This window comes from Melanerpes formicivorus, unplaced genomic scaffold, assembly GCF_026170545.1.
Source record: "Melanerpes formicivorus ecotype bairdi unplaced genomic scaffold, bMelFor1.0.p_v2 SCAF_71, whole genome shotgun sequence".
Classification (NCBI taxonomy): domain Eukaryota; kingdom Metazoa; phylum Chordata; class Aves; order Piciformes; family Picidae; genus Melanerpes; species Melanerpes formicivorus.
In genome coordinates, this window is record NW_027142423.1 from 2,698,070 (window position 1) to 2,842,248 (window position 144,179).

The following is a 144,179-nucleotide window of genomic DNA, read 5'->3' on the forward strand; positions in this document are numbered from 1 at the left end:
TCTACATGTTCTCCCTCCCCAGCCCCGCTGCTTGGCTTGTTTGCCCAACTTTTGTTTTCAATAAAAACAAGCATTATAACATAGCCTGAAACTAACACTGAATAATTGAGGGCAGAGTGGTTGACCTTTAATCATGGATGCTTATAAATGTTGTTTGACGTTGATCAGAAATAGGTTTTATAGAAAGCCAGGTTTGCTAATGACACTCAGCATCCTTCTAGAGCAGATGGGGGTTTAAAGGCAGTAGTGTTCTTCGTGCAAGGAGTCCTCTTTAAATTACTGCTCTGCTTCTTTCTTGGAATGCGTTCCCCTTCCCTGCCTTGCATTGCCCAGGTAGTGCTGGCAATTATTTGTACAATTTAGTTTTCTAGGTTTGGAGATGACTGGAACTGATTCAGGGTTAAACCCACAAAAAGAAACATGTTGCTTTTTTTTTTTCCCTTCCAGCTGGATCAATTCCCACATCCTGTGCACTGGGCAGCCACACAGAAACTTGTGCCAACTGAGCACAAGAACAACCAGGAAGGAGAATAGGGAAGGGATGAGGGCTGCTTTTTTGGGTGGCTGTGCCAGCTTTGTGAGTGTGTTAAATCAGTCTAGGAAAGTCACAGTAACGCTGTTTGAAATGGGGTTAAAACTGGTGAACTGGCATGTTTACCATCAGCTTGCATGCTGCTATGAATACTCTGCTTTTCCAAGGCAGAAGTTGAATGTTCTCCCTCAAACCAGCTATTTCTATGACAGAGCTCAAAGGCCAGCTTCTGCCAGAGGATGTGTCTGCACAAGCTTTCTGTTCGTTCTGTGAAAGCTACTATATCCACTCCGCACGTTAGAGTAAGCCAGAACGAGAGTCAACGTGCACTTCACAGGCAGCATGTACCACACATCAGAGTGGATTGTGAACTGGGAAACTCAAGAGATGGGAATACCATAAACTATTCCACCGCTGAGCATTTTTGCAGGAAAGTTCAGCTAAATTTGGGCTTGCACAAATTAAGCAGCCTCTCATATTCCTTGACTACAGGAATAATCTCCAAAACAAAAGAAATGCTGATGTGTAAGGAATAAGAAACCAGAGTCAATGTTGTGAGAAAAAACAGAAGTAGCTTAGCATCTGGATTCAAAAGACAAATTTGATGCTTAACTTAGGAGCGTTTGGCTGATTGGTCAGATGACTGAGAGACCCTGAAAAGAAACTGAAGTTGCTATTTTGCATTCTGTGATTATGTGCATGCAAACTTGTAGCTTGTCTGGATGATGCTGAGGGAGGCAGCAATGAGCCAGAAAAGGCATGAAAAGGTTTGTTATGGTGGCAGCTACTTAGCAACGCAAGCTGTAGATTTTCCTTCATCATTTCTCAAGGCAGAAATAAGTGTGGAGGACACCAAGAGCTTCCAGTTCCAAGTTCCATCTTCACATCTGTCAGAAGCAGTTCCAGCTTGTTAACTGGGACAGTCTGATCCCTGCCATGTGAATTGGAGCTGAGATCTCTGCCACCTTCACCACTGAGTCTGTGGATCACAGGATGTCAGCGGTTGGAAGGGACCCAAAGAAATCATCAAGTCCAACCTCCCTGCCAGAGCAGGACCATACAACCTAGCTCAGGTCACAGAGGAACACATTCAGACAGGCCTTGAAAATCTCCAGAGAAGGAGACTCCACTACCTCTCTTGAGAGCCTCTTCCAGTGCTCTGTGACCCTTACAGTAGAGAAGTTCCTCCTTGTGTTGAAGTGGAACCTCCTGTGCTACAGCTTACATCCATTGCTCCTTGTTCTATCACAGGGAGCAAGTAAGAAGAGCCTGTCCCCTCAGCTCTGTCCAAAGCTGAGCAGGTAGCCTTATTACTAAAAAAGTTTAAAACCAAATACTAAAAAGATTTAAAACCAAGCCCAAGAAGAGCAGACCCACCAAATGGAAGAGGTATTTGTCAGGAATCATCCTCTACATCAGCAGCAAAGCTGCTCTGTGCTGCAGCCACCATGATTCCCCTGTCTTGCTTGTTCTCTTCCCTTGCCAGGGGGGACCTGACCACTAGAGCTCTGCAGATGTTCCACAGGTTTCACTGATTTCCAGCCAGTTGCTTTGGATAAGGCAAAAGTGAGCAAGGGGCTGAGTCTCTGGTGCACACAGCTGTGGAGGAAGTGTTTGGTGCACACAGTCCTTCCCCATAGGGCAGATATAGATCACTCCCTGCAGAGCCAGGGGAGAAGGAGACTGAGCCTGTTTCAGAGAAGAGTGCTAGGTACACATCCAACCTTACCTAAAATGATTTTGTGTTTTGGCAGACTTTGTCCCTATTACTCTGTAAGTGCTTTTTCTGTTAGGAAAGGCACTTTGGGTTCAGTGCAATGTGTAGATCAGTCACACCCTGAGGGAAATGCACAAGTACCAAATACAGCCAGATGTGCTGGGCATATGCATGGGGGAACCACAGGGCTCTGAAGCCCTGAGGCTGGACTGAAAGTGAGAGGACTGGGGGTTTTCATCACAAATGAGGTGGAGGTATAAGACCTGCCAGCTGTGGAGGTAGATTCAGTAGGATGAGATTCAGGGCCTGCAGTTTGTCTGCTGAGAAAAGGATGTGACAGTTACCCATGTGCTGACACGATCCATGGGTGCAAATATGGTCCATGGTCCTGGAGGCTGAGTTTTTCAGTTGTACCAGTAAGTTTTCTGCTTAATTTTAGGGCTAAGACTTTTCCTGTTAAAGGACCAGTTTTCTGGAACCAAGGCTACATGTGCTCTTTCTGTATTGTAAAGCAAAGCACACCATTACCTCACGTGCATCCTCAGCGGAAAAACACAAGTAAAACATGCCTGGATACTTGGCAATGCAGTAGGTGTGATTTCTAACCTCATCTGTGAAGCAAATGGGCACATGGTACCAATGTTTGTGTCTGGCTGAGGGAGACAGCACTGTCTGAGAAGGGTACCACAGCTGTTACATTCCTGTAGTGTAGCAACAGGCTCACACAAAGGTGCTCAGCACGCAGGGAAAAACCTTGGGCTGAGCGTTCTACTGCCCAAAGGGAAAATAGATGCCTTATGCAGCAGCCCCAAGCCTGGTGCTCAGCTGTGAGCTGCTGGGAGTTCCCTGATAGCCTTGGATTCGGGGCTTGCCTGCTCCATAGAAACTGTTGTTTTCCTCAGGGATGCACAGTGCAGACATGTAAATACCCTTCCAGAACAGCATTTGACAAGTCACTTGGGCTACAAAGTGTCCTCTTTCCTTCCCCAGAATCATAGAATCACAGAATCAACCAGGTTGGAAGAGACCTCCAAGATCATCCAGTCCAACCTATCACCCAACTCTATCTAATCAACTAGACCATGGCACTAAGTGCCTCATCCAGGCTTTTCTTAAACACCTCCAGGACATTGATACCACCACCTCCCTGGGCAGCACATTTCAATAGGCAATCTCTCTTTCTGTGAAGAACTTCTTTATAAGATCAAGTCTAAACCTCCCCTGGCACAGTTTGAGACTGTGTCCTCTTGTTCAGGTGCTGGTTGCCTGGGAGAAGAGATCACCATCCACCTGGCTACAACTTCCCTTCAGGTAGTTGTAGATGGCAATAAGGTCTCTCTGAGCCTCCTCTTCTCCAGGCTAAACAACCCCAGCTCCCTCAGAAGAGGGATTTCCCACCCTGTCTTACTAGAAAGCCTTATCATGGTTAGCCAGGGAGAAGCCCAGGTGAGAGAACATTGTAGTTCTTTAATCTCTCATCTCACCTCTGTGAAGATGACTGAGGTTAGTACCCTGCCATTTCCATCCTACGTCCTATCACCTCAAGCGCCTTGCAGCTGCAGAGGAAAGTCGTGTTCCTGTCACAGCGTGATCTGCCACAGGCAGCAGCAGGGCTCTACTACATCTATGAAGTTTGATTGCAGAACTAATTGGCTCGTAATCTGACAAATCATCACTACAATACTCTCTTTAAAGAAGCTTCTAGATCCCAGTCAAATGTAGTGGAAGTAGCTAGCATTTGAAAGAACCCCTTGCAAAGTGGAATGTCTCCATATTCCCTTCCTCCAATCAGCTACAGGAGATATGTTTTCTTTTCAGGCTTAAGGTTTAGATGCCAAGTAATGTCTGGTAGGTATAAGTTCTTGATGAAAGCCATGTAATGGTGGGCAAAAGGCCAAGAAAAGAAATGTAAAGGAGTTAAATTCTTACTGGAATGTGTGGATGGATGTGTGTGAGGTTACACGTAAACATGTCCCATCATGACTCCATATTTCCTTCTGGAGGGGAAGCAAACTTTTCTTCATGACATTTCTGCACTGATATTTTGATTTTAGAAGACCACGCTGACCAAGAATCTAAGCAGCCCAACAAAGGATCTTAAATTCTCGAAACATTTAAAGCGTTAAGGGATGGAACTGGCCCACAGAAAAATGTCATCAGCTATCTATTACCAACATAAATATCTCTCTGTACCACTACCAGGGACTGAGCCAATCTACTTCATGCCTGGACTGGTCTCACAGAGCTAGAAACCTTCCTCAGGAAAAGTCTTCCTCAGGAAAAGTCTTCCTCAGAAATTCCATCCCTGGATATTCTTCTCACGAGTCTAACACTGTATTCATTTGGCTCTCAGTTATTTTTCCCCAGTGCTGGCAATTTGTTGTTTCTCTCAAATGTTGATCTGTCTCTGTGTTGCTTAATGGTGGTGTCTCCCAAAGGTCTGCACTAATGAGTTTTTGCATTCACACCATATGCTTGCTTTGCCATGGAGAACTTTACTTGTATAGAAAACAGATTTTGAGTCTCTTTCTATTCCCTTCCTCTTCTATCCTCAAATCTGAAAGGTCTGCTAGGCTGAAGAGGTTTCTTGGGTCCTGTCACTGTGGTAGTTAGATCACATCTTATCAATGTTCTCATGCAGTTTAGATATGTGGCACAACTCCAAAGCAGTTGTTCAGTTTCTTCTCGGTTTGGATTTAGGTTAATCAGTTTTATTGAAGCCTTCATTTGAAATCCCAGAGGCAAAGGTCATCCACTCACTCAAAAAGTGGTAACTACTCCAGGTTACAAGAGACACCATCTCCCTACTGAAAAGGCTACACTTTTCAGGATGGATTTTACAGACAGATGGGAAGGAGAAGAACTGCTTCTGAGCAAGGAGAGCTTTCAGAAGGTTATTGAAGAGTTGAAGTAGCTAGAAGAGCACCTGAGCACAAACCTCTCAGGGAAGACCAAAGCAGCTGCCCTGGAGGGAATCACAGCTAGCAAATAGAATCACCCAAACTACACAGCTGATAAAAACAACCCACGAGAGCTAAATATCCCAGACAGAGAATATAAAATCTCATTTTAAATTATTCAATCAGGAAACAGCCCAGCAGGGAATGATCTTGACAAGAAAGTCCCTGGAGGGCTATTACTCCCACCCTTTCTAGCAATTGCTTTCTCTCCACTCCCATAAATCCCCATCCCAGGGCACATCTGGCAGAGACCTGCTATCACCACCAATGCTTAGTTTAGCAAAGCATCACAAATCCAGCTCCAGCAGCACAGAGGATTTCCCTCCAGCGGTTTCCACTTATGAATCACTTTGTTTCTAGATTTCTCTTGTGGATTCAATGGAAGCAGTGGTCAGGTGACATTCCAGTATTTCAGATTGTTCATCCAGTTGAAAGTGTACATGAATGTTGTTTGCTAATCTAGGTCCATGCACAAAGTGGAACATAGGGGCATTTAGAAGGACCTGCTGCTTTTGGTCCTAGGAGCAATAGGAAGGAAGACAGCTCACTCCAGTCCAGCCATGTCAAGAAACCTCCTGGACACCTATGCCCTGTCCATGCATGAATAGGGGAAGGTGTTGAATCACCTGAAAAAAGGAGACGAGGATGTTCATGTACCCTGGGAGAACTGTGCAAAGGAGTTCACATTGGTGAGCTTTGGAAATGTGACAGAACAGATTTGTTCAGAATCATTTTGGGGATGAACAAACAGTTTTCCTTTTTTATTTTTATTTTTTTTAATGATACCAGAGTAACAGCAGCACCACTCCCTGGTATCCTTCAGAAAGAGACTGTTTTCTGGTTTTGGAGGCTGTCATTTCTCAACCTCTTTGTCAGTGGAAGCTCTGGCAGATCTGATGGAGAGTTGTCACCATTCCATAGTAGCATTCAAGACAGCCAACCTCCTTAGCAGTGGTGACAGTCACAGCCTATCACAGGGTTATGATGGACTTCCTTTGCAGCCCTTCATAGCCCTGAGATGGGTATCACAGACTCTCTCTGTATTGAGAGTCTTGTCTAAGTTCACAGAATCACAGTATCACCAAGGTTGGAAGAGACCTCAAAGATCATCGAGTCCAACCTGTCACCACAGACCTCATGACTAAACTATGGCACCAAGTGCCACATCCAATCCCCTCTTGAACACCTCCAGGGACGGCAACTCCACCACCTCCCTGGGCAGCACATTCCAATGACGAATTGAAGTAGTTGAACTTCAGTCCACAGCTGAAGTTCACTGGCAACCCCCTGCCTTCTCTGCTTTGCAAGTCTACTGGCTAATAAGAGCATTAACACCAGTGGATTGCACTCCTGTCTGAGACATCACTAACTTTGAGACATGAACTTACTGCCAGGCAATGGTATCAAATCTTAGCTGATTATCTAAGCACCACTAGAAGAGCAGGAGACAAAACTGTGCTTGTGCCTCCAAGACACCAGTATCACTTTGCTGAAGTTACTGCTGCTACATTATTTTACGGCTTTTGAGGTTTTTACAAAGGTGTTCATCATATGTTTGTTTGTTTGGGGTTTTTTCCCAGTTACTATGGATTTTGGAATTCATAGTAATCTATAGACTTGGACAGGCTGGAAAGCTGGGCAGGTTGAAATCTGATGAAGTTCAACAAGGGCAAGTGTAGAGTCTTGAACCTGGGAAGGAACAACTCCATGCACCAGTATAGGTTGGGGATGGACCTGCTGGAGAGCAGTGAAGGTGTAAGGGACCTGGGGGTCCTGGTGGATGGAAGGATGACCATGAGCCAGCAATGTGCGCTTGTGGCCAGGAAGGCCAATGCCATTCTGGGGTAGATTAGAAGGGTGTGACCAGTAGGTCAAGAGAGGTTCTCCTTCCCCTCTACTCTGCACTGGTGAGGCTGCATCTGGAGTATTGTGTCCAGTTCTGGGCCCCTCAGTTCAAGAAAGACAGTGAGCTGCTTGAGAGAGTCCAGCACAGAGCCATGAGGATGATGAAGGGAGTGGAACATCTTCCATATGAGGAGAGACAGAGATAGCTGAGGCTCTTTAGCTTAGAGAAGAGGAGACTGAGAGGTGACCTCATCAGTATTTATAAATATGGAAAGGGTGAGTGCCAAGGGGACAGAGCCAGGCTCTGCTGGGTGATGCCCAGTGACAGGACAGGGGGCAGTGGGTGGAAGCTGAGGCATAGGAAGTTTCATGTAAATATGAGGAAAAAAATTTTCCCTGTGAGGGTGACAGAGCACTGGAACAGGCTGCCCAGGGATGTTGTGGAGTCTCCCTCTCTGGAGATATTCAAAACCCACCTGGATGCATTCCTGTGTAATCTGGTGTCAGTGATTCTGCTCTGGCAGAGGGATTGGACTGGATGAGCTTTTGAGGTCCCTTCCAGCCCCTGAAATTCTGTGATTCTGTAATTGTCTGCCTTTTGTTTCTTCTGTCTGGTTTTACAGACAATTCTCAGTGTTCAGGATCCTTTCATGTAAACACTGGGCTTACTTGTAGGATGTCCCCTGATAAACCTGACTGTCAGTTATACAAGTTCACATTTTCCACAGGCTGGCCAGACTTCCTGAAGCCGAATGAAGTATGTTGCATTAATGTCTGGGAAGAAACTCAATCTACTTTTATACCCCTTTGCAATAAACCACACTCTTCTCCAAAAGATCTGCCTAAAACCTTTGTCTCCCAACTTGAAATATATTTCTGAAAGTAATAAAAATCTCCATTACACCAGCAAAGTAGATATTAAATTTTATTTCTCTAAGTATCAGAACCCCTCATCCCTCGAGGGGTGTCTTCTGAGCATCTTTGCAAACTTGATAAATGAAGCACAATGAATCCAACTTTTGTCCTACCTTCAGAGCGGGGTTATTAGAAAACAGAGGGGAAAGAATGTTCCTACAATACATAGAATCAGGAGGAAAAAAAGAGGGGGAAAAAAAGAGAGGGAAAAAAAACCTCCTTGTGTTCTTAGCATATTAGAAAATTTCTGGCAAAAGTTCTGACAAGGTATTTTATTCCCCAATGTGCATGTAACTCTAAGGGCAGCTTACTTCACTCATTTAGAGAAAACATCCTTGTGATGGATGACACAACTATGCAAAAAAAAATAACAGAGCCTGGTGATAAATTCCTTGCACAGCTTTGACCTGTTGTCTTTCTAATACTCCATCTCCTCAAGACTTTCTCATTTCAGGTGTCCTGACCTCCCCACTGTGCCTCTGACTTCCTCTATTTCTTGTTTTCTTGTTTCCTTTATTAAATTCAAACTACAGGATGAATGTTTCCTTCTCTTCGTTCAGGTATGGAGATCTCAGCCACTCTAGTCCAAAGGCAGGTGAAAGTCAATCCAATACTAGTGGAAACTTAGCTACGTGGACAAAAATACCAGTCTGGGCAGCTGGGACATTTCATCGTAAGAAGCAAAACTGGCTGAAATGCCAGTGCTGTCAAAGCAAGGGGAAATTTCCCCACGGACTTCAGTGGCATTGGAGACATAGCCCTGGAGTCTGGGACCATTGAGCTGGGCTTTCTGGCAGGATACTCTATGGTCTTGGCCAGAAGCAGTGGCAATTGTGTCGTGTGGGAGCAGCTGCTGTGTCACTTTCCACTCTCAGTCACCACCAGCACTCTAACAAACAGAAATGGTGTTATGGAAAGATGGTCTTCATTGCCTCATGGGAAGGTGTGAACCCTCTGCAACCAAGCACTGCAGTCACCCCAGAAGACTCTGCTGGGCTGGTGCCAGCCATTCCTTCACTCTCTCCTTATTCCTTGTGCTAAGAAAACTGAAATAATACTGAAACATTTTCATTATGAAGCCCTGTGTTTGGTCTCTCTCTCTTAGAAACAACCACTACTTTCTTGAAACTCATCCTTTAACCAACTCCTGCCAAACTTCAACCCATACAACAGATCCTGCTTCCTAGCACCAAGCCAGGGCTGGCACAACGTTCATATCTGATTGAAATGGTACTTTCATTACTCCTTAAATGGTTTGCTGAACTTGAAATAGGAGTCCATGGTGCAGAAATATGCATAGCAAGTACCACAGACCTAGCCAAGGAGTTTGGGAATACCTCATACCTACTAAAGAATACCTCACACCTACTAAGAGGTACAGCCATTAAAAACACTCACCCCTGTGCCTCTAAAGTGTCTCTCCGTGTGCAGATAACAAGGATATGCAGCCTGAATTGTGATAGCAGTTGGAAATTATTTCAAATTCATTTGCAGGTCACATCTAGCAGGCAGGCAAGCTGTCATTAGCTCTGATTTTGCCATTTCATTTCCACTCACTTTCATTCAGGTGGAAAGTTCCTGGAGTGCCCTGGGCTATGATCTGCTTAGTTCTATTTTTGGCTGTCTCCTTTCTGAAGGAAGGTGATTTCTCACATGTGGTTGTTTTCCAATTATCACTTGTTGAGACATACCCCCTGGTTATATTACAAAGAGAATCAGGTGGCAAGTACATATTTACAAGTCTTTATTCTAAGGCACACAAACACCTTATTGATCTGAGCTTTGAAAGAAAGAAAACTGGGGAGACTCCCTGGAATCAAATTTCTTCTGGCTGGGTTGACCCAGCCTCTTCCTCTTGCATGGGAGATGCAGAAAATTAAGTATCATCTAATTTTCTTGTGTGTGTGTGTGTGTGAATAGAGTGAGGGTGGTCCATTATATGAGATTTAAAATAACCAAGCGTCCCCTACAATATGCTGTAAAGCTCCCATTGTATTTGACATGAAGCAGGCGTTTTTTTCCCAGTCTCTGCTCACCCTCTGCACACCATGCTGTGACCCAGCTGTTTCCTTCATTTCAGAAGCTTAATCTTTTTGGTTTATAACACTAGTTGGTAAAGCACTTTATCAGGAAAGTATGGATTTGTGAAGGGATGAAGGAGTGAGCTGGCAGTGCTGTGGCCTTTCTGTTTGCTCTATCCCACTCACAAGATGCATGGGATTACCTTTGAGCCTTCTCAGCAGCCCAAGTTTGAAGATTGAAAAAAGCATGACAATAAATGAAGTATTTCTGTCAGCAGAGAGCAGATGGACTTGTTCTGCATCAAAAAATAGCTCAAATATGGACAGCATTACAATCATGTACCAAATACAGGAAAACAAAAGCCTTGAGGCTTCTGTACCCTCTTCTGGCAAACCATGCCATGGGCTGATCAAAGCCACTTTCCCTCTCCATCATTCACTGTCCCTTTAGAGTCCCAGGGCAGGGCCCAGGGGTTCCTAGTGAGTCCCAGCTGCAATGAAAGGACCAGCAGGGTCTTGCTTGGAGCAGCCTTGTCATCAGTGGAGGTTCCCTTCTGTGTGAATGTGCAGAACCATCCTGGTGAAACCTCCAGCCACTGTTTTTCCTGTGAGCTGCCTGAAGTGGCAAAAGTCCCAGCAAGGGCTGCCGAGTAGAGAAGATCTCTTTTGTTGATGCTGTGGATGTTACACGGCTCATAACCTTTGATTTGTTTTTGGCAGCCACCTTTTCCTTTGCACCAGTGTGGTCAGCAGCTGTCTTTTCTCCTTGAAACTTAAATGAATTTGACATGTTTCTGCAATTTCTGTTACTTTGGTGAGCAATTTATCTCAGGGTCTTTATACCAGCTGTTGAAGCTATTTTCCTCTTCCAGCTGTTTGCACACATCTGATGGAATGATTTCATTAGAGCAGCTTCAGTCTCATTGCAGACCATGCCCCAGTTTGTTTTACAAGTCATTGAGGTGCAGTTCATTTTCTTGCTTGTGGTTTTGAAGATTGAAATTGAGCTGCATCAGCATTCTGGCAATTTCTGGTTGTTTCTCACCCCTCTTTTAATTTATAGACATCATACTTTTTCTAGGTGGACGACACACACATTACCCCCCCCCCTTCTTTCTATGCACTGCTTGATTCAGAAAATCAGATTTCAGAACAAACTCCCAGAGCTTTTCATCTACAAACACATGTGTTCAGCCTAGAGTGAACTGTTTTGGTAACAATTCATACAAAGAAGAGTACTAGATGTAAATATGATGTTTCTGGGGCCAGGAAAGCTGAAGGGGAAAAGCAGCATCTTTCTGACAGTGCCAGAAGGATGCACACAGTAAGTGTAGGAGCTCCTTGTTTAAGAGGTCTGGACAGTAAGGAAAAGTTCCATAGGCCTGAACTGTGCAGCCTTACTTTGTCCTCTGGTGTTGGAGATTTCTGGCTGAGTAACAGCTAACAGAGTGCTGAGAAAGAAATAAAAGGTATGATTATGCTGAAAAAAAAGCATGGGCAACTAGTTGAAAAGTTCAATAATAGCAGCAGATAGGCAGAATGGAAAATTCCCTAAAAATGTATGATTACTCTCTACAGAGGCTTGCAGCTGAAATTTCAATACAGTAAGTGGACTATTTTCTTATCAGACATGACAGAAGGCAGAATGGATTGTAAGGTACCATACAAATATGAACTGTGACCGTTATTTAAAGCCACCCCACTGAATAGTCTGACACCTGGACATCCATCTAACAGTAAGAACGGTTATTTTGTCCATGCCTAAACCTTATTTCTGAACCTTTCTTATCTGACAACAGTTAAGTCAGAAATAATTATGTGATTCAATAGCATGTTTCTGCAAAAAAATAAGTAGTATGAAAAAAGGTCTTTTTCCTCTGTTCAGCTTTGTTTCCTGTGCTCCTCCCCCTGTGCTGCTCTCGTTCTACATGCATTATATGAGGGATCCATGCTCATCTGAAGGAAGCGCTTTATTCTAAATTGCTTGTTCCCTTGGGCTTCCAACCCATGGAGCAGTCTGACAGAATAAACTGGTGTGGTGGCTTTTATTGAAATGGGTTTTATTTAAAAGAATAAGCACGGGAGTTTACTCTTAAGGCATCAAGGGTTAATCTGCTACCATTTTGCTAAGTTAATTAAAAATGAACCAATTCTATGATTGCGACAGGGCTCCTATTGAGATTAAACCAGTAAACCGATGGGTTCAAATCACAGAATCACTAAATTAATGCAATTAAACTGGATCCAGGGAAAGAATTACTTTCAGTCATGTTTCAAGCTCTCGTGAGAGCAAGGGACAGAATTAAAGAAAAGCCAACTTCCTTTCCATCTGAGGCTGCACTCTGTAGTCTAACCAGTGCCTGAAATTATTTAGCCTCTGAAGAATCATTTTGGTTTCAGGCCCATGCCAGGGAGACGTAATTCCGTCCTGTTTTGTTCTGAAATGCAATTTAAACAGTTCTCAGTGGTTCCTTTTTAACACAGCTTCTTCCTGCTCAGCTGCTGCCAGTGCTTATGGGTTAACTGTTCTTTCTGAATACCAGAAGAGCTAGAAACTTCCCAGAGAAGAATGAAGACTCCTTCCCTGAGGGGCAAAAGAAATAATACAGAAAGGAGCCTGCTATGACCCAGGCCAACTGCTTTTTCCCCTCCCCAAGCACTTGTTCCCATCAGCAAACTGCCAGGCAGTGCACTTCTGACCTGTCTGACTTGGAGGGAGATTCCACTACCCAACAAGACATTTTTCTTTTTAATATATCCACAAGTCTGAATTTGTTATTCCAGTATAAAACGCCCATGAGAAAGCCCCTCGTGAGGGCATCATAGCGCATCCTCTCTCAAGACACTCTGGACTAAGTGCCCCTGTATGGACTGCCCTCCTTGCCCTCCCTGCCCACTGATCAGCCAAAGGAGTGGCAAGACTTCAGAACAGATTGAAATAATTTTATTTTATTGCTTGTTTTATTTAAAGTCCTTTTCAAATTCCGGCTGTCTTATTTCTCAGAAGAGCGACCTCAGCTTCCTTGATGTGGCTGTGGCTTTCTTGCTGCCCTGCCTTCATCCCGGCAATTTCAGGGGAACATAGTCTGGAAAGCAAATGTTCTGCTATTTTCCAAGTCTTTCATGCATTTTCTTCTCAAGACAGAGCAGTGCAAGGAAAACAGTGACTTTACCTGTGGAGATTTAGTTCATGCTTCACTGGTGAAATTTAGAGAGCCACATTATTAAAGATGTCTGAAGATTCTGACAGCTAATTGGATTGGTAACACTGCCTTTACAGCTGATTTGTAAACTTGGAGTCTCTAATTCTCACTCAGGGAACTGCCTTTAGAAATCAGATGTAACACCTAATGACTGAACATTTTTGAGCACATGAAAATTTGTCCCATTCATTCCCTTATCTTAAATAATAAACCTCCCTGGTACTAAGCACCACACTGTGCAAAGTGTCCCAGTAGGAATGTTTTCCTGTGATTTATCCATTTTGGTGTATTGTTTCAGTTAAGAGGGTGGCCATAAGAAGAATACACTTCAGGAGGACACTGTGAGAAGCACAACACAAGGAAGCCAAAATGCTGTAACTTTTACCCCTTCCAGGTTAGCCTGGAAAAGTTATTTCTGCCTTTGTTTCCTTATATTTAGCACAGGGTAGGGAACTTTGCACCTCTTTCGCTGTTATCAATTATCACTGGCATAGGCTATTACACAAAGAGAGAAGCTCAAATTTTTCTTAACCAGGGTGGTTCCATACCTGATGTAGTACCATCAATAATCAATGTCATTCCTGTCTGAGCACAGTGAAGTCCTGTGTGGTCACTGGATCACACCAAACAGAGTAACTAAATTATTTCTTCCAGATGAACTCACTGTAACCACTGGCAGTTCAGCCTGCTGGGCATGAACACATCACATCTGGCAGAGGTGTTGGGATTGTGCCATTGCTGGGTAACTTCAGAGAGCTGGGCAGGTAATGATATCCCTGCCATAGTCTTCTATGGGACAAGTGAAAAATACACAGGCAGGACAGTGTTCTTTACTGGATTTGACATATTTTTCATGAATTAGAAAACTATCCATGGTAAATTCATTAAGACTTGTCTGTGGGGGTCTCTAACCAGAGTCCCACATCTGGGCTTGCAAGGTCCTGAGACAAGATGTAGAAGTTTTCCCCTTGGATGAGGCCCAGAGAATGTACTGGAAACAGAAATGCACACTTCTCATCTTCTTTCTTTCTCTGTAAAACATTGAGCCTCAGATCTTCCCTGGAGATAAATTGGCAGAGTTTCACTTGTTGCAGCAGCAGAGCTGCAATAACTTATGAAGGGCCTAAGCATTTTAAATCCCATCAGTTATGGCAGAGACAGAGGGAATACTGCAAATCCCAATCCCTTCTGAATGACCACATCTCCTCCAGCTCCTGGTCCCCACCTGATCTCTATTTTAAAGCCAGGCTTGCTGGAATTTTTTCTCATCCATCAGCAACCAGGGTTGACCTGGGGACAAAAAGCACCTGAAGGAGCAGACCTGCAGTCAGAAGTGGCTCAGTGTTCATGTGCCCACCCTGGCCAAGCCAGTGTGATTCCACTGGCTGTGCTGAGCAAAGTCACTTCTGCCTGCAGACCTGTGGCCTGGGGAGTCCCCAGTGCCCCACAGCCATCCCCAGGGCTTGCAGGAGGAGCTCAGGTTGCCTTGCACCCCTTCCACTTTGCACCCCAAGAGCAGGGCCCCATATCCAGCCTGGCCTCACCAATCCCACAGCTTTCCCCCGGTGCTGTTGCAGGCTTTGGGGTTTCCATTTAGCAGCCCTCTGAAGTAATTAATACAGAGGGCCCTATGCTGATTCTGCAGAGCCCATTAATCACTTGGCTGAGACAAAGGGACTGTTTGTACAGAGTTTGCAGAGATTATCGCCCTGGCTCTGGGATTTGTCACTTTGCATTACAAATGGTGTTTTAGTGAGCTCCTCAGATCCCAGCGGGCCGTAACCTGTCTGAGGCAAAGTCAAATCTTGTTGAGCAGCAAAGGTTTCCCAAGAAGGGGCTTAACTGTTCCAGATTGCATGATTATATATATAGGACTTCAATATGAGATACAAATGCAATTAATTCCTCAAGGGTTACTTTTGATAATGGCATAGAAATTAATCTTCAGTCGCAGCAATAACACTGGCTGTTTCACATAGTTTGAGTAAAAGCCTGTAGAGATATCCACTATCCCACAAAAATATTGCTATTTTCCCTTTTAAAAGCATGATACTATTATTCTTGTAACCTATTGAGATTTCTCATTTGAAAATGTTTTAACAGAGATTAATTTACTAGTAACTGAAGGAAAGGGTGCAGCAGCCACAAGCACTGTCCTGCATTAATAGGAGGCTGAGCCAGCATCACCAGCTTTCAGATCTACTCTACCAACCATAATCTGGTAAAAGGATGAACCAAGGTTGAGGTTTACAAAGTCATTTAATGTTCCTAATTACTCCAGTGTAAGCTAGCTGCCTAATACCATTGGGGAGCTTGTGCTAAATAACATAATATGTCACTTCCCATGGGCAACTGGGAAGCTCTTAAGTGATTCTGCAGGGAGGTGCTGATCATAAACCTGGAAAAGTTTACCAGCAAGACAGTCAGATAAAGACAGACCAGAAGCCAAGGGCATTAGTGAAGAGTAAATGTTTTCAGAACTGTACTCTACATTTTTCAGCCATTTCTTCTGCTCTCAATGAAAGCACAGAATTTTCAGTATTAAGCTTTTACTTAAACTAACCTTAGTAATTTTAGATGTGCTTAAACTTACTTAAACCTAATAGCTATTAGGTTTAGCTGTAGATGCGTTTTTTTGGTTAGATTTGCTTTCCTGGGCCCACTGTACCTACACTGTGTCCAGTTCTGGGCCCCTCAATTTAAGAAGGACATTGAGACTCTTGAACATGTCCAGAGAAGGGCAATGAGGCTGGGGAGAGGCCTCGAGCACAAGCCTTACAAGGAGAGGCTGAGGGAGCTGGGGTTGCTTAGCCTGGAGAAGAGGAGGCTCAGGGGAGACCTTATTGCTGTCTACAACTACCTGAAAGGTGGTTGTAGCCAGGAGGGGGTTGGTCTCTTCTCCCAGGCAACCAGCACCAGAACAAGAGGACACAGTCTCAAGCTGCACCAGGGAAAGTTTAGGCTCAAGGTGAGGAGAAAGTTCTTCACTGAGAGACTTGTTCACCATTGGAATGGGCTGCCCAGGGAGGTGATGGAGTCACTGTCCCTGGAGGTGTTCAAGGGGGGATTGGACATGGCACTTGGTGCCATGGTTTAGTAGTCATGAGGTCTTGGGTGACAAGTTGGACTTGATGATCTTTGAGGTCTCTTCCAACCTTATTGATTCTATGATTCTATGATTCTATACACGCAAATCATCCAACACCTTCCCTAAACTTGTTCTTCATCTGGTGTCATCAGTGTTGTATTCACTGTCCATACACCTTGCATGTCTATACAGAAGACTGATGCACCTAAATGTCCCAGGGTTTTCTGCGGCTTTCAGAAAGGGGAGAATGTAGAAAGAGATAGAGGGGAAGAAGGGAAAGGAGATGCCAAGCCTTATATGAGGCAGGTGCTGGTGCAGAGGCGCAGCCCAAAGGTGAGTGGTGTTCACATCACTCTCAAAAATACCAAACAAGTGGTGCTTACCACTAGTCAGGTGTGTATGGTATCAAAACTGGGAAAAAAAATGCTGAGAAAACCTTCAGGGGGAAAAAAAGGAAAAATAAAAATAAATGCAGAACATTAGTCTTCTTCAGGAGAAGAGAAGAGAAGAGAAGAGAAGAGAAGAGAAGAGAAGAGAAGAGAAGAGAAGAGAAGAGAAGAGAAGAGAAGAGAAGAGAAGAGAAGAGAAGAGAAGAGAAGAGAAGAGAAGAGAAGAGAAGAGAAGAGAAGAGAAGAGAAGAGAAGAGAAGAGAAGAGAAGAGAAGAGAAGAGAAGAGAAGAGAAGAGAAGAGAAGAGAAGAGAATTAATCAGGTTGGAAAAGACCTTTGAGATCATCAAGTCCAACCTATCACCCAACACTATCTAATCAACTAAACCATGGCACCAAGTGCCTCATCCAGTCTCTTCCTAAACACCTCCAGTGATGGTGACTCCACCACCTCCCTGGGCAGCACATTCCAATGGCCAATCTCTCTTTCTATGAAGAGCTTCTTCCTGACATCCAGCCTAAACCTCCCCTGGTACAGCTTGTGACTGTGTCCTCTTGTTCTGGTGCTGGTTGCCTGGGAGAAGAGACCAACCCCCTCCTGGTTTGTGGTGGAGGTAAGCTTATATACAACAGGAGAGAAATCCTTAATTGAAGGTAGTTTAAAAGAGAAAACAACCAAAGATCCATGCAAGAAAAGTTCTGTTATTTACAAGTGTGGTGATTATGTATTTCGAGCAACCCTACCACCTGCAGCTTGAGTCAGCTAGCTCCTTCAGAGACTTCTGGAAGGCACATGTGAACAGATGGTATGTTTGTGACACCATCAGATAGTGGGCAGCGAATATTAGTGAATTGGCAAGTATCCACAAAAAAAAAACCCCAACATTCCAAAGGAGATAATTAATTAAGTTATAAATAACAACAACAAAATCTCAATAGCTGAAAGGAAGTAAATGAGGGGAGGAAACATTTTCAGATTAATTATACAGCTTTGTTTCTTACCTTTTCCTAGCCCATTAAACACAAAGACCAATTAAAAAAAAAAAAAAGCCAAACCACTAAAGATCCCACAGATATTTTACATATCATTCTACTGAGTAAGTGTCAGGCCACACCTAGAATATTGTATCTAGTTCTGGTCCTCATAGTTCAAGAAAGATGTGGACAGAGAGGAGGGTCCAAAAGAGGAGCACAAAGATGATCAAAGGGGTGGATAACCTGCCTCCTGAGGAAAGACTGAAGGAGTTAGGCCTGCAGAAGGGGACCTCAGCACTTCACTTTACTGGAACGTGTCCAGAGAAGGGTCATGAGGATGAGCATAGGGCTGGAGCACCTCTCCTATGAGGACAGGCCGAGGGAGTTGGGGCTGTTCAGCCTGGAGAAGAGAAGGCTCCGAGGAGACCTAATTGTGGCCTTCCAGTATCTGAAGGGGGCTACAAGAAAGCTGGGGAGGGTGTCAGGGAGTAATAGGACTGGGGGGGAATAGAGCAAAACTAGAAGCAAGTAGATTCAGATTGGATGTTAGGAAGAAGTTCTTCCCCATGAGGGTGGTGAGACACTGGCACAGGTTGCCCAGGGAGGTCGTGGAAGCCTCATCCCTGGAAGTTTTTAAGGCCAGGCTGGATGTGGCTCTGAGCAACCTGATCTAGTGTGAGGTGTCCCTGCCCATGGCAGGGGGATTAGAACTAGATGATCCTTGAGCTCCCTTCCAATCCTAACAATTCTATGATTCTGTGATTTAAAGGACAGCTACAAAGAGGTCAGAGACTCCTTCTTCACAAGGAGCCACATAGAGCAGACAAGGGGCAACAAGAACAAGGTGCACTGTCACAGGTAATATCAACCTGAGAAAGATATTTTTCACAGTACAAACAACCTCCCTAAGGATGTGGTGGAGTCCCCATCATTGAACAGATTGCTATATTATCTTACCTAGGCTTCCCTTCCCATGAAAGGGAAAGGTTGGACCAGATGATCTGAAGTTTCTTCCAACCTGGGCTGTTCTATGATTCTATTCTATCTGAATTATCATTTACATCTTCATTTTAGGGTATAGGGATACAACTGCAAGTCTAGTGTACAGCTGAGTTTTATTTAGCATTTATTGTGTGTTGGGTGGAGGCTGGGCTGATACAATAGTGTCAGTGCAGCAGCCTGTTCACTTGCGTGTGCTAGCAATCTCAGCCACTGAAGTGCTTGGGAGCTCAGGGAAATATTTATACTACCCTTCCATGTGCAAGAAGCCACGACAGGTCCAAGGGCAACGGCATTCATCTCAGGGACCTGAGGAGTAGGCAGCATACCAAAAGCTGAATGCAGAATTACTGTCCTATAACTTTTCTCACAGGACTCTTCTTGTCCATGCTCTTCCTCAAAGAACATCCATCAGAAAACAAAGGCATTCAGGTGGGCTTGAATAAGCTGGAATCTGCTTCCCTGTAAGGTACTACAGAAGACACTTCAGCCTGGAAGAGAGCTGAATGAGGAGAAATATCACAGAGGTCTATGCAATCATGAGTGGCGTGGGAGGAATGACTAACTGCTTAATGTTTCACCCATTACATGGGCTAGCTGGCAGGTAGTGCATACAAAACAGGCACGTGAAAATATTTTTCATAAGATGCGTTCAAATTGTGCAACTCCCTACCACAGAAAATTAATCAGAGGCTTAAAGCTTACATGATCTCAGGAAGAGACTGGACAGAAATTAATTGTTGAAAACAAAATATTGTTCCTGGGTCAGGAACTCCCTAACAAATTGTCAGAAAGTTGGAAAGTCATCTGGGGACTTAATGAAATAATGTTTTGCCCATTTTCATTCTATTCCTGAGGAACAGCTTTTGGCCACTAAAGGAAACCTAATGCTGGGCTAGACAGATAGTTGGACCATCTCGGAACAGCTCTGCTTGTGTTCTTGGGAGCTGAGAGAGAGGTCATGAGTGGAAAGAGGGAGCCAAGAATTCTAGAAAACTGCTTTCTTCATTTTTATCTTTTTTCTGAAAACCTGCCTGTTGAAACTGGTGTCAATTCACAAAATGAAAAATCTCCTCAGTGTTTCTTCAAGACAGCCTAAAGGAGTAACTGCCCTGATGAGTCAAATCAGTAGCATCCTTGGCCACAGAGGAATGGACATGGCAAAAAGATCATTCTGGATCAACTAGAAGTCAAGACTGAAATACCAAACTTTTGAAGTCCCCTACTGAGATCCTGGAAGAACTATTCCATGCTTTGGGTCAAGATTTCTGCAGCCAGAAGAATCATAGAATCACAGAATCACCAAGGTTGGAAGAGACCTCAAAGATCATCAAGTCCAACCTATCACCACAGACCTTATGGCTAAACTATGGCACCAAGTACCACATCCAATCCCCTCTTGAACACTTCCAGGGATGGTGACTCCACCACTTCCCTGGCCAGCCCATTCCAATGGCGAACAACTCTCTCAGTGAAGAACTTTCTCCTCACCTCAAGCCTAAACTTTCCCTGGTGCAGCTTGAGACTGTGTCCTCTTGTTCTGGTGCTGGTTGCTTGGGAGAAGAGACCAACCCCTTCCTGGCTAAAACCACCCTTCAGGTAGTTGTAGACAGCAATAAGGTCTCCCCTGAGCCTTTTCTTCTTCAGGCTGTGTGCCTTGGAGCCTCAGTCTGTTCCAGGGTATCGCTCTGAGTACCTTCAGGGGCAATTAAAATAACATGGATTCACCCTATCGGTAATGTAATGAGTGAGGTTGCTCCTGGATGTAATATCTGCATGCTGGGCAGTGAGCCACGAGCAATGTCAGGCAAACTCCACAGAAGGATTTGGCTGCAAACATGACAGTGAGCATTTGGCATCCTGAGACCTACACACTCAGGATGCTTCTCAGGCTATCAGCACAAGATCTGTGAAGTGGATTAATCAGTCCAGCTCCCTGTTTTGAAAAGGCAGCAACTGAGTCAGACAGGGAATTGGAAAAGTGGGCTTTCTAAAATTTGTTTATGGTTTATTATTCTACTCCCTACTCTCCTTGACCTCTAAGCCATTTTTGGTTCACCTTTTGCTACTGGCCAATCCTTTCATCCTCTTAACACTCAGAATTCCTCATATATACTTTTCTCTCCTCCTTGTTTTCTTTTAAATTTCAGTGACTAATTTACTGTTTCTTTTCTACCTCCCAGCCCTCAGCTCTGGGTTTTTAATTGGACCCTTGTTAACAGCTTCATTGCTTCCCTGTATCCATACACGGAGTGCAGCTGCACGCACTCCCTCTCAACTGCAGAAGAAATCAGAAAATAAAGTCCTCTTGAGAGAGCCCAGCCTGGGCACCGTAACAAGCCACAGCAACCTTTGCAAAATGACTACCTCCGTGGGCAGACAGCTGAGCTCTCCAAGACAAATTTGGGGCTTGGAGTGCACAGACATAGTAATTACCAGAAATACATCATAAGCCCCTCTCTCAGCATTAGTTAGGCCAGCCCTAAATCACAAGATGCAGTCTCTCTCTCACTTGGGTACAAAAACTTCTGCTTTCTGCCATTCTCTCTCGGCACACTGCAATCTTTCTCCCCAAAATTGTAAATGATAACACCTGCTGGGGCTCTTATTTGTTCATTCTCCGTATCTCTGGCTGCTCCCTGTGTGAGATATTACGCCCACATAGAAGCATAAAAAATACAGTGGCTGCTCATGAAATTTCTATACGAAGGACGCAATGAGTATAAATAATGGCATTGTTCCGATGCTCTTCATCTTGGATCTGACAGAATGTGTTCGAGAAACTCCAGGAACTCTCTAAAGCTGATGAAGAAGTCATTTGTGCTGGATCAGTGTAGCTGAAAACAAACGAGGAGGACTGCTCTGGACATCCTATTTTCCTTTCACTATCAGAATGTATTTATTCATCGAGTCATACCATATTTCATATTTACTTTAATGATTCAAAAACATCCCACGTTCCAGAAGCTTCTAATTAAATCATCTATTTAGTGTTGTTAACAGATGCTCAGGGAGTGATTTATTGTACAATACCAGATCACACCAATGCATAAATCCAGCCAACTGAATTGGCAGGTAGTCTGGGTAAATATTGTTTGCTGCTGGTAGATGAGACTGTCCTAAATTCAGCATTAATGCCCTGCAGACTGGGTTTGAAGCATTAGTTTTCTTCTTCCATTACTCTTGCATATGTAGTATACATTGTACTGTACAACACTGGTTATTTCTGTGGGGTTTATTTTAGGATTTAGTGAGGTACTGCATAGGATTCAGGGAATACATTTATCCTGTCTGAGAAAAGAGGAAATCGATAGCCCTAAAGAAGTTGTTGCTCAGGCTCCTTTTAATTTACCTCTGGCTGCTTTCTATAGTATCAAAACCAGAATCAGTCCCTCTGACATCCTACAGCAAAACAATCCTAAATTTTATTGAAAATTTCACACTGGGAACCCTGTCTATACTAGAGGTGTGACCAGACCATTTATTGATAAACAAGGGAGTGGAACTGACCGCCACAGCTTTGGGCAAAACATGGAGTTGAACAGCTGCAACAGCAAACTTAGCTCTAAGGTATTTCTGCAGTGGTGTTTCACATGCCTAGGGATGCTCTTATCGACTCACATTGAATTATTAGAGGGTCTCCAGCATGGTTCCTAGTCTGAGCCAGCTAAATGTATTTCTACCAAAGCCTGGCAGGCAGAGCAGCACAGCCAGAGAGCACCTGCAAAATATTGTTTTAAAAACAGTCTTTTTAGTAAAGTTACAGAGTTCTAATATACTTTTGACTCAGAAGAAGATCTTGAACATGAACCATCACTGCTGTCTGCTTCAAACTTTACTTATATCAGTGCTTTCCAGGGGCGGGTATGGGGAATGGGAAGAAATACAAGCAATATTTAAGGGGGTATGGGAAGGAAAGCTATATTAACATGGTACTGTGCCCACATAAGTGAAAGAGCTGGGAAGATGACAGCTTGACAAGTGATACACATTAAACAGATACTTCTGCATTAAAGAATTTCTAGGAGTTATTAAATTCCTCCTTAGGATTCACTATTAGCAATCTATGTAGGAACAGTAAGATGATGAGTGTGACTGCTCCAAATCCTAATGAAAGCTCTCGAGTCTAGCTGCTTCCATTGCTCACAGGAAGTTCCCAAGGCACATGGAGTCTCTCTTATGGCATAAGCATGGAGCACTCCAACCAGCTGTGTTGTGAGGAATGACTTCAGGCTGGGGCTGCTGCAGAAGTATGCAGTGCTGCCAGCACAGAGCACCCTGATACATCTCTCCTGCAGTGGCTGGAGGGAAATCTTTGCATATTCTAGGGAAAGACCCTGCAGTTTCCACTAAGACTGGCAAACTCCCACCACTCTGGTTTCCATGAAACAGCTGTCCTTACAATTTGAAAAGCCAACAGAAAGGAGTACACATGATAGTCATGTATCTACTCCAGATATTTGAGAACCTGTGCACATAATGCATACATAAGAACTACTTTGTAAACATAAAATACGTAGGCTGAAGGACTATTTAAAAAACATGGCTTTAAGTCATGTAGGTGAAGAAACAGAAAGCTTTCCTTTGAAGAATTACATTTCAGTTAAGCAGAAACACACTGAGAAAAGTTTGAAGTCAGGTGAGAGCTGGTTGTATTTCAGGACTCCTCCACAGCTGTGCTATCCTCTAATGATGATGTTAGCCAGGGAATTCAGTTAGCACTTTCAAGTTGCTTTCATCCTATTTAATAAATGAAGAATAAACTGAAGATAAACTAGACACACTAAGATGCCATTATGATGTCAGGAGTATCAACACAATCACACACCCTCCAAGATTTTCTTAATAGATACACATCATGAACACAGACATGTGAGTTTTACACAGAGTTTAGAGTAATTTAGGCTGGAAGGCACTTGTTGAGGACACTTCACAAAAGAGTTAACTTTTGTATTCAAACAATACAGGTAATTAAGATACTATGCTCTTTTAAGTTAGTTCCATATTCTTTAATAGTACAACTGTCAAGACTAGTTTTAGGAAGAACAGCAGAAGAAAGAGGTCTAGTATCCCACCCAAACCCATATGAACCCCAAGAAGTATTTAGAAAAGATTGCTACTGACAATGTGAACTCTCTGGAAGGAATCAAGATGCTGGAGAGAATAATGAACCACGAGGGTTCCTAAATATTTTCTCACAATCCCAATTACTAAACAACAGAATAAATTACTAGGAAAATAACCGGCAAACGTTGAGATGCAGTACTGCTTCATAGTAAGATAATTGATACTATCAATTTCATTGCATAGCAATCTTTCTTTTTGCAAAGTTCAAGTAACATTCACATCTTTCATTGTTTATAATGATGGGTTTTACTCTTCTCCGTTCTTCTGCACTGACTGCATGCCTTCTGCTTTAACCCTATTTCGTTTTCTTTTCCTTCTTTTCTTTTTCTCAGCAGAAGGCTCCTGACCCTCCTGTGTTTTCTTTTTCTTCTTCAGACAGCTGAGAGGATTGGGGCCACCTGCCCTTTTCCGTTTTCTTCTCTTTGCACCTTCTTGTTTAGCTAGTCCTTCTTTTTCTTTGAGCTGCACAATACTTTGCTTCTGGTACTCTGGAACAAGCTGATCTGTCTGCAACTTTTGAACAAATGCCAAAGATTTAGGAGAAGGTTTATCTAGCACCATAGTGTTCTGAATAATAAAGAGGAGAGGAACGCCGGCCTTCTTTTTCACTCTGTTTGCTAATTCCTGGTCCTGTAAAATTAAATACCTGAGTCAATATTTTGGGATTAAATGGTATTTGCAATTCAGATGCACATAACTTTAATACAAAACTATGAAGATAAATTACATTATGAAAAAGAAACTAAAGTTAATCTAGTAAATATACATGTGGCTGCCTTTCAGAGCAATCTCAATTTCAATTTCTCTCCTTCTGATTAGGTATACTTGTGGTGGAAAAGCTGTTAGCATTTTCTTTTTAACTGCATGTATAAAGAGAAAGGCATTTTTAAGGAAAAAGTCCCAGTTCATTGGCATGCAGTCCACCACTTCACAAGAAGCAACAGGATTTCTTCTACAAGCCACTTTAAACTACTTGCATCTTAGGTAAGTGTACAGAATTCAACTGTACACCATTGTATATATATATATTCTATATAATTTATACACATGGTCTGAATAAGAGAGCTAAGAAAAAGATCCCTGCCTTTCTCCTTTGTCCACAGGCTCTACCTTTATTTAGTTAAAGCTTTCAAAATTTCTTAACACTGAAGTTATATGCTCATTTAGCACTTAATTCCACTCTTCAGACTACGGTCCAAGGTGGTTCAGGGCAGGAGATGCACACACAAGCAGTATGTAAATGAACACTAATCAGTTGTTTCCTCATGTCTCAGGATGTGGTCAGTATGTTTTTCTACACTTTTTCCTATACCCTCTTACTTGAACAACTAGATTTTTTTTGTTACCCTAGAAGGTGAGACAGAAGATTCCCTACTTCAGAATTAACAAACACATTTAAAGAGTGAGTAAAGCTTTACAAGATTAATTCCCATGAGCTACTTAAAAAGCTCATTATCCAGGCTCCTGTAGGTTTCCTTATGTATCAAGGATCACTTCAAATGAAATGGAGTTACATTTCCCATGAGCATTTACCTGTGTAGCAATAAAGAAGTGATGAGGATTGCCATCTTCAATCATGGAAAGTAAACAGGCTGAACCACTCACAGGATCCTTGTGGTGAGAACAGTTTCGAACTTCAGATCTTTGGGCAATTAATTTTGCTCCATACAGTGCTTTCCCCAATGATTCCAGTTCTTTAATAACACATCTAAAACCCAAAAGCAACAGTGATTTCTAAATGAGAAAACTACTACACTTTTTTTTACAGTGGCAAAAGGTTGAAGGTTGACATGAATCAGTTAGGAATGAGCAATGGCCAGTTGTTCAGGTTCTGTGATTTGTAAACGGTACCTGGTAATCTGAAGGCAGTAGCCTATCTAAAGATGTCAGCAAGATTTCCTTGATTCCATATTTCATGTGGTTAAAAATCTGTAAGTTTATGGTTGCCCAACATTCCAACTAGACAAGAAATTGCAAACCTAAAATCTTCCTGTTAGCAGCACTCGGAGCAGACGCTCACACCGGAAAGCATCCATGCAGAAGTGTCTGTGTGGATGCTAGCTTGGATACTCAGAAGTGAACAGCAGATGAAATTTAACTTACTTCAGCCACTGAGTCTTACAATTAAATGTGGGCAGTGGTAGGAATATATGGCCTTGAAACATGGCTTCAGGGATACGGCATCAACTATTTTTCTTTCCAGAGAAGAATGTTTAGCCTTTGAGGACAATCTTTGCAAAGACTCTAACAGCAAGCTAGCTCATTTCCTCAGGGAAGTTCTGGTCATAGAGTCATAGAATCAGCAAGGTTAGAAAAGACCTCAGAGATCATCAAGTCCAACCTATCACCAAACACCTCATGACTAATTAAACCATGGCTTCAAGTGCCACATCCCATCCTCTTTTGAACACACCCACAGATGGTGACTCCACCACCTCCCTGGGCAGCACATTCCAACGGCAAACCACTCTCTCTGTGAAGAACTTTCTCCTCACCTTGAGCCTAAACTTCCCCTGGCACAGCTTGAGACTGCATTCTCCTGTTCTGTTGCTGGGTGCCTAGGAGAAGAGACCAAATCCCACCTGTCTACAACCTCCTTTCAGGTAGTTGTAAGACAGGAATAAGGTCTCCTGAGCCTCCTCTTCTCCAGGCTAAGCAACCCCAGCTCCCTCAGCCACATGACAGTTGTCACGTCACTGAGGTTCTGCCTCACCAACTTAACATTCTGTCAGCAGGGAAAACAAGTCCATTAAGCTAGCCTAAGTGAAAATAGGTCAAAAAGACCAACAGGTATTGCTGAAAGAAGGAAGCAGGAAGTGACATTTAGACATGACTGCAATACACATTGGATTAAAGTGATTTGCAAACCTTTCACAGCTAAAGTCATCACCACTTGGTCCTTTCTACTATCTAGAGGCATGGGCCACTTTTGTATGCTTTGAAAGATGGCTCAATGTGTAATTTTTGCAGGCTGGGGTATACATCCTCCTGATATCTTCAGTACTTGCCTCCAAGATGGACAGCTGGTTATTCTGTCTTTGCAGAAACCCAGATCAGGAAGATTTTATCACAGACAATATACAAAGTCAAGTAAAAACAAAGGCAACTTCAAGGCAACTTAAATTCTGCATGCAGACATCCAGTTTTGTCTAGCACACCCTGTTCTCCCTTAAAAATAGCTACTGTGGGAAGAACCCTAAGTGTGAAAAACACCAGGTGATTATTTTCCATGGGATGTGATTGTGCTGTTGACAGTATTCTGTCATTAAATCCATCTTTCCAGCTGTCTTAGAATCACAGAATTGGGGGAATGGAACAAAAATAGAAATGAATAGACTCAGATTGGATGTTAGGAAGAAGTTCTTCAGCATGAGTGTGGTGAGATATTGGCACAGGTTGCCCAGGGAGGTGGTGGCAGCCTCATCCCTGGAGGTTTTTAAGGCCAGGCAGGATGTGGCTCTGAGCAACCTGATCTAGTGTGAGGTGTCCCTGCCCATGACAGGGGAGGGTGGAACTACATGATCATTGAGGCGCCTTCCAACAGTAAAAATTCTATGGTTCTATGAACCCTGTATTGGCAGGCTGAAACTCCAGACGACCAGCAATTCTTTCCCTGTCCAAGAGATTTGCCTCTGTTCTCACTCTGCCAAGAAGACGCTGTGAGTGGGACAAAGCCCATCCAGGCATCCCTCACACATGGGGATTACTTCTCACCCCACCTCATCAATGCCTCAACAGTTTCTGCCAACATCGGCAAGGCGGCTGGTCCTGAAAGAAGCTCCTGCTCTCCTGCACGCTAACTGCGGCCCACAGTGCTGCCTCCTCACTACAGCTACCGCCCTCGCCATATAACCACGCCAGCCTAGAGTCCCTCAAGGCCCACCCCGAGGACCCATGGCCGTGACAGCAACTCTCCCGCATGCGCTGCTCTCCTCGTTCCGGGGCTCCCGGGCATGCGCGGCGCGGCTGCTGCCCGCCCCGCTTTGGCTCCATGCGGCAGAGGCTTACCGGGTGGTGCAGAGCTGTGTGGCCCCGCCGAGGTAGCCGGGCAACTGCTCCCGGATCTGGATCTTGTTGCGGAGCGCGGCCTGGCAGAAGGTGCCATCCAGCAAGATCTGGAAGGGCTGGCTGAAGTGGAAGTTGTGCTTGTAGAAGCCCATGTTCTTCTTGGCATGCTTCTGCCGCCGCAGCTTCATGGTGCCGCTGCCCGCCCGGAAGCTGCGCTGGGCCCTGCCGCCGAGTGGGGCGGGGCCGGGTTGGGCTTTCCACTGCCCTGCCTGGTGCTGGGGTCTGGGAAAGATGAAGCCGGGGTGAGCGTCCTGCCTGCGAGGGTCGTCTCTGTGGCTTGGCGAGGCCTGCGATTGCCATCCCGCCGCGGAAAGTGGCAGACACGGCCCGCGCCTGGCTCCCTTGTGCCTAGGCGGCCAGGCTGCCGTGAAGGGCGGCCCGGGGGAGCCGCCGGGTCCGCGGCGCGACACACCGATCACCTGCAGACGAATTCATTACTCTGCCTTCTCTGGTGCTGTGCTAGCGCCTGCCCTTCGCTAAGACCATAAATAGATGCGATTTCATTTTTTTTTTTTTTTCCCCCCCTAATGCACTCGAATGGTTTAATTAGAATTACTGTCCGAGAGACTGTAGTTTAATTATGCATTGGCATACTTTCCTTCAACCTCTGTTTACGTTCTTTGCCTGTATTAAGCACCAGCATAAGGTCTGTGCTCAAAATTGAGAAGCATATAATAAACATTTTAGTAGTACTTACCCCCAAATCAATTTCACTGCAGTCTGGGGAAATAGCTTTCAGAAACCTATGTTGCCCAAACCTCTCCCTGTCCAGGTTGAAAACAGGAGCACACCAGACACTGTGCAGTTAGGAAGCTGAAATTAATGTCTGCATTTTAGGCAGGCAAAGGGATGTGCTATCACCACCAAAACAGCATTTAGAGACAGCTGTCCTGCTATGCAGGTGTAACAAGGCATCTCTGTGCCAGAGACAACTGTACTGCAAGCAAAAAAACCACCTGCAGGTACCTGCCAGTTAGCTGTAATCAGTCAGACTACTCTAGGGTCATGTAAGCAAATACCCAGCTGTCATACTGGTCTTTCTGCTTGCAAACAGACATGGGCAACATCTGCTAGTGTTAAAGAGAAAACTGAAAAACAGCTCATTTATTTGCTGTTCTAGAAAGTAAAATGTTTAAGTGGGAAGATTTATCAGAGAATTGAGACTCTATGCATTAAAAGGACAAGAAGGGTGGAAAAAACCCCAGGTGATTATTTTCCATGGGGTCTGATTATGCTGTTGACAGTATTCTGTCATTAAATCCGTCTTTCCAGCTATCTTAGGAGACAGTTGTGTGTGCTCATGAGTATCTTGGATATAGATGGACACAATATTTAATTCACCGGTCTTTATCCAGGTATTACTGTAGTGGTGCTTTTACATTTAGTCAAGCAAATGCTAAAAGGTTGCCTGTCTAAGAGCATGGCTGAAACCATGTTGGCATCTGAAACCTCCATTCTTACAGAAAAGAAATTGAATTTTCAAAGCTCACATTCTGGTCCTGTAGTTCCTTTATTGCATTTCATGTTTATCCCTGGGGGTTTCTGTTCTGCTGCAGTTCCTACCTTTACTGTTTTTCTATCACTTTTGCACCTTATTACTTTCCATTTTCTATTTCAAATAAAAAATCCAATATCACCAATTTCCTCACTTTGATTCTCTTCAAGAAAATTGGGAAAAAACAAAAGTGGAATCAACTTCAGTATTAGTACCAATAACTTCTAGAGTCACAATCAGTCTCATGGTAAGTAATAGTACTTAAACATTTGTTGGCATAAAATGTCCATGTAGTTATGTAGCCTGCTACTACATTTTCACACTGAGCTCCTCTGTGTGAGGTCATATTAAGCACTGGAATATCTGGCACTAAAGGTTGTTCTTTATCAGTGAAACAGAATCCTGTAGATGCTGTAGACAAGTATAGAAAAGGCCTGACTTAAATGATTTGCATCTGGTGATGTGATCAGTGATATCTGAACAAAGTAGGTGTAAAGTGCTACTGTATTTATCAGTGAGAACTTTTTTAACATGGAGCTGATATGCCAGGGGATATTTCTTTTCCTTAAAATGCTGTCATCAGCAGAATACAGATGGCTGAACCCCCTGTATTACACAAGATTTATACACAGTGCTGTTTCCTGAAGTTGTAGTTGGTATTTGGAATTACCTGTGCATGGTATGCAGCACTACTGAGTATAACTGTAGTTAATGGAAGAGTAATAACATGTACTCAAGAAAACTGCATCTACTGGAGAGACCTGAGAGTTCCTGATATATCTTCTCCCAAACACTTTTTTTTTGGGGGTGGGGGGGGGTGGGGTGGGGTGTTGTGTTTTGTTTTTTTTTTTTTTAATAAAGGAGAGAAGAGAATGAGCATTTAATAGATCTTGTCTGTCCCATCACTTCTGAAATGTGATACACAAGTCTTTTTGCCTTCCTCCTATTTTCTCCCCATCCTGCGGGAGAGGGGACTGAGTGAAAGGCTGGGTGGGTGTTTGGCTGTTGGCCATGGTCCACCCAAAACAGATGCTTGTTATAAGGATTCTCACTCTGAGAGTGATATGTGAGAGGCATTCTGGGAATAAGAAAGGGACTTCAAAAGCAGCAAAAAGACCATGTCATGTGTAGAATTATGTAGAACAAGCTTTTTACTTGAACTTAAGTAATGGATTAAGTGCAGGCATATATTCAGTACACTTCTCTCAAATACAAACCTTACTTTACACAGAAAAGATGTTAGACAATTCTTTTTTTAAGCAATGCACCTGCCTGCTAAGGCAGAGTAGGTATATTACATATGCATCAAGAGAAGCATAGTCAGCAGGTCGAGGGAGGTGATTCTCCCACTCTGCTCTGCTCTGGTGAGACCCCACCTGGAGCACTGTGTCCAGTTCTGGAGCTCCTATTACAGGAAGGATCTGGATGTGCTGGAACATGTCCAGAGAAGGGTCATGAGGATGATCAGAGGGCTGGAGCACCTCTCCTATGAGGACAGACTGAAAGAGTTGGTGCTGTTCAGTCTGGAGAAGAGAATGCTCTGAAGATACCTAATTGTGGCCTTCCAGTATCTTAATGGGGCCTACAAGAAAGCTGATGAGGGACTTTTTAGGGTATCAGGATGTGATAGGACTACGGGGGATGGAACAAAACTAGAAATGGGTACATTCAGATTGGATGTTAGGAAGAAGGTCTTCCCCATGAGGGTGTTGAGGCACTGGAACAGATTGCCCAGGGAGGTGGTAGACGCCTCATCCCTGGAGGTTTTTAAGACCAGGCTGGATGTGGTTCTGGGGAACCTGATCTAGTGTGAGGTGTCTCTGCCCATGGCAGTGGGGTTGGAACTGGTCCCTTCCAACCCTAACAGTTCTATGATTCTGTATTAATGGCACATTGTAAAAAGGTCAGTGTTATGTTCATATGGAGATGTGCTATGAGCCCCTGTTGACATCTGAAAGTTTAAGCTTGAATACCTCACCTCCAAGAAAAACAAGCTTTTCTGAACTTCAGACTTCTGTAAGGGTGCAGGTTATTACAAGGCAATTTTACATCTCTGTCAGGAGAATCCGTTGCCATCAGGTTTTGGAGATTGTTTTTCTGGAAACAATTCCTTTTTGTAGATAATTAATGTTGGTTTAAGCAATTGTAGTTATTAGCACAACTTTGTATTTGAGGCAGTGGTGTGTCTCAGTGCAAGTACAGACTGCTGTATGTGCATTCTAAGTGATTCTTCCCTATTCCTCTATACTTTGTGATAATGAAATTAAGTTGTTCATTATGTTTAGAAATATTTGGAATTGCTGAGAGGGTAGGAAGGGAAAACAGAATTCAGACATGACCCCATTTAGAAGTGGTAACAAGTCATTGCAGGTTAGCCTGTCTCTGGTAACTATTCATGTGCAGGGTCTTAGCCTGCAGCATACACAAACATAATTCAAGTTGTTTTAGCCCTTAGTCTGATAGTTTGGAAGGGATTACATCTTTGAACCCTTAATCAGATAATTTCCATTAGCAACACTAGTTCTGCTCATAGCACTGATAGAGTGTAGCAGCATTGTAGGGAGAAATTACACCTGAATTATTGAAAGGTTTTACTTACGCAGGACTGGAGAATAAAGCAGTTTTGTTTAGTTCCAGCTGTGTTTTGATTTAGAGTATCACTCACAAATTATTAATGAAGTTTGTGCACTACTTGAATTTTAGAAAATACTTTGTGAGGGAAGTCTTCTGTTTTGTGGTTTCCCTGACTAGCTTGGGCAATGTTGCTAAAATTTTTCAGTCTGAAATGCTTTTTATGGCCTCCTATTCAGTATTTGCACTGGTCTCTTCCCTCCAGTGATCTGACGAGTCCTGTAAAGTAGGAAGTTGATATTTGTGCTTCATTTTTCTCGTAATCATAATTAACCAAATTGACTGAATTATTCTGGCAGTGCACTAAGTAACCTAAGTCCTATGCCAGTCCCTCAACTAGAGGTATTTTGCGTGCCCACAGCAATGTCTTTGAACATGCTGTTGTTCTGTGCTGTAGCTACTTGTTGGTTTGGGCGGGTTCTGGTCTTGTTTGGGTTTTTTTTTGGTTTGGTTTGGTTTTGCTTTTCCCCCCTTTTTAAATTACATTGAGTTTCTGTTCCAAAATTGATAGGGAAGAATAATATACCAAACTTGTCATATGCCTTGTTTTCATTCTTTTCCAGATGTTTTTTTTTCCTAGGTAAATACCTTTCACCAGCATCTTTAAAGTAGCCCTCAGATCTCTATCAGTCCATAGACTGAAGCTGAAAGCCACCATAATACTGTTTTCTAATCACAGTTTTCTTTAAAGCTGTTTGATGATATTTGTAAATTTAAACTGGATACGCATGTATGTATAGCAGCAAAATGAAATATTAATATTGAATCAACCAACTTTGTTCTCTAAAAATAACTTCAATAGGGGCAATGTCAGTGGGAATGTAGCATTCAGTCATGGAAACCTGCTACGGGTAGGACTCAAATTTGCAACATCTCATTGGCCACAGCATGCTGCCTTGAAACTCTGGGTCATTATTGCATCAGCCTCTCTACAAAACTACTTTTTAGCACAGTGCTCTAATCCTGCTGCACATGAATACTTCAGTCTCTTTGGGGCACAAGACACATTTGACCTCAGTGATGCTGCAATTCTAAACTTCACTCTTGAACTTCATTTAACAGATTTTTTTTCCCAAAGGGAAATGGGATTCATCACACGTAACTTCAGACATCTATCACAAGGTGTTCTCATCTCAAGTAGGTATCTAGGTCTCTTATTAGTGCAGATCTGGTCAGTGATAGGTTTGCCATGTGGGGGATGATTATTACACTAGATTAATTGCTTGAACAACTTCTAGTCCTAAAGCAGGCAGCTGGCAGGGCCTATTTTTGTGACACTTAAAAGCTGTTTTGTAGGAACAGGTAAATGCTGTGCCTGCATCTGCTGGGAAACGCAGATACATCTTTGTATTGATGTTGGCAAGTATGCTCCCATCTCCCAGTTTGAAATTAGCATCAGATACATTGCTAAGGTTGAATTTTTATGAGGCCGTATGTGTGGCAGTGCCTGGGGAGCTTTGGAGTGTTGGGTGGGTCTGCCTTTCACAGCCCATTCCATCTTTCAGGAGAATGTGTAGGGTTTAGGGTATTTAAAAAAACCCAACCCAAACCCCACAACAAAAAACAACAAAGCAAGACCAGTCTTTAATACCACACTTAAATAAACCCTTTCCTGGACACAAGATTAATAATTGATAGTTGAGGGGTTGGTTTGTATCAAACGTTAAAATTGTGCATCCCTTCAGTGCACTGAGGACACCCTCGTCCTAAAGACATTTAGCTCCACCAGAGTCTTGCTTTTTAAAGCTTAAAATCCAAAGCTTTTCCCTTCAAGATGGTTTATTAGATGTACATGTCCCCCCAGCCCCGAGCAGAGCTGCCCTCAGCCCTGCTGGGGAACCCTCACTGCAGCCCACTGGCCAAGTCTAGCCCAGTGGTATGGCTGTAACTTTGTATGTCCGTTTAGCATCAGAATCGCCCGTGGAAGCCACGCACATGCACGGCCCGAGATTCCCAGGCTCTCAGAAAAGGTTTGCCAGGCGCCAGCGAGCACGTGGAGAGGAGGGTAGAGGAAGAGCCCCTCTCCCGTCCCAGCTCGGTGACTTAGGATGGCCACCGGCGCCCAGCGAAAGGCACATCTGGGCTGCGCGCCGGCTGGCCAGGCCCAGCGAGGGCCGAGCTGCCCCGCACGAAGGCCGCGCAGGAATCCCGCCACGGCACTCGCGCGCGGCACCCCGCGGCGCCACTACACTTTGCGCCTCCCGCCGGGATTCCGCGCGGGCTTCCGGAGCCGCTTCGCCGTGCGCCGCCGCGCTTTCGCCGTCGCTTCCGCTGTTTCATTTTTCTCTTTCCGGCCGGTGCAAGGGGAAAGATGGCGTCGCGCAAGGAAGGCTCCGGAGCTGCCGGCAGCGGCTTTGGCGCCTCGAAAGGCAAAGGCAAGGCCGCCGCTACAGGCGACTCAGCCGTCAAGCAAGTGCAGATCGACGGGCTGGTGAGCGGAGGGGCTGGGGCCACTGCTGGCGAAGGGGCGGGCGGAGAGGCCGCGGCCGCGTGGAGCTGCCGGCGGGGCTGGCCCCGTCTATGGGGCGGTGTCGTGGCCGAGCGACAGTGTCCGTCCCGGCACCGGGGTCGCCTGGCGTCCCCAAGGATTTCATCCTCCCGAGTTTCCCAATCCGTAGTCAGAGTCCCTCTGTGCATGTCCCTCCCCGCTGAGGGGAGTGACACCCTCCCGTGTAGAAGCCAAGGCCGGGACATGACAGGAGTAAATAGTTTTTACTCGTATTCTAACTTCTGCTGTGCTGGTGCCAGGCTTTTCTGTTTCACCCCTCATACCTTAGACTGTTGAAAAATACACACGAGTAACAGTTGACAAGCATGGTGTGTTTTTTCATCATCCCTTGTGCCTTTTGCTTTCTGTGTTAGGACCACTAGCACCTACTGTCTTTTACTAATGAGAAATACAAGAAAATGATGGATGGAAGGGGTTTAGAGAATGAAGCTATCCTAGTTGAGTTGTTCCTTGCTGACCTCAAGTAGAAGAGTGTCTACTGAAGTCGGTTCTTGGCTTTGCTGCTGGATGTTTTTGTGTTGATTCATGTCTCGTACAATTGATGCTACTCACAATGAGATGAAATAGAAGAAAACTATGTATAAGGATAGAAATGTTTGTTGCTTCTTCATTATCTTTCCCAAATGTCACCAGACCACTGTACAGCTGAAGTGTGAAGGAGAACCAGTACACCAGTAAGGAGAAGGAAGATTCTCATTTTGAGGCAAGCTTTGAAGCCCACTTGGCATTTAGTGACAGTATCCAGTCATGACTGGGAACCTAAAGAGGTTCAACAAAGCCAGGTGCAATCTCTATACCTGGATCAGGGCAATCCTTCGTGTCAATACAGGCTGGGAGATGAAGGGGTTGAGAACAGCCTTATGGAGAAGACTTTGGGGATGGTCATGGATGAAGACTGGGACATGAGCTATCAGCATGTGCTTGCGGCCCCGAAGTTCAACAATATTCTGTGCTTCACCAAAAGAAGTGTGACCAGTGGGCTGGGGGCAGGTAGTTCTGCCCCACTGCTGTTGTATTCTGGTTTCAATAGCTTGAACCTGGTTTTGCTTTCTGATTAATTTTTGAGAGATTTATAGCAGGCAGATTATGCATGCATATAGTTACATTAACAGTTCTGAATTAGGAATGCATTTTGTGAGGTGTGATAAGCAGAAGTGGATGGTATTCTTCATCCAGCTTGACTGCAATATCAAATAAATTTGACTCTATCCAGTTTCTTTTATAACACAGAAAAAGACACTGATTGAATATGGATGCAGAGCTGTTGAGGTTTGTTAAATAAGGCATCTTTGAGTTGGAACTGATCATTCTCTGAATTATTGAATGGGTATTGCAGTTTAGGCAGTGTAATGAAGAGAAATATGAGATTTCTGTTACTCCTTTAAGACAGTATTGTAATCTGCTTTGGGTTTATTTATCAACAGAGGTTAGTAGTGGCAGCCTGTGTTTGCTCTAGATTGCTGAGAGGGACGTGTAGGGTATGTAAGAATTTGTACAATTTTAAGGGATAACACAGGTTTAGTTACATGTTAGGGAAAGTCCTAATATGTCACTGGTTTATGCCATCATGAAGTGCTTGGGCTGATTCAGCTTTTATTGGTTCAGCAAACAAAGTATCACATGGCTTGCATTTTTTTCATGTGGAACTTTTGTTCATATAGCAATGTGTCAGAAAAATTATGCTTAACAAATAAACCTATGGTGAAGGCAGTTTCCAGTACATGTGATCTAGTCTTCTGAAGAAATTAGGAATAACCCTCCAGAAATTCAGAATTATAATGTGTGGGGTTTTATTTCCTTTTGAAGGAGATGTAGCAGTTCATGTATTTGGTTTTGACCATCTTCAGAAAAATACCAGAAGATGAGTGCAAATGCATCACGTTTTGTTGTCTTCGCTTTGTGTTGTACAGATCTGAATAGGAGATTCCATCATGTTCCTTCCACTGAAGTAGGCCAAAGAAAATGTGTGTTCCCAGAAGTGGTGATCACATGCATAAGATATTTTTCTCTTTTAATTTTCCTTCTTTCTTTCTGTGTGGCTGTGGGCAAGCTGCTTTTTTATGTTCCTACTTTGAGAGATTAGCACTTCCCTGATAACTTTAATTTGTGAATGATTTTGACTATGAGGAGCTTTATGAAGACTCCTAAACACCTTCTGGAGTTCTTAGAAACAGTAGTTGTAAGTTTTATAGTATCCATCTGCAGTAATCACAGCTGAACAAGTGATGCTTTTAATAGTATAAAAACTGGAAAGGGAAAATAAAAAGTCATGACTGGCTTTTTGCAGCTTGGTTTGCAGTAGGCTTTTGGACCTAACTGGAGCTTACACCTTCTTAAATCTGTCCATGTACAGCTTTTTTACATTGGATGAAGTGCTTTCTAAAGGCATACATTACATTTGTGTCTGCTACTACTTCTGCATTCAGCAGGAAAAATGAGCAACTGGGAAGAAAGTTTATGTTCTTTCCTTTCATGTGTTACTCATAAACAGTAGGAACAGAGAGTTGTGCTACCCTTTCTCCTCCTCATGTGAAGCTTAGAAAAAGCTTATGTTAAATATATATTTTCTGTCGGTGCAGAATAATCTTGTTTCATGTTTGTAGTAACTGTTCAGAATTTACTTTTGCAGTATTTGTGTTCTTTTCAACAAGATAGCCATATGTGTGGTATAACATTAGTTAGGCTTAGTATTACATTGTGGTACTGGAAGTAGCAGATTGCTGGCTGTAGGGTGGTGTGAGTCTCTTGTTCTTCATTTGCTGGCTGGCTTCCTGTTGCTACTTAACCTGATCTTGGGAACTTGTACTCTTGTATTCCTAGGATAACTGGAAGTTTAGTTTTGCTTAATGAAGCAGCATGTAGATTCTCCAGTTTTTAAGTTACCCTATCAGAAGTACTAGGAAACAGTGTAATCCTAATAAGGGATTCTGAATTTCCATGAAATCTTTGAGATTTTTCTAGACCTTTTTTTTTTTTTTTTTTTAATGCAGCTTCTAACCTTTCTCTAGTTTCTAAAGTAGCAACTAAAGTAGCCTCCTTGGCATATTTCTGCAGTTTTCACAATTTTAGTAGTGATATCAGGCAAGATGTAAAACTGAAGGCAGAGATGAACTGACATGTCCCTTAAAGAGATTAAGATCAGGCCTGGGTTAGCACAACTTGCTCTCACAACCTCCCTCAACCCTGTGGATTGGAGGGAAAAGTAACATAAAAAACACTCTGGATTGAGAGTGCATGTTGAGATAAAAAGTTTTCCTTGAAGTGATCCAATACACAATTATCTTAGCCTATGTGCAGAAAAGCACATGGATAGCAAAGGATGAAAGATTGCTGAATCTTTAGGTCATCAAACTTAAAGATGAGAATTAGAGGCCATATTAATACTGCCAGGTAATATTTGTTGAAGCTACTTAATTCTACGAGTCTTTGAGAATGTATTTAGATGTGCTTCTTAAAGCTTGTAGAGAACTTAAGCTAAGCCTTTAGCTATCCATGTCATTTTGTTTATATTAAATACAAATATACATTGGCTAAAACATAAATATGTCAAGAGATGGGTAGAAGTTGTAGGCTTTGCATTTGCACAAGTGTGGCCATAGTGTAGGTGTTTCTCTTGTGTCAGATATGACTGATTTAATCAGATTGTTACTTTAAGCTTCCTTACATCATCTCTGATTTGGTGATGGTAGTAGTGTGCCTAATGGTTTGTATTCTCATCTATGGTATGTACAGGTTCTTAACTTCATTTTTTTTTAAACATACATAAAACCATGTAAGTCTACCTTTTTAAAACCACCCTAACATTGTTGCTCATTAGTTCCTGTAGTTGTAGTATCTTAAGTTGCTTTTGCCTTGTTTTCTTATTACCAGCCATTTACCAGCATATGTTGGATAGACTTGTATCCCCAGCTATTAATAGGGAAAGCTTAGCTTCTTGGGTGAGGAGCTCTTTAGGATGATATGTTTGATCATTGTAAATGAAATCAAGTACCCTCTCTACTGAAAATTGATTTTTGATACTCATCTCACAAATGTTTAAGTACTTTTAAAAATGTCAACTCTTGGTATTCTTGGAAAGAAAGTGATCCATTTCCTTAGTGTTTGAATAATTAGTAATAATAGTGGAGCCTGCATTGACCTGGCTAATTTTTATGATATTTCTTCAGTTGTGAAGATTGTACTTTTCCTAGCTGTTCCTGTGCTTTTTTCACTTCTCCTTTACCCTTTTTGAGGACTTCACAAGAATGCCCAGACTGTGTGTTCTGCCTGTGTTCTCTGTACAGTTTCTTGATGTTGCAGAGCTGTAAAACAGCATTTTAGAGTATAATGTCCTTCAGGCTGCATTGTGTTTTGTGTTTCCTCCAAAGGAATCCAATGGAATTTTAAGTTGAAGTTTAATCTCTTTGACTTTTACTTGCCCTGTTTCCCTGAAAATTTAGATGGGGTTCTGCTGGCACGGAGCGTTAGTGTGTGAATTTTATACTAGCTTGATGTGTTCATGGATGCCTTGAACCATGGAGAGGACAGAAATGTTTTGTATTAGTTGAGTGATACGTATGTACTTTCTATTAATCTTGAGGTACAATGAATTGCATGAATCTAAACCAGAGGGGAACTTCTGACACATAATCCGTGCTTCCATTAAGAAGAGAGCATTGTTAGGGAATAGCAAGTTGAAGGGGCAAAAGCCTTCTTGGAATATAACACTTCTCAGGCTTAGTGAAGCACCCACATCACGGTCTGAGGATTAAAATTTCAGTATGTTTTGTCAATGAATATCAGGTATACTTGCTGATAGAGCACAAACTTTAAATGATTTGTAAGAGTGTGTTGGTGCACTCAGCATCTACTACGTGTCAGTGTAAGTATACTCTAGTGAGGCATTTAAAACCAGAACATCTGGTATCGCTTCATGCCGTGAAACTAGTGTGCTGACAAAAGGAGTTAATCTAAATGTGGAGGTGGCTATAATGTGTTGAACAGTATTACACTTCAAGACTTGAAGGGGAAAATATTATTTCAGAGCAGCCTTTTTTTTTCCCCCCCTCAGTGTGCAAGGAGAAATAATGTGTTGCCCTCTATGCTGCTGTCATCAGTAGTTAAACTTTCCATTGTTTTTTGTTCCTGTTCAGTGCATATCAAATTGATGCCTTGCCTTGTAGTTATGTATGTGTGTCTGTTGAAAACAGTAAATTGCACTCTTGTGATGCTTGTTTGACTGTTAATACCAAGGAAAAGAGTGTTTCCACCAAATATCCTGCAGATAATTTACTGCATGTTAATGATTAAAACGTTAAGTCGGAAACAAATGTGACAATAAGCATTGGCTTTGTCTCTTATTTAGGTGTTAAATTTGACTTGGCCACCTGTGAGTTGGGAGGCGACTGACTTTGTTGCTGAGACAATGCATTATGTCCTCTTGCACAGTGAAACATGTTAAATACCCTCTTCTTGTTTCCAGTTTATTGTAACAAAAGTAGAGCTTTGTAGCTGACATGCAGCATGGTGTAATTGAGGGAAGTATACGAGATGCAGCAGGCCAGAAGTAGAAAAAGCAGCGGGTACCTATACTGAAAGGCCTTATGTATAAAATGAACATCTTTTATGCCTTATATCTTAGGGTTTTTTGTTCCACCCTTTAAATAATTTTACAGACTTTATGAGCAGCCTCATTAAAAAAGGAGTGAGTCTTCCATTTTTTGCCCCTTATCTTTGAAAAAAGTCGATGTATTTTCAGCTTATTGTTTCTGTGGATGGTATTAAAGCTTCTAGAGGCATTTTTTTGTATGATTGCTTTGTGTGTTATTTTTCCACATTTACACAGGTGCTCAAAATACATGCTCAGTGATGACACACTTTGGAGCATGGTGTTCTTCTTACATACTTTAATTTTCAGCCAGCATGAGGATTGAAGAGATGTGGTACCTGGTTTAACTTCCTTCAGAAATAATGCTTAGCAGTTTGTTACCACATAACAACATGGTATGATTTTAATGGAAAGAAAATAAATTGTCAGTGTAATAAATTGGAAATTTTTGGGCTTGTAGAAGAATATTTTTTTGTAAGATTACCTGGTAATCTACTATCAAGAGAACTGAGCAAAGGCAATATAACGTACCTAACTTGGATAATGTCTGGTAGCATTCTTACACAACACTATTTAGGAGTAAGTGTGGAGATATTCTTGAAGGACTTGTATGTGGCTACTTGTTTGAAAAAAGCATTTCATTAATTTCTTTTGCCTAGTCTGCTTTTAAAGTCAGCATAGAGACTTATTTACTTGCTGAAGTTTGAAGATGCACTTGAATTTTGCTGTGTGCATGCAATCACAGGTTAATTCTTGTGTAAATGTTGTGTCTTTTACTGGAAAAAGAGTTAGCATGTTTGAGCATATAAGGCTCATCGGTCTCTGGTTTGGTTGTGCTTAAACATCATATCCTGCTTTACAGTCCATTTGCTTCACATCCTGTCTGTGCAATATGCAATATACAATATACATACCTATTCATATTAAGCAAGTGTAGTCCCCTTCTTATTTATGATCATGGTTGGAGGTGTAAGTCACTTCTTGTCAGTATTTGGGGTTTTTTCCATCTGAGGAAAAGAAGCAAACTCATTGATAAAATTCTTCATTAACAGAGGGCTGAGTATTGAGCACTTAGGACTCAGTTGTTTTTTGCTATTGCATTATTAGAAATGAAGAAAGTATGTTTTCATGCTTTTATGACTTTAGATGACAAATAGAGTATTTACTGCAACTATCATGACTTTCTGGGAACAATCTAAAAGCCTTATCCATTGGTGCTCTAAGTGATAAAATCAGAGTGGTTGTTTTTAATCTTACCGTCACAGTAGTTGTTAATAGAAATGGAGCTCTTTGGGAAGTGGCTTTCACATGGCTGTCAGATGGTGATACAAAGGGAAGTCTTACCTGTATTTGAAAGATGGGGAAGCTGAAATGAACAAACAGACTTTTGTCTCTTCCTCAATTTTATACTTTAAGTCAGAAGGAAAACTGAATCTCAGTCAAGGCTTGGTTCTCTGGATTGCACTACCTGTTACTAGGTGGATCTGTCTCTTGCAGCCCCTTAGCACATAACCAAGCATTCACCAGTGCTTAAATGTGGAAAAAATTGTTTCACAGAAGGTAGTAAATTATTAAAATGACATGGAAGTCGTGTCCAGTAGGGATTTTACTAGTTTCTTGGAAGCATATGTTGAATACATGTGGAAGTTGTGATTTTCAGACACGCCCATAAGTAGTATTTTTATTCCAGTTCTGCTTTGCAGGGTATGGTCTTTGAAAAAGAGCAGTAGTTTCAGCTCATCCACCACTCCCTTCTCCCCATCTAGCTCTGCCTTATTTTACTAATTTTTGAAGGTCAAATAGATAAGGGTAACTATCTTGCAGTTTTTCTTCAACTTCAAAATGATAAGTTTGGCACAATCTGATATAAAAAATAGGCTGTTAAATAAAATTTTCTACTGCTGCTTTTGGCTGTCATCTTTAAATCTTTTTATAAGAAGCTGCTAGAAGTTGATATTGAAGAGAAAAACCTTTTACTTAGAAATACACTGCTAGCTCAGTGAGCACCGTGACTACTTGAATCATGGTGATTGACTAATACACAAACATACTTATCAGCTGTATGTTGAAGTATAAGCATAAGGCTCTGCATTGAATGGAAAGTGAAACAGTGTCTGCCTTTACTGTTTCTATATAGTTTCCATATGTTGTGCACTGTAGGAGTATATTAATCAGATTTCATTCTTGAAATGATGGTTAGGTATTGATTTCATTAAAAATAATAAATATAAATGGTTTTAGCAATTTATGAAGGTTGTCTAAAGTACTGAATGTCTTCAAAAGATTTGAATTTGGTGAGATTTGTGAAATAGGAGAAATAATACACTAAGTAGTCCTGGGGAAATACTCCATCTCAGTTGCAGCTAGCAGAATTTTGGATGTTAGTCTTATTACAGCCCTATCACTACCTCCTAATTGTGTGCTAATAATATCTCATGCCCTCCTGCTCATACGATTGAAATCCTGGGGCTGCCTTATAAAAATGTTTCTACAAGGAAGTGATTCTGCAGTGCCTGTGGCCCTGACGGTTTCCATGGGAATAAGCATGAATCCATGTACTGTGAAATGTGTTATGAAACTTTGTATTGCAGAGAAATATGTTATAGCAGTGTGTGAAGCTTTGTATTGCAGAGAAATATGTTATAGCAGTGTGTGAACAGGGCAATGGAGAATTTAAACACATGAATGTCATGGTGCATGTTTACTTACATTGAGGTCATATTTAAAGTGTACCAGTGTGTTGTGAACACCACTGGAGATGGTTGTTAACCTGAACAGTTGTGCAGTCTGAAAAAAAAAAAAAGAAAAAGAAATTGGGAAGAGATTAGTCAGTTTGGTAAAATGCACCTTGATTAGCACTAGATATTTTTTCTGTGTCTCTGTTTTATTAAACTTTACTTTTCTCCACTGTTTAATGACTTTTTCCTTCAGTGCACAGCATTTTCTGTTTAACTTTTTCCCTTTGCATGAACAAGCAGCTCGCTTGGACATGAGTAAATAGATGACTTAAACAGATGTTTCATGGTACCTACAAGACATTAGCTAATTAAGTTCCTAGCAGAATCAAGAAAAAACATAGCCTATGAAAAACCAACCAAAACCCAGTAATCACCCCTTCTGAAGTTGTATTTGTACAGAAACCGGCTTAGTGTCTGTACTGTTTCAGTTCTTCAGGCTGAAATACACCCACCTATTTATATCAGATTTTAACAGTTCTGGGTATTAATTAATGGTTTATTTCATGTTCTGGGTCTGTTTTTATATCAAATCTGTGATCTTTATAATTTGGAGAATGTAACCTGTGTTTACAGCAACTGGGTGTGCTCTCAGTGCATACAACATATGTGTCAATCATTTGGCAGTGTCCTTAGGGAGCCTGGACTTGCACTGTGTGAACGACCACCTTCTCTGAAAGACTGGAACTGTTGGAAGATGCAGCAGGTGGGCTGTGCTGCCACAGAGGAAGGCTCTGTTCTCATTAGACTGGTTTTCCCACCCACTTAAAGAGAAGAAATAACAACTGGAAGAGTGGATGCTTAACAAAGCATTTCATATGGGGCATTAGCAGGTGGTGTTTTAAGCTTTGCATTTGGTTTGCATTGAATGTGTGGCAGAGTAACAAAAAGGAATGGAATGACTTTCTCCAGACTGAGCTTCAGGGTAAGCAAGGTACAGCTTTTCCAGCACATAACCAGTTGATGTTTAGGAAGGAATGATAAAATGCTTCTTGTCCTGTCACTAGATTTCACTTGTGCTCAGTCAGCTACTCACTGAGATGAAGTGGCAAGATACATTCTGTCTAGCATAATGCTATGTATGGATATTGCTGCCTTTTCTGTACTGCTGGAAAAAAGACTGACCCACAGCAAAGTGTTGAGTCAAATGACTATGAGCACTTCATGAAGAAGGAAGTAATATGGAAAACAATTGAGATTCCTACAATTACAGTGTAATAGGGTTCCTAAACCAAGAAGAAATCAGTGAAAATACTAATGTCAAATCAATAATCAGTTATAATTTGAGTTGTTTTCTTCAGCCTAATGTATGTACTGTGGAGCTGCACTCTTTGAAGATTACTGATGTTTGTACTTAAATCTTGAGGGTTGCAAGTGAAGTAGGTGGTATGATACCAGCTGATGTAACATAAGTCACTCGGGGAACAAAAAGATTTTCATAAGCTTCCTGATACTCAAAAGTACTCAAATGTTGCACGCTCCTGTACTATTCCTCCCTTGCTTCCTATGCCTCTCCTCAGGAAAAGGAAAAAAAAGGAAAAAAAGAAAAAATCCCTATAGTTCAAGATGGATTTCCAAAATGATTTGGTACTGAGGACCTCCATGAGACAAAACCAACAGAATTCTATGATCTATAATGTCCATGTAAAATTGTGTGTAGTATCATCATACGTAGTACCCTGCTTGAGGACCCCCTCAGGTCAATATGCATTGTTCATGATAGTTGAATTCAGGCACCACTGCAGGAAATTTCCATTCATGTGAGAAAGAGATTTTGATATTTGCATTTCATTGAGGTAGTATGACATGGCATGCATCATTCTTCTGTGCCTCCTATGTAATTATTGTTTTTAGGCCCCAATTTTCTGTTGAGTTCAGAAACAAGATTTTAACATCTGGTGTTTATTAGCTGTTGAGTGACATAAAATTTAAGCTTACTATTCCAAGAACTGTATTTTCAATGGCTTTGTAAATGCTGGTGTTAAGACTAGCTGGTCAAGATAAAGGTAAAATGCTGTGGGTCATTTGAGGCCTTGTATCCAAAGGATGACTCTCATAGTTGCTAGACAGAATGCTGAGGGCTAAGACTCCTTATTTCTGAACTTGCTGTTCAGAGGCAATGTTTTTAAAAAGTCATCTTGTTTCTTAGGTCTTCTCAGCCTTGTCCTTTTGGCTTTGCATTTTGCACAGATTAAGTATTTCTGATTACTTGTCAGGATTGAAGATACCTGCCACAACAATTGCTTTTAACATGTTGAAGGCCTTAATGGAAAACAATGTGAGGCTTTTTAAACTATTGTTATTTAAAATTATTTTTCTTTTTAGCTTCTTCTGAGATAAAATTAGTCTCATGATTTTTAAGAGCTTTTATTCCAAAGTTAAGGAAGAAAAGAGTAAATGTTTAGACATTGTATGTGGAATGGTCAAAAATCAGTATTTTTGACCCAGACAGTCTAGAAGATTTAAAAACTCTCTGTAGATGAGCTAGAATATGCATTGAAGTGAACTTAGGGTTTCATTGTCAATAGAGGTTGTCATATTTCTCACAACTGGGGTAACATGAAAAATTCAATCTCACCTATAATCTTCAGTTCACCTCATGGCACAACTTTGTGGTGGCAGTCTTGCATCCTGAAGTTTCATATCCAGCACCTAAAGGACAAGGGTATCAACCCATTGATTTTGTGCTGTTTGGATGCTTACTAGATGCTTTTGGATACTTTCTAGAACAAGTTTGGTTGGACTGCATTGATTAAGTTGGAATTTTTTATGCGTGCCTGGAAACATCTGTCTCCTTAATCATCTGGAGGAGAGCGTTATGTATATTGGACATGTGTTTTCGTACTCTTAAGTGTTGCAGTGGTATCTTTAATTTACTGCAGAGGTCCTTTTCTCCTGACAGGAAAGTTGAGAGACTTTGTTGCTGTCTTATCAAATAGTGCTATAGCCAGGAGACAAATCAGCTCAAGTCAGGTTTGTGCTTGGTCAATTTCCAGAACTTGTGTTTTGTGAGTATAGGATAAGTATTTATCTGTGGTGTGTAAGGAAAGGAAGGAAAAAACCCAATAAAGCAACAAAAAAGCAAACAAATAAACAAAACCTGCTGAGCAAACAGACAAACAAAAAAAACCCAATGAAAAACCCTAAACCCTCCTCTGGATCTATTAGAAAACAGTAAGATTTCCCACATTTCACTGCAATTTGTTCTAATCTTGTTCTTTTAAATTTTCTCTTTTGTGCTTGGGATTGCCCCAACCCATGAGCAGGATCTTGCTCTTGGCTTTGTTGAACTTCATGAGGTTTATGCAGGCCCGCCACTTAAGCCTGTCAGGGTCCCTCTGCATGGTGGGCTTTCCCTCCAGTGTGTTGACCACACCACACAGCTTGGTGTTGTTGGAAAACTTGCTGAGGGTGCACTCAATTCTACCATTCATGTCACAGATAAAGACATTAAACAGTACTGGGATACCACTACCAACCCCTGATGATCACCACTTGTCACTAGTCTCCACTTGGATATTGAGCTGTTAACTGCAGCTCTTTGAGTGCAACCATTCAGCCAGTTCTTTATCCACTGAATTGTCCATCTACCAAATCCATGTCTGTCCAATTTAGGATGTTTGTGCACGACTGTGTCATATACTTAGCACAAGTTAATGAAACACATCAACTAGCATTAAATAATTAATATAAAACAGTATTAAAGAGATTCACTTTCTTCTTCCAGGAGTACCGTATATACATTTTATGTGTATCAGGTAGAATCATAGAATCAGCCAGGTTGGAAGAGACCTCCAAGATCATCCAGTCCAACCTATCACCCAGCCCTATCCAATCAACCAGACCATGGCACTATGTGCCTCATCCAGTCTTTTCTTGAAGAGCAGCTCCCCCACCTCCCTGGGCAGCCCATTCCAATGGCTTATCACTCTTTCTGTGAAGAACTTCTTCCTAACATCCAGCCTAAACCTCCCCTGGCACAACTTGAGTCTGTGTCACCTTGTTCTGTTGCTGGTTGCCTGGGAGAACAGAGTGACCCCCACCTGGCTATAGCCTCCCTTCAGGTAGTTGTAGGGAGGTAGATACATTCTTTAGATTAATTCAAGCTCAATTGCACAACTTGTTGGCAGTGACATCTGAGATACTGAGAAAACTACACTAACCTAGGGCTTTGTGCTGGGAATTTAAGTAAAATTGTTCATGCTGTAACGCTTAAATGTAGAAGTTTATGGTTTGAGTTTTAAGAATTCATATGGAGAAGGATCCATGTGTGGTATGGATGTATCCAAAATATATTAAACTGTAGTAGCTTTTGAGACTCTTTTGCCAAGCTAAATATTGATCACAGTTTCACTAGTGTTAAATACTGAGAGGATGTGGTTGTCGTGGCGCCTTCCACATTTGATGGCCATGTTGGTTATGGTTGGTTTGAAAAGCACTACACAACTGTGTTATTTACACTCTCCCCCCATCCTCTCCCCAGATGCTGGCAGTTGGTGCTCGTGGTTGTGCCGACAAAGCTGTCTTGGGTGGGAAAAAATTGTAAGCATTCAAAAAGATTTAAATACTTGAATTAAGACTGTAAATTGGCTTGTTACATCATGTATCCAAGGGGCTAACAGAAGCTGTCTCTCATTTGATATCACATCTGTAAGAGACAAGCACAGGGACTGGAAATATCGTTTCAATATGGTGACTTCAAGCTCTCTTGAGCACAGTGATAAATGGATCCTCCATGCTTTGATTTGCTGTTGTCTCTCTTTAGAGAAGTACAAAAATGTGCATTTTAGCATATACATGTCCTTGCGGCAGAATCTTCTCAGGACCCTTCAAAGGCTCCTGATGGTTCATGTTATAGGTATTTCTGCAACTCTGAGACACAAACTTTTGAAGTTTGCAATTGGGATGTTGGGACGTAACCAAAGTTAAAATTTGGCATTATGCTCTTACAGCTAAAATATATATCTTTGAAGTTTTTAGTAGTTTCATAATGATTCTTCTGTTTTTTGAGCTATGACCTAATTCTTAACGTTTGAGCAATGCTTTGAAGATTAGAAGCATTGCCTGACTGCAGCCTTATTAAAAAAAATGTTAATTGAGGATTAGTGGCTGTTAAAATTTGACAGGAGACTAGTCCAAGTGATTTAATTACTTTGGTATTTTGAACAATAAATTTACAAGGTTGGGGCACTCTTGAGTTTTATTTAGGAGGTACTTGTATACTATTTTTATTCTAATGAGTCTTTGTGTACCTGGGTATTACTTCCATAGTAAATGTATTTACTAAATCAAGATGCATATGTTTATTGACTTGTGTGTTCAGAGGTATCAGAATTTAGAAAGCTGATTGCTTGCTCCTTTATAATTGGTGAATCAAATTACTTGCTACATTTTGTACTTGAGTACATAGCCTTTCCTGGTTGGCCAGCTGAATTACTTAAATAACAGTAACAGTTGAAATGTGGTTTGGTTACTGCTGATGTCACCTAACAGCAGTGAAAGGGCTGAGCGTGTCTAGCAGTAGTATTTAAGCTTATCTAAGCCACGAAGGATCCAAGGCCTATGTAAAACCAAAGAGACAATCTCTCTTATTAGATGAATAGGTGGATGGGAGTTTGGAAAGTGAATCAGTGTGGGATGAAAGATTGGTTATACTGGTGTTCATATATTTGGGATTTTTTTTCCTGTGTCACTTGGAAAGATTTATTTGTATTACTCAGTGTGTTGTTACTTGTATTATTTATATTAACATTGCTTACGTTTATTTTCAGACCAAACTGTTCAGGTTCTGTTCTGATGCTTCATAAATATAGTTTGTTGGTTTTTGGGTTGGTTTTTTTTGGGGGGGGAAGGGATGCCTTGATAAAAGTTCTCATTTTTGGGGGGATGTGTGGTTTACTCAATATGAAGCATTGGTTTGTGCAGTTAAATTGGTAAGAGTAATGGCATTGTCATTTGTATAGTGATCGTCTCTTCCTGTTGTATCTAGACTAGCAAACAAATGGTAATGACATTTTACACGTTTGAAACTGGTCTTGTTAGCACAGAGAAATAGTTTTAGTTCATGCTTGAAGATCTGTTTTTAGTACTAAAACACGAGTTCCTGTGCATGTTTGCTGCTTGCTCATATGGTAGTATTTTGATGGCAGGTTTTTCAATCCAAGTTTTAAGAGCCTGCTGTACTAAAGACTTGTGTCTTAATGTGCTAAATAAAACTCAGCAGAACAAAGAACAGAATGAAAAGAAGAATCCTGTGCCATTGGATGCATTTCTCTAGACTTGTTCATTTATCTTTTTATAAATTATTTCAGTAGCTAATGTATTTTCCAGTGAAGTCATAAACCTGAATCTCTCCAGCTTGCTAACAGGTGTGACATTTAGAATAGTAAGATCATGACCTCTCTTTCTAAAGGAGTTTCTTTCTCAGACTCCATTGGAAAACAAGTTTGCAGATAGGCCTAAATTGGGGTTTGTATTTCCCTGGATAATATCTGCTGTAGTCGTCAGGCTGGAGATGGAAAATTGCAGACTCGTGTAATAACTTCATTGTGTACTGGGGCATATGGTTAGCCTTTAAGAGATTTGGACTTCTAGTTTTATCTCTCTGAAAAATCATTGATAATCTCTGACAGCCCATACTCACTTCATTTGTGGCTGCTTTCTGTGAGCAGTTATCATCAGAAATGCTGCAATAAAATTGGCATTGTATGACAAATGCTTCTGGAATGGAATCAAACAGGCAAACAGGATTCACAGTAGCAGTCAGCCTGCATAGAAAACTCAAGGGCAAATGAGGAGAAAAAAAGTGGAAAAAGTGATGCTTACAAGATTGTAAACTTGTTGAGAATAGTTATATGGCAGGCAAAGAACATGCTGTGCTGCAACGTGTCCTGTTGGTTGTGGATTCTTGGACTGCGGAAAACAGAGCTCATTGCAGATACATGATAAACTTAACACTAAATGCAAGTTGAATATTATTTATGTGCAGGCTCTGTGGTAGAAGACATCCATCTCCTGCATCCAGGTGACTCCAGACTGGTGTTTGCTGAACTGCTTTTAGCACCGTTAAATTCTACCCTCTTAATTTTCCTTATTAGTTTCCCAAGATATACAATTTAAATTATCAATGTACTTAGTTTCTCTGCTCTGTAGACTTATTCTGACAATTTGGATAAAAGAATATGGCCTCAAAGGGTCTGACTAAGGGAGTGGAACATCTCTGTTGTGAGGAAAGTGTGAGGGAGCTGGGTCTCTTTACATGGACAAGAGGAGACTGAGGGGTGACCTCATTCATGTTTATAAACATGTGAAGAGTGTGTGTCAGAAGGATGGAGCCAGGCTCTTCTCAGTGATGTCCAATGACAGGACAAGGGGCAATGGATGCAAACTGGAGCATAGGAGATTCCATGTGAGCATAAAGAAATACCTTCTCACTGTGAGGGTGACAAGACACTGGAAGAGGCTGCCCAGAGAGGTTATGGAGTCTCCTTCTCTGGAGACATTGAAAACGCACCTGGATGCATTCCAGTGTGACTTAATCTAGGTGACCCAGCTCTGGCAGGGTGGGTGGTTGGACTGGATGGTCTTTTGTGGTCCCTTCTAACTCCTAACATTCTGTAATTCTGTGAGGGACGGATGTGAATGTATACTGGGGCAAAATGGTGTTACCTACCTGTGATGGAGCAGCTTCAGTGCAAGTATCTCTAGATGGGGGAGAACACCCAAGTGAGTGTGAGTAAACAAGGAATCAGTGGGGTTAGGCCTGTTTGATATTTATATGCAGCTTAGCTGGAAGAAAATATTTTTTTTCCATTCTTACCCCATTCCCCAAGCAGGGTGATTGTGAAGGTCTTGTTTTCCCATTTTACTCCAAGGAGGCAATGTATTGGTAAAGAATTTCCTTTCTAGTCACTTTTTTCTTCCATGTAACCTATGTTGTGGTACTTTAATTCATTGATGATATTTTTGTAGCTGTGACAGTAGGTTTTACTAAACAAAAGAAGGAGAAAGATAGGGACAGATATTTGTTCCTGATATGTAAATACGAGCTTAACTTTCTCCCCCTACCCCCCTTGTAAAATATTCACAGGATGGTTGAGCTGAAATCCATTAGACTTGTCTGTTGTTTGCCAACAGACATTAAAGTAGCATTGCTCTCATGACAGTGTAGTCCTCAGATGTTTTCTGGTGCATCTTGGCTGGATGGCTTAGGCTCTAGTGAAATAAAACCCACTTGTGCTGAACAAAGTGTATGTTCTTTCAAGTTGAATGTTTGGGGTTAGTGTCTTACCTTGTTCTGGTTCTCAGTGTTAAACATAAAATCTAAGTGTAAAGCATTTCTAGCAAATTATTGGCTGGTTTTGAGTGTTCATCCTATTCCTTGAGTTCAGGTTTAAGGAAGAAAGTGAAAATTATCTTAAAAATAGGAGTAATTTCTCCTCCTCCTTTCCCCCTTTCTTTTATTCATTTTTCTTAAATATCCTATGACACTGTATACAAAATATAAATTAATCTATCATCTGAAGCAAAGCTATAATGAGAGATAATAGTGAAGATTAATGCAATTGAAATTTGATGCATTTTGTACCTTTAAAAAAAAAATCCCTACTGGTTTCTGCATAGTTACTTTCAAGGAATTTGGTTTCTCGTACAATGTTTTCCTCAGGAGGGAGCTTATTGCCCTGGCAAGATAGCTTTTAACAGTTAAAGCAACAAGGCAAAGTGGAAAGGATCAGTAATTCATTTTAAAAGAGTGTTTCAGAAAACTGGTTTAGAACTGCATTTTTGCCATTCATTTAATGGTCTCTCTTACTCTCCTATAACACTGCTCTTCAACCTGTGCTAAAATTGCTGGTGTTTAAGCCAATAGCTCACTTGGTTTACAGCTCTGATTTATGCAACACTTAAGGAATTAAAAATCCCTAATAGGTAGTTAGAAGACAGAAAGCACATTATGATTGTCTTGTTTTGTGTTCTAGGTTGTGCTAAAGATCATTAAACATTACCAAGAAGAAGGACAGGGGAATGAAGTGGTCCAGGGAGTGCTGCTGGGTCTTGTGGTGGATGACAGACTTGAAATCACCAATTGCTTCCCTTTCCCTCAGCACACAGAGGATGATGCAGACTTTGATGAAGGTAAAAAAAAAAAAAAGAAATCTCTATGTGTGTATTTTTTTTTCATGGTGACCAGAAGCTTGCATGTGATCAGAAGTTTTTATTTGCCTTGAGGAATCAGTGGGTTACCTGCAATGCTATCCTGACTATCCACCTAAGTCTTCTCTGTGTCAGGAAAGTTGTAGAGCTAAATACTGCATTGTATAGACGCACTTAGTTTAGAGCAAGACTGTCCACACAGGAAATGCCATTAGTTTCCAGTCTATGTGTATGTATGCATAAATATATGTCTGTATGTAGTCAGGCATATAGATTGTCTCTTTGTGGATTTATTTATTCATGTTAACTACTCACTGAAAGCTTAGAGAGCAGATCTTTTTAAGCTTAAGACACTCTTAACTTGGTTAACTTGAAATCTGGGTGATATTTTAACTGATCTAGAAGTAGCATCAGTGATTTCTATTTGTCTTGGTGTTTCCTTGATAGTCCTGGTGATGTTTTGTTACTGCTATGCTATATATATGTGTGTGTGTGTATTTAATGACACTAGTAGAAATGCTTGCTTGTTAGGGCTTACAGAGAGAGACTAACTTCAAAAGTAAGTGAAAAGGAAATATTGTCAAAGTATTTGTGGTTAGAAGCTTGATTCTATCTAATTTTGATAATTCCATTTGAGCAAGATTACTTTATAAACTGCTTTTACTTGCTTGTAATGGGAATACATAGTATTAAATTAATATTTTATCTTATTACAAAAGAATCCCAGAGCCTGCCTTTAAAACAGAAACAATTTTTAGACTGCTTTGCCACTTGTTAAGGTTTCTTAGCTATTTTATTGCTTCTGTTTTGGGATTGTACAATTTGCTATATGAAAAAAACAACAACATGAGGGAGTCTAAATTGTTATGCATTAATAGGGTACTTGAATCAGACCTGTATTTTATTAAAGTGTAAGGATGTTTTAAAGATTCCTTCTTTTCTGGAACTCTTCAAATGATCAGAATAATCTACATTTTTAATTGGAGCCCATGCTAAGTTTTTCCTGCAGAGCATACTTGAATTATTTTCATGTAGCTGATAGGTGAGCAAATTGTGAAACAAATTTCTTATATGGCGAGATGAATCCATCTCTGAAACTGATGACTGCTATGCTGAAGCTGTAAGCCTGTGATCTGATATTCAAGGTTCAACTGTTCCTGCTTGGAAGAAACTTCCTTCCAAGATAGTGACTCTTATTTGTAGTCTTTCATCTTCCCTTCTTTAGCAAGTAGGCAGTAATCCTGGCGTTAAGTAAGGGGCAAAAAGCAATGCCTATGGAGTTTCCCTCACCTGGATGCCTTGGCTTGCCAGCCTTCTGTTCCTGTGCTAAGAGCACAGAAAACAGAGTGAACTGCACCCAGAATGGAAAGTGAACCTCTTAGTGATGCTGATACACACCTCTAGCAGGGATAGGGCATTTGCAGCCAAGTTGGGCAGCCTGACTGCTGAACTCTGTAAGCCAACCTCAAGAGTCATTTTGTATTACTTCTCATCTTCCCTAGCCTCTACTGTATGGGTAACAGAGAGGTTCTGTCTGTATCCTTCTCAGTGAAATACAGTTAAGTAGACTGAACCATTCAGGAAATGCATGGTGCTTATGTTCATTCTGCATTCCCTTCACTTATGGCTTGTTTGACCTATGTGGTAGAGGGTAGGGAAGATGGAAACCCAAACAAAATGGCTCTGAAGGTTGCCAGCTGAGCATTATGTGCCCTTTTAAGCTCCTTATAGAGCTGTCTTCTGTCTTGCCAATGTGAAAAACAGTAATGTTTTATAAACACTCCTTGTTTGATTTCCCTGGAGTGATATTTCTCTGCACCACCATCCTGCCAAATTTTCAAAAGCTTCTTTTTCTTTTCTTCTAGATAAAGATACTCCAACAAAGAAATCCCTTGTTATATGCCAGAACCTCAAAATTCAGGCTGCTAAAACCCAAACCAGACAGGGCACCTCCCTTCCCATAAAACTTGTATCAGTATCGGAATTTGCTTTATGTATTTGCACATATCAGAGCCCACAGATATGGAAGGAAAGTGTAAGGGTCTTGGCACTTCAGTTCCTCTATCACCTTAATGTTTTCCTCTTTGGACAGGATAACATTGTATTGTCTTTTCTTCTTCCTTAGTGCATGCTTTTATCTTTAGTTTTTTTCATCATCTAAGAATCTGGAATAGGAAGAATCATGTTGAGATTCCAAGTTTCTGAGCCTGCAGAAAGCAGTTCTTAGCAGACTTTGGTTATACTCAATCTTACATTAATGCAGGGAATGTTGCACTGTCTGAGGGGCTACACTCTCCTTCTGAGGGAAGGAAACGGGGAGCAGCCACAGCGTGGTTATATTTTGGCAGACTGCTGATCTGCAATGCTGGCAGTTGAATGAATACACCCAAAATCACTTCATTCTATATCATTTTGAAGGAGCTCTAGGAGCAGATTACATGAAAACTACTGATTTGCCGTGTGATGTCGAGGTGATCATTGTTAAGAGAAGTTTTGCTGATGTACAGGAAGGTTGTACTCGAGCAAACAAACTGTTGGATAATTGGCAAGACACGTTTAAGCTAATGTTTTCCTTTTGTAAACTGAGCAAATCTAATAGGAAACATGCTTTCGAGGGTGCTGAGAAAACATTGTTAATTTGAACTTGAAGTATGCATGCATAACATGCTTGTTAGCGACAACCATTTCTTCAGATCTCCTTAGATGTGCTTTTTTCTGCTGCCATTTTGTCTCTTCCTGCTAACGCCCGAGGTAATATTAAAGTATTTGCTACGAGAGGATTCCTGCAGAAGTGCTACTTTTATTTAAACCAATCTATACTAAAACTGGTTCTTTTAGTGCAAGAACATTTTCTTAGTGTGTTTTTAATGAGACAATTTCTAGAAGCTAAAGAGAACAAGAAGGTTTTTTTAGGTTGAAGTAATTCTTATAATCGACCTAGGATGACTGCCTACCATTTATGAATGCACAGGTGGTTTTCATCTTAGAAAGTTTCTCCTGCAGTGTCATCTTCCTGCGGTTCTTTGAGAGAAGTGTAATTTTTTGGTAAGATTTTCCTGTCAGGGAAGTCTTAAACACTTAGATCAGCCTGCTGCAGCACAAGGCTTTTTTGGAGGGGATGGGAGGGTTCAGTCCAGCTTTCTGTGTTAGAAATCTGTAGGTGAAGTTTAGTTGATGATGTGTGAGCTAATGGAGCGAAACTGCAGAACAGGGTTATGTTGTTGAGTCTTCAGCAAAAGATGCTTCAACATGAATCTCTGATATTTTAGGGCTCCTCTCTGGACTTTTGTTCAGGCATTAATTTTCAGATAACTGTGTTTCCTTTTTACTAGGGCGCTGAAGTCCTCTTAGGCATTGAATTTGTTTCTCAAAAGACAGTTCTTTAATTTTAAGAAGATAATTTCCGTTATTGTACATGTACAACCCCTACTCTTCCCTGCACCCAGTCCTCTACCCGATGAATTCAACTCTTGGTTAGGGAAAATCAGGAAGGAATCTGGCTTAGACACTTCTGTGAAATGTTGCAGTACCCCAACTTGTCTTTGTGGAGGCAGTTTCCTGAGAGTTACTTCCACTTTAGAGTGCTTCCAAACTGTTGTCTGAGCATAGTTTTGCTTTCTTTTAGTTAAGGTTTACCAAAAGAAAAGGGTAATGCATGAGGTTTATTTTCCTGCTAAGAAAGAAGTGCATTATTCTTGTCTATAAATCATATCTCTGAGTGACATGTCAAGTTCAATCCTCTGTACTACATTGTTTTTATGTTCAGTGCTATTCACTGAGTAGTTCTTCTCCCTGTTTAAAGGAAATTTATATTCCTGCTGTGGAAAGCAATAGTTAAAAATGTAGCATACATCTTGTAATTCGTTAGAGATCTTGAGACATTATTTTGATAAGGTATTTTGAAGCAGATTTTATTTCAACCTGATGTATTTTAGTACTTTACTTAGCAAACTGAGATGATAAATTAAGTGCTGTGGTAATTGTGCCAGTAGAAACACGGAGACAGTTATATAATTATACATCAAAATAGGTTCTAGAAGGTTGTAACTTTTCTGTCTTTTTATTACTATTCAGAGTTTCCATTAGATTCCCACTGATTTGCTTCAGATAGAAAGGTGATGGCTGCCTTCTCCTCCCCTTTCCATTCCCAGTTTTTACTTTCTTGCTGAGAAAATTAATGTTGATACTGAGTTTTCAGGTTAGAAGTATCTAGATGAATACAGGTATTAGACTCTTTAATCTTCTGTACTGTAGGTTGTTGTTATTTTTATTGTCAGTAACAACTAGAAATTGCATAATGCAACAAAACCACTCACCATTTTCTTTGCTTATGGCTTCTATTTAGCCTCACATGAATGCAGCTGTGTACAGTGGAATGTGCTGTAGCTCCTACACAGTACTTTTTCAGGATCCTAATTGGCCAGGGGGGACAGCAGTTTATACTGCTAAGCCTTACCTGCAGTGTTGTAGGTACCTGTGATATGTTGTCATTGCGAAAGGAGAGGGCTTCAGGTAGCTAAAAGAAACATGCTTAGAAAAGTTAGTTTAAGATAAAGCAATGAACTGAATGTGTGCTTTTGAACTACTGCCTAGTACAGTGAGAGCGCAGTGGGTGTTGTCTATGTAAAGGCCCCTCCTGTTTTACTGGAAGACTTGTTCTTGAAGTTACTTTCTTGAAGTGAAGCCTGTGGTCTGCTACGCTGGTTTAACATTATAGAGGCTTCAAGACTGAAGTTGTGTGGGTTCACAGGCTTTTCAGTTTACTGTGTGCCACTGCATAAGTGTGGTGGTGTTTGGTGGACTGTTTGGGCTTTTGAAAAAGCATTTTAATAAAGAAGGTTACTCTCTTGTAGAATTATATTTTTTCAGGTTAATGGTGTAGCTCAACAAACAGCCTTGTGAGCACAACTAGAAAGATAGTATGAAGCTGTTAAGGTGCTTGAAACCTCTGTGTGGTCAAACCAGAATCTCCTAGGCAGTATGCATCCACCTACAGGGATCCCATGGACTCTGAAGTTCATTTCTTTTGCTAGTATTGCTGTAGAAGCCTTCTAGCTGCATTGATTCATCTCCTTTCTGTAAAGACTTCTGTCAAGGCTAAATGTTGTCAGTTTTTCTTGGGAAAATAACCTTCCAGTTATTCCTATTTAAAATATGCTGGTATTATAACTCAAAACATTTATCCTTGTAGGCATATCTTCTATTTCTCTTCTATTGTTGCAGGACAGAACTTGAGCATGCTATAACTGTGTTCTGAAAAGGCAGTTGCAATTTTAGCTGTCACATGTCTTCCTTTTTTGTTTAGGTTTATTCTCTTTGTGTGTAACAGTTGGTAAAAATAGAGAAGGTCACATGTATTGTCTTTCATTGTAAGAAAACTGAACTTTTATGAAAAGCAGAGATCCAGTTATATGGATTTTAAGTTCTATTTTGTTTCGCTAAGGACAGGAGCAGATGACCCAAAAGCTTTTAAATCATGGCCATGGTTCTTGCTTCAGTTGTAGTCCATGTGAATTCCTCAGCTGTGGTTTTTTTGTAAGTTCCTATAGTAATTTAGGAAGAAACCTATGCTATGTAAATGTTGACTTTTCAGTTATTAAGTGCTGGCAAAAGCCCATCAGATTTGTGCTTGCGTTTCTGAAATTTCACTTTTGTGCTCTGTGTAAAAAGCACATTGAATTTTAAACTTCTTTTTTTTTTTTTTTTTTTTAAATTATCTTTTAAATTAATTAAATAGTCTGTAGACTTGTTAAGGATTAATTTATATAAGGAATTCAGATGATTATGACAGGGTAGGTAGCTGTTAAACACACAACGGTCTCGTTTGGGGCCCCCCCTCCTTTTTTTAATTGGGTTGCCAGGACAGATAGTGCAGTGCACTGGTTGGTTATTGTCATGTAATGAGATATATCACATAATCAAGGTTCTTTAAGGAAGCTGCTAATCACACCTGAATTATTTTGTACCTGTCACTACTGTGAGTTCTCAATTTGTTTCCTAAAAGGAAACTAATATTGATGCAGTTTGCATAGTTGTAATGGTTCAGTGGAGTAGCAGGCATGCAGCATGTTAAATGTTTTGCATAAGTTTTCCTGCTGTGCAGACTTACCTCTGCTGGAGGTTTCTGTCGTTATTGGGCCGAGAAGAAATTAAGACAAAAGGCTACTTTTAAGGGCACAGTCTGAAGTGCCCTTTATGTTCAAATACCTGAACTTGTCTATGTCAGATACAGCTTGAAGTATGTTTTTGTAGTCAAAAGTGCTCAAGAAAAAGGGCTTTTAGTTATATCAAATACAACAGAGAAACGAGACGAGTACGTGTGCATATCCTCATCTCCACTTTAAAGCTCTTTTCCAGCCGGCGGTGGCTGTAGGCGGCGGGACAGCAGCAGGCTCGGCGCAGCCCCCGTTAGAGGGCACTCGCACCCAGCGCACCGCGCTCCGGGCTGCGCTGCTTCTGAGCCAGCAAACCTGGGGCTTGCAGACAGGCAGAAGAGGGATAAACATTATTTCCATCTGATAAGATTCATCTAATCTTTGCTACAAATGTATTCCGAAACTGTTACAAAGTGCATTGAATTAAATACAATCCTACTGACTCAATGGTTTCTCTTTTTTTTTTTCATTTCTTGATTCAGTCTAAACATGCTGCCTGAACTGTAGAGGGGTAGCATTGGATTCAGGCACTTTTATATGTGTCTCTGTATCCTAAAAGCAGAACAGAAACTTTCTTGTTTTGAAGGTTCTCTTCTTCACTTCCCAAGTCTACCAGGCGTAACTAAGAACTTAAATAAGTGGGTTTATACTGCTGGACTGTGGAGACTTAAAATAATGCATATTCCTTTACTCACAGTATTGCATGCATTGCCTGAAATGCTTTATTTATTGCATTTCTGGATTTTCAAGTTGATTTTTTTACTGTAGAGGCGATGCTTTAAAGTGGTAGGCAAATTCTCTTGTTCAACATATAATTTTGAATCAAAAAAGGGAGATAATTTTGCTCTTTAAAGCACCAGGCATATTAAAGTCTTACTTAAATCCAGCTTCATTAAAATTCTACTGCAAATGAAATTAGTGTAATTTGCTTTTAAATGCAGAAATATTCTGTCTTTTATTTTTTCCCCCCCTTTTTTTTTCATTTTTTTGGGGAAGAAAACATGTGATTCTGATTTTCTTTTTAAATAATCCACAATTACAATGGACATTATTGTTACAGCTAACAAACTTCCACACTAAACTTTATGGTATGCTTTGTGGTTATGCTTCAGAATAATCATTTAACAATCCTAAAAGTGAAGTTAGAGAAACATCTCCCTTAAGTGATAGGTAGTTTGCTGTGTATTACAATCAGAATAAGCTGGAAGTTTGTATCCAGCTCAGTTTTGCTTTAACCATTTCGCTATCTGGGAGTTTTGAATTGAGGATGAAATTTTTGTTTGATGGTTTGTGTTCTGTCTTATATTTGTAATCACGATGCACGATGGTTTAGTTTGCCCTATGGATATTTCACATAGTTCTGTAACGCTTGCAGAAACTCAAGGGTTTTTATGTGATCAGCAGAGTGAATGCCCAATTTCTTTTCCATGCAATTTAGGCAAAATATTACAAATGAGCTACTCTAAAGTCGATTTTTCTCGCTAATACAATCAGCTTAACTTTGACTAAAGACGTAAAAGTGCGCAGGAGAGGATAACCAATTAAAGAATTAAAGTCAAGTCAGATGTTAAACAACTGTTGTTTGATTTCAGACATCAGTATCTACATCAGACATCAGACTATATTGTAGTTTGTGGTAAAGGTTTAAAAACATTAATCTTTCTGCTTACTATTTATTAGGGAGAAATAAAATGTACAGGTTATTTACCCTGAGCAGTCAAAAGCTGTAAAACCAATTTTTGATGAATTACAAAGAATCTAAAGGTTGAGTCTTACAAATTCATGTAACATATTATTTGTTCATTTGGGGGAATATAAAGGAACTCTGGAGTATATTTTATATTCTCACACAAATTAAATTGCACAGATGCAAATGATCTTGTGTTTGTGTTTTATCATTAACTTGTAGAAATATTATGGCAAGCAATATGTAATGTTCTAGTTCCTTTTAAAAGCAGCCTTCTGTATAATTCCTTTAGCTTTTCTACTACAGATTAGTTCATGGAGTGATATTGCTGTGAACATATGGCAAAGGTGAAATTTGTTGGCTTTTATTGTTTTCCAGATGTATTCTTTATCTTTTACTAAGTGTTTGAATTTCACTGTACTGTAATTCAGAAAAAAAAAGTCTGGATATTGCCATTTGTGTGTTAAGGAATCAGTTTTTGCAGGAAATTGCTAGAATGTATAATGGACATCCTGGTAGATCCTGTATTCATCTTACCCAGCTGAGGTAGGTGCTGCATTGGGTGTCTAAAAGGTAGAAAAGCAGTTTTAGGCTGCCTTTGTATTTTGAGAAAGTTTCAGTCCAGAAGGAATCCCTGACCATGTAAAGATGACATTGTCAGTTGTGTTGAAACCTTTGTATTTCTCCATCCTTGATTATGATTTTCCAGTCTTGGATAATGTGCTGTAGGAGTGGACATGCCTATTGGACTGCCTTGTTCACTCTTTCTGTGCTTTCTGCATGTCTTGTTTTGGTCAGTAGCATGTCCTTTCTTAAGAGACCCAATTGCTTGTGGTCCCTGGGTTACTCTGTAGCTTTGGCCAGTTATTTTTACTCTATGCTCATATTTGTTCTTTCAGTAACACTTCTCCCAGTGTGACTGGACCAAGAGGAAGAGAGTGTTCTTATAACACATTATTATTACCTCTTTCCATTCCCCCTCCTTTCCTTCTTTGCTAATGCAAGTATTTAGCCATTTCCTTCCCTGCAGAATGCTGCAATAAACTTGAGGGAGCTGAAGAAAAGCATGGCAAAATGAACAAATCCCACATACTACTATTTTTTTTTTCTGAGAGCCAAAATGAAGGAAATGCCTTTGGTTCTATTGAACAACAATTCAAATCAATACACCTGGACGGAAAGTATGAGAAACTGATTGGAATAAATAATAGTAGTAAATTAAGGAAAATGTTTGGTTCTTGTTTCTTGCTCTGTTATGGATTTGTCAGCTTTATAATCTGGAAAAATTATGTAGCATTATTCTCCTCTAAGAGAAAATGATAGATGCTAGAGATACAGAGTACATTAAACCCAAGTGACACCTTTTTTGTTCGTACTGTTCATGTTTACGTTATTGATGGTTCAGTATTGAATATTGAATTGAATACTTCAGGAACTGACTGGAAATCCATTTTACTAACAGGGAGCCTACTTCAGCAGGGGAGTTGAAGGGGTAAGAAGTTGATTCACAAAGATTACTAACCTGAAAGGATTTTGTTAGAGAAATACCAGTCTTGGCTAGAAAATGGAAAAAATGCTTAGCAGGTCCTCTAGATCTGTATTTTGGCATTGAGTATTTATAATTAGTATATGGGGTGAAATCCAGTGATGCAGTCAAAAATATATGGAGAGACTGAGAAAGCTCAAACTGAGCAAATCTTGCCTTTTGCTGTAGTCTGGTAAGCCTGCGTATAGAATCTTAACAACAGCAAAATTTAGGGGGGGAAAAACCCAACTTCTTTAGAACATTACTGAAGATGAGCCAGGTGCATAGCTGCACATGTAATAATGTCTAGGATCTTAAGTCTGTATAGTGCCCTATTGACTGCTTCTACAATGTGCTTTTATTGCAGATGAAGTAGTTCTCACCCATGTAACTTCAGGACATTAAGTATATTTTGGTTTGTAGTGTGTTGGTCGAGAAGTTGCTGTGCTTTTCAGCTTGTCTTTTGCTTCATTGTTTGCTGAATACACAGTTTGATTTCTTTTATTGGATTACATGCTTCAGTTCAGCGTAAATTCGTGGAGTAGGAAAATGCACATTAAAATAGATTGTTTACTCTCCAGTAAAACAGTCCTGTGTTTGTAGGTTTAGTGTGATGAATCCTCGATGCACATAGTTATAGCCAGCATGCAGCATTGTGGAGTTACAGTCGACAATAGAAATGGAAAGATTTCTTAAAACTTGTTTAGAAAACAAGACAGACATGTTCTTTGTGCAGTATATTTAGGTCATGAGGGACATCTACTTAGGATAATTTTTTTTTAACACTTGCTAACAATCCTAATATAATATGGTCTATTCATCAGTCATATTGTTCCTTGCTTAGCTAGTGTGGATTTTAGTGATTCCCGATGTGCATTCAGACTCCTTTAATTGCTAGTTTCTTGCTGTTCTATCTTATTGTTTTTAGGACAATGCATAAGCAGGCACAGAATAATCAAAACTGTTTTCCTGGCCATATTAGGCACCTAACAGGAGATATATTTGCTGTGTGTGTTTTTTGCAAGTGGAAGTCGCGTTGAACCGAAATAAATCTTAACGGGAAACTAATCCAACGAGATTTGAAGGCGCTTTTCAATTTGTCTGTGAATATACATCTAAAAATATGTACTTATATATACATGTGCATGTGTGTATATATATACTTTATATATATATATATATATAAACCCTTAATACATACAGTATATTGTGGAGCTTTTATAGCATGCATTTATGCAGCAGAAAAATTAGACATGTTAGTTAAAAAGGCACGAGAAATACCGAACATCAGATTTTGGAGCGCTCACTAACTTGTGCCAGTTTTGTGCTTTTGGTTGAGAAAGAAAAACTAATTCAGAGATGTTTGCAGGATAGCTGAAATGTAGTCTTTTATGTTCTCATGAATGCAGAATTTCACTTGATTGTAAGACATTTGACATTTGAAAAGGTGCATGTGATGTTCTCAAGCATGTGAAGCAGTAAATAAGGTGGACAGTGTTGGATCTCATTGTCTTAGCGTAGAGATCTTATGGTGAATTTTAGACTTTGATGCTAGTCTAACAGGAAAACTGACCAAATTTCTGAGAGGGGTATTTGCACCTTGAGTTCCACGTGTAGATGGATATAGATTTGACTTTTTTTCATTTCTGCCTAGCATGTTCTTTTTTTTCTTTTTAGCAGTTTGTATTGTTCCACACCATGTTCTTACCTACTGATAGAGTAATAGCTGTTTAATGCTTTAGAATAATTGTTCTAATCACTAAGTATTTTATCTTAATCCATCTTGTGCAACTCTGAACTATTTGTGATAATGAAAGGAAAAAAATAAGTAGAAACTGTAGCTTGTGCAGCAGATTGGGGTAAACTTTCTTCATAGCTTACTCCAGATGCTGAATCTTGTTAAATCTTATCCCTCTGTTCAGTTTTGGGAGGAAACAAGAGAACTTTCTTTGCTAGATTTGTTACTCTCATTTTTACACAGTTGTCTCAGCCAAGTAAAATAGATGAACTTTAAAAATCCTGCATGGCTGCAAACAATGAGAATTAGGGTGATTTCCCCCCCCCAATTTTAAACGTGATTTTTAGTTCTGTTCTAATAAAACCTGTGCTTAGGGAAACTGTTTCAGGCTATTAAAGCTATACCAATGAATGGGAATAAATCAGCTGGTGGTTGTTAAGTCGATTGAGTATGGTTGAAAGACCAAAGTTTCTGAAAATGTTGATTTCATTCAGAGTTTGAATCTGTAATAGCATGGCTTAATTGAAGCATTTTACTGGACTAGATGCTTGTTCTCCATGTTAAATGGTTGAATACGTGATTAATCTATGCACTGGTGATTAAAAAAGTTTGGTGAAAGCTTTATACAAACTACTTTAAGTATTCTTCGTGAAATGTACAGTTTAAGCATAGAGCTGCTAGTGTTCTGTGGCTTCAGCCTGCAAGAAAGAAATGAGGCAAGACCATTTGAGAAAGGAATTGAAGACGTTGTTGTAAGGATGCAGTTTGGACACTGGGTGCCACTCCTGGTACACACTGAGGCTTGAAAAGTTTTCTCACGCAGTGGAACAACAAGCACTCTTAAAAATGGAGGTCTTTGTTACTCATGAAATTCTGGAGGTCTTCATCCTCTGAGCATAGTGGTTCTTCTCGTTGCAAAACATTTCTGAGTTCTACAAGGAGCAACTGAAGCTACAAGGGCTGGATTTTTTATTTGTCTAGACTTGATGTGTTGTTCTCCAGTTGCGTAGCTCCCATCATGGACAAGAAAGACAAGCTTGGAGCACCAAATATTCAGGAACTAGACCAAACATGGCTATTCTTGTCTGGAATAGGAAAAGCAATTTTGAAACAAACAATGAAAAAAAGGAATCAAATGCCTCCTTGGATGTGTTGTAGATGTTTTTTGTTTGTTTGGGTTTTGGTTTTGTTTTGTTTAGTGGGTGGTAGTTGTGGTTGTTTTTTTTTTGGTCATGTGCTTGTTAGATAATACAGTGTCAAAAATCATTGAGTAGTGTGTTACTGATAAAAGACTAGATCTGCTTGGGGTTGATAAGCTTACAGAAACTTGGAGGCATGTACTGATGGCTGCCAATAGGCACACAGTGCTGAAGAGGAATGCTGAGGAGACAGTGTGAGGGGTGGGAGTAAGAAGTGTTCAGATGTAAACTGGAACAAGGTTATTGCTCTCATCTTGAAAGCTGTGTAGCTCAGACTAGGAAGCATGACTTGATTTATGCTTTACTCTGCTCATGCCCAGAGGTGTCAGCTGGCTCTGGGTGTCCTAAACATTGTACAAACACATAACCTGCTTAAACGTTTTAGAAGCAGCACGTAAGCTTAGATGTCCAGGTCTTTATGGCTTTCAGCGGAATATTGGCATCTCTACCTGGCCGTTTTGGCAACTGAATGGGTAGTTATAACTGGAAGGCAAGTGGGGGTTTGAAAGGTGAATGTCCATAGCATTTTATAAATGTTAGACTTCTGAACCGGATTTTCATGTAAAAATTCTCTGTTTTGTTCAAATAGCGGGTCAGAAATTCTGGTGTACTTCAAGCTGGGGGAACACAGGATGCTATTTGAAATAACGAATGGCAGAGTGAGGGATGATAGAGCTCCTGGTAAAATTCAGCTTTGATGCAGGGGTGTAGAACTAAAAACAAAAGCCTCTCCATCCTCAAATGTAGAAACTTGAGCTCTTAATTTTACTTTTTAATATGCTATCTGAAAACAGAATAGAGCACTGTGAATAACAGGACTCTGTGATGTTTGGGTAAGACTTCCAAGCCACTTTTCTTATAATGATGCTTCAAGTGAAAAAGGAATTGGTGTGTTTGGATGCATAAAGCACAAAGTTAAAATGAAGAATAAATATAAAATTATTTTTTCTGTCTTTCTGTTTATTTTTGTTTTGTCAGCTTGCTGTCAAAGCTTACACTCCTTTTAAAGCTGAAGACTTTCTAAAGCAGTTAAAACTATAAAAATACTGATTTTGTTTATAATTGAAACATGCAAGTGAAGTCTTTTAAAGCTTCTGTTAAGTTTTTTGAACTTTACAGGACAAACAGATGGTCTTCCAGAAAACTACTGCAAACATGAGTCACTTTGTATCTCCTTTTGTAGTCATCTCAGCTTCGTGTAGATAGTGTATAATACAAAGCCACATTGGTTTCTGTGGTTTTGCCAACAGTGACAAAAAAAGCCTAACTCTTAAAATAAGTATTTATGAATTAAAAAAAAACCCCAAATTAGACCTTCTTACCAAAAAAGCACCAGGTACATAAGCAGAGATGGAATTGAATGAACTGGCAACAAACCTTATATTGTTGACACCTGGAAATATATTAAACGGGCCACTTGAAACAGTGAGTGTGGTGTATGATAAGATAGAGCCACCTGGGTTTTATTAGGCTACTTGATGCTTTGATCACAACTTTAAATAAAGAGTTGTCTGTTTAAAGTGTCAATGTTCCTTGTCATCACTACGATTTAGATTTTGATCTGACACAATAGAAAGAGGAATTGCAAAACCAAAACAGTACTCACATCAGAAATGGCTATGGGAGAGGTGCTAGTTCAACTTGTTAACCTTGGAACAAAAGCAGCTGTTAAATGAGACCTGTAATCTGAAAGAAGGCTAGGAAATGGTTTGCAGCAGAGGTGGGACACTTCTGCTTCATGCCATGGAGAGCAATGAGGTAGCTCACCCTATCTGGGAGCAGAGGTTCACTGAAGTGGTGTGCTGCCATCTTGGGAGGATACAGACAAGCTCCTTTAGGATTTTCCTTTGCTTTCCTTTCATGCATTTAAATATCACTTTAACATGAAAGAAGTAACACTTAGGTCCATGCTCCAATCTTGCTCATTCTTGCTAATAAATTAATAAAATGTGATCTTAATGACTTCAGTAAGGAAAACTTAATAACTTGGATAAGGGGAATAGCCTTTCTCCTAATAAAATTTTGATGCAGTTTTGCAGACGTGAAACAAAACCATCACTATGTACAAAATGCCTAGGTTATAACATTTTGAGGCTTTGCTGATTGGCAGAGCTGGGAGAACTGATTGTTTGATAACATCTGTGCAGTTGATTTCATTGTGGATACTTAAACATAATAGCCTCCAGCAATGCTACTTTTATTACTGAGTTTATCTGCTGCTGAAGCTGCTCTCCCCTCCCCCCTCAGCTTTTTTTCTGTTGCTGTTATTATTATTATTTATTACTGTGTAACAGAGTACTAGCTAGCATGAAAATAGTTTTGAATTAAAAGCTTCGTTGTTCCTCTTGTGAGATTCTGGGTTTTTCAGAGTAGACAAAGTGAATGAACATTTAGTTGTCTCCATTAAGAGAAAGGTTTCTGCAGAAGAAGAAAAGAGTTCTTTATTTTTTTTCTTTTTTGGCCTTTTTCTCTTTCTCCAATCTCTCTTCCTCTTTTTCTCCCCGAGATGGCTTCATAAATCAACAATGAGTTTAACTTTTGTCAAGGGTCACTTATGAGGAGAAGCTCTGTAAGGGATGTGGTGCCCTATGACAGGTTGAGGGGAAGTCTGAAGAGATCTTGAAAGACTCCTTAGTCAAGTGCTTGCTACAAACAGTATATAATGGGATGGAATGGCTATCAAATGACTTCCAGCTCTGTGATTTTTGGGACCCTATTTATCCTGAATTTGAAAGAGATTTTTAAATTACCAAATTTATGCATTCCAACATCTGTAATGTGATCAACCCATTTGGTAGTCTACCTAATACACTATATACCCTCCTATATGTGGAAGTCTTTCTTTGCGCAGGGATTGATTTGAAAGTGGTTTGATTTCATTGAAAATACTTAGCATTATGAAACGATAACCAAAGTTTATATGAAACCATCTCAAACCTTGCTGTTCAGGTATCTTAGAATACTCTAAAGAAGAAAACAATATTTTACTTGTCATTATTTTGGCATTTTACTTAATTTTTTTGTGTTGCAGGTTTTTTTCCTTTTGACACAGAGGAAGGTAGCTGCTGAACATGGCAGACACAGTGTAACGTCCAAACATCTTTGAGATCCACTGTGTTATAAAATGAGAACAAGTAGACTCTTTTTGTCTGCTTTTCTTAGTAAGGTCTTGCAGATATTTGGCCCAGGCAAAGTCCCATAACCAGGAAAGTGTTAGAGAAAGAAAGTAATACAACTTCTAGTCTCATGAAAGTTCGCTATCATATCTTGATAAAAACAAGATTACCTTTCTGGTTCTATCAAGAAATGGCTGGAAGTATAAAGATAATTGTAGATGTGGCTGAATAACTAAAGCTTTCACTAAATTTTATTTACTGGTGGTAAATATATTTTGTCTGTGAATTCACTCAAACTCTTACAAGTTACCAACCCCCCCCACTGTTGTTAGGTAGGAATAGAATGACTGTACCGTGACCTGAAAAAGCATAATTGATCACTGTTTTGGAACACTTCAACAGCCTTTTAATTTAAGAAGTATTAAATATTTAGAAATGTCATTGCTGTTTTTCTTCCCAGCATACTTTTCTTCTCCTGTCAGGACTTCTGCAAATGTATGTGTGTGTCATTTTGTCTCTGTATAGCAGAAAGGTGTGTAGTGCACTGAACATCTATAAAACGCTATTGCTGTTGGCTCTGTGGAAAAGGAAAAACATTCAAAAGAGACTTGGAAGAAAAGAATGGAAAGGGACCTTGGTTTCAGTCCTACAGAACTACAAAGCACTTCTGAGCTGGTGGAAGGGGGAAAAAAAAAAAAGGGGGGAAAGAAAAGGTTTTGTTTATACTAGTAAATCATAACTAGAAGCTGTAGTGAATGCAGAACTAAAGTGGATTTAGCCAGTGTTGCGTAACTTTGATCATCATTATGGTTTGTCTTGCATTTCCTTAGTAGTGTCCCACCAGGCTGTCTTTGAATTGGCTTCATTGTCATCATGTCACCCACACGTGCAGGCTCGCAAACTGCTGTTCTTCCGTCCTATCTGGAATCTTGCAAATGCTGTATTTTCTTTAACTTTATAAAAGTGGTTTGCATTTTCTTCCTTCTTTGTGTATGGAATATCACTTATGGTAAATTAACTTTTACTGTCACCTCTTTTCTACAGTCTCTCCCATCTTCCACCAAGATTATGGCATTAGGGTAACAGCTGATTTATGACTATTTTCATCTCTCTCCTTGATCTTTCTCTTTACTTCCCCCAGCTTGTCCTGTTAACACAGAGCAGATCTGCCCTTGCTTGCACCACTGCTCTTTTCCCCCTGCACTTCCTGCTTTGAAACCTTTTTTCTACTTGATCTCCTGACCCGCAGACCAAGCTGATAAAAGCACTATCTCTTTTCTGCACTGCCTCTGCTGAATCCATATCACCAGTGAATTGTGACTGAATTTTCCAGTGTTTGTTACTGCCTGCTCCGAACTTAAATAGTTTTATTAATTTAGAAGGAAATCTTCATCTGATGTAGCATTTAAATAATGTTATGAGGAATGAAGTGCAGGCATTCTAATGGGCTACAGAACCAATGCATGTTTTGAAAAGTATGCAATGAAGAGTTAAACTTGCAAAGGTGGCTCCAGCTTTTATGCAGGTTAGATGGTATCTGGCAACATATCTGTTACATGCAGCTGACAGAAGTTTCATGGATCTTATAGTACTGCAGCCAAAACCTTGGTGTCTGTATGCAGCTCACAGACTGTGTATTTGGGCAGTCAAGCTGAAGCTGCAGATGTCTTGAACCAAGTGCTCTGTTTTATGCAGGAAAGTGTAGGTAGCCGAACCACAAAAGTATACTGTGTCTAAGATGTCTGCTGCAGGGAACCTAGCCAACGTATGTAGTAGAGAATTTAAATGGTTGTAAAGCTGCCAACACCAGGTAGAAGGTGGGATAAGAATGATTTGTACCTGGAGTGTGAGATTAATACTCTGCACTTGCATAGAACCTTTCATTTGAGGATCTTGGCACATTTTATGATCAGTTAATTGCCTCATAACCTCTCTGTGAGGTAAACTGTCACTAGTTTACAGCTCAAGAAACTGATGCAGAGAAGAATTCAAGTAACTTCTTTGGGATGCCTGGGCAGTTGTGAAAGAAAGTGTGAAGTTTGTCTCATGCTAATTTTGGAATGTCTACCATCACAACACTTAATTTCCCTAAACAAAATTCACTAACTGATTCTCACTCTTGCTCCTTCAGCTCTTCAATTGTGTGGGCTCCTGTTCTACTTTCTTTTGTTTATTTGTTTTTCCCCATGTGGTCCTTTGAACTGTGGTCTTACAGGTGGCAGCCATAGGGAACTGTTGGAGAGGAAGGAGAAGTGTTCTTTTGACTGTGAGTTACAGGTACTGCAATGTGTTTGCCTTTTTTTTTAGATTCTGAAAAGATGAGGTTTACCTTGAAAAGAGTTGAAGTATTTTCACTTTCTTCTCATTCTCTTCAACATACAGCTGTCTTAAAACTTCTCCTTTATGTTCCCTTTTGTTCTTGTCACCATAAACCATTAATTCAGTAGTGCCCAATTTACCATGCTCATTCACTGAATGCATGTGTTGCTGGTGATGGTCTAGCAATGCTAGGTGAGCTAGACACTACTAACTAGTAGTGCTTATGTTAAGGTGTGGCTTTATCCCTTAGACTGACAAGCATTAAATAAAATTGCATTTTAAAATAAACCTTCATTTAGAATAAACCAAACCAGGTTGGAAGAGACCTTCAAGATCATCGCGTCCAACCCATCAACCAATCCAACCCACCTAAACAGCTAACCCATGGCACCAAGCACCCCATCAAGTCTCCTCCTGAAAACCTCCAATGATGGCGACTCCACCACCTCCCCAGGCAGCCCATTCCAATGGGCAATCACTCTCTCTGTATAGAACTTCTTCCTAACATCCAACCTGAACCTCCCCTGGTGCAGCCTGAGACTGTGTCCTCTTGTTCTGGTACTGGCTGCCTCGGAGAAGAGACCAACCTCTGCCTGTCTACAACCTCCCTTCAGGTAGTTGTAGAGAGTGATAAGGTCACTCCTGAGCCTCCTCTTCTCCAGGCTAAGCAATCCCAACTCCCTCAGTCTCTCCTCATAGGGCTTGTGTTCCAAACCCCTCACCAGCTTCGTTGCCCTTCTCTGGACTCGTTCCAGCAAGTCAACATCCTTCCTAAACTGAGGGGCCTAGAACTGGATTCACCTCTTTGTAGCCCAAATTAAAACTTCACAGCTTATTCCTAACTGGCCTTTTTTCATGTTAGGAATAAAACAGCTAGAACTCTCTCTTTAATTGTTTTAACCATGTCAAAATAAAACTTCTGTTGGTCTATAGTGGTTATAAAGACAGGAATAGAGTAGAGTAGAATAGACCAGACCAGGTTGGAAGAGTAAGTAGAAGATAGTATGTACCACAAAAGGAGGATACATTCAGTATTTGGTTGAAGAGGTGTGAGAATACGAAGTTAAATGTAATCTTTTAGGGAAAGTTCTACAGGCTGCAACCTTTGTAGCAGGATATATAAAAAGCTATCTTCAGGAAGGCGACTGAGGGTAGTAACTCTTCAGATTGAAAAGTACTTCAGAAGTTTTTGGAACTACAGTTTTTATTCCGGTTTGACTTACACATGGATAAAAATGAATGCACTCCTCCCAAATTCCTGCAATGTGATTCCCTTACTGCGTGTACCAGATCTTGTCAGTAGTGATTTTCTTCTGCTTTTAAGGCACTAGACAGTGAAAGGTGGTGACAAAGATGGTATTAGCTATATGCTCAGTGAACAGAGCACATCTTTTTTACCTTGTCTTTGGACTTTCCCTTAAGATACTTCAGACTTAACAAGACTGATAATTGGTTTTAATCTTTCATTTCAGCTGCTGTTGCCCCACAAGTTAGAGTATTTTTTTTCTTCTGCTTCTCGGTAGGCAATAATGCATCTCATGCTGCAAGGCAAAATCCTAAGGTCAGGTATTCAAGATAGATAAACTTTTTATTTAGCTTTTTTTTTTTTTTTTTAAACTCCAAACCTACCATTTAATTGTTCTGCTTTCCTGATCTGCAATTCTTTTTTAGTAAAGCTATTCAGTACTTCTTCCTTAAGATCAGGTCAACTACAGCTGAACATGATTCACTTAAAGAGAGATCTCTTACAAGACATGTACAAAGCTTGCCTTTGTTACAGGAGGCAATCTTAGAAACTTTTTAGATGGCACAAAGATAGCTATTGTGATGGGAAAGGTAATGGATTGTTTCCAGGGAGAAAACTTACCAGCTCTAGGTTAAAAAAGCAACGAGTTGAACGGTTTCTGAGCTAGATGCATCTGCTGATGCTGATTACAAAACTGATGCTTTTACTCCTGTGATGTATTGTGTACACGTAAAATTAACCAGCTCACTCTAGTTTATCATCCTAAGTCCAAGGTAATTAATTAGAATTGCTATGTTACAGATTTCAGAGATTCATACTGCTAAGTGTTCAAAACTGCATGATAGATAGCTGAGCAGAATTGTCTTGTAAATACACCTGCTAACCTTCTGATGATGGCTGCTTTCTTCTAGGATTTAATGGTGCCTGTCCTGCATTTGGGATATAATTAAAGAGCAGGCCATTACTGGAGGACCTGTTGTATAGCCTTGAAAAGTTATGGTTGTCTTGGAGTAAAACAAGACACCTTTGGTTGTTTTTGTGTTCCCTATAGTACACCACGCATGGTGTTGAGGGGCTTTTATTCATTCACACATTCCTTCGCAGTATCACAGTACATTAGAGGTTGGAAGGGACCTCCAGAGATCATTGGGTCTAACCCCCCTGCCAAAGCAGGATCACCCAAGGTAGTCCTCACAGGAATGCATCCAGGCATGTGTTCAGAGAAGGAGACTCCACCACATCTCTGGACAGCCTGCTCCAGTGCTCTGTCACCCTCACTGTAAAGAAGTCTCTCCTCATGTTGAGTTGAAATCTTCCATGTTCAAGCTTGTACATGTTGTTTCATGTCTTGCTATTGCGCACCACCAAAAAGAGCTTGGCCACCTCCACTTGACACCCATCCCTCAGATATTCTCAGTCTTCTCTTCTCAAGACTAAACAGACTCAGGTGTCTCAGTCTCTCTTCGTAGGGGAGGTGCTCAAGTGCCCTAATCATCCTTGTAGCTCTCCGTTGGATTCTCTCCAGCAGGTCTCTGTCTCTCTTGAACTGGGGAGCCCAAAACTCAACACAGTATTCCAGGTGTGGTCTTACCAGGGTAGAGCAGAAGGGGAGAAGAACCTCCCTAGACCTGCAGGACACACTTTGCTTGATGCACCCCAGGATACCATTGGCTCTTCTTCATGGGGTTTCTCTCCTGGCTGACGTAACAGGAGTTTTTCATGGTTAAGATGGTAGTGGTGCATCCCCCATTTTCACTGCTCAGTTAATTTGTCACACAGAAGATAACTGACTCTGCTGGCCATAAAATTTGTTTTATTGCCAATACATTTAAACGCCTCTGATTAACTTTTATTGGGGTCATTTTATTAAATTTGATACTTGTGAGTGTCATGCTGAGGCAAAGATTGCTACTTCAGACGCCACAAATTTTATTAAATTGTTATCTGGGAGCATGGTGGTTCTTTGCTGCTGGCCTGGACATTGAGTTCATTTGGAAGCTGGCAAAAGAATACGTCTTTTTTTCCTTCTTTTAAATTGGCATCATGCTAAGCAGTAGGGCCTCCCAAATGCTTTGCACAATTATGTTTAAAAGATGCATGAAGACCCCCAGAAATAGGAAGAGGCTTGCTTTGAAATCTTGGTTACCTCATTTGAAGGACAGATGTACTTGCTGAGCCTCTTCTGCAAATGAGTGGGTAAAATAATGATCAAGAAAATGTACCTCTTTGCAGGTAGTTTTATTGTCTTTACAAAAAAATAATGCATGCAGCTGACCTATTTGAAAGACTTATTTGCTGTTTCCCTTCACAGTGGGCTGGAAATGAAGTTCTTAGCATTTAATGATTCAGCCCTGGAGGAGACTTCTTTTTTTTTTTCCACCTTTTTTTTTTTTTTTTTTTTAAACTGAAGTAGCTACTTTTAGTGCAAGTTGATTAGATTTTACTCCAGAGAAGAGTAAGACAGTAGCAGTCACACTGCAGCTCAATATTGATTTGAAGATTGCATTTCATCAATCTATACTTAAATAATGCAAATAAGTTTTTATTTAAGAAACATTGCAGTTAGAGGTAGATTTTCTTCTTGATAATATGTGTTTTTAAATAAAATGTAGTTGAAGTTGTATGATTCTATATTGTGAAGACTTTATGTGGTAATGTGGTCCCTCAGGGATCAGTCCTGGGACCAGTCTTGTTCAGCATCTTTGTGGGTGCCATGGACAGCGGCATTGAGTGCACCCTCAGCAAGTTTGCTGACGACACCAAGCTGTGTGGTGCAGCAGACACGCTGGAGGGAAGGGAGGCCATCCAGAGGGACCTTGACAGGCTGGAGAGGTGGGCACAAGCCAACCTCATGAGGTTCAACAAGACCAAGTGCAGGGTCCTGCATCTGGGTCGAGGCAATCCCAGGCACAAATCCAGGCTGGGCAGTGACTGGCTGGAAAACAGCCCTGAGGAGAGAGACTTGGGGGTGCTGGTGGACGAGAAGCTCAACATGAGCTCTCAATGTGCACTTGCAGCCCACAAAGCCAATCAGATCCTGGGCTGCATCAGGAGAAGTGTGGCCAGCAGGTCAAGGGAGGTGATCCTCCCCCTCTACTCAGCTCTGGTGAGACCCCACCTGGAGTACTGCCTCCAGTTCTGGAGCCCCTATTGCAAGAGGGATATGGAGGTGCTGGAACGTGTCCAGAGAAGGGCCACGAGGATGATCAGAGGGCTGGAGCACCTCTCCTATGAGGACAGACTGAAGGAGTTGGGGCTGTTCAGTCTGGAGACAAGAAGGCTCCGAGGTGACCTTATTGTGGCCTTCCAGTATCTGAAGGGGGCCTACAGGAAGGCTGGGGAAGGACTTCTCAGGATCTCAGGTAGTGATAGGACTAGGGGGAATGGAATGAAGCTGGAGGTGGGGAGATTCAGGCTGGACATGAGGAAGAAGTTCTTCACCGTGAGAATGGTGAAGCCCTGGCATGGGTTGTCCAGGGAGGTGGTTGAGGCCCTGTCCCTGGAGGTGTTTAAGAGCAGGCTGGATGAGGCTCTGGCCAGCCTGATCTAGTGTGAGGTGTCCCTGCCATGGGCAGGTTTGGAACTAGATGATCCTTGTGGTCCCATCCAACCCTGACTGATTCTATGATTCTAATTAATTTTTACCATAGAAGTCAATAATGCTACAAGTCCATTCTGCTGAGGAATAGACCTGTGCCAAACAGATACATACTGGGTCTTGAACAGGCCAGGTAGGTTATTAATTATAAGTAATAAATGGGCTACTAGGGAATGGTTACCTACCATGTATAGTTGGAAAAAATAATGTCCTTAGGAGAGTATGGGAGAACATTTTAGATGGATTAGCTCCAGTCACCAGCTGTAAATGGAGGCTAAGAAGGTTTGACAAAACAGATCAGAAAGTATTTCTTAGGAGTGATAGCTTACTGCTTTTGTGTTTGCAAGATGATGATTTACTACTTTCGTGTTTACTGAGTGAAAGCTGCGTAAGTAAACAGGCAAAGCTTAAGCAACAAGGACAATGGAAAGAATTATGAGCATTAAATTTGCTGAGAGATCACAACAATGAGATGTGGAGAGAGAAGAGAAGAATTTGTACACGGAGAAATAATGCCTGTCCTGTGGTGTGAGCTGTAATCTGGTGTTACCAGGAGTGAAGTGGTGATGGGAAGTAGAAGTTGTCAGGCAAAATATTGGTCTTTTTGTTTGAGCATTGTCTCTCTTTTCATAAAGATAAGGCTGAAATGGGCATGTGTATTTCCTCCAGCATGAAAATTGAAGGGTTTGATTTAATGCATAAAACCAGCAATTGAGAAATTTCATGTATTGTGTGCTAGGTGATTCTTTTACCTCCATGAGAGACCCTGAGCACCTGCAAGGGTTTTGACACTGAGAGAAACTTGTAATTGTTTAAAATAGCTACTTCTGCTAGCCTATGTAAAAGGAGATGTTCGTTGTGGAAACTTAATGTTGTTGCAGATGTGCAGATAGGGCGTTTCATGTAGGCTTTTCCATGGCTCCCAGCAACCCAGTTGCTGAATGTCTGATAGCAATGAATGTCTTTCCCCATGAGCTGGTAATGGTCTGTGCTTTGGGTGAGACGAGGATATTATGTTTTGGCTTGTGTCACATAATCTGATATTCAGTTCTTCAGTTACATAAACACTACAAAATAGAAATCTGGGCATCTGTTTCAGCACATTTGGTGAATTCTTTTTTACTAGTTATTCAGTTATTTCTATTTTCAGTTTGTGTCTTTTGTTAGAAAAGATTATTTTTTTTTGTGTCTGTGTGTGTGTAGGCTTTCATGAACTAATCCTCTGCCTTTATATTAAGCCATGGCTTTCCTTTATAAAAATGAATTAAATGGTTGTGAAATGTCTTAAGTTCTTGAGCATTAAGTGTGTGCTCTTCATATGAAGAGCTAACACATAACAGCTATAACAGCTCCCTCCTTTTTCTCTCTCTCTCTCTCTTTTTTTAAATAGGAACATTCTTTGTATACTTAAAAAAACCCTACTTAAACTGCTTTATCATTGTGTATTCCATCATGGTAGGCTGTATTTCATGATAAGCCATCTGCTCTTCTGGCCGAGAAGGCCAATGCCATTTTGGGGTGGATTAGAAGGGCTGTGGTTAGTAGGTTGAGAGAGGTTAGTATAGTATAGTACAGTAGTATAGTATCAGTTAGGGTTGGAAAGGACCACAAGGATCATCTATTTCCAACCCCCCCTGCCATGGGCAAGGACATGCCACACTAGATCAGGTTCTGCTCTCCCTCTACTCTGCCCTGGTGAGGCCACATCTGGAATATTGTGTCCAGTTCTGGGCCCCTCAGTTCAAGAAGGACTTGAGGGAACTGCTTGAAAGAGTCCAGTGCAGAGCCATAAAAGTGATTAAGGGAATGAAACATGTCCCTTATCAGGAGAGACTGAGGGAGCTGGGGCTCTTTAGCTTGGAGGAGACTAAAGGGTGACCTCATTAATGCTTATGTAAAGGGTGAGTGCCAAGGGGATGGAGCCAGGCTCTGCTCAGTGATGCCCAGTGACAGGACAGGGGGCAGTGGGTGGAAGTTCAGGCATAGGATGTTCCATGTAAACAGGAGGAAAAATTTTGCCATTGTGAGGGTGACAGAGCACTGGAACAGGCTGCCCAGGGGGTTGTGGCGTCTCTCTCTGCAGATACTCAAAACCTGCTTGGACTCATTCCTGTGTGACCTGGTGTAGGTGATCCTGCTCTGGCAGGGGGGTTGGACGGGATGATCTTTTGAGGTCTTGTCCAGCCCCTAACATTCTGTGGTTCTGTGATAAACACATATAAGGTACAGACTACAAAAACTTAGTGTACTGTATAGATATTCTGCAAGATGATCTGTCTACATATTCTACTTGATAAACCCAGATTATTTTCTTAAGCAAGCAAGCTGTTTATGCACAATATTGTCACTTCAGGATATGTGTTAGTGACTAGATGGGTCTGCGGTACCATCAGGTAGTGGTATGCATTTTTGGCACACTGATGTCCTAATGTTTCAGGACAGATCCTATTTTAAACATGTCATATCTGAAGACTGGCATGTAAACAGTGCTCTTCTTTCCCCCACCCCCAACACTTATTAAAAACTTTGTTGGAGATATTTAACTATATTGCTGTAAAATCAACTGGACAGCAAGATCTGAACAGATAGGAGAGTCACAGTATTTAAATTTTACTCTCTCTTCTGTTTTGTTGTTGTGGTTTTCTTTTTTTTTTTGCAGGACTATTTTCTTTCTTTACAGTTAAGAAGAAAATAAACTGCAGTAAATTACTACAGTTGGATGGCCTTCACGGGACTTGAAATGGAAAGAAAAACAGCTGACTTGTTAACAGATTGTTTAGTTTGATACTGAAAAAAAGGGATACTTCACAGCTCTTGGAAGACAGTGGGTGATATTATAACCAGCCAGAGGAAAATGGGTTAAGTAATTTCAAAATAAATAAAGCTTGTTGTGATACTGAAGGGGAGGGAAAGTAGAGCCTTTAGAAATATTTTATCATGTTGTATTTCTAAGTGTAACGAATTAATGACTCCGAAAGTATATTTCCATGTAATTTGTACAAGTCAGTTATGACTTCTGGAAAGACAAAACAAAGATAACCTGATGAATTTTCAGTTATTTTTTTATAAAGCTCTAAAAAAAAATAGTGATCAGGTCTGGTGACTTCACTGTCTCTTTGAGTGGACAGATGGAAGCAGAATTATTAAGCATTTCTTCAAGATAAGACAGCTACCTGCTCAGGTCTGAACATTTTGCTGGTCTGAGATAATTGAGGGAAAGGACGCTGATACACTGAGTTGTCCCTAACCTAGTCACACTCAACACTTAGGCAGAAGGAATCCTGTTTTTCAGACTCCTTGTTTGACTTTCATCTACTTTAAGAAAGTCACATGTAATTTTTTTCTGGTCTTTTGCATGTCTTGGTAGCTATCGCTGCCATGGAAGCAAGGGGCAATTGCACTTTGCACAGTTGGAGGAAGGATAAAATAGTAGCTTGTGAATGTCACTTGACAATATCTCATTGACCAAATTTATTCTATCAAGACAGATCTCTCTAGGCTTGCTTTTCATTTATGAGATGGAGAAGCTCAAAGATAGCTAATATGATGGTAAGGAAACGGGTATTTCACTCCAGATCTGTTCTGAAGGATCAAACTCAGTTTGGAGACTTTATCCTACACTCACTGCAGAATTAAACACATGTATTTAATTTTTCTGCTATGTTACCAGCCTCCCAAGAACAGAAATCTGTTTTCTCTCTCTTGTAAGAAATGCAGGTGGTTGGTTGGAGTTTGAATAATATTCTTTGTGATTTATCTTGTCTTCCCATCTGCAGAACTCTATACAGCCATGTTCTTTGGTTCTTCTCTTGACTAATTTCATGTAGTTGTGAATTGGTCATAGAGCGAAATACAGTATGTACTGTTGTTTCCTCTGCTTAATCTGATCCTGCTTGACCTGCTGACAGCACCACAAAGCTATCTGTATGGGGGGAGTGGTTTGCATGCACTGTGGGATGGGGAGAAGAATGCAGAATGGCTTAAAGCAAGAAACGTCAACATTTCCAATGCCTGTAATTCTACTTGATGATAGGACTTTTCAGAGGAGATTTCCTAATAATTTCATTTCATATAAAATACTCAAACCAGTAATTGTAACTCTGCAGCCAGGCCATCTTGAGTATTAATTCATTTTTCTACTGCCGGTTTTTCTGTTTCAAACTGTCTGGTAGCTTTGCTTTGTGTTTTCTGTATTGATACACACCTACCTCCAAAATCCCTGGTTTTGTTGAAAGAGCAAATGCTTACTCTGTACAAAGCTTTACATGTAAAAAGATTTTTTTAACAATATTTTTTTTAATTCTCTGGGAATTCTGACATCCCTTTTTAAGAATTCACTGCGTCATAAAGCCTGTATCTGTATGCAGGGCAATTTTGAGTTGATTTAGAATCATAGAATTGTTAGGGCTGGAAGGGACCTCAAGGATCATCTAGCTCCAGCCCCCCTGCCATGGGCAGGGACACCTCACACTAGATCAGATTGCTCAGAGCCGCATCCAGCCTGACCTCCAGGGATGAGGCTTGCACCACCTCCCTGGGCAACCTGTTCCAAGTGTCTCACGGCCCTCATGCTGAAGAACTTCCTAACATCCAGTCTCAGCCTACCCATTTCTAGTTTTTTTTTCCATTCCCCCTAGTCCTATCATTACCTGACACCCTACTTTACCTCCTGCACTTTAATGAGTTAAAGATTCCCGTTAATGTCACAGGACTTTTGCTTTGAGTATTTCAATTTTTGTGTGTTTTGTTTTTCATATGGGTAAGACAAAGTACAACTGGATACAAATCCTGTTTTGATAATTTCTGGGTGACTTTAAATAATTTGAATGCTATTTACCTTTCTTTCTTTAGATTCCTCTGATGAGTTTTAGGTTTTGTTAAGGCACACATTACTAGGGGCAGTCCATTTCATTGCCCTGCCATTTCTGAAGCGAAGGATAGTTGCTACAGGGAGACCTTTGTAAGCAGTGTTTAATTTAAATATGTTCTTGTGGCAGTCTCATGGCTGTTAAATTTTGTAATTCAAGCATCTGTCATTCAGAGCTGACTCCCTGGCAATGCAAATCTTAGGTAACAGAAGCATTTATATTGTAGACTGGCAGAGGTTGTGTATTGATTAAATTGGGTGGTTTCAAGAACAGTAAATGAACCATAACATGTAATTTACCCCCCTTCTTTCTTATCTTGCTAGATAGGCTTTCTGAATGATGTATAACAAAACACCAAACCAAACACAAAAAAAGAAAAAAAAGGGAGTGCTTCTATTTATGGTACTGTACTGTTCATTCTAGATGATTTGTTGTCTGCAGGTGAACTTTCATAGTACATGCAATCTAATCTAACAGCCAAGGCATGGGAGGGGTCCCAACTGTTCCTCTATAACTTGGCTGCATGTTCCTGCCTCCTCCCTTGCGTAGGATCTAGCAATTGCATGGCCACAACGTGAGTCAGATCAGTGTGTTGATCCATTGGAGAGTGAATCCAACAAGTTGATGCAGCTCACTTAGCTGGAGGAAGAGGACTATTGAGTAGGGACCACCCATTTCAGCAGCAATTTAGATTAAAGGATTGAGTGGAACGTAAAACAGTGTAATTTTTGTTCTTTGTCTTTGTTGTGTGTTAACACACCGGAGAGTTTATTTTATCATAAAATGATCAAGAGCTGTTAATATTACTGGTATAACTTGGTTTATTCTTAACTAGATATCTAGGTAACATGTCAGATACAGTAATTCTGAAATAAGGCCAAGCAAAATATTACCCATATTGCAGCTATATGCTTCTTTGTCAAATCACTTAGAAAAGCTGAATAACTGTTGTATTTCTCATTAAGAGCTAAATTTGAGCTCAAGAAGAGACATTAACTGAGTATATAAGTGATACTTAGCTTGTGATTCCTCCAAACTGCTGTACAGGGGTAAGGTAGTGTAAATAAATAATTATTTGTAGACCCTGTCATACAAATTTCATAGGGCTTTTCATGTCAAAATAATGTTTTGATCATTTCTACTGCTTCTTTTTGGTTTAGTTTGGGTGGGTGTCGTTTCCCCGCCCCCCCCCCCCCCCCGTTGATCTGAATTATGAAATACTTCTGCATCATTCATCTTCAAAGTATTTTGAAGCTGCACTGCAAGGTAGACTATTTGCAACACTTACTTGGAACAGCAGTTGAAGCTTGCTTGCTTTCTTAAATCTGAACAAACATGAGTGCCCCCTCTGCACCTCTCTGTTTTCCTTGCATCAGAGGTGGTCCCTTTCTTTATCCATTCTTCTCCTGGAACCTTTCATCGCTTTTTGCAGGATGTCAAGGAGCCTGACATCAACACCTAATAATTTCACATGCTTTGTATTGCAATTCTGTTTCTGCGTGATAGATTCTTGGTCTTGTGCATGATTTGTATCATGATGCTACTCAGCCACATTTTCTGTGGCCTCTATTTTCCCTAGTCGACTAGGTTACATTTATCTGTTCCTTGGTTTTGTCTCATGTCTTGCATTAAGTGCATGTAAAACCTTTTTGATTGTTATAATGAAAACTATTATGCAAAGGTAGGTGGGAGAAAAGGGCTCTGTACTGAGAGTTCTCAGCAACAGAGTTTGTGTTAATGTGTGGTCTATTTGGTAGAAAATTTTCACTGTTCCTGTGATGGTATGAAAGGTTTCAATCACTTTTGGTTCTATTATGAAATTTTTATCTGAGGTGAAGTAAGTTTGGGTCTAGATATGCTTCATCTTCTCTCTTTGACTAACCAGATGCCCAGTAGGATATTTATTCTTTTGCTTTTTGCCCCAGGCTAGATGTAGAATTGTTTAGTGACCAAGCTCTGTTTCCACTGTCAGTAATGTTCCTACCATTTACAACACTGTAAAATTCAGTCTCTCTTTCATCGGTACTAATGGAAGTGAATGATAGTATGAGGTGATGGAAACATTTTATTTCCTAAACATTTCTCAGTTTGCTATTGATTTTGGTTACTCTGGAGGACTGATCTTTCACAGCTGTTGCAAAATGTAAGTGAGTTTTTCCCCTGCTCTGCAGATATCTGCCTTTTTCTAAACTCTCCATGGCACAAAAAGGTCTTTTTAAAATGTCACAAATATGAAGGAATTTATGTTGGCATTAAATGTAAACATTTTGCTGTCCTTGTTTATGGAAGAAAAGGAAAGTTTAGGAGTGACTGGGTAAAAAAAGATAAATATTGAGCAACCTTCTCATAGAAACAGGAATGCCAGTTGCACATGGTTTATTCTTGCATTCACTTTTATCAGTTACTACTTGAAAATACTTGGGGCTTTACTTTTAAGATAATCACAGTAACTGTACCTTGTGCTGTCTACTTTTGGGTTTTTTTTTTGCAAACAAGTTTTGTCAAATATAATGATGTATGGATAAATTAATCGTGAGTTTTGGGACTAGTGAAAGCTATTTATGTGTCTCTCTCTAGTTTTATCTTGATGTACATGCATGTGTGTGTGCATATAAATCTGCCTAGAAAAATGGTTGCATATGCATAAAATAGCCTGAAGCCCTCTGTGATATAAAATACTAAGATAGGTTTTAAACGAGATAACTTTGCTTTTAGAAATTACTTTCCACTGAGGGTTAGCACTGGACATTAATGCATACATATGGAAGCACAATGTTGATTCAGATGGAAGAGGAAATATCAATTTAGATTGAGGAATGTGTTCCCTATAATCCTCCCTGTTCTCAGTTATTCTTATAGAGCTTTGCATAGAGCTCGTAGCGACGGAGCGGGAATACTAACTTCGGTAGCAGATGTGAGCCTGAAGCTTATTACATGTTTCACCAGATGTTTCATTTATCTTTAGGGCAACCTTCTGGTTTGTTTTTTATATCAAACACTGCAAGAAATAAAATTCAGAATGTATTTTAAACATGTTATGGGTATTTGGAGATAAAGGAATCCTTTTATAACCTGAGGAAGCGTTGTCATGTCTCATTTTAAATATATTTTTCTTTCAAGCTGTGTGTCAACAAGATACTTTGTAAGTCCATGTATTGATCCAGTTTGATTTACACTAAGATGGCTTTTTAAAGGTAATATAACCCTAAACTGAGCAGATTTGTTTATATAAGCTCAATGTCTACTTTTATGTTTCTTTATTAATAGGTCCTGTGAGTTAATATCTGATGTATTTGCTGTCAAAATTTGCTGTTCAAATAACCTTTTGATTGAAGAAGCCTTGATGTTTTCAGTAATAACTGTGAGTCTCAATAAGAGATCCCTTAGACAGGAGGGTTCATTTGGTAGTTGTGGAAGGATATTGATCTTTGGGCTGCTTCTGTGGCTCGCTGGTTTTGTTTTTGCACATTGGCCATTACCACTGTGCAGATAAGGAGGTCAGAAATTCAGCTGTGTTCCCGCACCTGCTCATGTGCTTAAAGCTGTGCTGTCCTTGATGTGCTTTAGTTATTGGATAGTCCTAAAGCTGATGTGTGTTTGTTGTCTGTTAATGAAAGTTTTAGTACTTTTGAGTTGTGGTTCAGGAGTATAACAAAGCCATATTTTTCAAGGTCTTGCTAGTGAAAGTTGCAGGGGGCAACCACTGAAGTATCTCTGAAGCCTGTCTAGCGATTTTGCTCATGAAGCACACTTCATGGTGTTGCTCATCAGGTTCCATCTCTGCCTTCTGCTTTTTCTGTCATCACCATATTGGTTCAATGAAAAAAGTACATTGTTCACAGTCTTACAAAAAAGAAACAAATCAAAACAAAACAAAAACCCAAACAAAAAAAGAGTGCATTTTTCATCTTCAGCTGGAAGGTAGGTAAGAGCCAAGTAAACACTTAAATCTGACTCTGTATTACACTTGAGTTCTGGAAAAAGCTGTCAGACTTTGCAAAATCAAACAAAGACTGAGCGCGATTCTTGCACTTGAAATGCAGCATTGGAAAACAAGTTCTTTATTGCTCTTGTCCTTGAAAGAAGTTTTTGAACTCTTTTGTAACATGGAGCAGGTCTTAACAAAGACTATTCTGTGTACATGCACTTCCATTTGTGGATCTCTCCTTTGTGCTGTGTAAATGTCTCTTCCCCTTTGGGACTTAATTACATAGCCTGCTTGTAACAGCTACAATTGCTTACATAGAAAAGTAATACAGGGAGAGTATTTCATGTATTTATAGCTATCACTTAAAACAACAGCTGGCTACCAGAGTCATTGTGATGTGATTCAGCAGTTGCTCTCCAAAACACAACTTGGAAGACTATTTTGAAGGCTAATGGACATAGCATTAAGTCTGGGGTAGGTTTTCTGTTCGTCCTCATTCTTCCAAAGTAAGAAAGGAGGCCTTGAGGCTCAACTTGCATTGCTGTGTGGCTTTGTGGGGATAGAGGAGAAGAGAGAATGTTGCTTGGCCTCTGCTTTTCCTTTGAAAGAAAACAGTGGAATGGGGGAAGTTTCAGTTGTGTTGGCATGGTTATATAGCTAATTTAGCCAGTTGCCTAAAAGTCTCACTGAAGAGTTGTCCATTGCAGGAGTGGTATCACTTACTGTGGACCTAGTTATGATGGGTCCCTGGTGGAAGTCTGGATTTGGGGAATCATTGCAGATTCAGCTCTCCCACACTGAGGTTTTGGTAGTGCAGTTGTCAGTTTGTCGAGTGTTTCTGACTCGCAAGACTCTGGTGAGGCCATTTTCCCCGCGAAATCTTCTCTTCCAGCAAAGGAGTCGGACACTGTTTCCAAGACCCCTCAGCTAGAGCTGAGAAAGGTTATTTGCATGAAAGCAGACTTTGGTTCTTAAGCTAAACAATAGCTGAAACTATTTACTATGGAGGAAAAAAAGTGTTCTTATATTATGCTACCAACTAAAATAGTCTGTTTGGTGTTTATTGTTAAGTACTCTGCACACACCACAAGCTCCATGTCTACGTGGATATATGAGTGCTCTCTAATAAGCGTGCTGTGGCTCACAGTCTTCCTACAGAAAGAAGGAATTTTTAGTTATTTTCAGTCCCCCTGAGTATATTCTTGTGATAAAATATGGAGGAGCTATTAGAAACACAGATTGCAGTTTTTAAGTAGCTGTTGGGAGACTCTGGGGATGGTATAAACATCTTTCTTAGGAGGCATAGAAAACCTGACAAAGTTTTCAGTATTTTCTACTGGCTCCTGATTCTATGGTTGTGATACATAAAAGTCACATAAATTGGGAAGTTTAAAATAGTTATTTTAAGTAAACAGAAATTGTCCTTAATCTTAATTATCATCTTCCAGATACTTGAAAGTTGTCACTGTTCAGGTCATTAAACTTCTGTTGTTCTGAACTGTTTTCTGAATGTCTATCTGCGGCATGTACATTTTTGTTTTTCAGTGAAATGCTTCAGAAAACAGCATTCCTTGTAGTATTTTGCAGAGAACAGATCTTCCACAGCTCATATTCTGATTATAGCATTATTTAAGACAATTTACTGAGTTGGTCTGCAGAACTATTTCTCAATCTTCTGGATTTACATGCACTTTTAAACAGAGATCACGGTCCGTGTGTTAAGATGCTTTTGGATTTGTACTTCTTTCTGCCGTGTTTCCCCATCTGTTGAACAAAATGAATTCTCTAGGCCTTTCTTTTCAAGTCCTCTTGACATTGCAGCTCAGTGTTATTCAGTGCTTGGCTTTGTTTCCTTTCTGTCCTTTGACAGTCCTGTATTTTCCTGTTTGCTTACCGTATTGAACTGCAGTCGCAACTCTAAGCACAGTTTGTGAAGCAAAATATTTTTGGACTGGCTCACCCATGTTAATTTTTTTTGAAACCATTTCTGTTGTATTTTTGACATTCAATGAGAGTGGCTAAAATAAATATAGGCTGTGGCTGCTAACCAGAGATTTTTGTACCTATTGTGACTAGTGCCTTGTTTGCATTTGAAAAAGTATTTAGGTTGAATCCTTTGAGAATTATATAGTGCTCTGCATAATAGCTTTTAAAGTTTTCAATAACTAACAAAAAAAGATGAATGCAAAATGAAAAGCAATGCTTTTGAAACACAAAATGTCTCCTTTGAAATGTCACACTATTGTTGTTTGTTTCTAAAAGCTTGTATTTTACTCAAACCCAACTTAGATTACTTAAATTGCCATAATTTTGCGTATGTATGTAGCAGAACTTTGGGGAGCTTGGCCCCCTTGAATAAAAACAGAGAGAAAAAAAAAAGGAAAAAAAAGCCAACAAACAAACAAGCAAACTAACCAATAGCATTTTGTCTGACTTGAATTAAGGTTTGGTGGTTTTGTGATTATTTGTTTCTTTACCATATTCTAACTTAAGCCATCTTTCGCAGTCATAGAATCACTGAATAGCTCATGTTGGAAGGGATGTGTTGAGGTCTCTGCTCCAATATCTCTGTTCAAAGCAAGGCCAGCTAGAACAGGTTGCTTAAGGATTTATGCATTTGGGTTTTAATAATTTGTGAGGATGGAGGTTCCCCAGCTCTGGACAGCCTAATCTGAAGTTTGTCTCAGCCTCACAGGAGAAAAAGAAAAAAGAAGGTGGTTTTTCTTACATTTAAGATTAATTTCCTATGCCCATTACCTCTAATTCTGTCTTTGGGCACCATTGAGAGGAGTCCAGTTCTTCCTTCTTTATATCCCTGCCCATCTCTGCTTAAGTATTTATACATGTGATTGAAATTTCCTGGAGTCTTCTCTTCTCCAGACTAAACAGCCTCAACTCTTCTCAGCCTCTCCTTTTTGGACAGATGTCCCCATCCCAAGTCATCTTCATGGTCTATTGCTGAACTCTGTCCAGTAAGTTCTCTCTTGTCCTGGGGATCCTAACACTGGACACAGCACCCCAAATGCCTGCAACCAGTGCCCCTTGACCTCCTGGTAATGCTTTGTTGAGTGCAGCCTAGGAGGCTGTTGGCCTTTGCTGCAAGGATATGTTGCTGGCTCATGGTCAGCATGGTGTCCACGAGGATCCCCAGGGTCTTTTCTGCAGTTTCTTTCCAGCCAGTCAGCTTCAGCATGTGCCTGGTGCCTGCAGTTAATTCCTCCTCAGAAGCAGACTTTGCATTTCCCTTTGCTGACTTTTGAGGTTCATTGCAGATTGTTTCTCAGGTCTGTTGAAGCCTCTCTGGATGTCAGCACAAATCTCTGGTGTATCAACTACTCCTCCTGGCTTTATAGCAGCTCAGACTTATGGAGGGTGCACACTGTCCTATCATCCAGGTCATTAAAGAAGACTACAGATGAGGAGTATTGGACCTGTTACTGACTCCTGGGGCACACCACTAGAGGCTGGCCCCTGATGGACTTTGTGCTGCTGATCCTGCATACCTCATCATTGTGTTTTTTATCTGCAGTCTTTTTGGATAGTATTAATCTTGATGAACTTGTTTAATTCAGGTTTATAAATATAATTTAGTTGTGAAGGCATTTTGGCAGTCAGTGAAATATAGGTTACCACCAAGGGATTCAGTGATTCATCTTTTCCTCAAACAGGGCAGTTTTGCTTTGGAGCTGTATTCAGAGTAAATGGTAAATGCTGTCCCAAGGGTTTATAATCTTCAGAAAAGAAACAGGAATGGAAAGAATTGACTTGTACAGCCCTCATCAGGTGGTCCTTCAGCTGAGTGAGGAGTGGAAGTGCAGCCTCCTGCCTCCAGCTTTGATGTTCTGTACATTACACTGCTTTTTCTCTTGTTAGAGAATTGATTACAGGTGATGTGTCCCCATTGCTTCCCAACTTTGTTTCTCATGTACAAAACCTACTTTAAGTTTATAACTTCCTCCTTGGCACAGAACACTTCTGCCTGTTTAAACAAGGTGTGAGTTTAGTTCTTGGCCACTTTAAAAGAACAATCCACATAGATATGAAAGTTGCAAGTGCTGTGTTGCTGAAACACTAGCTTTGGCTTGCAGAATCCTGCCATATGATGTTACAAGCCCTAGGAAGGGGAGAAATTCACCCTAACTGTCTGGTGTAGCTTGATCTAAAAGCCACAAGCTCTATTTTCTAAATGTAATATTCTTAAGCTGTTGAGGGGTTTAGTTTTGTTTAAATTATTTGGTATCTTTTCAACATAAAGCTTGATCTCAACTTGTTAGATGCCAGAGGCTGATTATGAGAAGGCATGACTGTCTTTCACCTCAAATATCTAACCACTTCTGGTTTTATTGTTCCTTTTGCTGGCTTGTGGAAAGGACTTTTTTGAAACTGGCCTGAATTCATTGTTTCTCTGAGGACAAATTGAAGAAGTTACACTAAGAGACTTGCTTTAGGAACTCTACTGAGTAATACCAATGGTAATGTAATTCAGTAGATAATGTGCAGTGTTGTAGTCCCTACTTGCACCACTAAGACAGTGAAATAAGAAATTCTTGTTTTGGACAGTGGTGTGAATTAATAAGCTGGATTTTTTTTCCCGCATTTCCTCCCCCCCCCCCCCCCCCCCCCCCCTTTTTTTTTTTGGAGTGGGGAGAGTAGAGACAAACCATGTAGTACGGTGAACAAACACATGCTGTTGGGCTTCTGCGTGGTGTTTGTTGCTGAGAAGTTACCTTTCCACTACTTACTGTTGAACTTGCTTTATTTACAACACCATTTACAATGGTATGCATTTTTTTGTTCTTGGTTAAATGCCTATTTAAATGGGGAAGGTGAGGTGTTTATGTATATTCTCTCTCCTCCTCTTCATCCCCTTCCTGTATATGTGTGTGTATAAGTGAAAACTAGGAAGCAGTAAGCGATGATGAGAAATCTGATTTCCTTATGAAGAAAATGGGCTCTGTAGGAGACTCCTCTGAAGTCTAGATCCACTGTGTTCATCACTGTGACTGAGCTGATGGACTAGAGAGCACAGGTAATCAGATTGTCCAAAAGAAGACTGAAAATCTGATACAAGAAGTAGTTTTGATATATGGAGAAAGTTAGTGCATCAGCACAGTTGGGCTGGATTGATCGTGGCCAGTTGGAATGTCATTTAGGTGGATCTGATTTTGCTTTCTTTGCACCTGTGTGGAAAGCCTCTGAAGACTAAACAGTGCTTAAGTGCTTCAGTAGATTCTTGTGTGTTAAGGACTGTCCTTTCCTCTTCCAAAGTGTGGCATGCTAAATTGTATTTATCTTCCCCAGATTGAGCGTGCTGGTAGGAAGGTGGTGGGGACTGAAAAAGAAAAAAAAAATTAAAAATAGTTGCTTTCATGGTTCTTGCAGCAAAATCATGTATTTGCTGCTAGTGAGCCTTTTGAAACTACCTGCTGGCTTTCTATGGTAACTGTTGTGTGATGGGTTGAAATTCCGCCCCCCCGCCAGCATTAACTTTGCCAGACCGGCTCAGTGTGAAGCAAATGGACGCTGTATTTGCAAGCAAAACTATACTCTACAATGGAATGCAATGAATATGTACAAAACATACAGGATTTACAATATCTGCAGATATTTACAAACAACAGGAAACCCCCCCTGGTCAAAAAAACACCAGGGAAGCCATTCCACTGCTCTCCCACCCCCTGTCCCAAAAAGAGAAAGGAGCAGAGAGAAAGCAGTGGTTAGACTTAACCAAAATAATGCAGCCAAAGGCAGCCAGAAGCAGGTTAATCTCTCCCGAGTGAAGCAAGCAGAGAAGAGATCAGAAAGAGAAAGAATTGTTTTGGTACAGGCAGTCTTATAGCAGATATTTCTCTAATGAATTTGTTTAGAATTATCTTTAGTTTTTCTTTTAACCCCCAATAGTGATTTAGTCATACTGTTGTTTTTGGGTTTTTTTTTTCTCTTTTCTGCTCACAATCTCTAACAAAAATTTAAAGGCATAGCCTGAAACCACCAGACTGTTGTAAACTGCAAACCCTGTGCTGAAGTATCACAGTGGAGTTAGGTGGAAGTCTGTGTGTTATGCCTGAAACTGTGCACTTTTCAAAGCTTTATGTACTTCAGTGCAAGTGTTGCACTAATTAAATGTTGCACATGCTACTTAATAACTGCAGCAGTCATGTAAGGAAACAGTACGGATGTGATGTTCTCAAACATTCCTGAGTTGGAGTTGGCATAAAAACAAGGTTTCATCTAATGAAGCATAGCATACTTCCTCAACTGGTTAGCTCCAGAATTTTTAACACATTGCTTTACTTCTGACATCAATGCTTATCTGTATAGGATGAGATCTGTTGAAAATTTGTTCCATCAGTTCTGGATGATGATTTTCTGATCGGAATGTCATGTCTTGTAAGCTCTTGCTGCCTGCTGTCCTCCATGGCCACTAAAATTTTTCATCTTCAATACCCTGCTAATGCTGCCATATGTTATGTTGACATTTACATTACATTATTTGGCTTGAGGAATTACAAGAGGCTGGCTTTCACATGCAGGAGAGGACCGCCTCTATCGGAATTTTGTTTAAGCTACAGCCAGAAGGTTCCAAAATGATTCGAAAGTGTCTTGTCATCTAATTGCAATGATTTTGGAATCTTTTTGAGCCAATTCTCTCACAAGGTTTGAACCACTGATCCTACTCTTCCTCAAAACTTGGATGTTTTTCTTCAGGCTCCCTAGAAAATATTACCCAGTCTTCTACTCATGAGCCCACCTACAATAAGTTTCCTACATGTTATTTCACAAGTTCTAAAGTATCCTGAGAGAACTGAGAGCATCTCTTGGTAACCAATCCATAACATTCTAGTGTAGCATGTATCCCTTGTGAATATTTTATTGTATTTTATTTTATTTATTCTATTTTATTTTGTTTTTTTTAAAAAGAGTTATTTCAGTACTCAGTTCTGGCTGTCATTGGGCATCAGCTCAGTATGGGTCTGCAGCCACTAGATGTGCAACATAAACCTTTCACTTCATCACTGGAAATGTTCAGGTGGAGAGGTTGTTGAGCTATCCTTTCAGAAGCCTGCATGTTAAGCAGTTTTTATGCTAGCACTGGGATATGAAAGTTGATTTCCCCCCTGTTTTTCAAAGAATTGCCCAGTGATAACAAGTGGTGCTGCCTGTGCCTATCTCCTATGTAGTGTTTGAAGCTGTAGCTCAAGGACTAAATCAAGAGGGAACCTGTCGCTCTCACATCTTTCTGTATGCAAGCTAAAGAAGGATAAAGATTTTTCCTGAGGCAGGGACTGCAGGCAAGAGGACTTGATCAATTTTATCTGAAAGTCAGTTCTTGGAAAAGCAAATGGCTGACCTTGGATCTCATGATGGAGAGAGGTTTTGTCATCTGTCTACTGGGTTGAACTCTGCTTGGATTCTGACTTACTTCTGCTTTCTGTGAATTAAAGTTAGGTTGTTCGCAGCTTGGGGAGTTGGTTAACAGCAATGAGGAGTGCATGTATACAGAAGTACAGCAGAGATCCAAGTGAAGCTTGGGGCTTTCATGTAGTTTAATCACTGATCTCTAAGCTGGTTGGATGGAATGTTTGAGTCTGTCTTTGCGACATGGGCATTTAAATGGCTACCTGCTCAATGGGATGTGTTGCAGACACAGACATGGGTGTTTAATACTAAGCTATCAGAAAACCACTTGCTTCCTTGTCTCTGGTAAGATAAAGATGGGTGTTTCAGCTTTAAGTAAGCTGTTGAAGACGTCCCTCCTCTTCCCTCTACCCTGTGAGTTTTTGCAACACAAACACCAAGTGGTACAAGACACCCCAGCTGTGAAGCATTACACCACCCCCACCCCCTACCCTGATATTTTTCTGCTTTTCTAGGGTAATTGGGGGACTTAAAAGTCCCCAAACCCCTTATATGAAATCATTATTGGTTTTCTTCACTTACTGAGAAGTTACTGATACAGTAAGGCAGAGCTGAGATGCATACTGTATGACATTACTGATTTTCAAAGTGCAGTGATTGCGAAGTTGTTTCTGTGTCAGTGTCTGTTGCCACTCTGCTCTCCTTAAATAAGAATGTCTGTGTTAAATTAAAAAATACATAAAAATGGTCATGTAATTAATTAATCTTTGAACACCTCTATTTTTCCCCCAGATAATAGCTTCTTTGAACACTTCTGAAATTGAAAATGTCATAAAAATGCATTAATCAGATTCATATTTATGTAGGAAAAGATGGGTGTTTTCACCATGTTCTGTGTTATGTGGGCCTAAGTGCTTTGTAACTTGTAGCACTAAGCTTGATATGTTGTTGATACTTTGTTAGTACTGCTAATACTTTGTAAAGAGCTTTTTAATCATGGAATTGTCAGGGTTGGGAGGGACCTCAAGGCTCATCTAGTTCCAACCCCCCTGCCATAGGCAGGGACACTTTCCAGTAGATCAGGTTGCCCAGAGCCACGTCCAGCCTGGGACAAAATTGGATAAAAATTTTGTAAGTAAAGGCTTCAAGGTGCTGAAGTTCATGGGAATGCATTCTTAATAGAATTTCATTAGGCATTTGATGTTTATTAGGAAATGAGATAGCATCTCATCCTTTTACAAGGAAAGCAAGAATTAAGTTGCCCAGCTGGCATTTTTAGTAGTATAATTTATGGCTGTCATGACAGTGTAGGCTGACTGAAACTTTTTTTTCCTGATAAAGATTTTAATCTTGTATCAAATCCATCTTCAGTCAACGTAAAAATAGTTGTGTAGTGATCCAAATTGATGCTTAGATAGGGATAATGTTTACCTGCTGTATAGGAGGAGATCGAGGATTAAGTGTTGAGTTTGTATAAGATACTGCAAAGAATGAGTTTTCTGTATAAATGCCAAGAAAACTACTCCAAATATTTGACAGGAAGCCTTCAAGATGTGCTGCATTTTCTTCTGGCCTTTGCTCCCTCAAGATCATTGTCAACAAAACAGTGAAACTATTGCTTGGTTTTATCCTTAATTTCAAGATGCTTAATGTAAAATATATTTCTGAACTGTTTAGAGGCCCCAAGTGTTTTATTATTTCTAGGAGATAATATACTGCTTTTATCCTTTGGAATAATGCAGCATACCTTAGGAGACAGTTTTGCAAGTTGTCTTGGCAGCCTTGTTAATCTTCTTTAGACTATTTTGGGGGCTCAGGTGTGTTTATTTTAAAGCAGTACAAGTTTCTGTTATCTTGAGGAGTATTAGAGAATGGTATGGTCAGTGAAATTTATTCAGTTTGTCCAAAGGCTTATCTGAGTGCATGTTCATGATACGATAGCTTGAGTGGTTTGGTTACCTCCTAATTCAGTGGTTATGTGCTTAGACCAGAGCCCCAAGCTCGCAGTCAGAAAATACTGGGAGAGTGCCAGCACATGTGCAGGATGTGGTGTGCTTCTATTTGCTGCTTTCCTGTTGTCCTGTCACGCACATCCCTATGCTCCCCATTGCCTTGCGTTACTCCTTTTGGCTGAAAACTTGTCTTCATCCTCCTTTATTCCCACTAGCAACAGGGCTGTGCTTTCCCGCCTTGCCCTGGTGCCGGCCCACGTTTTGAAGCCATCTCTGTAAAGCAACGAGGTGGTGATGGGCAGTTACTGCCTGCTTTGGTGTGTGCGGTTACCTTTGCCTGTACTGCCAAGCCACTAGTCATCAGCTCTGATGGAGACTGCATGAACAACTCCTGTCTAAAGTGCTTGTAAATTAGTCTGGAGACACACACTTACCTCTTGGGTACGTATCTCCAGAGAGAAGCATTCTAAACGTGTCAGTTTGTTTTTGTTACGTCCCTGTTGCTTTTCACTGGTCACACTACTGCTTGTGGTACTTTCTGTGAGTGTCCCATACTTTTTCTTTAGAGCACAATATCACACAGGGATAGTACATGTTAGCAAAACTAACACTTGAGTTGTAATGGAGGTTAAAAGTGAAGGAGTTCACTGAGCATACACAGCAAATAGTTACTTTAGTGTTTTCCCTTTTCCGTTTGTCCCCTTCTTTCTCCTAAAATGAAGAAGTTTTTGCTTTAGAAGCCATTGAGACACTAGCAAAGCCATGGTTGCTGCAGTGAGCAGCTACTCATGAGAGGCAGTTGGGCTTGCTCTTACTAGAGTAGTGGCATTGATGGCATAGATGGTCGTGGTTATGCAGATTTGCTTCCAGTTTATCCCACAGTCTGTAAAGAAGATGCAGATTTGTCAAGTGTGCTTTTCAGATGGTGTGCAGTTTTTCCACCGCAGTTGCTAACTTACTAAAATACAACAATTCCTTAGATTTGATCTACTTTGGACATTCAGGTTGGATGTTAGGAAGAAGTTCTATACAGAAAGAGTGATTGCGCTATGGAATGGGTTGCCCGGGGAGGTGGTGGAGTCGCCGTCATTGAAGGTGTTCAGAAGGAGACTTGACAGGGTGCTTGGTGCCATGGGTTAGCTGTTTGGGTGGGTTGGATTGGTTGATGGGTTGGACACGATGATCTTGAAGGTCTCTTCCAACCTGGTTTGGTTTATTCTAATAAAGGTTTATTCTAAATATTTTCTGCCCATTTTTTTTCCATCCTTGAATTTGTCAATTAAAACGGAGTTGAATTATGCCTTCTAACTCATGTTTGGTTTTATGTTATGATTGATTATAACTCTTGGATTTTTGCCTATTTTCAGGTGATTTCCTCCCCAGCTCCCCCCATCCAGTTACTCACAGTCCCTGGTCTGCTTAGCTTCCAAGTTTAGAGGAGATCAGGTGCTTTCGGCCCAGTGCATAAAATAGAGTACTGTTTTGTAGCCCTGACTTGATATTTCAGAGGAGGAAATGAATATTATTGAGGAAGGCAATATTTATTTTTAATTTTTGTTTCTCTCTGAATAGGAGAATTGTTGAGTTACTGAGCTTGTACATTTGTCCTGGGAGAAGTGTCAGGGGGTTGGGTATAGATAAAAATCTGCAAGTATGTGCACCCACATGTTGCACACTTAAGCTTAAGAAGTATTTTTTTACCAGTATCTAAAGGCTTTTTCAGATAAAACTGTGAATTCTTCTTTCCCTTTGACCATCCTTTTATTTGTAAGTTAAACCCAGAGTAAGTTGGTTAGAATAAACTAGTTTCTTTATTAGAATAAACCAAACCAGGTTGGAAGAGACCTTCAAGATCATCATGTCCAACCCATCAACCAATCCAACCCACCCAAACAGCTAACCCATGGTTGTGGTACTACTTGTATTTCTATCATCACAACTGGAGTTATTATCAGTAGATGCAGTTCTTGTGATTCATACTTTTTTAGACAATTAATTGAGATGTGTGTATGGAGGGAAACAAATTAATCCGTTGTCTCTGTAATGCTCTGTGCTTAATTAAATAAATCAATTTTCCTTCTTTTTCAAATGTATACTATGGTTCCTTGAACTAGCATCTGCTGAGTTGTTTTAGTCATTGAAGATACTGTCTGAATCATACTTGTGGTTTGGCACAGCTTAATATGTATAGGGAAAACTGAATTTTTTTGTGCTGCTAAAAAGTACCATGTAGTGTATAGCACTTGTTCAGTACACATGCTACCACAGCATTTCAAAAAGGCAAATTATTGCCTTAAAAATGCTATCCACATTAGTAGTGGTGCTATGATGGAACTTTTAACTGTTTTGTGACATAGTTTGACCAGAACAATCAAAATTTGCCACGTTCATGTTGCCAAATAAATTCAGAGGACTGTTAGCAGGGAGGCTGGATGCTGCTTCTTCTGATGGACTTCTGTGTCCCTTGGAAAGTATGCCCAGTCTTGAGTAAATTTGGCTTAGTGACAACCCCGTGTTCTAGTTCATCAGTCTTCTGGATGCCCAAGATTCTGCAAGCAAATAATACTCATCCTGTTGTCAGTGGAAGAGCAGTAAAAGTCAACCTGGTCCTTGAATCAGTGACCTGCCCTCATGAAAACGTGTAACTTCTGCTGTTTGAGTTCATAGTTTAAGGATGAATATGTGAAATGTGAGTGAAGAGAAATACTTAAGTGTGAAATCCCAACTGAAGGCATAGTGTAGAGTTTGTTGTTAGCTCCTTTCGTAGTGCTGTTTGCAGTGTACACTGCAGCCAGGTGGGTCAGCAGCAATGCAAAACCTGCCTGTGATGTGTGACGCTGTGTGTGAAGTTGTTCCGCTTTGAGGCTTGGCTTTTTAGGAGACATTTTGGTCGTTGCTTTTAAAATTGAATTTCTTCAGGCCTATCAACTTTAAAATGTATTTTGGAAATTAAGACTTTGAGCGCCTCTGAAGTGCCATCAAATGTATTGCCTCCAGGCCGTCTTTGATCAGCATTTCCCATGTCATAATATTTACCAGCAGTCTGACTGCGGCCAGGCTGAAATGCATCTCCTCGGATGGCAACCGTGACTATTTAAGGACTAAATGTTGGCAACCGGATTTTTATGATTTGTTTATAATGAAATAAAAATATTACAGTTATAGTGACAAACAAACTTGCATTATGTATGGATTACTGCAAGAATACTTCTGTTGGAATTGGTTTGGAATTGAGCTGTCATTTCAAGAAGGATGTGAATTTGACAGTTATTTGTAAAGTCTGGTGTCTTAGATTTGTTTAGATTGCAGAATCATCACATGGACTTGTTAAATTTGTGTACCTTTTTTTTTCAGTACCTCAGTTGATAGGACCTATTCTTAAGTTAGGTTTGCAAATACTGACCAAGGATATTTTAAGGTGTTTAGAGAGCATGAATGAGTTGGCCCAGTGTTAAACAGATCATCACATTAGTGCTCAAAGGTGAAAGGTGGTTGTAGCCGGGAAGGGGTTGGTCTCTTCTCCCAGGCAACCAGCACCAGAACAAGGGGACACAGTCTCAAGCTGTGCCAGGGGAGGTTTAGACTCGAGGTGAGGAGAAAGTTCTTCACCAAGCAAGTTGTTAGGCATTGGAATGGTCTGCCCAGGGAGGTGGTGGAGTCACCGTCCCTGGAGGTGTTCAAGAGGAGATTGGACGTGGCACTTGGTGCCATGGTCTAGTCATGGGGTCTGTGTTTATAGGTTGGACTCGATGATCCTCGAGGTCTCTTCCAACCTTAGTTATACTGTGATACTGTAATTCTTGGCCTTGTCTCTGGCCTAGTTTGGATAGGTTGCCCTCTGGCCTAGGTTGGATAGGTTGCTTTCTTATTGGTAAGGCAGCTTGTGTACCTTGTATATGTTAAAACCCAGTTAGAGTTTCTATTGTATTTAGTACTTTTTAGGAAAGGGGAAAAAAAAAGTGTTTACATTGTTTTAGTATTTGTGTTATTCTTTTGCAACAAGTTTGTTTAAATATAATTGAATTCAGTGGACAAAAATACCCCCAAAATCATTGTAATAGGATCTACTGTTTCAGTCAAGGTATTCTCTTAGGAGAAATTCACAAAAGTCAGTCATATGCAAGCGAAACACCCACACTGTATAGTTTTGCACTTTTTCTGCTTTAGGTGAATTATAGTAACGCTTCATAGCTGTATTAATCTCTCTCATTAGTTTGCAACAGAAAAATTGAGCTTTTAGAGGGAGGCTTAAAAAAAATTAGTAACCAAAGAGACAATCTTCTGTTCAAAAGAAGTTCACCTTTGGAGAGATGCTCAGGAGATGAATGGTGGCTCACGAGACATAGGCTGTGTGTTCTCAATGCAAGAAGCACACTGAGAAGTGCAAGCATGATTGTTGGCATTCCTGAACAAATAATTTACCCTCTGTTCCCCCACTCTTTTCCTTCTACACCTCAGTTCTGGGCACCATCAGACTTTGTGGCACTTTTTAGTGGTACCTTTGCAGTGTGGCATAGGTAGGACTGTGATTGGAAGCTGGGAACTCTTTAGAAGCGCATGGCCATCCCATGTCCAAGCTGACTGAGGAGTGGGTAGAAGGAGAAGGTTGTTGCATAGCTGGTGCTTAAATTCTAGGTAAAAAGGTGGTGTTTTCTAGAGTGGGCAAAAGATGTAAAGTAACAGCAGTGGTAATATCAACAAAAGCAACGGGCGGCTGTTAGCCATTTGTGCAAGTTGGCAGCTTGTTTGAACTATCTAGCTACTAATACATGTTATAAAATATATATGTTTGGTTAAAACAGTTTCCATTTCTCCCTGGTGGAGACTGCATCATGTTTTAATTTCTGCAGTTGTTTTCCCAAAGCAGAGATGTTAGCTATTGATGCTTTATTGGTTCTTTGAGAGTTTTTCTGCTGTTGCCTTCATTATCATCTAACTGCTAACAGTCATGAGAGGAGGAAATGCTGACTTGAAATCTGGATGGTTTTCAGTAAATCATTTATCTTCTAGGCCCTATCACTTACACTTGTGTTCAGTTACATAGTGCTGGTTGTCCCATGTTTAAGAAAAGTAGTTGCCTTGGAGCTTGGTTACCAACAGTTACCTGTCAGATGAAGACTTTGAAGGGCATAATGTACTTTAATATGGGTTTGTAAAAGATCTGGGTGTTTTTGTAGGATAATCCCTCTTTAATACTGTGCCTCTTCAGGGAAAAATGATCCGAATGGGTCAACCATACGATTTCATAGGAATATATTAGTATCTCCCCATCATTTCACGATGACTGCTGCTGTCAGTGTCCTCAGTTACAAGAGATTTGCCTCTGCAAGGAGCAGTCTAGCTCAGCTATCTAAAAGCTCACATGGAACTTCATTCTCAAAAAAAAGGTTCTATCTCTTTCAGCTGCTTTGGAAAATCTCTTTCTAGTTTTTCCTTTTCATTACTTCATTTGACTAGAAAGGATCTAACCATAATTTCACATCTTAGCATGTTGTAGCACATCATGGCAAAAGCAAGCGTTTTTGAAAAGCAAGATATCTTTGAAAAACCTCCTTTAACCAAAAAAGTTTATTTCAGCTCCACTTAATAAATGGATCATATGCTTTTTCAATTCAAAATCATGGTCACAGTGGGACTTTTTAAAGTTTGTTCTGGAGGGAGGTCTGTGTTCTTTGTTTTAATGGGTAAATTCAGAAAGTTAATATCTTTCATCCCCCCCACTCCTGCAAACACCCAACAAAATGTTGAAGTTTAAAGACTGAGCTTCTGTGACAAGCTAAATCTTTGCTTTGCTTTTGTGAGAAATGTTGAGATGCTATCTGCTAAATCACAGGGGCTGCTGTGTAAGCACTGTCCTTCAAACTGGCCAGTAAATCTAGACTTGTGCAGTGAAAGTGGGATTAAAATTCATTTTGATCTGGCAAGGGGAGAGATTTTCAAACCGACTTTGAAAGAATTATTTGATCAGTTGTACTTAGCTGCCTGCCCTGGAGCATGTAGAGCCACCTTGGTTTAGAGATAGCCAAGTGGTGGAGGCCTTTTCTTTGCTTGCAGTGTGTCATGGGATTTCAGACTGTAGCCTGGATGCTTTTACTGTGTGAGTTTTGAGGTGCTGTATTATCATGGTATTTTGGAGGAAACGCAAATTGCAGGTCATTTATACTGAGACATTATGAAGTAGAATGCAAGCACCAACGTGCTGATGGAAAAAAGTCTTCAAGAGCTTATATAAGTGTACATGGATTACATTAAAAATAGTAAGATATGGCAGTTTAATAACAAGAGCCAGCAGACTGCAGAATGTAGTTTGTGCTATAAGGGTGGTAAGTTGGAAAAATATTTGTGGAATCATGAAAAATATCTCCTCATTATCTTTAAAGAATATGGATGGATTTTCTTTTTTTCCTTCTCTTGAAAGGACATGAAGTAGGATCTGAAAAGAAAGCACATTCTGTCCTCTAAATTACTTGATATTGCTTCATTTTATAATGAATATCATATTTTCATCTGCACAAGGAGAAGAAGCTTTGAAAAAATTAGCAAAAATGAGTGCATAGGAGGAGGCTGGTTTTTATCTTGGTGAATTTTGCAGCTGCAGACAGAATCTAAGGGTTGTGTAGTATTGCTGCATTTGATTTCCTATCAGGTGGCTGCAAGCTTTGGTTTGTCTGATAATCACACTGAAATCTCTGCTTCCTTAAATTTAACCAGCAGGCACAGAGTCTGTTTAAAAGGTCTGATAAGTGATCAGGTGTGTTGATCTGCTCAATGGGATTATGTTAAATGTTCCTGAGTACAGTTCTATTCTATCAAGGCAATCTGCTTGAATGAAGCATTTTAGAATCAGAATTGATTTGTTGGTATAATGAAGCATTACAGCTGTTGATGTATTAAAAAAAATGAATGACATAAAATGTTTTCTACTGTCTGAGGGAACTTTCTGTATACAAATGTATCATGTAGATTATATGCCCACATATGTATTTGTGTATATCTAAAAAGGTGAAACAGTATTGAAAATTTGAAAGTAAATGCAGCTATCGCTGGTCCCCAAACTGATACTGAAAATGTAGTTATGCAAGGTGTTCCTGCTTAATGACACTCAATATCAGAAGTTAGTTTATCAACAAGCAAGGTACCACACACTGTAAATGACATCTAACAGTTTGTGGATCAGTTCAGCAGTTAATTGCAGCTTACCTAGGCTGGTCTTACTCTCATTCTTTGAGGGAGCTGTGGATTTTAATGAAGACAGCCTAGCAGTGAATAAACAACCTATGCAGTTGCAAAAAAACAAAGCCTCCAAACCAAAATACAATTTACTCATTTAATGCCTAGCTCTCTCTTGAAATAGTGCAGATTGTGTAAGTGTACTGTTTTTTTAACATGCTTTTTATTTAATCTAGTTCAATACCAGATGGAAATGATGCGAAGCCTTCGCCATGTAAACATTGATCATCTTCACGTTGGCTGGTACCAGTCCACGTACTACGGCTCTTTTGTCACCCGTGCCCTCCTGGACTCCCAGTTCAGTTACCAGCATGCAATTGAGGAGTCTGTAGTTCTCATTTACGGTTAGTATGAGGTTTCCTTTATTATTCTTTTCCCCTCTTAATATTATTACTACTATTTTTGTATTCTCTCTCTTGCCTGTAAGAGTAGCCTGGCAGGCCTTTTCGAGTAAATACCAACCCTGTGTCTACAGCAGCCTCAGCAGCAGCTAAGTCTAGACAGGGTTTCCTTCTTTCTGTTTATTTTTCTTGCTATCAGAGCCCTGATGTGTACGTTTTGGAATGCTGGAGTAGCTGCTTCATTTTTATTCCTTCATCTCCCCTCCCTCGTCGAAGGGGTGGTGGAACTCGACCAGATGTCTAACAAACCCTGCTTGCTAGCGTGTCTGGCTCTGTACGTGACTGACCAATCATCGCACGACTTGCCAAGTTTTTTTTTATACCTCTGACAGAAGCATACAAAACCTGGACTGTTTCTTAGCACAAAGATTTTTTTCTTTTCTGCCTATTTAATGGTGTTTCCTCAAGCTCTCCAGACCAGATGTTCTGTGCTGTATCAGAACCGTAGGCAATTTAACAGCTTTATAGCCTCCCCCTCCCCAAACACTCACAGTTTGCCATATCTGGCAGACTTGCATATAGTTTCCAGCTGAGAAGTAAATGTAACGTCCTGAGTATCTGTCAGAAAAAATACTAATGAATACGATCAATCTTATGAGCTGCCCCAAAATTGTTTCAGTATGTTAACAATTGGATTACAGTAAAGAACAAGTTGTTAAAGTATACTTATATTGGCTGGAAACATTGCATCATCAGACCTTGATGAATTTTCCACTTGTTTCAGTCTATTTTGGTTTTCATTTTATCACCGATTGCTAAAAGTTTTACTGTGTTAAGTTTCAGACAACATGAATGTTAACACAGCTTTTATTCTCCTGTTGGCATGCTCCAGCCGTTATCGTGCTGCAAGTGTTAAGCTTCTTTGTCCTAGGAATGTAACAGTTTGTTTAGAAAACTTCCCCCTAAATTCAGTAGAGAATGTCAAGGCAAAACTAATCATTTTATATCCCACTTACATTGTTATGCACGTAGCAGCAGGGCAACTTGATCTGAATTAGCTCCTTTGCTACTCTGAAATTACTTTCCCCCCCCCATTTTTGTTGCTATTGTATAAGGTAGTTTAATGAATATTTTAATTTACAGCAGGGAAAAAAAAATCTTTATTTAAATCTGGTAGCTCTGACACATTCTGTGGATAGTTCATATGAAAAGAAAACAAAATGAATGGGAAAATTATGTTGTGAGTAGAATGGGTCTAGGTCCCCCAATGTTCTCCAACTTAAGCTTATTAATTAGCTTCACTGTACATAGTTGGATGTGTTTTACATTTCAGTACAATAGATTTGCATCTGCTATAATGTCTTTTCTGTGTTGGTTGTCTTAACGTTTTTAGTAGGACTACTGAGATATTTTCCTACTGTTCATGTCATTCAAGGCAGTCTGGGCTTAGTAATAATATGCTTCCTTCATTTTTAATAATAGATCCCATTAAGACTGCTCAGGGGTCTTTGTCACTCAAGGCATACAGGCTGACTCCCAAACTGATGGAGGTCTGCAAAGAAAAAGACTTCTCTCCAGAAGCGTAAGTAACTTAAAAGAGTGTTTCCTTGTAGGATTTGCTGAAGTGCTTGGGAGTCAGAGTGGTGCATGGAATGATGAAATACTGTGTTTTAAAATCTGTTGTAATAGTATGTGCTGGGGAAACTGGATTTGTATGGATAATGATAGATATATATCCTGATACAGTGGGCTGAGAAGGCATAGAAGTCTGTCTTTGGACACCTAAATAAGGGCTGAGGTGATGGAAGTTGAACTGATTTTGGAGATGGTCGCTGGACTGGCTGTGAGGATTGTGGTGGAGATAGCTGTATCTGTGGAAAGAGTCAAAAATATAAAAAGAGAAATGGAGAAGAGGAAATAGTTGGTCTATCCTTAAGCTCATTTTTTTCCCAGAAGGAAAACTGATCAGGTACTCTGGAATAGCTGTTCTTCTCTATTTATTCCAAATTAACTCCCCCGTGTGGACACAGTCTTCTGGAGTGAAGCAGGGTAATTACTCTGTTTCAAAAGATTAGCTGTTTATAGTAGATGGAGGCCTGAGCTGTCACCCTTTTCCTCAGATTGGCATTCAACAGCAAAAGCACAAGTATTTATTGAACTGTCTTTGTTGAGGAAAACCGGAATCATTTCATTGCGTGGTGCCTACACACAACATTTCCGTGATGAACAAACAAATCCACGCTGAGGGAGGGCAGGGGGAAGGCAGAAGGCAAAAGCTTTTATTCAAAAATCCAATATGTATTGAGAATGTGTTTTCTTGAAAATGTATAGATCATGCCTTTATTTCCAAATGTTTTTAAAAGGATTACCATCCATTTGATTATAAAGACATAGCAATAGCTTCGATGGTAGAATAAGAAAACATGTCCTGGAATGTTGTATGTTAACAGTTTTGTCAATCTAATTTTGCTCAGTAAAACTTCTAATTATTCAGCTATTTAGGGAACTTTTTCATTGTAGTAGTTAGGATTTTGAAGGTATTTCTGTCATGTGGTAACTAACTTTTCACTTCTGCTTAAAAAAAAGCCCTGATGGCAGGGAAGGGGCAGAGTTAATCCTGTCAGTACAGTCTTTTGCGGCAGGCTTTTTCATGTAAGTAATGTATTAGCAAGCAAAGTGACTGCTTGACTTTAGAGAGTTTTTCCTAGAGCAGCTTTTCCTTGTCTTTACAGACGTGAGGTTTTGCCATGCAAATGCTCTCTTACCAAAACTTGACTCGTGTTTGATTGTGGAGCTATGGAAGGTTTTTACACGGTTGTCAATTGTTGGAACTACAATTCAACAACTGGTTACTTTAATAAATGTTTTCAAACTTTTTTCATTTTTTTTTTCCTCCACAGCTTGAAAAAAGCCAATATTGCTTATGAAAACATGTTTGAAGAAGTGCCCATCGTAATTAAGAACTCATACCTTATCAATGTGATGTTGTGGGAACTAGAAAAGAAATCTGCAGTAGCCGATAGACATGAATTGCTCAGTCTGGCTAGCAGGTAAGTACTTGTTACAATAATGGATGTATTTTTATTCACTTTCCCAAACCACAGTTTAACACCTTGGGTGAAATCCCAGTCTTATTACAGTCCATGGAAGCTTTGCCTTGACTTAGAATAGGGTTAAGACTTTACCCTTTGTGTTCTTCTGCTGAAGGAAAAACTGCGTGGTAAAACTGCATGGTAAAACTACAGCATTTAATTCAAGGACTAATCTCAGTCTGTCATTCACGTATACCTGTATTGCTTGGGATGTAGAAGCTTCTCAGTAGTGTGTCTCTATGGAAAAAACCCAAAACAAAACCTGGCATATAGAAAATTCAGGCAAACAGATATGAGAAGCAAAATTGGTTTTGATAAATATCCCTGAAGTAATTTTATAAATCATTGTAACAAGAAAATAAATCACATTTGTTCTACTCTGCTAGCAGGAAGCATTTGGAAATAAAATGAAATAAAATAATAAAGCTCTATCAGAGAAACTGCCAGAAAGACTCAGACTGATTGCTGTAGCAGCCTGCCTTCGTGATGTCAGAATCTGTTAAAAGAGTTTCTAGAGTGAGCCTAACTTTGTCTAAGAGTAACTTTTTATTCTTGTAGCACTTTGCCCTGAAAAATACATTTGCAATAGCAAAGTAGGCATGACTTGTAGCAGTGCTACCAGAAATTTGGTGGTGCTTAAATCTCACACAGCAACTGTTCTGACAGCGAACTGGATTACTGCTGGGCTGACCAAAATAACCTGACAGACAAAATGATGCAGTATTTTGTTGCATGTAGAAACTGGCATGTACTCACTAATAGTTTTTTGGGGTGTAACTTTTTTTCTTAGTGTGAAAGCATTGTCTCCCAAGATTCTGATTCCCTCTCACAGCCAGGTTAGCTGATTAGCTGAATAGAAATTATTTTTCTTTTTTCCTTCTTTCCAGTCCCCTTGCCTCACGCCCCCACCCCTATGTAAAGCTGCTGTTAATGGACCGTTATTGCTGGTCATCCGTATAGTGTCTGAGTTATCAGAACTTCTCCACTCTCTTTTCTTTTCTTGAGCTTATGTGAATACACTGAAGGATAGATAGCTTTTAGAGAAATTGATCAAGAGGGCACAGGTACAGGGTTGAACCCTGGCAGGAAATTTACAAATGTTGCAAGAGATACCCGACAGAGCTTTTGAGTAAGTTGTGACTTTGCACCCTGGAATTAATGAAGTGAAGAATTTTTGCAGAGAAGTTCAGTCTCTGCGACTTTTCAGGTGTTGGGTCAGGCCCTTCGCTTGATCAAAGATCACAAAGCTTTTACCATCTGAGAGGGCAGGCACTGTATGTACAAGATGACAGTGATTCCTCATAAGCTCTGTCACTTCACTGTGAGAGGAGGACTGTGCTGAGAACACAGCAGGTTTCCAGGTGACCTGACATCATTGCCCTTGATGGTTTCTATGGTTTCAGTCCCATAAAACATGTTGAGATTACCCAGTACCCTGGATCCTAGCAGGGGCTGCTGCTAGTCAAGCGATACAATTCTGGAAATGGAAATTAATTTGAACAGATCACAAACCACAGTTGAATTTTTTTCATCAGCTTTACACCTTATGTGATAACTGTTCCATGCCGCTGCCCTAATTCAAGATAAAAGATAAGAACTGTACAAATTAATTTCCTTTCTAGAATGATGTTGTTAACAGCCTGGTGCAAGAGAGGCTTTTGTGTTGGTCTTCATATCAGTAAACAGGATTAGAAGTGAACAAGAAAAACACAAGCCCAAAAGAAAAAAGAGATCTTGTGTTCAGGAATCCTTTGCAACAGGAAAACAAAGGATAGTTTTTTTCTTGGTGCATCAAAGTTTCTTTTCAGTGGATGTTTTCTTGGAGCAGCGCAGAACCGATGACACAGTTGGAACTGGATTTTTGATAAACCTGGTTAAAAGTGCCTTTTGAATTAAGTGTGTGTCTTTGAACTTACCCACTTACTATCCCATATAGTGGCAGAAATTTCTTGAGCTTATTGAAGTCTAGAATTTCCCACTAATGGGGGATTAATTAAATGGATTCATCAGTTTACAGAGGTATTTCTAAATTCTGTCTTTCTTGGCAGCATTCTTCTCACTAACCTGTTTGAGGAGCTTAAGGTGCTTAGTTTGGTTTGAAGGAGAGAAAGTTTTGGAAATTACCCCAGTGGGTTTATTTGAATGTATCCTTTAAAAAAACTATTGGCTAGTTGCTTTTAGTTATCAGACAGGTTAAATTCAGTGATACCTTACATTGGTACAACTCAGCAGCTGGCAAATTAAAACATTCTAATGCTCATTGAGTCAAAGGAGAGTGATTTATACTGCCTACTGAAATATTTAACTAGTTTTTACTTGAATTCAACTATGAAGATTTCTCTGTTATTGCCTGAAGTAGGGGAGTTCAAACCTCCACCATTCTGGAGTTTTATTTTCACTTTGCATTTCCTTATGTTTGTCTTGGAATAGTTATGACTAAAACAATTCAGATCAACTTTCATTTTGATGCATATCCTTCTCACTTAACTTTGCTGTTGTAGAAATTAGCTGGCAGTAAATGTAAGGGTACTTTCTTTTTTAGGTTTGGGGTTGGTTGGGCTTTTTAAGGGGTTTGGGTTTGTTGGGGTTTTTTTGGGGGGTGGTTTTTAGGTCTTTTGGGAGCATCCCTAAACTGTTTTTTAATCTTCTGAAGCAATGGTTTTGGCAATGAAATTACTTACCCATAGTTCTTCTCCTCTGGAGAGTTTGTTTCATCAAGCTTCTCACATGTTCAGCCACCCACTTTGTCTGAGTTTGAAGCTGTACCTATTTGAGGTGCTTTGTCTGTACCATAATATCTTCTTTTGAAGTGCATTTGTGATAATTGTGTTGAGTAATTTATTTTGGGGGGCATAAATTTGTGTTTCTCTTGCAAAAGCTGAATTCAGTGGAACGTTCTAGGGAAAGAGTTTGAAGGCAGAACAGCACAAGGCTAGGAAGTAATAGCAAATAAGGCCTTTTGCTCAAACTGTTATCCTTCTGCTACCCTTAAGGACCAAAATGTCTTGAAGACCTTGGAGTTCTGCCAAGCTTTTGATAGAGACTCAAGAATTAAAATCCTGTCAGATAATGTTCCAGATCTTCAGAGAAATAATTGCAACCAACTTTGCCGTTCTCATCCATCTCTTGCCTATTCTATTGATGATCTAGTTTAAATTAAAAAGGGCTTTTTTGTGGTCTAGCTTCATAATGGGGCTGTTTTTATAATATCTCAATTTGTCTCAAGCAATTTTTCTAATGGTGTGCGTCAGTGGAAGCACACATGTGCTCAACATTTACTGCAGTGACATCTACTTCACAGATGCATTTTCCAAACATCAGATGCAGTATTTTTGCAAGAGTGACAGGGAGGCTTAGTGCAGCTTTTGAAAGCAATATTAACCTTTATACATTGTACTGCTTATGCAGAAATCTCAATGTGCTTAACGGATTATTAAGATAATTATGAAAAGCTCTAATTTGCAGATGAGGGAAGCTGACACAGAGAGGGTAAATGCGTTGCCCAAAGGCACACATCAAAGTCGGAGCAGAAGAGGGAAGGGAGTTCAAGACTCCTGACTTACATATCTCATTCAAACAAAATCCTCTTAAAAAGAGCACAGGTTGAACTTGGGCTGAAATGCTGAGATGTAAACAAGTTCTGCTAAGTGGTGGGAACGTGCCTTAGAAATATTTGATCAAAAAGATGTGCTTTGCCCAGCAGTACCTTTCTAATCCACCCAAAGCTGTTCCCACTGGGAGGAGAAATGCTGCTCAGGGTGGCACCTTTCCTAAAAAACAGTGACTCTGAGAGAAGCCTCAGTAGAGCTGATGTAAAGTGGAAAAACAGAGCAGTAGGTACAGCAGTTTCTTATGCTTCCTCTTGGTGCTTCCTGTTCTCATGTTCTTTAGCCTGGGTGCAAGCAAACTAGAATAAAACAAATGGAGGGATCCATCTGTGGTTGACTGTAGGCAAGTTTGGGGAACTATCTTCTTTGGACACCTCTAGCCTCAGAAGTGTTATACCTGAAGTTAGGTGCTTGGGTACAGCACAGTGGAGGCTGGGTGCCTCTGCTCTCCCCAGGGCCAGTGCAGGTAGGTGAGTTTTTCTCCAGAAATGCAAGGTGAGGTTCACTAGCTGTGTGTAGAAACAGTTAAAACTAATGAGCAGGATATGGGGAGCTGAGAAGGATGTAAATTGCTGCCTCTCTTTGGGGCTTTGGTGTCTGACTGGAGGCTGCATTTTGGATGTTTCAGACCTTTAGTAAGTGTGTCTCTGGAGTCGTTTCCTGATTAAAGATGCTGAAGTAAATGTGGGCTTCATGTGTAGCTCTCCATTATGAATCCTACAGAAACGGAGCCAGTTTGAGGTTCCAGCCCCAGCAGCTTGCATCATTTCTCCCTACTGTCCCCATTTCATCTCTACACCCCTCCTGCCTCAAAGATTTTTATTCCCTCATCTGTTTCAGAATATGGCTGTACAAATAGCTTTGTGGAAAAGTCTGCTGGAAAAAGTCAGGCTCCCACTCTTCCCTTCCAGCTTTTCCTTCAGTCTCCCTAAAAAAAAACAAGAAACCCCAACAGAGGGTGGTTTTGCATTTACAGTAGACTGTTTCACTGGAAGAGTTTGAATTGTGCCCACGCAAACAGCTGAATCCATACAGCTGAGAGTGCTGTAATCCTTGGGCAAAGAGGAAGGGAAAGGCAGGAAGATCCGCATGCTGGAACCTCTTAAACTAGCTTTGCTGGCACTGGCAAACTGCACCTTTGCTTTGCTTGAAGGACATCCACAAAGGGAGGCTCTGGTGATACAAGCATGCTCTCAGGAAGAGGGAGGCTTGCATTTGAGTCTCTTAGATCCATATCCTAATGGGGTGCCCTCCTGTAGCAAGTGATTGACAGGTTTAATTAATGTATAGTTGGTGCTTTCTCCTTCTGTGGAGACTAAACCATAACTGCCAAATGCAAGGCTCACCAGTGGGAAAAAGGCAGGAAGGACCATCATTACCTTCAGATTAGGCTACTCTGCCCACAGGTTTATACTTCTCACCCTCATAATTATTTGACCTTTGTTTTTGATAATTGCTAAACAAGGAATCAGAAGTAAGCCTTGTGTCAAAGGCTTGATTCCGTACCTGCCCTTTGGGGTGAAGGATTATACCCAACAGCAGAAATGCACAATATGAGAAATTGCTTGGAAAGCTTTGCTTTCTAGTCTGTTTGTTGGCTTTTGTTTGGTTTGGTTTTGGGTTTGTTTTTTTTTTTTTCTAAACAGACTTTGACAGTTTCCCTTTAACAGTTTGTATGAGCTTGTTCCTTTCTATAATTTTTTATGTCATCCAAGCTACACAGGTAAGTCTCAGATGATAAATTTCTGAACGTTCTAGAGGTCACTCACTACAGGTGAGCAGTCCTAAAAACAATTCTTTTCAAAGGAATATTCTCATTAGATGTGTAAGAGACCACCTGACAGGTATTTTTTGCTGTCCTAGCTGCAGAAGAAGCTTTTTTCTGTTTCTTTCCCTTTTTGTTATCTATATTTCTCCACTAAAAAGAACATAGTCCTCATGTGGGAACTTACTCATGCCTAGTGTGTTAGCAGTTCTGCAGCTGGTATTTTTCACCATGCAGATTCCCGGATAGGGTAGGATAGGGTTGGATTAACCAGGTTGGAAGAGACCTCCAAAATCAAGTCCAACCTATCATCCAACACCATCTAATCAACTAAACCGTGGCACCAGGCACCCCATCAAGTCTCTTCCTAAACACCTCCAGTGATGGTGACTCCACCACCTCCCTGGGCAGCACATTCCAATGGCCAATTACTCTTTCTGTGAAGAACTTTCACCTCACCTCAAGCTTAAACCTCCCCTGGCACAGCTTGAGACTGTGTCCTCTTGTTCTGGTGCTGGTTGCCTGGAAGAAGAGACCAACCCCCACCTGGCTACAACCTCCCTTCAGGTAGTTGTAGAGAGCAGAGGTACTTGAGGTCTGGTTGTCTTTTGGAGCTATCTTTAGAACTGTATCTTTTAGTTCAACTTCAGAGTGTGCTCAGGTCGTCATCACTGGGTGATCTCAGCCCTGACTTTTTTCAGATGAAACTAAACTGAAAATAGGCTGTAGGATGCCTACCGTGTTTCAGATGCTAACGGACATTCTGAACCACGTCAGAACTGGTGATAAGAAACCCACGCTGAAACACAGTAATGTGGACATGGGTTTTTCAGAACTAGCTGTTTTCCTTCATAGATCTGTTCCTGTTGGTCTACAGTACTCACCTGTCTAAATGTAAACTCAATTTCATTGATTCTTTTGCTGAATCAACTGACTGAAATGCATCCATTATAAATGCAGTTCGTGTATTAGTGGTGACCTGAGGACAACAATGAATGCAAGTGCTGAGCCTCATGGTATCTACATCTACACAGGCTCAAGCTGCGCCAGGGGAAGTTTAGGCTCGAGGCGAGGAGAAAGTTCTTCACTGAGAGAGTCGTTAGCCATTGGAATGGGCTGCCCAGAGAGGTGGTGGAGTCATCATCCCTGGAGGTGTTCAAGAGGGGATTGGATGTGGCACTTGGTGCCATGGTCTATTCATGAGGTCTGTGGTGACAGGTTGGACTCGATGATCTTTGAGGTCTCTTCCAACCTTGGCGATACTGTGATGCATTTGACTACCACAGAGCCCTGCAGGAAAGTGTCTTGAGTGGGATGTAAGCAGCATTGGATTTTATTTTATTTTAACTAAGGTTATAAAAATGATTTTTAATTGTTTTTTCATTGCATTGATACAGAGGAGTCAGCTAGGTATCTAGCAGTGTGATCTTTGAGATCTGCTAGAGGGGAATGCATAAGGTATAGAGATGCTTGAAAGAACCTTTGAGCTAAGGAAGTGCATGATGAGTCTTACGGGCTGGAGCAGTGCAATTTAACTTTTAAATCTCACCAGAATAAACTTCAGCTGAATAAAACTTGCTTAACATACATTTTTATAAATTACTTCCTGTTGGGGTTTCTATTGTTTTTTTAAGAGATGGAGAGAAAAAATAAGGATATCAATGACATGAGAACTGAGGAAAAAGCTGGTCCTGAATTTGCAGCATACTTATCACTTCATGTCTTAGTTCACATCTGTTTAAGTTATCTGTTTTTAGCTTTTTGTTTCCTTGGCAATGAGAGCAAACACTATATTACTGCAGCTTCTAACAATAACTCTCTGTTTCTGTATTCTGCTGTACTAAGCTGGTCCCAAAGAGATTCACATAAAATCATTCTTTGTAACCAGCTATATTTCACATGGGCACTATCTGTAACATGATTGTGTATTCCTGATGTGCACATACCCTACAAGGCTGTTAGTGAGTACCTGCATAGGCATTTCTGATAATATCTACTTCTAACACTAGCTCTTTATAACATAAACTCTATAAAAAACTGAAAATATGCACAGTCCTAGCCATGGCACTATTCCACAGTTCTAAATATCATGTGCATGAAACATTAAACCCCCCCAAAAAAACAAACAACCCAGGAAGTTTAAAAATAATCATTGTAGTGGTGCCTTCCTTGCTGCTGTGTAGCTGAAGTCCTCCTCACCATCTGCCCTGTACACAACTGAGATTTAAAACTCTGGCTTGAAAATAAGTTGTGGTCTGAAGTTACTGATGCAGCCTTTTGTTTGGTGAGCAGGCAGCTCAGCTAGTGAAATAGCTGTCCTAGTATTTGGAGGTAAGAGTGTCTTTAGGTAATTCTTGACAGGCACCCTCCAGTTTATTTAGAATAAACCAAACCAGGTTGGAAGAGACCTTCAAGATCTTCGTGTCCAACCCATCAACCAATCCAACCCACCTAAACAACTAACCCATGGCACCAAGCACCCCAAGTTCCTCAGTGTGTTGCCAGCTTCTGTCTCCAGCTAGGAGTTCTATGGATTTGGGGAATAATTTACACTTAAGGGACACCCTTAGCATTGTGTATGGTGTTCCCTTTGTCCTTCATTCCTGTCTCTTCCAGGTAGACTGTCCCCAGTCCACAGGTTGTAGTATGGAAGGAATGCATTGTGAAAAGCAGAAAGAAACTCAGGTAACATGGAGAAGCAATAACTAAAGAGCATGATTCTGACATAGAAGTGCACCAAACTTTTTATTTTAAAGAAACTCTCAGGAGTCATAGTGGATTTCAGTTGAGAAGGAATAGGAGTCAGTTTTGTGAGGCACTGGTCTTCAGCCAAGTAGGACTGGGTAATGCTTAGATCAAAGCAAACACACTAGCTTCTGATGGAAGGGATCAATAGAGAGCAGTAAGTATCCTTTTACTGCACTACCCTGTCAATACAATTTAGGATGAATCTTGTCTCCATGGGCACCAACCTAAAAACTTCCAAAACTTTAACTTGGAAGCTATACCTTAAGTTGAACATTCCTGCAGAATACTGAATCCATTGCTAAAAATGGTTACAATAAAAGTTGTTTAACAGACTGCATTTGTCTGGCCAAGGTAGTAGTTCGCATAACTGGAACTGGACACACCCAGCCTAGCTGCTTCCATGTTGCCTGTGGTACAGAATGTGGAGCTGGGCACAGCGCTCCCTCTCAGGAGAGAAGATCAAGCAATGTCTGCTAAAGTTTGATAGACTAGCTAATGAGTTTGATAGACTAGTTAATGAGATGGAGTTCTGAAGGATATTTAACTATCTCTGCAAACATGCAGTTAAATAGTCATGTAAAATCCATGGAACTAAACTACTTAAACACATCACCTGGAACATTATTCAAGGTTACATGTCACAAAAATATCAGAATTCCTCTTTGAAATGTGTGACCTGCACCTTTAATATCAGTAAATTCACACAGGGCATTGTTTCTTTCAGAACTGTGAGGTTCCCTGCAAAGACCACACTCAAATAGGCTATTCCTAATGTGGCAAAGATATTAGAGGAGGAGATGCTGTGTAGCACCAAATAAATACATGAACAAAGATAACCACAAACGTAAAGATTTGCAAACTGTGCCATTAGTGCAGAAATGCTGGTCAAGTGACTTGAAATTCATGTTAAAGTTGAACATATCTTAAAAATAAATGCAGTCTTTCACACAAGTTTCTTCTATTTCAGTAATCACTTAGGGAAGAGTCTGCAGCTGCTGATGGACAGAGTGGACGAAATGAGCCAAGACATTGTTAAATACAATACCTACCTGAGGAATGTGAGCAAACAGCAGCAGCAGAAGCACCAGGTTGGTACCATGGGAAGCCTGTGGGAGAGGATTCTTTTTTCCCACAAAATGCATGTTGGGTGGTGTTATCAAAGACCAGATGAATTTTGATCTGAGCAGGATAAAATTCTTACAGAAGCATTCTTTAAGTAGATACATAAAATGACCTAGATAAGTAGGGAATTATCCAGTGGATTCACTTCTGCTAATAATGTAGTGGAGCTTGATCTTTCTTTGCTCTGCTACATGTTTGTTCGTGATTTATGATAACATGACAACACTGATATACTAAATATGTATGCTGTGGACACAAGGATTAGAGGTTTAGTAAATGAAAGAGCTGAAACTGCAAGTGAACTGCTCCAAAACACACCGTGTTTTAACACCATCACATGTAGTCATGCATCTAGAAATAAAGAAACATAGAATCATAGAATTGTTAGGGTTGGAAGGGACCTCAAAGATCATCTAGTTCCAACCCCCATGCCATGGGCAGGGATCCCTCACACTACATCAGGTTGCTCAGAGCCAGATCCATCCTGGCCTTAAAAACCTCCAGGGATGAGGCTTCCACCACCTCCCTGGGCAACCTGTGCCAGTGTCTCACCACTTTCTCGATGAAAAACTTCTTCCTGGCATCCAATCTGAATCTACCTATTTCTATTTTTTTTTCCATTCCCCCCACATAGTTCATATTTAAGAGACAGTGGACTATTATCTGATCAGAAATGAGATTTCAGTCATGTTTTGTGTCAGCAGATAGTGATACTGGTATGCTGATTTTTAATTCCTGATGCCAGAGGGCCTCTATAAAATCCAAAATAGTCTGATAATACTGAGCATGGAGATGGGCTTTAGGTGGCCTGCTTTATCAGAGGAGTTGGGCAAAGTGACCTCCAGAGGTCCTTCCCACCTCAACTGTTGTGTGATTTGGAGATGGTGTTGCTTTATTTGCTGTTGCTGCATGTGACAAAGCTGTGCTGTGTCTAACTACGGAAGAATGCTGGTGAATTGGGGGGGAAAAAGCACCATGAGAATGATTTAAAAGCCCAGAGAGCAGATTTTGGTGAATGCAATTTACTTAATGTGATAAATGAAGTTAATGAATAACTTGCTTACTCAAAAAGTACTTGCATGAAAAATAGATTTAAACTCTTTAATCTTGCAGACAGGCATATGGCAAGATTCAGTATCAGCCAGCTGAAAATGGGCCAGGCTGTTTTAAAGATAATATTGCAGGTATTGCTAAACAAAGTAGCTAATTATTAAAAAGAGCACCTGTGGTTCACGTGAAATGCTTTATCACTGACCATTTTTCAATCAAAATTGGCTTTTTTTCCCTTAAATAATGTCTGGCTTGGACAGGAAGTACCTTAGGGAAGCAGCGCATGATCGGTGGTCTTGCCTGGCTTTGTAATTCCTGAGGATGAAGAAGCTTCATGCATGTTATCTGCAGGAAAAATCGTTTTCCTTTGTTGCCTAATTTGAAAAGAAAGATGACATCCACTTCAAAGGGTTTGGTTAATAAGGGAATCTATTTATTTTGAAAAGCAGAGCAAAGTAGGTTCCATGGTGTCTCACTTCATTTCTTTACTAAACCGTAGCTGCTTTAGTAGTGGCTCATTGCAGCATAGTTAGTGGTCTTAACTTCATTTTTAAAATGGAGCAATTGTGATTAAGAGCAAGCTGTTTCAATAGAGAATAATAGGCAGACTGCTGAGAAGTGAATGGGGTAATGCAAAGGAAGAAGCAGCTACGTGCAGTTCACATACAAATATGGTCATTTAAGATCTTATTTTTAACGTTGCCTAAAAACATGTATTTGTCACTACTACTGGGGAGAAAAGGGATTTCTCTGGAGTATACCACCAAGGATGAACTGTTTTCAGACTCTTGTGCACAGATACATTTAAGTATTAATGTATTAAGTAAGTATGTACATACCCTGTGCTCCTAGGCTTATTTATTTAAAATACATGGGGAGACCTTATTGCTGTCTACAACTACCTGAAAGGAAGTTGTAACCAGGTAGGGGTTGGTCTCTTCTCCCAGGCAACCAGCACCAGCACAAGAGGACACAGTCTCAAGCTGTGCCAGGGGAGGTTTAGGCTTGAGGTGAGGAGAAAGTTCTTCCCAGAAAGAGTGATTGGCCATTGGAATGTGCTGCCCAGGGAGGTGGTGGAGTCACTGACCCTAGAGGTGTTCAAAAAAGGATTGGACGTGGCACTTGAAGCCATGGTTTAGTTGTCATGAGGTGTTAGGTAATAGGTTGGACTGGATGATCTCTGAGGTTTTTTCCAACTTTATTGATTGTATGATTTTGTGAGTGAGTGTGTGTGTGTGTGTGTTGAATATGAGGGCTTTGATAGACAAAGCTTGCAACTAGTTCCTGGCTATGACATACAGTATCAAATCTCAGATGCCTGTTTTTGAATGTATGCACTTCTGCAAGAACAAATGTTTATTCAATAGCTGAAGAAATGGTCTACTTCAATTGTAGAAGCTTGAGTAATCTACATGGGCAAGGGAAGCACTGAAAACAAATCTTGGTGGGTTTTTAAAAATTTTTTCTTCACTTTTTACATAGCAGAATGATTTCTACAAATGCTACCCTAATATATCCTCTGGTAACCCACAGAGAAATAGAATCAAAGTGGGAGAATGGAGAAATTTGTTTTGTTTCAGCCACCACTGTGCTCTCAGTTTAGAGTTTATATTTTCTTGGGCTATAATACCTTATTTAATCAAGTTCCCTTCCCCTTTCACATTAATGTTGTTTTGACCTTTAACTTGCATAAAATTGAGTATTTCTGCTCTGTGTAGCTATTTCAGGTCATGACTTCTCATACCTATCTATCCTGACCTTGTTTTTCTTTCTTGTGTGGGGAAGGGCAACAAAGCTGGTGAGGGTTTTGGAGCGCAGCCCTATGAGGAGAGGCTGAGGGAGCTGGGGTTGCTTAGCCTGGAGAAGAGGAGGCTCAGGGGAGACCTCATTGCTGTCTACAGCTACCTGAAGAGAGGTTTTAGCCAGGTGGGGGTCAGTCTCATCTCCCAGACAACCAGCAACAGAACAAGGGGACACAGTGTTAGGCTGTGCCAAGGGAGGTTTAGGCTGGATGTTAGGAAGAAGTTCATCACAGAAAGAGTGATTGGCCTTTGGAATGTGCTGCCCAGGGAGGTGGTGGAGTCACCATCCCTGGAGGTATTTTGGAGGAGACTAGATGGGGCACTTGGTGCCATGGTTTAGTTGATTAGATGGTGTTGGGTGATAGGTTGGACTCGATTATCTCAAAGGTCTTTTCCAACCTGGTTAATTTTGTATTCTGAAATGGAGACCTTTATCTACAATGCTGTACTCCTTTCATCAGATCCAGTATTTGTATCTATGAATATGTTTTAAAAGATGAATGCCACCACCTCAGTAACAAATCATTTTCCAGTGCCTCACTTATTAAAGGTGTCAGTGTGGAAGAGGAAGTGCTTGTTAGCAGTGAGTTGAAATTAGCTGTGAATTGCTTTTGCATTATATGAAATAAACTGAATGGTGCTGAACAAGTATCATTTTTTTAAAGCATACCTTCTGGTTTGGTAAAGAGCACCTGAAAAGAAAAACTTTTTGCTGCTTTACAAGCCCTGTTGCATTCCATTTCTGTTGCTTTATTTTCAGTACCAGCAGAGGCGCCAGCAAGAAAATATACAGCGCCAAAGCCGAGGAGAACCTCCTCTTCCCGAGGAGGACATCAACAAACTCTTTAAACCACCACAGCCACCTCCAAGGATGGAGTCACTCCTTATTGCAGGTAACATCCTAGCAGCCTCTTCAGTGTTCTCATAGATGAATGTTAGCTTCAGAAAAAGTGTAGTTGTTACCTTAGAAAGCATTTTAATTTTTCATTGCTGTCCTGGTTTAGAGCTGGACAGGTCCTCTGTTGCCCCGAGAGGGACAAAAGAATGTCACTCACACAAATGGACTGGATAGTGATGGAAAGTTTAAATGGAAAAGCAAGTGGTGTGTTACAGAAAACTATAAAGCATAGTGGCAAAGATATCCCAAAGTATACAGAGTCCCAAAGGCCCTCTTCCCCTCTCCCCACCTGAGTCTCTACCCAAAATCCGCCAAAGTGGGCTCTTTCTTCCCCACCCACTGCTAGGCTAGTCTCAGGCTGTGCTTTATAAAAGTGATAGCTTAGGGTGAATCATCCCTTACAAGAGGAGGAATTGAAAACTATTACACTTAACAGTTTTCACCCAAAACACTCCCTTCATTTGCTCTCTTACCATAGTCAAGGGAAGAATTGCAAGCATCCTCTTCAACTTAGACTAACTGAAGTTTGTGGATAAAGAACACAAAACTTAGCTCTTTTGTCTCTGGGGCATTTAAAAACTTTTCAAATAGAGCATTCAATTGAGAGTTTATTTGTCTTCCAAACAGTCTTAATTTCGATTAAAATGGCTTCATGTTTTGCTATTTCTAGCTATCAAGGGAAATAACTTGTAGCATTATGTGTATAAAAATGTTTTGATGGGCATATCTGATTTGTAAAGCACTGACTTCATACCCTGGTGATTTTTGAAGGAGCTAATAAAGGAAAATAACAGGTGGGGGAAAAAAAAAAGACTGCAGGAAGTGTCAAAGAAGAGTACTACAATTTTAAATCTGCTGCTACTGAAAAAGATTTGCTGCAAAAATTTCAGTAGGGACAGGAGATGCGTAAGACCAGGACTGGAATGCAGCCTTGTAGTGTTTTTAGAGCAGCTAAACTGAACAATTGATGTGATTAAGATGGCAGTGCAGCAGCAAGAATTGTTTATTCTTTTGATGTCATAAATCTTTTCAGGAATTTGTAAGCAATAGAATTTTAGGGAAATGAAAGGGGGTTGGAACATACAAACTTACCTATCCTGCTCATTCAGTTTCTTCTTCCCAAACCTATTTGGGAATACTGAACATGTAAAACTATTTGTCAGGTGTAGAATGGTTGAGCTGTTTCGGTTGCTTCTCACATTGGTCCGGAATGGTTCGTGCACATTTGGCTTTTTAAAAGCTATGTTCTAAAATATCCTTCTGAATTTCAGAGCTGACAAGTTTTTGCTCTTCTTTCCTATTGACAGGTCAAATTAATACCTACTGCCAGAATATTAAGGAGTTCAATGCACAGAACCTGGGCAAGCTTTTCATGGCTCAGGCTCTCCAAGATTACAACAATTGAAGAAACTTTGCCGTAGCCCTCAACAAGAAAAGTTAGTTACAGTTTTATACTGTACATGATCCTCTTGGAAATTTGTTGTATTGGGAAGAGAGTCTTGCAAAACACAGTCAACTTGGTTTCTGTAGTACTCCCTTTAAGAAAAATAAAGGCAAATTTTAATGATGTTTTAGCATTTCCTTATTTGTGGGCCCTATTGGACTGGAATTTTCTGTGGTCACCGCAGGTTTTCTAAATGCTTGGCAGTTATTCATGTTTAGTCATAGCAAATAATACAGGTTTTATTTTACTTGGAATCTGACATCAAACCAAATTACTGCAAATGTTCAGCATAGCTGACTTCACAGAAGACACTTTAAATCTCCCAGTTTGGGTTGAGAGCTTACAACCATGATGTGCACGTGGAACAGTTGCTTGGTTTTATTTTCGTCTCTTTGGCCAGTCTGGACCTTCTATACCACAGATTTTTCATAGACTGCACATTCAGAACATACACAACTGATCCCCACCATATCCTGTGTTATTTTCAGTTGCCACCACCAAGTGGATTGAAATTCAGTGATGCTACTGAAGTCTTCAAGATAGAAACCTTCAAAGGTTCAATGCATCGAATGAATTGCAACTTGCTGTCTTTTGATTTCTTTTTTATTTTTCCCTTGAGTTCTTTGTTGCATGTCATTGTGTGGTAAGTTCTGAGAGCCTAAAGCAGCCTGAAGGAGTGTGGTTTTGTCTTCTAAAATAAATAACATCTTCTAAATTGGAACAGGTTACCCAGGGAGGTGGTGGAGTTGCTGTCCCTGGAGATGTTCAAGACAGGTGTGGACATGAGGTTTGGGACATGGTTTAATGGCCATGTTGTTAGGTGGGTGGTTGGACTTGATGATCTTGGAGGTCTTTTCCAACCAAAACAATACTATGATTCGATGAAATATGGACCTAGCATAGAATATTCAGCCCCTAAAGTGAAAGTTTTGGAATGCCAGAAGTGTGTGAAAACTGGGGATTAGACTAAGAACTGATTCTATTCTCATGTAAACTACAATGATTTCAATATTTGTGTAAATATGGATGGATGCAAGTTCTGTTCAACCCTCACATCAAGATGTGTGCCTTTATTTTTGCCTTTGGCATACTCAAAGTTGGACTAAGCTCCATCGGAACTGTGACAATCCTGCTGCTGACTGCCCGCGTGGAGGAAACCTGGGGTGCTTTCCTCAGCTATTCTCCATAAAGGTGGTGTCTCCTCTTCTCAGCTCCATGTGATGTTCTCCCACATATTTACATGTTTTAGAGGCTGAATTTCTACTCTGCATCCTGTCAAAGACTGGATTGCTGTACAGAGCTAATGGTGTTGAGTATGAGATACTAATGGGAAATGTTTGTGCAGATGTGAACAACTGCACAGAGTACAGAGTAGAGAAGGTCTAGGAGAGGTTGCAGATGTCCTCTGTGATGCTATCAGAGACATTGGATGGGATTTGCAGTGGTAATCAAGAACAGAAAGAACGTCTAATGTCTTTGTGTTTATGCTCTTTATGCTCTGCAAATTCCTGGGCACAGAGTCATTCATTAATCTTGTGGGTCAGTATCGCCTCATTTTTTGTCTTCTGATGAATCTGTGGTATGACAAATCACTGATGACAATCTGAGACATCTTTAAGAAGCAAGCACTATTTAATGGCTCTCCCTTGATATTCAAAGGACTCCTGGTGCTCTTCTAAGAAATCATTAGGAGCTGGTGATGCAAATAATATCACCAGCCAAAATACGTGCAGCGTGTGCACTAAGTGGAATTGAATTGTTCTCTGTAGAACTGCTTCTCATCCAGATTGCCAGCCTTGGGGTGGGAGATGTGTCCCTCATGGTTTCCAATGCCTGTGCATTTTCTTCCCTTGGATTTTATGCTTCCTTTTAATTTTCTTCAGATTTTGCCTGCAGCCTGTTGATTTTTAAGCAAAAAAGAGCATGCTGCTCTAAGTCCAATGCCTTCTGTCATAATATAGAATAGAATAAACCAGGTTGGAAGAGATCTTCAAGATCGTGTCCAACCTATCATCCAACACCACCTAATCAACTAAACCATGCAACCAAGCACCCTGTCAAGTCTCCTCCTGAACACCTCCAGTGATGGCGACTCCACCACCTCCCCGGGCAGCCCATTCCAATGGGCAATCACTCTCTCTGTGTAAAACTTCCTCCTGACCTCCAGCCTGAACCTCCCCTGGCGCAGCCTGAGACTGTGTCCTCTTGTTCTGGTACTGGCTGCCTGGGAGAAGAGACCAACCTCTGCCTGTCTACAACCCCCCTTCAGGTAGTTGTAGACAGCAATAAGGTCACCCCTGAGCCTCCTCTTCTCCAGGCTAAGCAACCCCAGCTCCCTCAGCCTCTCCTCATACGGCTTGTGTTCCAAACCCCTCACCAACTTTGTTGCCCTTCTCTGGACACGCTTCAGCAAGTCAACATCCTTCCTAAACTGAGGGGCCCAAAACTGGACACAGTACTCGAGGTGTGGCCTAACCAGTGCAGTGTACAGGGGCAGAATGACCTCCCTGCTCCTGCTGGCCACACTGTTCCTGATGCAGGCCAGGGATTTACTTTTTGCATGAATTCATCAGGAGAGCTTTGCAGTTGGTGAGGTGCTTTAAATTTGGTGACTGAAGCATCGCAGTGGACAATTGCTCAGGTGAGACCTATCGTCCTGACTTCAACTTTCTCATGCCCCCTGGTCTTCAGCGGCAGGGGGCTGAAAGCGGTGATGCTGCTTAGGAGATGATGGTGGTGCTCCTTGGGACCAGTCCAGGGGAAGTGTTTCAGAAGCTTTTCATACCAACTTTACAACTGGAAGGAGGTTTATACAAAGTTGGGGCCTGTGTTTTATTTTTTAATCTTTTAATCGACGGAACAGATTGCTGTTGACACAACTCATCATATGCTGAGTGGTGGTGAATTGAACAGAGCTGTAGAGGATGTCTTTAAAAATAACAGCTTTGGCAAAAGGCTCCTTAGTGAGAGAAAAGTTAATGGCTTACTTCAATTAAAGGAAGCATTTATATGTGAGGAAGAATGGCCAGACCCATTTTACAATGATATTAAAAGGCATTAGGGTATCAGTAAAATAAACAGGGAAGGGTAGCAATGTATTTATCCAGCAGAAACACAGCTCAGGACTTCAAAAGCTTCGTAAGATAAAAAGAGTGAGTGCATCAAGCATTTCCATTCTGGTTTACATGATCAATTTATTACACTCTCACTATTACTGAGAGTGTTGGTCCTTAAACATTGCACAATACATCAAGCTTTTGATCTTCTTTTCTTCTTCTGGATTTGTGCACTACAAGTTTAGTCCTATATACAAAAATATCTCTTGTTATCTTCATTCAGAGTGTGATTTTTGTCTCATACCTCAGTAAAATGGATGGAGACTCATATTCAAAAGGTTAGAAAGTTGAAAGCTAATTGAGAGGTCTTATCCCACATGCAGTGTTTGCTTGCTTGCCTGACTGCTACAGACAGCTGCTACATTATATCTTCAGCTCCTTTCAAGAGTTTCTCTTTCCAATGTGTGCTAGTCCAGTGCTCAGCTGCCTGGCTCCTGGCACGCACATGAGTTCTCTGGCTGCCTGCTCCCAGCCCCTCTTGGACTGCATATCTGGGACCTTGGCTGCTCAGTCCACTCCATTATCTCTTTGCACTTGGCCAATATGTTTAGAAATTGCCAGAGTGGAGTTATGAGATTGCATTACTGCTTAAGCTCTGTTTCTTCAGAAGAGATCAACCTAACCCTTCGTTTATGTATATAGTGCAGTGTGTGTATGAAGTGGAAGCTGTCTAGAGCTGGGTTCACTTGGACCACCAGACGGATAATGCAGATTACAGTTGGAACATTTACTTGGAAGTGGAAAAGTCCTACATTTGCTAATGGATTTTCATAAGACTTTAATGAGTCCTTATTCTCAGAGAAAAAAGAAAATTCTGCTTGGGAAGGATACCCAGATGCTTTAATTTTATATATATCTATATCTATCTATGTAGAATGAAAATAGGGTCATTTATGAGAAGAGAAAAGGCTTCTGAATAGAGCACTAAAGCAGTTGCATGGTCACCAAGTGACTGGGTTGTGTCTGTGTGCACATTAAAGTAAAATCCTGTGGCACTTCCTGGTGTATTTCTTATGTCCTAAGATTTTCATTGGATCACAACATGATCAGAAGAGGCTCCTTTTGCATATCTGGTGGTTTTCAGCTGTTGTGCAATAAATTACAGACATCTATCTGAAGTTTCTCATCCCCTTTGTAGGCAGCTGCCACTTTCTCTTTTGGAACAATCGAAGTTTTTGTTTTCTCCTACAAAATATAGAAGAGCTTTTGTCACTGAAGGAGGTGGAACAGGACCTGAGCTATGGGCTGAGAAATCCTAAAGGAGGAAAACATGCCTGGAGATAAGCTTGCCCCTGCTTTGTGGCCCCCTAGCCACAAATTCTCCTTCCCACCACTTCTGCCTGCTGCTCAGGCTGTAAACCTGCCACTCCTGTTAGTTATGTTGGTAGATTTGGGTGAATAATTTCCTTATGTAGAGAGCAGCTCTTGGTGTGAAACACATGAGCTTCATCATTCACAATGGCCTGGCAGTGTAGACATGAGTCTAACAGGAACCCTGTGTCTAAACCTGGACACAATAGATACAGATAACTACCCTGAGCAGGTCCTTGAATCTTAGTGCTTCACTCCTCCAGTGCAACAAACAATGATTCTGTCTCTTCTGTATTTTCAGAGTGTAAGCTGCTCAAGACAGATGTTATGTCTGTCATATGCACTTAAAAGTGCTTCATGTGCTCAATCCAGCCTATGCTCAGCAGGTCCTTGATATCACTTGGAGAATCTAAGTGTATTTGCTTGATTATTACATCTTACAGAGAAAATGGTACATGATTAAGCCATTAAAAGGTGATGTGCTGAGTAACTGGATGAAAATTGCACTGACAATTCAAGTTTTTCCTGTCTTTGGAGAGCTTAGATTTCCCAAGTTTAGTAAAGCAGGTTTTATTGTGTGAATCTGTGGGCTGCCACACCAGCTGTGTTTTGAGGCTGCGTTGGAAGCACAGCTATCCTCTCTCAGAGCTAAGAGAGTGGAAAGCAGCAGCACAATGCAAATATCTGCTCTATGTACCTGAGAGCAGAGGGGTGTTAATGGGCTGCTTTGCTACTTGGCAGACAGCAAAGAAATGTTGAGGCCAAAATACGTCAATGTGATGAACGCTCCTAGCCTTGTAACCCCACCAACCATGACAAGGCTGTTCTGCCTCGCCTCTTCTTAGCACCTGCTTTTAATTTCTTATGTCTCTTAATTGTACAATTAGCTCATCTTGTTATTTATTTTCAGCCATGGCCTGTGTTCTTTTTTCAACCTTCATCCTTGGTCATCTTTTGAATTTCCAGCAGGGTAATGATCAAAACTCATGGTTTACTTTATAGAAGCATCAGAGGTTTTCACGTGAAACTCTTAAATTTTCTCCCTTTTATTTGTATATATATTTTTCTTTCCTTTTTATTTTCTTTTCTGTAACCTCAGTCTTGGAAACAGCTGAATCCCTTGAGCAAAAGCTTCCCCAAAAAGATCCTGTTAGTCAGACAGCTCGCATCAGGAATGTTTAGCCGGAATTGTTCAAAGTTATCCTGAAGCGCAGTAATACAATGGAAAATGTTAAATAGCCTCCACATAAATGCAGCTCCTTGTGCTGCCATTAATAACCTTGGCCTGGTAGAGAATGTTCTTGTGCTAGCTAAATTGGATTAACCAGTACATTTTCTCCATCTTTAATGTCTATCAGATCTAAGACTTCTGGGCTTAAGCCTGCTGCCACTAAAGCTGATGGTAAAACTGCTGGATGAAGTGTGCATGTGGACTTCTCAGGAGTGACGTCAGAATGTTGTGCTGTGGAAATCTGTGTATCAAGAACACAAGAATATGGATGTTACAAGAGTAGCTTCCATACCACACTTAAGTGTGAGCAAGAATGTCTAAGGCATTTCAGTCAGTTTTAACATTAGCTTATATAAATCTTTAGGTATATTAAGAACATAGAAGTCATTGAATCGTAGAATTGTTAGGGTTGGAAGTGACCTCAAGGATCATCCAGTTCCAACCCCCCTGCCATGGGCAGGGACTCCTCACACTAGATCAGGTTGCCCAGAGCCACATCCAGCCTGGCCTTAAACACCTCCAGGGATGAGGCTTCCACCACCTCCCTGGGCAACCTGTGCCAGTGTCGGAACACCCTCGTGGGGAAAAACTTCTTCCTAACATCCAATCTCAATCTACCCATTTCTAGTTTTTGTTCCATTCCCCCCAGTCCTATCACTCCCTGACACCCTAAAAAGTCCCACCCCAGCTTCCTTGTAGGTCCCCTTCAGATACTGGAAGGCCACAATTAGGTCTCCTGGGAGCCTTCTCTTCTCCAGACTGAACAGCCCCAACTCCCTCAGTCTGTCCTCATAGCAGAGCAGCTCCAGCCCTCTGATCATCCTTGTGACCCTTCTTTGGACACGCTCCAGCACCTCCAGACCTTTCATGTAATAGAGGCTCCAGAACTGGGCACAGTGCTCCAGGTGTGGTCTCACCAGAGCAAAGTAAATAGAGAGAATCACTTCCCCTGGCCTGCTGGCTATGCTTCTCTTGATGCAGCCCAGGATTTGCTTTCTGGGCTGCAAGAGCACATTGAGAGCTCATGTTGAGCTTCTCATCCACCAGCACCCCCAGGTCCTTTTCTTCAAGCCAGTTGCTGCCCAGCCTGTGTCCCCATGGCTTCTGGTAAAATTACATTTTTAATAGTGCAGGGAAAAAAAATATTGTCTGATGAAAGGTTCAATTCTCTCTTTCTGAGTGCTTCATATATCTGAAGAATTACAGCTCTTGGGAGAGCATAATATAAGTCAAATTGGTATTTAATGTTTTATCATGGTAGATCTGCTTGCTGCCTCTGCACCTTACTCCATCACACTCGGATATGCTGTGGTGCTATTCAGATTTAAATAGCTTCTGCCACTCTCTGGCAAGAAAGCTGTTCCAAAAATATTGTCTGCATTGATTGCTGAAAAGCCTGAGAGGGTAAGCTGCTGCCCTTTTCAACTGGGGAGCACTGCATGGTGCCACTATTAAATGGCAGATAAACAAGCAGCATCCTGAGGTCTCAGCTGGCATATTGTCACTTGGGCCCAGTAATACCTGCTCTGCTCCTAAGTACAAGTAAGACATTTACAGCTTTAAAAGACTGAGCTGTTTTGTCCTGTATTTTGTATGTACAACACTTTTTTTTTTAAATCCCTATCAAAGTCTAGAGTATCTTCAATGTGGTTTCATGCTGGTTTTCAGTTCCCAGAAGTTTGTTTCTTCAAAGCTGAGTAGTGATGTGCCAGGGCATGGGCCAGACCAGCGCTGGCTTTGGGAACAGGTAATTCAGCGAGATAAGTCTTTACCTGAGATAACTCACCTAGCTGAACTGCTATGATATCCCAACTGCCTGGAGTATTTTCCTGCTGCTCTGCTGCATATAGCATGGAAAGCCTTCATTCTCAGATCCCTGCATGGGAGACAGGCTGTAACTGAGAGCTGAGCCACTCTGCACAGCCTGTGCTTTGATCCTTACAAGGTGCCAGGGATTAGAGAGTGAAGCAAGAGGTTTCAGTATGTGTAGGCTGGGAAGTCTGTGCTGTCTCCTCCCCAGTTTGAAAGCAAGAGTTTTACTGACCATTGCTGGAGAGCAGGAGCCTATTCCTGGCAGGGACAGGAGTAACATCTGACCCAAAAACTGCAGGCTATCCACCAACTCATACCCACTGTACAGAAGATTCACAGCAAACGCTCATACTTGGTCTCCTTGCAAAGGGATCAGGTCAGCTACAAACCAACATCTCTCTTTTGGATAACTTTGCTGAGCTAAAAGTGAGAACCTCTCTGAAGCTTCCTTCTGATTTTAATAGCAGCAGTCTCATCTTGGGGGGTGTGTGGCTTTAATTTTGTACATTCCATTAGTGTTTATGGAGTCACACACCTGAAGTCCTGCACATGGAGATGAGACTATAAATCTAGGGTTATGACCTCATTAAAGCTGTTTATTTCATATGTAATAGCCCTTGTGCCACCAAAATACCTTAATTCATTGCTTTATTTGTCCTTTTGAATGAAATCTCCTCCTCAAGATCAGAACTGACTCTTTTGTGCCATGCCCTGAAATGACCTTTCCTGCCTGTCTCCGTCTCTGTTGCTCAGCGTGGCAAAGGAAGTCAGAACCCATCTCCTGAGAGTTATTTGGACTCTGATACAGAAAACTTCTATTTAGTAGTATTTTTATAAAAAATCTTTTAGGCCTCACCAATTTCTGGATTGTTTTCCATTACAGGGGAGGTTTAGGCTGGATGTTAGGAAGAAATTCTTCATAGAGAAAGTGATTGCCCATTGGAATGGGCTGCCTGGGGAGGTAGTGGAGTCGCCATCACTGGAGGTGTTTAGGAAGAGAATTGATGGGGTGCTTGGTGCCACGGTTTAGTTGATTAGATGGTGTTGGATGATAGGTTGGACTCCATCTTGAAGGTCTCTTCCAACTTGGTCTGGTCTACTCTACTCCACTCTACTCTACTCTACTCTACTCTACTCTACTCTACTCTACTCTACTCTACTCTACTCTACTCTCTTCTCTGAAAGGTGCTGCTAGGCTGAGCCATTTCTTAGCATGATCTACCATTGCTTTTGGAAATCCATCTGTATTCAGCATTTCCCAAAGGGCAGTGAGTGCAGGCTACCATGGGAGAAGAGTGCAGCTGCAGCCAGCCTTGTGCTGGAGAAGCTGAGCATGGAGCAAGCTGCTGTGGCACGTACGGTCTGGGGAGAAGGCTCTTGAACAAAAGCAGAGGATAAATGTGCAGGCTTGTAGGGATAGGACAAGGGGCAATGGTTTGAAATTAGAGAAGAGCAGATTAAGATTGGATGTTAGGAACAAGTTCTTTGCCATGAGGGTAATGGAACACCAAAAAGTTTGTCCAGGGGGGTGGTTGAGGCCCCATCCCAGGAGATATACAAAGTGAGGCTCAACAGGGCTCTGGGCAACCTGATCTGGTTGTGGATGCACTCGCTGACTGCAGAGGGGCTTGGACTAGATGAGCTTTGGAGGTCCTTTCCAAGCCAGACCCTTCTATGATTCTAGAAAAAGAGAAAGTGGGAAAGCCAGGAGAGGACTGGGACTGGCAGAACCAAAGAGAGCTCCCTTTCCTGAAGAACAAGTGCCAGCAACTGATGGGATAACAAGATGGGTTTTCCCAAGTGTCAAAAGTGAGTGCACTAAGGCCATTTATACAAGAGAGTGGTTTGTGAAGGGATGGAGTGGGCTAATGGCAAGCAACCGACAAGGGCCACTGAGCAGAGCTGTTGGTGAGCCATGGAGAGAAAGTGGAGATTTTCAAATAAAGCCAATACTAAATGGAAATTATATTGATGGAATAGGAAACTTCTTCCCAGGTAGTAGCTGCTCATTTCCCAGATGACAAGGTTATTTTTGTGGAATATCAGAATACATCTTTGCCAGTTAGATTTGCAAAACTGGAGGCCAACCCCTGCACCACAGCCTCTCCCTATTCATCATGTCTTCTGGCACCATCCTGTGTTGTCTAATGATTGCTGTTTCTGTTCTTGTGTGCAAGCCTCTTTCTGAGCAAGCATTAAAAGCAGACATTCCACTTCACTTTTGCATTCAACTTTCAATGTGCAACTCACTGAGTTAATTGGCAAGGGTAGTTATCATGGTGGGAAACACCTCATTTGGAGATGGATCAGATGACACAGCAGCAGGCGCTGAACTCCATGTTCTGCACGGAAATACGTGGAAAATTTTCTAAGCACAGCCTAAAACTGCCACAAAATAATAACCAAGATGGAAGTGTACCTTGGTGTTATTTTTTTTTTTCCATTTCCATTATATTTTCTTACTAATTTAAGTGAATAATTAAGATTTAAGTTGCCCCCAAGTAGCTTTTTCACCTGAAGCTGCATGGTACGCTGGGCAACTGGACCTACAGAAAGTACCTTAGAGATGTTTTAAAATCATTTAAAGACTTAGTTGGTTGAGGCAGCTCAGAGATTTCAAGTGCACTGGATGTTTTTGTCTGCTTTGCTGTGATAAAAGTATGCCTGCCATTGGCATGCTTTCAAGCTACAGCACAGCAAACACAGCCAGTATCCACATACAGCTCTCCCCAACCATAGCTGAGCCCATAATTCCTGAGCCATCCCTCAGCGCCCTGCTGGCAAGGCAAACAGCTAAGCTGGCCTTGCAGTCATTCGATTTGTGCAAGCCTAGGGAGAGAGTGAGGACCCTTCAGCTGAGGACCCTTCAGTGAAACTGCTGCCTCTACCCCTTTTGTGATAATCACTGACATTTATCTATTAAAAGAAACAAAATTAGACACTGCCAGTTTGTCCCAACTTTCTGTTCTTCTCCACTGCTCTGGCTTGTTGTGGAGAAGGGTTTCTAAGGGGTTTTCTAATTATTTTTTTTTGGTATTTTTGACCAAATCAGCAGAAAGTAATAGTGGCAGTAAAAATCAGACCATTTTATTTTAACATCCGTCTTTGAGTTGTGTTTGACCTTGGCAGAGAATAAATAAAGGCATCCTGTTGTTTCCCTGTGAAAGATTTCAATGGGTGGTTTTTTTTTTCCTGAGCATTTAGGTGTGTTCTGTGCTCTGCAGGAAGGGCATCCCATAGCTCCTCGTGATGCTTTCCTAATTGTGGGCTGGGTAGGATAAATGTTTAGCAATCAGCTTGGCAGGGGAAGTGCTGCTGGGAACTACCACCCAGGGAGCACCCCACCACCTACTGCTAGTCCAGAGCCAGCAGTATTGGTACCACTAAGATCCTGGCTGCCATGCCACCCGGGTTGCTGGTTGCTGGCCTGGGCAAGCCCTTTGATGAGGCCACACAAGATGGTTTCATCTAGAGGCTACCACCTGCACAAGAGCTCTTGTGTATCACCTAACCATGGCACAATTCATCTCAGCTGGCTTCTGTTGCCTGTGTTGGACCTGATGATCTGAGCACCTCCCAGGGAAGCGTGCGATGATGAGGAGATCAGATGTCAGCATCTACTTTTGAATGAGATGGTTGTGCCCTAAGCTCTGCTGGCTGCAGAGAAGGCATGGGGCTACCTGCTGAGGTGCATGCAGACTATCAGTCAAATGAATGTAGCCTCTGGTACCTCCAGTGAGACTGCATTAGAGCCGAGGATACATATCTCCTTTATGCCCTTTATGTGTAGATGAGATCCATCTCTTCATCCTGGACACGTGCTACTGCGAATTTCCACCTGGAAATGGGAGCAGAGCAAGTCCACACGAGAGGAGTGTCCATGCCAAGCTGTGCCCCCTTCAGCTGCATCTAGCAGGTGCTTTGCATGTGTGCTGCTGCATGCTCTGAAAATCAAACCCCCACTGATAATCAAGCTTTGAAACAGGGTATGTGCCCATCCTCTGTTGGTTACATGAAGTGTATCATGTTGCCGGCTTTGTCGATATTTTTGTATGGCTACAAATATTTTCTCTCAAGTTTTATTAAGTGAGACCCACATACTTCTTCCAGCTGGGACCCTGCGGTCTGTTCCTACATAGCTGTTCACCCCGCCCTTGCTCAGCAACACTTCACAGTCATGCTGTGGTGCAGATGAGGAATTTGAGTTTGAAACTGGCAATCTGATTCCCATTAAAGCTGTATGGAAATTTGCCACACACCTGCCTAGGAAGCTGGAATAAATAATTCAGTGCTGCACAGTGATACCTAATGGCAAGCAGATAACTTGACTAACCTTGTGCTGGGTTAAGCTCCTCTGTGCTCTGTCCTTTCATGACAAGAGACAAAAAGAACAAGCCAAGGCAGACATAGAGAGGTTAGAAAGGGCCATGCACTTTCTCTTGGAGTGCACTTTCAGTCCTTCCAAAAGGAAAGGACTGACATCTGGTACAGCTGAGCAATGCAGCAAGGGGAGCAAACTGTGAGACCCAGTTACAGTTGCTGGGATAATAGGCAGCACAGAGAAAGTAGCAGAGTTAATTGCTGCATGTTAATGACCATGCAGGGAGGTGGAAGTGGGGGGGATAAAAAGAAGGTGTAAGTCTTCGTATCTGACTCCCATTTTCAGAAATACCTTTAGACTTCAGAAACAATCTCATAAGAACCATTTAGACTCTTTATTGCATGGATCACTTTTCCAAGGAATAGAATAGAATAAAATTAACCAGGTTGGAAAAGACCTTCGAGATCATCAAGTCCAACCTATCACCCAACACCATCTAATCAGCTAAACCATGGCACCAAGCACCCCATCCAGTCTCTTCCTAAACACCTCCAGTAATGGTGACTCCACCACCCCCCTGGGCAGCACATTGCAATAGCAAATCACTCTGTGAAGAATTTCTTCCTAACATCCAGCCTAACCTCCCCTGGCACAGCTTGAGACTGCGTCCTCTAACACACCTTTGTTATGTGCATCTATTAACCAGTAACGGGGGGAACATCTCTTCTATGAGCATGACTGAATTGCCCTCACTTGGATGCAGCTACAGAAAGCTATTGTGAAAGCTAGGCAGGCAGGAGCATCCAGGTTTGGGTCCTGTGCTGCTTAGGAACTCCTTCATTCGTAATGCTTTCTCACTTTAAATATTTTATTATTATTATTATTTTATGTGCACATCTATGGCCACCTGGTGATAAATATCTGGAGTTAGAGCAAGCACTATCAGATGGGACTGTTGTTTCATTTTCTAGCTCTAAAAAGCGGAAGCTTTTCAGCAGTTCAGAAGCTAATCTGTGAGAAAATAATCTTAACAAATACTGGTTTACCCTTAAACCACCTGATTTGCATAAAATCATATTACCTTTTTGTCTGCAACACCTTTTAATTATCACTGTTTCTTATGTTTGAAAGTGAAGCCCTCCCTGCTGCCTCCAGGCTGCTGGAGATCTGTAAGCCGTGTTGGAAGCAATATATCTAATTCAGTAGGAATGATGCACTAATGCCAATGCAACGTGCAGCCTGTTAAAAACAGTCATTTAATCTTGCTAAATATATGGATAGATGAAGAATGTAGTGACTTTAACAATTGAAGTTTGTGTCTCTGGGCTCTTGGACTTCAATGACAGCTCTCGCTCTTGCCAAGCCTAGAAATCCACCCAAGGAACAGCAGATAGCTTCTGCTCATTATCACCAAAAGCTAAAACTGTATCAGCTGTGTAGAGACATCTGCTAATCTTCTGCAACCCTTTTACCCCAAAATTTCACATTTCAGCCCTGATCTTGAATGGGGGTGGGGAATGATCTTGGATGACATAAGGTATGCTAACCCAAGCTGAAGAGGTAAGTGCCTCATCATGGCCTTGGTCACCCCTACCCCGGCAGCGGTGAGCTCCTGTCCCAAGTGCACTGCCTCAGGGCCATTGTGAGGAGTGTTCCCGCGGGGGGAAGAATGAAGTAGCTACAAACACAGTCTGGCTTTCAAAGCAAAGAGGAAAGTAGCTGTAGGTGCAGACAGGGAGAGCTGCAGCACAGGAAGGCGTTCTCCTAGCATGGCTCTCTGGTGCTGTAAACTCTCTGGGCTGATGCAAACAGTATCAGTGAATTAAAACAGAAGTAGTTTCAACTCTTACATAGTTATTGCAATTATTTCCAAGTTGCATGGCGAAGAGATTTTTCCAGCCTGTCTGTGCTCAGAGGGAAACTGTAGGTAGGTCCATGTGCTCAGTTTCAGCATTTAACCTCAGGACAATCAGGTTAACAACTGGTGTCTCAAGGACATTGCAGCACACTGTGTTTACGATGTCAAACTAAGGCCATTCTGATTTTTTGGCTCCTATAAAACACCCCATATACTGCACTAGGAAATAGTCCCTCTTTTACGTACGATGTGCCAGGCTGGTATAGTGAGACAGTTTTGGTACTTTTCCAAAGAAACTAGACTTCTGAGATTTTCTTTATTTAATTTCATTCCGCCCAATGCAATCTGATCTACTGCTGGTCCCATGTGAAGTCAGTTTATGTACCTTTAGCCACGCAACCCCACATGATTACTAGCTGACTTTCCTGGCTCTTAAGAAAACTGTCAGGCCATTTTTTTGTTGTTAGCTCCAAAGAAGAGGAAACAGGGAGCTTGCTAGTCCTGGTTCTGTGTGCAAATGGGGGGTGAGTGGGGGGAAATTTCCAGCAGGAGCAGGGAAGTCATTCTGCCCCTGTACTCAGCACTGCTTAGGCCACACTTTGAGTCCTGTGTCCAGTTTTGGGCCCCTCAATTTAAGAAGGACATTGAGACACTTGAATGTGTCCAGAGAAGGGCAGCGAGGCTGGGGAGAGGTCTTGAGCATAAGTCCTATAAGGAGAGGCTGAGGGAGCTGGGGTTGTTTAGCCTGGAGAAGAGGAGGCTCAGGGGAGACCTTATTGCTCTCTATGACTACCTGAAGGGAGGTTGTAGCCAGGAAGGGATTGGTCTCTTCTCCCAGGCAACCAGCATCAGAACAAGGGGACACAGTCTCAAGCTGCACCAGGGGAAGTTTAGGCTGGAGGTGAGGAAGAAATTCTTCACAGAGAGAGAGAGATTGGCCATTGGAATGTGCTGCCCAGGGAGGTGGTGGAGTCACCATCCCTGGAAGTGTTCAAAAGGGGATTGGATGTGGCACTTGAAGCCATGGTTTAGTTGTCATGAGGTGTGAGGTCTTAGGCAATAGGTTGGACTTGATGATCTCTGAGGTCTTTTCCAACCTAGTTGATTCTATGAGTCTTCAAATAGAAGGTAATTAAAATAAATATTTTAAAAAAGAAAACCCAAATGAAACAACCTCCCTGACCGAATGTTTCTTCTCTCTGAGCAATTATAAGATGTTACTTGCTTCACTGGGGAGAAGTAGTATTCCCATACACTTAATTGGAGACTGGAACAGATCTTGAAGGAGACAAGCAAACAAACAAATCTGCTTTACCAATCGAATCAATCAGTCAGTTAAAGATGCATGCCGAACACCTCCTAGCAGGTCGTGCTGCCTGCTCACTGGAAAACTGTAGGGTCTGTGTTGCTTGAAAATATTGTTTATGGTGCTATTATTCCTCAATCTTTCTTTTCACATAGTGATGACAAGATGGCAAATTTCTGAATTATTATTCATCAATTGAATGATGAAATGAAAAGGTGATTTTACCTTTTATTTAACCACTGGATGTGCTGCACCCCTCTGGTTGCAGCTGTTGTTTATAGCACTGGAGACTCTTCAGGGTCACGCGTTTCCTGTCCTGCTCCCAGTCAGGGGACCATGGGTGGGTTGATCTGGCAGAAGGTGGGTGAAGCAGCATCACTTCAGGAGTGGTAAGGCTGCCCACCAGGCATCTCAGCAGAGATGTTACTAACCATCTAGACTGGGGAGCAGGCTGGGGAAGAGTGTCAAGATGCAGATTTTGCAGCTTGGTACTACTTCTGCTGCCGGACAGAGAAAATCCTGCTGGTAGTTTGTGTGGGGAGGGTGACACATTTCTGATTGCAGAGGGAGAAGGCTCAGGCTTTGGCAGCCGCAGTCACAGCTCTGCCCTGTTTCTCAGAAGCGAAAGGAGCATTTCCCAATCTTTTAAAATCAAAGGACCTACAAGCCTTTTTGATCTGAGCACCAGCAGCTGGGGAGAGAATGATGCCTCTGGGCAGGAGCTGACATAAGCACCTGCCAACTGTGTGGGATGATGTGTGTGTGTTTTCCTTTAGTTTCTTAATTATTTTTCAGCAATCAGTTCACTGACCACCTTCTGATGGATTGTGGCTTGCCCATGGGCCTCTCATGAGCTGGATGACTATTACTTATGAACTTAGACTGCACCACAGGCATTACAGACAAAGAATTTATATGCTGTTACACGTATTCCCCAAAATAATCAACTCTGTCTCAAATACTTTGGTACCAATAATTAAGTGAGGTAGAATCTGTGTTCCTATCTAGTCCTAGCCTTGTTTTGCAATTATTCACCTTCAATGGTTTCCTCATAGAGGCTTAAATTTAGCAATTATTGCTTTGCAATGGTCTACATTAACTGAGACATTGCATTCAAGAGTTTAATCTAATATGTGTATTTCAGATGAAACATTAGAAAGCTTCTAGAATCTGTAATAACTTTTCTGTATTAAATGAAGGAATTCTTTAGCATTATAAAAATACACTTAAATAGTATGGGGCAGCTTCAAAGTGACTGCAGGCAGGAAGTTGGAAGGTGGATGCTCTTTTTTTTAGCCAGTCTGAACATAAAAGTTTCACAGGAGATGGACTTCAAGATCCATTCAGTATGGTTTTGGTTTTCTGAGCTTGCTATTTCACAAGTAAAACAAGATCTTTCCCAGGGAAGGATGAAACTTTGGCAGGAGACTGGAGTGATGTGTGCTGCTGCTACTGCCCTATAACCCTGCTAGCTTGGGTTCTGGGGGATGTTTGCTTCTGTTGCACCAAATCAGTGAGAGCCTATGGACTCTGAAAGCAGCAAGTGTTGGTTGGTGGTCAGAATCCTAACATGAAAATCTCATCTTCCCCTGAAAGGATTCAGCAGATGCACTGCAGGTCTGGCAGGATGCATGGCCAGGGTGGAGAGAAGGATGTGCCCATTTTACATCACTGCTGTTGATTTGGTAGCTGAGGCCTCGGGCAGATGCAAACAAAAAGCTGCTCTGGCCTGGAAAAGGCACTGTGCACTGGTGTTTGATGCACAGCTCGTGGCTGCAGCCTTAGACCTGCTGCTCCTCTAGCAGCAGTGTGCTCCCGCTCCCCACATCCACCTACATGTGGGGCAGTTCCCCGAGCAGCAGAGGGGGAAGGTAGCCCAGGAAAGGTGGGTAATTATATGACAGTGAAAATGAAAAGGTAAATTAATTATTATGTGTGAAGAGGCTAATTAGCAAAGAGGTTACCACTCAGCAGATGAGCTTTTAATCTGTTTGGTCAGGCCAGTTTTTTCAGTAGTGGTTGATAGGCTGCAGGACTTGATCCCCCAGGTACATACAGCTCGTTCTGTGGGGAGCTGGCTGAAGTGATAAATCTGTCTAGGGTGCAGTAGAGCTTAACCCTGCTTGTGAACAGCCACTGTATAAACATCTGGGGCATGTGCTGCATTTTAAACACTGATGTCATGGCCGTTTTTGTTAATGTTTCAAAACACTGAACGAGGCACAGCAACAGAATTCCATAGTTCTCTGGCCCTCTATTGCTTGTTCCTGATCTTAAAGTGATTTTTAATAGTTTTCTTCTTATTATTTTTTTTTTTCAGTAATAAATAGCATTCTTTAAATTTCCTTTTAATTTTGTCTGCCACTTTGGATGTCAGATCTGGTTTATATACTCAGCATACATGCAGTTTCCTTATAATAGAGGGGTCCTGGTATGTTGCCTCAGGCACTTGGCAGCCTGCTCCTGGTTTAGCAACAACAAACCTGCCCAGGGGAGACCTCATTGCTGTCTACAACTACCTGAAGGGAGGTTGTAGCCAGGTGGGGGTTGGTCTCTTCTCCCAGGCAACCAGCACCAGAACAAGAGGACACAGTCTCAAGCTGTGCCAGGGGAGGTTTAGGCTGGATGTTAGGAAGAAATTCTTCACAGAAAGAGAGACTGGCCATTGCAATGTGCTGCCCAGGGAGGTCGTGGAGTCACCATCACTGGAAGTGTTTAAAAAGAGACTGGATGAGACACTCAGTGCCATGTTGATTAGATGGTGTTGGGTGATAGGTTGGACTTGATGATCTCGAAGGTCTATTCCAACCTGGTTAATTCTGTGTTCTAATTCACCCCTCTGCCCTGCCACGTACATGACTTGCAGCAGAGTTGGTGCAAGCCATATTGGACCTCTGTGTTCTCCTCACACCTTGCCTCTTTCGTAGCTAAAGAAAACAAAATCTTTCTTCCCAAATGAGCAATTAGGAATTTTTTTGTCCAAAGAGGAGACAGAGAGAGGAACCTCCTCACCTATCCTGAAAGAACATGGACTCTCCTCTGGTCAATTTGAAAAATGATGGTGTAGCACTTTTTTTTTTCCAGTGTATGGCACTTGATGCTGACTATTTTCTTTAAGCAAAATTTCCTGTGAGTGCAGAAGTATCTCAGGTCTCATTTTATATTAGAAGAAGGTAGTTTTCTAAGTCATGCTTTAAAATTGTTGAAGAAAAGCTTGAAAGAAAAACTTCAAGGATCCAAACCAAAGAGGTGAGCAAGAAGAAACCCACAGGGCTATTATTATTAAGGTAAACAAACAAAGCAACCAACTAACCAACCTGACAAATAAAGACCATCTGGCCCAGTTTGTGATGGGGGCTGGCAGGGCTGTGTGTGTCTGTCTGTCATAATGACGTTGTCAATACTCCCTCTGTTCCTCCTCCTACCTCTTGCCTTCTAATTTTGTGAATAATATTTTTATAAATGCTTTTCCTTGGATGTGTTTGGTGTTGGTGAAGGGAGAGACCAGGAGAAATGTTATCAGTTGATCCTCTCAGGGCTTGGTTGTGTTTTTCCATACATGTTTCTTGCTTGCTGACCATGCCGCTGCCTCTCTGATTGCCTCTGATCTGGGTCAGTGAGTGTCAGCAGCTTGGGAGGGTGCCAGGTCCTCGTGAGGCTGATCTGCTCAGTCAGGACACTTTTACAAATATGCCTTACATTGATCTAATTGTCCTCTGCCCTGACAGGTCTGACAGCCTTCAGACCTCCCAGGATGTCCCCTCTCCTGCTTTTTGGCTTTCACTCTATCATTTTCCATACTGGGTCTCTCACTGCTAGAAGAGCTCAAAACTCAGCTGAAAATGGAGATACTGTGGCTTTATTTAGAGGCTCTGGTATTGTTATTTACTTTCCCCATGCTTCCTACTCTAATGGCCATGGCAGCTCATGTTTTATTTCAGACTGATGCTTGACAATTAATTTAAGAATACTGAACTCTTAATTTCAAACTTTGCCTGAAAATATACACAAGGATTATGTTAGGAGTTGCCAAAAGCAGTAGTACCATAGAGGGGAGGCTTGCTGCAGCTTCATGTCCCCAGCCCAGCCAGCAGCAAGGCTGAGCATGTGTTCCCAACAGGCACATATGTGCACACATATAGAGTAGACATCAGCATGCAAGGCCTAGAGGCAACACAAAGGAAAGCAAACAGAAATAGGCAAACGCAGGTGGTACAAATGACCTAATCCTGTCCCCTTTTCTGGACATACAGTGGTAGGAATATACAGATCCTCATATCTAAAGGTATCCTTGCAGCAGCTAGCTTCAGACTGATTTCTCATTCTTCCAAGTTGCTGGCACCCACACAAGTGAGGTTCCAAGGCCAGAGCCCCACTCCAGTTGTGTTCAGACACAGAGTCTAGATGAGGCACTTGGTGCCATGGTTTAGTTGATTACATGGTGTTGGATGATAGGTTGGACTTGATGATCTCAAGGGTCTTTTCCAACCTGATTAATTCTATTCTATTCTATTCTATTCTATTCTATTCTATTCTATTCTATTCTATTCTATTCTATTCTATTCTATTCTATTCCATTCCATTCCATTCCATTCCATTCCACTCAATTCCATGCCATGCCATGCCATGCCATTCTGTTCTATACTAGCAGCTTCACTGTAATAAAACAGCGATGTGTGAAAATCTGTTGTCTGAAACCTAATTGAAATGGTTTGCACTGATTGACAAGAGCTGTAGTCAACAACATTCAGTGTAGAAATAGGCAGGATATTTTCTCCTCCGTGTGCTTGCTAGATTAAAGAGCTCTTGAGGATCAGAAGACATGTCTCTGTCTAAGTAACAGAGGCATCTGTGAATGGTAGGGGTGTAATTTCCTACCCACCTCCAATTACACTCTCCTGTGATCCATCTGTCTGGGAAGCTATCGGGTATTGTGTTTTATAATTACTGCTTGTTAAAAATACCATCTTTGTTGAAAGTTTAAACAAAAAGGAAATCTCAGAAGACCCTCAAAAAGAAAAAAAAAAAGAAAAAAACAAGAATATGAAAGCAAAGCTACTTTTAGAGAAAACTTTTTAATAAGAAAGAGATTAAAAATGTGAACACTTTGCACAAGGACTTGAACTGAAAACAACCCCACGAACGGCTCGCGTGGAGCATTTCAGCGCTGAAAGAAATGTATGCACATGTGGGAATGTTTTCTGTCAAGGAAATGCATTTGAATGGTTACATGAAGATGTCCCATTATCACAGAATCACACAGAATCACCAAGGTGGGAAGAGACCTCAAAGATCATCAAGTCCAACCTGTCATTATGACTGTAGGATTGCATCAAGGGGTGTCCTTTGCCTCTTCAGGTGCAATACAGAGCTCTAAGCTTGGTCTTCAAGGTAGTATTTGCTAATGGGATCTGGATCTCCTTAATTAAGTTTGATTTTTCCCACAGAGATGTATTTATCCAGGAAGAGAAGGTGCCTCACAAACACTGTTTTCACTTTGGCTAAGTGAGAAAAGACACTGCTAGCCCCCTTCTACCCTACATACCTGGATTTTCTTCCCACAGAAAAAGGCTGTGACTGGCTTACATGTCTGGATTTAGGACCTGGAGGATCCTCCTCAGCCCCTGTTGTGAATGTAGCCAGGACTCCCACTCTGGAGATCTCTGAAGACACTACACTTCCATAATGAATTATGCCAGTTTTGGTTGGGGTAGAGTTAATTTCCTACAGAGTATCTGTTCTGGGGCTATGTTTTGGATTTGTGCTGGAGACAGTGTTGATAACACTGGGAGGTTTTAGTCACTGCTAAGCAGTGCTTACACAGACTCGAGGCTTTTCTGCTTCTCACATCACCCCACCAGTGAGTAGGCTGAGGGTGCATAATAAGTTGGGAGGAGACACAGCTGTGAGAACTGGCCCCAGTGGACCAAAGAGATATTCCATACCATAGGACATCATGTGCAGCATACAAAGCTGGGGGAAGAAGGAAGAGTGTGTGTGTGTGTGTTAGTGTTAGGAGTGGTGATGTTTGTCTTCCCAAGTAAGTGTTATGCATGATGGAGCCCTGCCTGCTCTCCTGGAGATGTCTGAACAGCTGCCTGCCAATGAGAAATGATGAATGAATTTCTTGTTTTACTTTGCTTGTGCACGTGGGTTTTGCTTTATTTATTAAACTGTCTTTATCTCATTCTACAACTTTGCTCACTTTTACTGTTCCAGTTCTCTCCCCCATTCCACCTGGGGGAAGTGAGTAAGCAGCTGTGGGGTGCTTAATTACTGGCCAGGGTTTAACTATAACATGAATATATAAGGCATTAGGAGAATCATTACACTAAGCATTAGAGGACCTTCAATTGAGTGGATTTGATCCCACCTAGACCAATATTCACCTCAGTGCCACCATAAAGTATTTAAGCAAGAAAGAGCATTATTAGGTAGCAAGGACTGAAAACTCCAGTATAATTCACTAATCCCAGTGGCACAACTCAGTATGTATGCTGATTTAACAACAGAATTTGACCTCTATTTATTGATGAAAGGGTGGCATTTTTATACATATCCCATTTGTTTGGTCTTTGGTATGGTAATTTTCTTCTATGAAAAACTAGATGTCCCCAGCCCAGCTGTACCATGTGCTTCAGAAAACCAATTCAGTTGATACTATCTGCTCTTTCCAGCTAATTTCTCATTGCTTCCTGTTTCCTTTCCTTGGTTCCTGGCCACCTATATTAGGAATCAGTCATCTGGATTTGTGGATTTAAAATATTTGCTTGTGTGCTGCCTGTTACAGGCACTGGGCCATCTATACCAGTAACAGCCTGAGAGGCAACCTAAATCAAGCTGAACTTGCCACTTCCTACAGGGCAATGATGCTATGGGGGAAAGCAATTTCGCTCCTCATGTCCAGATATATACAGATAGATTGGAAGATGCTGGGCTGGCCTACACTGCAGTGATACAGGGCCTTGGATTTATGCATCCAAAACTGGGAGACAAGAAGGTGAAATGACCAGCTGTGGTTCATGGACATGGGTTGATGTTTTGGACCTTAGGCCACACACCCTGATGTCACATAGCTTCAGCATGGCACCTTCAAGGAAGCCATACCAACGTCTGTGGGCTGACAATGTAGCTTAACCATTGTGTGGCTATTTCTTCCTCTGAAAACAGTCAACAAGAGAGGAAGAAAGATTTTCAGACCAGAAATCAAATTGACCAGTCAGCATTAGAAAGGATAACCTTAAGCCTGCATAGGCAGGGAAAGAGTTAAACCCCAGAATTCCACTCTGGACATCCAGGAGAATCATGACTTTTACTGTATCACTCTGCCCATCAAGTATAGTAACAAACTGGGTGGATGAAGATCTCTCTCTGTGTTTGTAGACACCGAAAATTATGGTATTTGCACAGCAATAAACTGCTGTGGGAATGAAAACAGCTCTCAGATGTTTACTGCTGGCAAACAGGGGGATCCTGAAAAAAGGGATCACGGAAGGATTTGTGTTTTGTGGTGGAGACACTGACAGTAAAACATATTTTTAAAAAAGCCACTATTCTTAGCTGATAGCATGGGCAGGCTCTGGTTCTTCATGATGGCTTCACCTGGCTGGAGTGTATTTCACGTGCCCTGCAGAGGCAGTAAGCTTTCTTTGCAGAATAAGAGTGTGACAACTTCACTCTCATCCTCTACACTGGAGGCTTGTTGAAAAGAAGAAGTGGTGGTGCATCTGGAAAGAGACTGGCTCAATTATCCAGGTGCCAAAGAACTGGGGATGTGAGAGGAGGTAAAAGTACAGTTTGTGAGTTACTCTAGCTAGCATCTCAAATCACTTCTCCCACAGAGTTATGACAGGGTAACCAGAAGAGTACTCTACTTTTAGTCACAATTCAGGTGTTGCCCCTGGGGATCTCTGCAGTGAATGGCCTCTAATTCCTAAGGAAAGTCTATAATTAAATTACTCCTTAACCTCTCCTGTATGTACCTTGAGTCCCTGGGGCACCTCCAGAGGTGAGTGCCTGTCTGTAAAACTCCTGGGATTTCCTCCACGGGGCCACACGCATGTGTTTCTTCCAGGGCCATATGTGGTTTTGCAGGTAACGAGTGATCTGAGCTGAGGCTGCCAGGAAGATGGGATAAGAGGGTTGGACAGGCTGCCCTGTGAGGACACTAAGCACAGTGTGGCACACAGCTGCCAAATCTTTCTAGTGGTCAGAGTGCCCGAGGAGGGGATGTAAGATCTCCCTGTGGCAGTGGCTGGAAGTAGAGGGGGAATTTCTGTGTCCAGAAGGGAGCCAGCTTTGCATAAGGAAATAATCTCGTATGACAGCCTGATGAATTTGTGTGCATGTATATCCCTCCTCGCTGCTGGAGGCAGTCCAAGCTACGTGTCTGTGTGCCATAGGCCCTCCACAGCTCAGAGCAAACAGAGAATCCCTTTCAGCCTATGTGGTGGGGAGCTGTCCTTCTGGCACATGGCATCCCTGGGTCATGGGTTATTTCCCAAGCTGGGCATTTGGACTTGACAATGCTCAGGAAAAAACCTTTGACATTTGCTCTTTTATACCAGTGAAAGCTCTGGAAAAGGCATGGTTGATTTTGTGCTGTCACGCTTAATTTAGCAATGGTAGAGCTTTTTATTTGAGAAAGCTTTCTTTTTCTGGTGTAGCTCAGAGAACCTGCCCCTGCTGCAAAGCCCTCTCTATGCAGGTAAGACCTGATGTGAGTTGGTGCTCACCACTGTTGCCTGGAGGAGGGAGACAGGCTCTTCTCGGTAGTGCCCAATGCCAGCACAAGGGGCAATGGGTGGAAGTTGAGGCATAGGAAGTTTCATGTATATGTAAGGAAATTTTTTTGCCCTGTGAGGGTGACAGAACACTGGAACAGGCTGCTCAGGGGGGTTGTGGAGTCTTCCTCTCTGGAGATATTCAAAACTTGCCTGGATGCGTTCCTGTGTAATCTGGTGTAGGCGATCCTGCTCTGGCAGGGGGTTTGGACTGGATGAGCTTTTGAGGCCCCTTCCAGACTCTGAAATTCTGTGATTCTGTGAGGGGCCCAGCAGAAAAAAAAAAAGAGAAGCAAGTCATGGAGCATGCAGGTGATGGTGCTGGCAGCCACTCACAGCATGAGTGAGGCTGTCTGCCCCAAGCAGGTGGTGCGAGAGGAGCTGCTCCCCACCAGCAGAGCTGATGGGGGGCGGTAGGGTGGACTGAGCGATCTCTGTTTCCCCATGCCACGGCCACCCCGGCCTCCCTCTTTTCCAGTGGTTACGTCAGAGCCTGTGCACTTTGCCAGTAAGTTTGATAGGACTGACTAAAAGCACCATTTTCCTGGTAAAACAAACACAGACTCCTTTTTAAAAACACCTTTTGATACTTTATGAGCGGGGCTGGTGTATGTAACCTATCAAGCCCAACATATGGCTTATTATGACATTTAGCTGATTAAAATAGTCTAGACATAAACTTGAGATTTCAGAAATGTTTAAGCTAAGTCCGAAATACATTTTAATGTACAGTAGATGTATGCTGCAATTTGGGCCACCTGTGTCCCTCCAGGAATTATGGAGCAGGAAGTACTTTTGACTCAAGAAGTGTGTCTGAAAATTGAGGCTGTAAATTAACAACAGCTTGTCTATTAGATTATTTCACCCATAAAGGAGTCTGTATATTTCTAAATGCCTCGTGATTCTCAATACCTTGCTGTTGTGACTTTTATTAAAGAAGGAGATTGCCAATAGTCTGGGCTTCTGGGCTGAGGCACATTTTTAGAAAATCATAGAATAAATAGCAGCAGCCAGCCAGACGGTGGTGAGGCATACTTGTGGCCACAAGAGGAGGAAACCCCAGCTTGGCCTGTTAGTGGGCACGGTGGCGCTGGCGTCCCTTGGCACCCAGAATGCCGTCCACCTGGCTGCAGATGACGGGTCTCCTGCTCTTGGGCCATTTCAAAGCTGAAGGCAGCACATTGTGTGCACGCTGCCCTTAGCTGGTCCTGCAAAAGGTCACATAATTCACCTCTTTGTCAGCTTCCCGGTTGTGCTGCACGGCTTCACGTCATCATCTGGCTTGCCTGCCTCTCTTCTCTGTTTTTCCTGCCTTCCAAGAGTTTGGTCTATTTGCAGTTGTTCTTCTGTCTCTGGAAAGGACAGAATGAGAAAATAAGGGAAAAAAGAAAAAGAAGACTCCTTTCACATGATCTATCCCCAGCTTCTCTAGAGTGGTGCTCAAAGAGGGGAGCAATGAATTCTGAAGGCTGCAGAGAGAGAGATATCTCTTCAGAATCCTAGCAAGGCGCACCAGAGCAAGGCTGAACAGGCGTAAGTGCATCAGCAGCAGGGGAACAGGGCTGGGGCAGAGGAAGAAATACCTACAGGAAAATGTCCATGAGGAGGAAGTTATTGGACAGAATATGCATCCTAGCCCCCATAAATTGCCATATATTTCCCGTTTTGCTGAGCAGTTCTGCCACATAAGTTAGGCCTAATGACTTGCACAGAGCATGAGAGTGGCCTACATGGGGGTGATTATTTTGGCAAAGAGCTGTGTTATGCTCAGTCTGGTCATTACAGTGAGGCCTAGATACATTACCCCTCCATGGTTCGCCCTCAGGAGAGGTCTGTGCCCCCTGCATGGACACCCCCCTCCTGCTAAATGGAATAACATATTGGATGAGGTATGGATGGGATCCTGTTACATGGACAAATGTTTGATCCACAAGAAAAATTAAACCATGAGTGACAACTCATGGAAACTCTTGGTTCACTTGAGGAGCAGCTGTCTGTGGTTTGGTAGGCAGTACTCCCATGATCTTGTAATGCCCCAACTGCAAGGTGGGTTGGCAGGGACCTGGCAGATGAAGGCAGTGGTGGATGTTTTCTTGATCTGGATCTCTGGTAAGATGTAAGTGTCACTTCTCCATCCAACACTACCTGGTGGTGGAATGATCTTGTTCTACCTGCTGAGAGGTCTCCCTCTCTCATTAAAACTAGTGGAAGCTGTTTGGGATCTCTGTAGCACAGACACCTTATTAGCAGCCATTTCAATATGTCCAAGAGCACAGTGAGTGCAGAGCCCAGGTTATCTGAAGGGCTCCAGATGGATGCCTACTGCAAGCTGAGTCAAGGCAAACATGCGTGCACAAAACTGGAAAGTTCTCTGAATTTCCCTTCCTCTTCACTGGTTTCTCCCTTTCGCAATCCCCTTACATTGTTGACTTGGTGTTGCCTCCATCCCTGCTCCTCCAGGCTTGGTCCATCTGGCACATTGATTGCTAAGTCACTGGTGGGCAGGCTTGCCAAGATGCCTGGCTCCAGCCTATTGCCCGAAGGCCTCTTGGTTGACTTTTAATCCATGCATGAAAGCAAGCCAGACAGAGGGGAATATTCTGGCTTTGCCACAGGGTGTTTGGTGTGTCAATGTCAAGAGTAAATGCAGTTTCTTCTTTGCACGTGCAGAGCTGGGTCAAGCAGCCTGGCATGGGCTGCAAC

The 144,179-nt window shown here is 41.2% G+C and overlaps 2 protein-coding genes across 2 annotated transcripts; one reads left to right on the forward strand and one right to left on the reverse strand.

The window, feature by feature from the left end:
* Nucleotides 1-23,372: 23,372 nt before the first annotated feature.
* On the reverse strand, nt 23,373-27,999 carry UTP23 (UTP23 small subunit processome component). The gene is made up of 3 exons (XM_068163238.1): nt 27,779-27,999; nt 25,304-25,478; nt 23,373-24,400 (listed from the first exon to the last, which is right to left on the reverse strand). The coding sequence occupies exons 1-3, from the start codon at nt 27,964-27,966 to the stop codon at nt 24,017-24,019; spliced, it is 747 nt and encodes a 248-aa protein (XP_068019339.1). The 5' UTR covers nt 27,967-27,999; the 3' UTR covers nt 23,373-24,016.
* Nucleotides 28,000-34,244: 6,245 nt separating this feature from the next.
* Nucleotides 34,245-117,861, forward strand: EIF3H (eukaryotic translation initiation factor 3 subunit H). Its single transcript, XM_068163239.1, has 8 exons — nt 34,245-34,395; nt 51,774-51,930; nt 100,045-100,212; nt 101,692-101,791; nt 103,110-103,259; nt 112,390-112,510; nt 116,157-116,289; nt 117,602-117,861. Exons 1-8 carry the CDS (start codon nt 34,276-34,278, stop codon nt 117,697-117,699), a joined length of 1,047 nt encoding a protein of 348 aa, XP_068019340.1. The 5' UTR covers nt 34,245-34,275; the 3' UTR covers nt 117,700-117,861.
* Nucleotides 117,862-144,179: the final 26,318 nt, after the last annotated feature.

Coding starts and splice junctions, on each gene's coding strand:
- EIF3H (XM_068163239.1), top strand. CDS start 34,276: ATGGCGTCGCGCAAGGAAGGCTCCGGAGCTGCCGGCAGCGGCTTTGGC. Junction 34,396..51,773: donor AAGTGCAGATCGACGGGCTG/GTGAGCGGAGGG, acceptor TTTGTGTTCTAG/GTTGTGCTAAAGATCATTAA. Junction 103,260..112,389: donor TTGCTCAGTCTGGCTAGCAG/GTAAGTACTTGT, acceptor CTTCTATTTCAG/TAATCACTTAGGGAAGAGTC.
- UTP23 (XM_068163238.1), bottom strand. CDS start 27,966: ATGAAGCTGCGGCGGCAGAAGCATGCCAAGAAGAACATGGGCTTCTAC. Junction 25,479..27,778: donor ACACAGCTCTGCACCACCCG/GTAAGCCTCTGC, acceptor TTTGGGTTTTAG/ATGTGTTATTAAAGAACTGG. Junction 24,401..25,303: donor ACTTCTTTATTGCTACACAG/GTAAATGCTCAT, acceptor TTAATTTTACAG/GACCAGGAATTAGCAAACAG.